Source organism: Gigantopelta aegis, chromosome 8 (genome assembly GCF_016097555.1).
Source record: "Gigantopelta aegis isolate Gae_Host chromosome 8, Gae_host_genome, whole genome shotgun sequence".
In the NCBI taxonomy this organism is placed as follows: domain Eukaryota; kingdom Metazoa; phylum Mollusca; class Gastropoda; order Neomphalida; family Peltospiridae; genus Gigantopelta; species Gigantopelta aegis.
Genome location: NC_054706.1, coordinates 32,752,865 through 32,897,043, shown reverse-complemented (window position 1 = coordinate 32,897,043; position 144,179 = coordinate 32,752,865). Strand labels below are relative to the sequence as shown.

The following is a 144,179-nucleotide window of genomic DNA, read 5'->3' as shown; positions in this document are numbered from 1 at the left end:
GACATTCATGGCGATTTACCCATTTTTGACAGAGTTATGGCTCTTGAATTTAAGATTAGAACATTTGTTTTCTGAGCTTTTTGTTGCAAAGGCCTCAAGATATTGAGCTGAAATTTTGGGTATACCTTTATCATGTTCTGTTACAGATCAAGTTTTTCTTGTATGGTATTTTTCACAGAATTATGGCCCATGAATTTCGGAGATATGAAAATTTTGTATATAGCTTTATAACACAACATAGTAAGTTTAAAAATTTTAACTTTCATGGCAATTTTCCAATTTTAAAGTTATAGCCTTTGAATTTAGGAGATATAAAAATTTGCTGGGCACAATTGGGGACCTAGGCTTATAATATTGCTTTGGAAGTACTCTCAGAATATACTTGTTATATATGTTTGATATATCATTAATACGTTGCAAAAGTGGTTTTAGTCATCTACTAGCCCGAGTATTCGGACTGTAAGAGAGCTAGATGGACATTTGGAGCGTATTTATGTCCAAATGTTCGTCTAGCTCTCTTACAGTCAAGAGTACTCGGGCTAGTCATCTACCAGCCAGGCCTACCCCCCCCCCCCCCCCCGCAAAAAATAAATAAAACAATATTAAAATTAAATAAATAAATAAATAACATAAAATTACTAAAATAAATAAATAATTAAAAAAATAATAATAAAAAAAAAAAAAAAAAAAAAAAAAAAAAATCCAAAAACAAACAAATCCCCAAAAGCGTTTGTTACACAATTGTAACAACAGATTTATATATTAATTAGTTTTAAAATATAAACAGAGATTAAAGAAGACAGACAGCGCTCCGTCTTTCAAGTTAATATTTGGTACTGGAATATTGTGAGCTTCTGTATCTTTGGCACTTGTATATATGATCTTTAGCCTACTTTAGGGTGCTTTCCCTTGATTACTTCCTTGTCCCATAATGCATTTCGAGCCACGTCCGCAGCAGCCATACCGGAGAACGTGTAACGAGCTAGCAGACGTACCAACGTACCAAGATGAACGTTTTTAGGCTTGTTGGTGATATGTCCCATCTTTTAGCCATCTTAATATTGATGGCTAAAATGTGGAAGACTCGATCTTGTGCAGGTAAATGTTTGTAAATGCAGCAAGGTGAATTAACAAAGTTATCAAAGTTTTTGTAAATTGAATCGATAGCAATCTGACACGTCGCCGTAAAATATTCGTTTCTAAGACAAATTTTGTAGGAGGCCTAACTGATTTTTTTTTTTTATAAAACCAGGTATTGCATTGAAGACTGCACATTCGAGAATGAAATATTGCTATGGAAATTCACTGCTACACAAATAGTATTGTTAGAGGGTAATTTTTAAGTTTAAATTAGTTTAAATATTGAAACCTTTTCAAAACAAACGCCCATTTCCCCCAATGCCAACCACACAAATGTTTCAAGGTATGTGATTCACCTGTGACACCAGCCCCAAGTTCAGCCAGCAAACATTTTGCTAAGTATGCAAACTATGGGTGCAACGATTTAGTACCCAATACATACCCAATACTTAATACTTACTCAATACTTACTCAATACCACTACTAACTATTATATCATCACGCAAGAACCCCTAAACCTGGATATTAGTTACAAGTGTTGTTTGCAGCGAATTGTCTTAAGTTTTAAATTTTTCAGATTGTGATCGTTTTCTTAGGCCTGGTTTTTTTCCACATGACAGTTTGGGCCTAGGACACAAAATCATTAGTTACGACCAATTAAATCTGCAAAATTTTATGTTACTTACGTAACAGTAACTGAAGTTTTTGTCGGACGAGAGTCTGTGGACACACGGCAGAATGACCGTTCTGATCAGGTGACAAATTTGGTGCCTAATAAGTGGGGGTTTTAGTCGGAGATTGCCAAGACTATAAAAATAGAATATTTTCATTGTTCAAATAAAATATAACACTTGTATCAAACATACAAATTGATACTGGTATGGGACACAAATAGAGGCTGTTAAATTATGTTGCAGTAATTGTCATAAGCTACTGAGTAGTTTTTCTTAAGTTGCATTTCCGTTCACATCGAGGCTTGTTACCTTTGATGTTCAGTGTACAGACTGGTATTTTTATTTCTTAGTGTGTGAAAAAAGTGTTCATTTTGAAATAGCGGAGATGGGTGCTGTAAAATATAGTAGGATACGGGAAAATAATGAAAGGTGCGATCACAACTTTGCTGCACAGTGTGTAAGAAGTAGTATCGTGCTGATCATCATTGCATCAAAATAAAACTACTGTACCTTCATTTAAGTTATCTTGTAAAAGTGCTTGAATTTCATGGTGAAAAATTATTGAATGCAAAAAAAAAAAAATAGTTTCGAAAGAACGAAAATATACAACAGTCGAAAATGCTCAACGTGGTAAATTTGAAATGCTGTATTTGACTGAAATTCCTGAAATATGTGCGCGGGTTGAGTTTACCACCGATAATTGCTAATGCACCTATGACAGTATATTTATTAATTTTTTAAACTCCCATGTTCTATTGATGGATACTCCAGTTTCGAATAAGTCCAAATGGGGGGCATGTTTTGGTGAGAAAATTACATTAAAATTAGTTCAAAAACAAACAAAATCAACACCTCAGGCCTCTGGAACTTGCATGAACAGTCATATCGTATCTCTCAACAAAAAAAAGAAGACATTGAAACTATTTTGCACTGGACGTTTAGTCAAGTTTTAGGTTTAATAAATATTTTTTAGTTTTTATTCCATATTATAATGAAACCAATCGTGTGACATTAAATACTGAGAGCTGGATGTAGATTAATTTATTTGTTTAGGTTGTTAGCGGTGTCAGTTTCTACATAATAATATCAACATTATTTGTGTTTCGTCGCCATTCGATTCATTATGTCAAAATATGCAGACACCTACCCACAAATCTGCTAAAAGACCCAATTCAATTGATTCAGTTTGTTTGATGTGACTGGCTAGTGGGGGGGGCAAGCCGATATCATTGAGTTGGAATCCCAGCGAACACTTGAATCTAAGTGTAAGAAAAACCCAACTTTGGCTTAGATGACAGTGTCAAAGGAAAGAAGTCCTTGCACTCATTTCACAAAAGTGATGCTTGTTGACAAGTTGAAGCTAAGTTAATATAGGCCAATGGCATTGTACAGGTCTGGGCCCAATTTCACAAAGCATCGTAAGCCTAGTTTTGCACGTAAACGTACATCTACAACCAAACCACAATTTTTATTACTATTATAGTACAGCAAATATAGTTAAAAGTACAGGTATATCATTTTCTTTTGTCCTTAAAATGCTCCATCTTCCGTAATGATGTAAGTTTCTTTGTGAAATAGATGCCAAACACGTGTAAATGTATGCCTAGTATAACTGCTGATTGCAGACGTAAACTTGTGATATTTTGTGAAATAGGCCCCTGTATTTTAAGACTTATCTACATGTTTAGCGCAGGATCAAATTATGATTAATGATATTGGACTACTATTTCACAAATTGTAGTCATATGCTTACCATTAAATGTACTTATTTTTTGCTTTTAGGCATTTCTGGCAAAAGTCAGATTATGTTTGCATTGGTTTTCTGTTCCCGCTACCTTGACCTGTTCACCTCGTTCATCTCAATATACAACACGGCGATGAAGGTCTTCTTCATCACATCGTCCATCTTCACAGTCTATCTCATGTTCTTCAAGTTCAAGGCCACGTACGACAGTAACCATGACTCGTTCAGAATGGAATTTCTTATTGTACCCGTCGGTGGTTTGGCATTTTTGGTCAATCATGATTTTACACCGGTTGAGGTAGGTATATTGCTTACAGATGTCATCCGTATACGCACATCTTAACCTTTAGACTACTGGATTCATTTTTAACAAAAACCACGTTGAGTGGGTACAAGTTTATAATTTTTACTCACATATATTCACTTAAATGTTTCATAAATACATGAAATAAAGTTCATATATGAATCGGTAAGTATTATTTTCTTGTTTTTTTTTGTTGTAATTTTTATTATTTTATATCGGCTAATGGTGATTAAAATTAGCCAAAAAATCGAAAAAGTTGCATTTACTTACAGGCATTTGTGGCCAGCTGTCCAGTATTTATGTCCATTATTCCCGATAACAGTGGTTTTCTGACCAGAATTTTTTTTTAAACCCGAACTATGATTCATATTGCAATATTTGGTAATTTTCGTTGTCGATAAAACGATCAAATTTATTATCAAATCAGCTGTTAAAATCAGCTATCGATCCCTGAAAATTACCGCGACGTGCCGCTATTGTTGTCAAGCGAAAATACTTGCCGAAAACCATTTTTTGAACTCAAAATTTCAAGGTATTTTCACTTGAAAAAATCAAAACAAAAACCACCATTTTGAAAAAAAATCTTTTTTCTTTAATTATATTTCCGTTTCCGGTGAGTGTCGTGTGCAAAACGGCGGGAAATATGAATTGGGGAATGCACTGTATACAGTGTACAGTATATCGACTGACGTGACTTCGGGCGAGATATCTCGCCTGCAGTAGTCAGAAGGTTAAGGTCAACAAGTTGTAGGAGTCACTTGATAAAACATTTGTTTGGTCTTAACAAGATTTAATATGGACAAAAGATGCTGTTACAATTAGATGAATTTTGTATGGAAACGTGTAGCCTGATTCAATTTGTCTTTATTAATTTACCAGGGCTCACCGTATCTATTGCCAGATTTGTTAGTTGCTAATTTTTATGAAAAATTACTTCAAAATTTAGTCTTTGGCTAATAAAATATTTCTTAAATTAACCACATTTTAATAATTTTCAAGAAGAAAAATACTCTACATATATCTCAAAATTGGCTAGACCAAAAACAATTTCAGTGTGAGCCCTGGCATTATAACACTTCAATCATGACCTGATAACTTGTTGTTTTGTTCCAGATCTTGTGGACGTTCTCCATCTACTTGGAGTCTGTAGCCATCCTGCCACAGCTGTTCATGGTTAGCAAGACCGGGGAGGCGGAAACCATCACGAGTCATTACCTGTTTGCCTTGGGCTCCTACCGGGCTCTCTACCTTCTTAACTGGGTCTACCGGTATTACTTCGAGGGATTCTTTGACTTGATAGCGGTTGTTGCAGGATGTGTACAGACTATATTGTATTGTGATTTCTTCTATCTGTACATCACTAAAGGTAAATCATCTTTGGTGTAGGAAGATTTATACAATTCAGTTTTGTCTTGTCAATCTTTTTAATTTTTTTGTTTTTGTACTGTCTGGAAGTGCTCCAATACTTATCATTAAAAATGGTGGTAGGGTGCTGTGTAATACTAGTAATTAATTCAGTACTGGTCATGAAAGGAGAGTGTTCTCTCACTCCACATCCTTAAGCATTACCAAATGTTTGACATCCAATAGCCAGGGATTAATAAATCAGTGTGCTTTAGTGGTGGTGTTAAACAAAACAAACTTTTGATTATTATGATAGAATATAAAGGATAATAAAAAATTTATAGCAAAACAGGGCTAGCTCTGGGTGATCAGAAAATTTCTCCAAATTATCTTTAAAAAAAAATGCAAAACCTATAGTGCAGCGACCTCAGTATTCGACCACTTAAGAAAAAAAGGATTGTAACATGTTCATTTTATTGGCATTTATTAATATTTGTTTTTCTTTGTAAATATTTTGGGAATGTATCCTCAAGCTTTTCTATTGGTCGAATACTAGGACAACCCTCTCTATCATATGTCATTATTTGATCACGTGGTCATGTGATCGAAATTATAATGACTGAGGTCACATTGCATTGCCAGCTCCATTTGATTATAAATAAAAACATTAAAGACAATTTCAAAGATTTCAATGGATTAAAAGTATTGCAAATGTTCACGGGATGTTGGATGGTGTAATAGCATGCTATAAAAATGGCCGACGTTTATATTATCACTATAGCCGATGAATATATACTTACATTCATTCACATGGTTATCGTCTGCTAGTGCTATTGCGTTTCCGGAAGAAAGAATGTTCACCCTGTCGCGTTTGTTCAAAATACGTTGCAGAAATCTATATACTATTCAGTTTAAACGAGTATGATAATTAATTAAATGCACTGGTTGAATACTAGGTACTGGTCGAATACTGGGGTCACTGCCCTAGCTATTTTCCACAAAAATATAAATTATAAAACTATATTTTTTTGCCAAAATAAAAAAAATTTGCCAATTGTTGTCAAAATTCGCAATTGGCGAGTGGCAGAGCTAGCCCTGCAAAATAATGTGAACTTTGAGGAACTAATAATTGTCGAGACTGTAAAAATTCAAAGTTTGATGGTACTATTAATTTCAGACTAACAAAATATTAAAGAAACTAAATTGTGATTAAAAAATAAAATAAAATTTGTTTTTAAAGTCCAACTGTTGGGAACTATAGGTTTTGTCTTCATCTGTCCCATATATAGCTTTCTGGACTTTCGAAATGTCTCAAGATATTAAGATGAAATTTTGTGTATAGCTTTATCATGTAAAGAATCACGGGGCACTTAACTTTTTCTTCTCTTCCCCCCCCCCCCCCCCCCATTGATGATAAATATTTTAACAAATAAAAGCCTTTTCAAACACTTCTTACCATGTCTGGTACACCCTGCCTTTAACCTAACCCCTGAATCTGCACCTGACTTTCATGGTGATTTCAGTTCAGATTTTTTACATTTGTATGTAAATATTATAATTATTTTATAAAATACTCAGACAGTTGTACACATTTTTTGATTTTAAACGTGAATAAAATAACCTTTTCAGGCCAGTACAAAGCTATAAAGGATATGAGGTATGCATATATTATGCAGATATATTATTTTCTCAACCTGTTGGGTAATGGCTTTTCGGCTGCATGAGCACTTAGTTTAGATGAATATAACTGGTAATAGAGGCGATATATTTCGTTTAATTTTGCTTTGGAAAACTGTTAGCTTTTGTTTGTGTAACATTAATGATCTGTCTTGTTGAACTAACACGTCTATTTGAAAAATAAAAAGGTATATTTAAACCCCATAAAAAATCGTAACTATTGTCAAAAAATACTTTATTTCATTCAAAAATTTAATATTGAAATTAATTTTTGTAGCAGAAATAAAAAAAATGGCTAATATTTTAGGAAGAACTTTGTAATACACAATAAAATTACATTTTGTACAGTTAATATACATGTACTATATTCAAATTAATTAAACTGTCAATCAAATGCAAATGGTAGACAGATAAATACAGATGCTCAGTAAACCAGAATTCCCCCAAGACAGAACATTTTTCATGGTCCTTTTTTAAATATCAGTATCCATCTAACCCATCTAATCTGCATACCCTTTAAAACTAACTTTTTAACTTGCTTCTGTGGGTGCCCAGTTTAGAGGGTTTTACTGTATTACCAGTTATTTATTAAACGTTTCAATGTGAACAATTTAAAAAAATAAAAATGTGAAGTAACTGAAGATTATCTTTAAATGGTAATTGCAATGTAATTTAAGATTTTGTCAGTCATCTTACATCACAGTGAATAGTGCTGAATTACATATCAATTAATTTTTTGTACCTGATGCTAAGTATTTATATTTTAACTAATTCGTACAGTGTTAAATGAGCTCTATGTTAAGAAAAGCACCTTCTTGAAATTTATTATTAATATATTTGTGGCCTGGAAGATACTGTAAATCCTGAAATTAATACAATCATAATATTAATGTGGAAAATGTGAGTTTGTGTTATTTGCATTAATAATGACACATTTATTTCTATGTTTTGTCTGTGTCCCACATTATTAAAACAAAACAAACATTAAAATTCTAAAATACTTATAAGACAGACTAATTGTTGAATAATCCAGTAAGCTATTTGTCACACGCTATTAAAACAGATAGATTAAAATTTGAATACATTTATAAAACTGGAGCACAATTCATCATAGGTGAGACACATTAATTGCCCAATAGTCCAGCAAGATGCCAACCACGTGATTATTGCAGGGTCTTTGGCCACCCTGAATGGGTTTTACCACGCTAATCCTGAGGTTGACCATTCGTTTGTTTTTACTGTTCAAGTTTGCTGCAACTTTGTCGGGTGACTTGTTCTTTCATTATAACTTTGTGATAGTACATGTATGTTTATCCAGATTTAGGTAACTATACACATTATTTAAATGAATGTTGTAAAATTATGCTTCGAGCTGGTCTCGCCAAAAACACAATGGACTACACAGGTTAGTCAGTTGATCTCACTGAAGACACCTGTAACTCAGATTTAACCAAAATGCTTTGTATGGAAAGGAATATTTTAAAAAGGAGGCCACTCGCATTAATTTCATGTCACATTTTAATCTGCCAACCATCATTTGCATTAATTTAGAGACGCGTAATTTCAGGATCTACAATATTTGCCTTCTGCCTTTTGCTATTCACCCTCTTCACAGTATCTAATATTCCTGTATTTGTACATATACTCTTCAAAAAAAGAAACGCAAAAGGGTACAAATGGGTTATAACTCCGATTTTATGTTTCCTACCGGTTCATGCTTTGTGAATATAAGGTCATTGCATGTCCCAAACACATTCCCACGGTTACATTCGATAAAACGCAGCTACTGTACAATAAAGTTCCAAAATGTGAATATTCGCAAAAACGCAGCCACGTGCAAACCATGTCACCACTGCACGTGCGTTGTCTGCACGTGCAACATGAACACCGACAGTATAAAAGTGCAGGGTGTTCGCTTGCCTGGCCTCTGTATCTGGCCGACAGTTGACAATCCAGGACATGCCACGTCTCAGTGAACCGCAGAGAAACAATGCCATCGGCCGACTAGACGCAGGCGAATCCAGAACGGCCGTTGCCAGGGCATTCCATGTGTCCCCAAGCACCATCTCCAGACTGTGGGACCCTTACAAGCAACATGGATCAACACGTGACCTCCCTAGATCCGGTCGACCACGGGTCACTACCCCCGGGCAGGACCGCTACATCCGGGTACGCCACCATTCGGGAACGATTGACTACTGCCACCTCCACAGCCGCAGCAATACCATGTTTGCGCAGGATATCCGACCAGACCGTACGGAACCGCCTACGTGAGGTAGGAATTCGTGCCAGACGTCCAGTTCGAGGTGTCATCTTAACACCACAACACCGTCGACTCCGGCTGCAGTGGTGCCAGATTCATCGACAATGGCCTCAACTGCGATGGAGACAGGTGTGGTTCAGTGACGAGTCCCGATTTCTGCTCCGACGTCATGATGGAAGATGTCGCGTGTATAGGCGTCGTGGTGAACGTTATGCGGCAAACTGCGTGCAGGAAGTGGACAGATTCGGCGGGGGTAGTGTCATGGTGTGGGCAGCCATCTCACACACTGGCAGAACTGACTTGGTCCACGTGCAGGGCAACCTGAATGCACAGGGCTACATTGACCAGATCCTCCGGCCACACATCGTTCCAGTTATGGCCAACGCCAACGCAGTGTTCCAACATGACAACGCCAGGCCTCACACAGCACGTCTCACAACGGCTTTCCTACAGAACAACAACATTAATGTCCTTCCTTGGCCATCGATATCACCGGATTTGAACCCAATTGAGCATCTATGGGACGAGTTGGACCGACAGCGACAACCACAGCCCCAGACCCTGCCCGAGCTGGCAGCAGCCTTGCAGGCCGAGTGGGCCACCATCCCCCGGGACGTCATCCGTACTCTGGTTGCTTCAATGGGCAGGCGGTGCCAGGCAGTTGTCAACACACGCGGAGGCCACACCCGGTATTGATTCCAGATGACCTTGACTTTGGTGGTGTGTCCTATCACTTACTCACAATGGACTAGAGTGAATTGTGAACAATCCTGCAACATTTGGTAATTATCGGACTCACCAATCAATAATTAAATCAATTCTCCAAATGTTACGACAATGTGGTTTTGCGTTTCTTCTTTTGAAGAGTATATAAGCACATGGGTCAGAGTTTATGAAATACTTATCTGCTGGGATTCATGGGAATTGCCATAGGAGCTGTGTGTCAGGGTCTGAAACTGCCAGTCACCAGATGAGAATTTTTCTTGATGAGTTTTGAGCCCTGATGTATTCATAGTTGAATACATAGAAATATTTCACATAATTTCCAGTCAAAATAGTATGACAACATGGCAGTATCTGTGATTTCCACCTCCATCATTATAGTATTGTTTCCTTTAAAACAAACATTGCTATGTTACGTTATAGTGATCCCATTTTTCAAACTTTGGAACTGTTAAGTGGACTAGAATATTTAGTTTGGAAACTGAAATGGTGCTATTTTTTTTTTTTATCAGATTACATAATATGGAATGACCAATGTATGCATGAAACAAGGTATAGGTTTGAGCAGATAAGCAAAACCTTACATGTAAATTATTATTAGTGTTCAACTTTTCCCAATTTGTGCATGTCATGTTAAGAACAACATACCGTAGTGAGCATTGGATTGAATTGCACGGACTCAGGAATAGGTTTGGTCAGATAAACAAAACCCTACCATGAACAGGATTGCTGAATGTTTTCCCTGTTTGTGCATGTCATGTAAATAAAACAACCAGCATAATGAGCATTTGAACTGTACATCGTTTGTAAACCTAACAGTCCCACGTGTTGATGGAATTATGTTAAATACATGTACTATAAATGATGGCATGGGAAGTAAACTGGTTGAAAGTTTCATTCTAATACAGACAGTGTTTCTTTGCTTGCCAATTATTTATTTGTATTTTTGGATGTCATCTTGTGTCGAAGGTGTCATATTTAAACTACAGTTATTTCAAACTAATAATTTGTATTTTCATTCACTTTACCCTCTCAAACTCCCATCTTCCCACCATTAGATGGGTGTTGAGGTAGAAACATGTTGTATACACAGAATATCGGAAATCACATTCAAAATAAATGTCATTTTGCTATAACTCTTATGCTGCAATAGATGAGATAATATTGTTAGCACTTTGTTTGCCAGTATATGAAAACAGAATTTTATATATATAATTTTATCATACGTATTCTATTAATATAATAAAACTTATATAATCTAGATGTATTGAGATTCCATTTCATAATCTTATGCATCTCAGCCAAAATCTGAGATTTGCAGAAGTAGGGAATGCTTGTAAATTTGGAGCCAGTATTTTATGTAAGAAGATATTTAGGATTGCATTATTAGATTAACATGCACCTTCAGGTGTAGTATTGGAGCATTTTCAGTACATTTCCATATTTAAAAATTACTTTTATTCAGTTGTTTTAATTTATTTTATTGACTTATTTAATTACAGCAAATGTTTGTTCAATTATGTCCTGTGCCATTTTTTATTTTTGAAAATGGAAACTAGAACTAGAATTTTGTTTGCTTACCAACTGGTGGTTTTTTTTCCTTTTCTCCTCCTCAAATTGGAAATGGTAGTGGTGTTTGGAATTGCTGCCTTTTATTTGTATGTATAATCTGTTTAATGAATTTCATCTTTCTATTTTCAGTTTTGAAGGGCAAGAAATTAAGTCTACCAGCCTAAAGATAGACATTATATAAGGAGTCAAGTAACATTTATCGAATGGGAGAAGTATAGTTGTGTTGAGACTGAACTGAATGTGTCAACAGTTGAACTGGATGCCTGTGCGTTGCAACACGTGTCAGTGTTGTAACATAACGGATCAACATTGAACCACTTTGAAAACTTCTCTAGGAATCTGCTTCCTACTTTTCATGTCTGTGGCAGTGTTGGGGGGAAAGGGTGCTTGTTTTTTTTTGGGTTTTTTTTTAAAACTTTTTTAAAACTTTTTTTAAAAACTTTTTTTTTTTTTAAGTATAACATTTTTCAAATATTTAGTTAAGTTGTATTATGTGTTAAGATGCTTGCGTTTCTATATTGATGTTTTTACTCTTTAACTCGTTATTCAGTGTGCATGTGAATTTTATATTAATGCTAATTGAATATGGCGCATTGTTATCAGGGATCAAAACATAGGCACATTTTCGTGTGACTGGCATCAGGTCATTTCTAATGCATAGCTGATGATCTGTAAGTTATAAATATGTGAAGTGTATTACAGAATTTAATACTGGGCACATACAAACTGATTAATGTCGACTCGACAATTGAGTTGCCATAAGTGTGAAAATGTGCAACAACAAACAGCCGCTGATGCAGTGTTCTTGTCGGTGTTACGCAAGTTCTGATGAAAGATGTCACTTCTCTGCCCAGTACACACATACTGACTGGGAGTTGGCAACAACATTGTGTTGGCATTAATCAGCCAGTGTGTGCCAAGCATAACTGTATGGTGTAGCGATTATCATTATAATCTAATGATAGGACTGGGTTATGGTTTACGAGCTAACAAGGGTATAGAACTGACTGAACTGAAAACAAGTTGTCATTAATTGGCCTCATTAGCCTAATAGTGTATTATTTTGGTATTATATAGCAGATAGTAATTATTTAGTGATTGGACTGGGATGTTGTTTACAAGTATACAAGGGTACAACACAGACTTGACTAAAACATGTGGCCTGGTGCTTATATAACTTATTAGAGTCTGGACTCGAGACTAATAAGAGTCTAAGACGTGAATGTCAAGGCAACGCTGTACAAACTATATGCGTGTGACGTCATTAAAGATTTGAGTCTGGACTCTTAAAAGTTTTATAAGCACGGGCCCAGTACCTTTAATTTAAGAACAGTTCAGAAGGCATTTATGGGTTACGTTTTTATGCTTGTAGAGATTTTATTTAGTGCTGTCCTATTAAATTGCTTGTTGAGTTTTGGTGACAGAATAAAATTTAAAGGCAAGAAGATTGTTACGGTGAAAGTAATTAATGTAATTTGGATGTAAACCAAAGCATTTGACAAACCATACCTGGAATAGATATTTTGTGTCGGTGTTTCTGAACAACATTGGTTACAGTGGATTCATTTACATGTATGCATGTGGGCAGCTGTGTTGTTAGCTGCAGAGCTTGCACTGGAACTATTTCATATTCGCCCAGTTGAATTTCAGTTCATATTTTGTGATTGGAAGAATGACAGCTTAAAACCCTGCTGGGTATAGCAAAAATGAATCGTTATTTTTTATTATTGTAAAAAAAACCTTCCTACATACTGAGTACATGGGTGATCTTGAGCGTTCGTTAATGATATTAATATTATTTGTTATTTCCCAATCATACATTTTATGTCAAGTGCAGAAACCAAACACATTTCTGTTGAAATGAGTGCTCATGTGAATTGAAAGCATGGCTGACATTTTATACTGAACCTGTATTAGTCAAGAAGGTCACAGTATCTTGAAATGGTGCAACCACAAGCATGTTAGTTACTTGACTGTAATAACACGTTTGATTTGTAATACGCGGCTATTTTCATTTTGTTTAAGAAATGCATGTAGTTGGTTCACATTTGGTAGCAACAAGTTAACATGGGATCGAGGTTAAAACGAGATCGTTGCCTGGCAGCAGCTGTAGTCTGTGCTTCATTATCTATAGAACCATATGTGTTTGACGACGTGCCATTTTAGGATGTTGCTTTGTTAATGCTGGTAGGATGTGTTGTACGTTATTTAAGGCTTGGGTAACTGTAGATCCTGTGTTGATACACAAAACAGTTGAGTTTTAATCCCTTTAAAACTCCGTTTGTTTTCCAAGCTTGTTTATTGCAAATTGTGAACTTAGTTCTGATGGATTTTAATCCTTTTTGCAACGATTACATGTACATATACACACAATAAAACTGGTTGATATTATGAAACATGTTTTCAAAGTATTTTTTATGTAAAGTATGTGAGACTTTATTTTCAGATTGAAATCGGTCAGCATTGCTCACATAATGTATTGCAACAGTCTTTAAAAATATACTTTGTCACCATCATTTTCATAAATCATGTGTGCATCTTTTGTAGATGACATAGCTGATATACATGACATTACTCTGGTCTGGTATTGTAAGGTATTCTGATTGTCAAAAGGAGTATAACTTTGGGGTGAATACGGGGAAAAAAGGGCATATGAACCAAATCGTGAAAAGGGCAAAAAAAGAAAAGAAAGGCACTTGAATGCATTTAGGTGGGGATGGTATCTCCTGATCCCCCCCAGGTTCCTCTGTTTTGTGGACATTTAGAAAGTTATTTCACCTCTATTATGAATGCAAACTACAGACACTAGGTTTAATAACCCATGTGTATTTTAATGATAAACATTATCAACTACCTTCACAAACCATACTAGTACATGTTGGTTGCTATGTGTTTTTTAAAATCCTATGTAACACAAAAACAATGGAAGTCTCCTTCCTCCAAGTAAAAAAAAAAATATTATATTATTATTATGTAATGTAGTTCAGCAAAAATAGACAAAAGATATTGAAGATGTGTATGCAACATAAAGAAAATTTGGATCTATTAAAAATTATTAGATAATTAAAATATACCCAGCATTGCAGTTTTAACATTTATTTGCATTTTATGTATACATAAGCTACAAGTATTGTTCAGAAACCTGGTGGTGGAGAAAACTTTTTAGAAATATGTGTGTAGCATTATTAGCATTGGCAATAATAAATTAATCACATTTTTGAAATCCCATCCATAATTTTTTTTTAGTTCCACCTTTTTCATTTTACAAAAAATGTTTTTTTTTTAGAATAGCTACTTTTTAGTTTTATTACAACTATTGAATTGTATTTAATAGAAATTTAATTTACTTTAAATGTTACTAAAGCACTGGTTTGAATGGAAGTCATTGGTTTATTCTTGCTTATCAGAAGTGATGCATTAATAATCATTTTTAATGTAAACATTTATAAACACTGATCAAATGTACTTGTCATTCTAGACATCGTGATCAAGCATATTGGTGCACTCTATTCTCAGTCTTGAGATCGCTTACGCTTTCTTTCATGTCTTGAGCAAGACTTGTAATTCATTTTGTGGAATGGGAAGCAATCTCTGCATCAGACATTTTAATCTGGAAGCAAATGCTAGAAATTGAGAAGCATTCATTTAACATTGAGCACCAAAACCAGGCTAGTGAATACTTTTAATACCCCAGAGTATTTTCATCAGTTTAATACTGAGCAGGGTGAATGTTTATTTTGTTCTAAAACCAGAATATTAAACTCAAATTTTGTCATCTAAGAGGCCATCATTACTTTGGCTAACTGGTTATGTATTCCAGCTAGGAATGGCTAACTAATAAGTATTGCAATTAGGAAAGCAGAACCTATAGAATTGATTCTGAAATATATTACCTTGTCGTACAAATGTAGGTGTATTGCTGAACAAGATGAATTGTCCGATTTGAGACCACTTATTTTATTGTGGAAACTGGCAGTTGTATTTGTGTATCATATACACAAAAGATTTGAAAAGCAAACAACTTTTTTGATCCTGTATTCTACACTATTGTTTGTACCAACAAAATATTAAATGGCAGTCCTAGTTAACATGTTTATTGTTCGTTTATAGATAATTGGAGAAAATGTCTCAATTTATGTAAAAGGAAATGAATCTGAAAAAACGAAACTTTTACCATACTAGAACTCTTGAGATATTTGACAAGTTTGGTTCCTGAATTATTCAGTTCACATGTTGGTGTTTTAATGATGAAGCTGTTATTTAAATATTTTGATGGGAAACGATTCTGAAAATATTCCAGGATATTTTACATGCTGTACTAGTTTTTCTTAATTTTAATTTAATTGTTGCTTGAAGAATGCATGGCGTGACTGGGAGTTTCTGATGCAATTGTTTTCATGCACATTTTCACTTCATTCTTATTTATATGTAACAATCGACCATTGAATTTCTTTTCTTTATTTTTCCCCACATTAGATGCATAGATAAATATTACAAACCTCGTATCAATTTTTATGTTTAGCAATGTAGGGGATTCTATGATTGCCATACCAATACATCTGTTAACATTTATTTCCCTCTGCACCGGTGAATTTGTTTTGGAAGTTGTTTTGGCATGCACACATTTTGGTTTGGTGATGACTGCAAAGAGGACTCCTTGATGTGAATCATTTACGGACTTCAAATATTAAATGGTACATGTAAATGCTACCTTTAATAAATTATTACAATGGCCATCTTTTACCCTAGATTGTGTGGTGTGCCTGGTAGAGGTTAGAATTTTGCAAATTTACCAAGCATTTTGCTTTTAAAACAAGAACAAAAGTTTTTTTGATGGAAACTGAATATTAGAATTAAAATGTCATGATTCTGTATATATGATTTACACAATGAAAACTCATTAAAACAGTGTAGCTTAAATTAATCGAAACAGGAGATGGTGACTTGGTTTTATATTATTTCCTTTTCTGGTGTGTGGATTATCTGTTTGATACCAAGTATTCAGATACTTCTATGGACTGGTTGGTGCTTATTGTTTACAAAATGTACAGAATAATGGATCAGGGATTATTTATTAATTAGATAGCTTAACAAAGGTATTGATCATTTCCATCACATTTATCTGTAAAAGGGTTATACCACAAATAACGGTTTTAAGTAGATCATTAACGGTATGGGAGATGGAAATCTATGATCCAAACCAGTTTTTCATAAAAGACCAGCAGTGATTCAGGTCGAACAATAACAGGTAAAAAGTTTGCTTTAAGAAGCAAGTTAATATTTTTTACCGTCACTTTTTATTCTAAAGGATAAATTTCTTATGTTTATAACAAGTGTGCCTGAAACTTTGGTAGTGAGCATGAAATATATTTATATAGTATATTGACAACGTTTTGCTTATATCTATTGCAATAGTGACAGCAATTCAGTCTTTGGAAATGCTGTCCATATTTCTTGCAAAAACCAATCTTAAGTGAAACATTACATGCATATCAGCATTACAATCTACTTTTATAGATAATTGTAAATATTTTTTTTAAAACTTAAATTTAAAAATGGTTTTCTTTGTCTCTCTATTGTTTTTTTTTTTGCTGCTTTTCAGATGTTAAAAACATAGCATCATAGGGTTGTTAGTTTCGTTTGTCTAATTTATTTTACCAAAATATTAAAATAAAAATGACATGTTACATGTGTATATAAACAATGTACAGTTCCTACAAATAATGGATTTTCATTATACGTGTGCTGAAGTGTTATGGAAGTAATTCATTCTTTTAAACCATATATAATACTTTGATGTTGTTGAATTTAGAGAACGTAAACAAATGTTCTTTTTGCATGTAAATATGATTTTTGCCTCTCCATGTAGTTGGTCTCTTGGTGAAATTTCTAGTTATTTCCAGTTACCTAATGTTCTTGCATGAGTTACTAGTTGTAGAGAGGGAGCATGCTTCATTACCAAAATTCAGGTTCACCGACCTATCCAGCAGTACATGAATATGTACATTTTGTAAAGCACAAGATGGAATCTGAACTGTATATAGAAATAAAAAGGCAGACTTTCATATGACTTTTACTTCTTTGTTGTCACTGATATTAACCAGGGTTTAAAGAAAAACGGTCATTTTATGATATTTTCTATACCTTTATCATGGAATTTATACAGGCAGTTGCAACAATACAAAGGCAGAGTCATTGCAGATCTGTAGTATAATGGTGATATATTGACAACATATTGATTATTTGTGTTCTGTGTAAGTCCAGAATCTAGGGGCTGTACTATTCACAAATGCCCCCAAAATGGGTTATTGTTGAGTTTGTAGGACCAGTCATGTAGAATCTGAATCTTGCACAGCAGACTGGTTCAAGATTCTATTCGAGATGCTGTAAAAGACTGATCCCAAAGTATCTGTTAAGACAAACAGATGTTTTATAGCAACAAGTATTAATATATTCTAAAAAAAAAAAAGTGGTCCTTCTAGAGAATGCTCTGTATTGAATCATGTCTCGCGTGATCCTGTTAAGTATATTAATATCCTGCATTGTCACATATCCGATTTCCAGTGTTCAAATTCAGCCTACTGGTATCCAATCGCCTATGGCTTGGGGAAATTGTGTCACAATGTTCGAAGTAGGTGCCAACCCTAAGTTCTTCAGTTGTACAAGTAGCTGAAGTCCTCAGGTCTCGATTCACACTTCTAAGTCAATTTGTTCATCGCAGTCCATGATATTTATGACACATCCTGTGCTGTACCAATTCACTTTTAATTGGTGGAAGAAAATTTAAATAATCTGTCCTTGATTGAATTTTGCCCATATTTTGTATTTTGCAATAGGTGGATGGTGTCGATCAATTCGAACCATCTGTTAGGACAGATACAATAGCCAATGGGGTTAAATACCCAAGAGAAGAAAAAAGATTGGTAAATGAATTTCATTTGGAGTAAAAAGAACAGGAATAATGTTTTATATGAAACATTTTGCTAGAGCCAATTATTATTTTTCTATTGTATGATTTAAAAAAAAAAACAGATCAAAAGGAACACCTACTTTTTAAGGTCCTGTGTTTTTGGGTGTGAAAAATCATTGTGGCCCCCTATTTTTCAAGATGGTGTAAAATTACATCTTGATTTAAAGTTGGCCAATTTAACATGCCTGGGTTTCAGTGGCATACAATATCTGTGTTGCGTGACCTCGAATAATAAAACGATGCTCATAGTCTTGCTTTTCATTCCTCTAATATGTAAAAGATTCATGCCACCAACAGAATCTTTTGATTGTTACAGATATCACACTTTCCTACAGAATCACAGCTTTGTGTTACAGTAACAGATCCACAACATCACTTGTTGAACTGATGTCACACAGGTTCAATATGTCTCATGATGAAATCTTGTACTTGGGTCAGGTGAACTTGTTCCTGTAAATGGTACATGTATAACATTATAACACATCTGTGTGTAAACAACTTTAATGAATGTGTATTTAGTAAGGACTGTTCCAGGCTGTTACATTAGACCCACCAGGAATAAAATAATTTCAGTTCCTCCCTGATGCCATATAACCGTAAATACAATGTGTTGAGTGCGTCATTAAATAAAACATTTCCTTCCTTCCCACCTCCTCACTGTGATAATTTCTGGAACAGCCCTAACTATTTTTGAAAGTAAATATAAGAATATTAAACTTTTTAAAGACCAACTATCATTTTGACAAGAAACAGGGCTCACACTGAAAGCCAATTTTCAAATGTATAGACTATTGCTTGAAAGTTATTCAAAAGAAATTTTATTAGCCAAATACTAAATGACATAAAATCTACATTGGCTCACCGTCATTTTGGCCAGATGACCCATATTGGTCTACTGTCATATTGGCCAGAAACACACATTGGCTCACTATCATTTTAGCCAGACAACCTATACTGGCTCACTATCATTTTGACCAGGCAGCCCATATTTGTTTACTGTCATATTGGCCCACCATCATTTTAGCCAGACAGACCCACACTGGCTTACCATCATTTTGGCCAGACAACCCACAATGGCTCACCATCATTTTGACCAGATACACACATTGGTCCACTGTCATATTGACCAGGCAGATAGTTTCCAGCGTTGTTTCTCTGTTTAAGCCACCATTGAGCCATATTTCCTCCTTGCATTCATTTGTAAGATGCCAGGGCTATCACTGTATTAACTAATGTGGTGTATTCAACCCTTCTGAGCTAAACGCAACAAGCTTCTACTGTATTTAAATACCAACTGCAGTGCATCAGTCTGTAAAGACTTTTTCTTAGGGCTGTACTTACCTTGAGAGCTGTGTCTCTGCCTCGAAGACTTGCTACACCGGTGTCTAAAGTCTTATCATTCAAAATTGCAGTGTATGGAATTCCCAAGGCATCATTCCTAGAAACAATAACAGATAAACCATGAATCCCATGAATGAAGAGAGCCAGTAATACAAAACAAAATTCATACAACTAATGTACAATCTGAGTAAAAAGAAAAATAAAGAGAGGATAATACATTACACAGCCTTTGATGTACCAGTCATGGGACAATAGTTAAAACAGGGGCAAGATTTAGCTCAGGTGGTTGAGTGCTCGACTGAGGTACTTTGCTCATGTTGATTCATTAATCACCAGCTATTGGATTTTGGTAAGAAAAACAATTCACATACTGTTAGAGGAAACCCACTACATTTTTCCATTAACAGCAAGAAACCTTTTATAGGTACTTTCATACAAACAGAACAGCACATACCAAGGCCACTGATATATCGGTTGTGGGGAACTGGTTTGGATGATGAAAAACCAATCAGAGCATGGGTCAACCGAGGTGGTTTGATCCTACGATCAAAGCACCTCTGGAGGGTGGTCTACTAACTGCTACATGCTCCCCTACCCCCCGTTATTTGATCTAAATACATGGAACATCTGTACAAGAGAAGAAACATACTACCACCACAGAGACTCCTCTGTGATCAAGCACGGCTGGTATATCAAAGGTCGTGGTATATGCTATCCTGTCTGTGGGATGGTGCATATAAAATATCCCTTGCTACTAATCGGAAAGAGTAGCCCATGAAGTGGCGACAGCAGCTTTCCTCTCTCAATATCTGTGTGGTCCTTAACCATATGTCTGATGCCATATAACCATAATTAAAATGTGTGGAGTGCGTCGTTAAATAAAACATTTCCATTTTCTCTGTGATCAAGAGCCTTTTATACACATTTTCCAGAGAACATATCATTGCTTTTGGTACAATACTACCTGGGAGACCTTGTAGGATATTTGTGGTACAATATTATCATTTCAAGTGTTATACTTGATTCCAAATATTAGCAAGTTGATAATTTTATTTCATTTATATTTATTTTTGTGCTTATATCCATTTATGGTTCAAGAACACTGGGCTTTCTATCCAGGACATTGGCGGATGGTTAGATGTTTGCGGTTAGTGAGAGAGAATTTCGTGTAGTGGCCTTACACCTACATACACACACAGTTCTTAAACTTGCTCTGGGTGGGAGCCTGTTTCGGGATGTGAACCCAGTACCTATCAGCCGTATAAATGTCTGATGGCTTAACCACAGAGGCCGATCAGAATTTTTTTTTTTTTTAATCTGTACCCATATTCAAAGTGTCTGTTCGCAAAACAAAATACGACAGAATCATGGCTCTTTAATAACGTAAATATTCACAAAATTCCACTTTAAATTGCATCTGGTTATTTAGAAACCAGCATCTTAAACACTACATTTCATTTGTCTAAAGTTCATAATGTAATGTTTTACCTCACCTTACAAAATCATGGCTCTTTAAAAAACGTAAATATTCACAAATGCCACTTTAACTTGCATCTGGGGATTTAGAAAACAACATCTTAAACATTGCATGTTATTTGTCTAAAGTTCATAATGTAATGTTTGATTTCACCTTACAAACTGGAGCTCCAGAGTTGTATTAGTGTCCGAAGTATCGAGTATCATCATAGTGGAGTCTCGCAGTTCATCACACCACTTGCTGCCTACCAACCTGAGTTCACGAGATCTTGTACCAGTTGTGGCAACAGCCACCTTGTATGGGGCCAAGTGGCGATGAAGATGTAACACCTGCAAATACATAGAGAATAACTAGTTAATGATGTACAACATCAGCTTTATCTTTAACAGGCTAAAGTCGATATCCTACGTCATTAACTAGTTATTATATTTATCCTGCAGTCCATAAAAATTATGGGGAACAGCCAAGTGGCGATGAAGATGTAAAACCTGCAAATACATAGAGAATAACTAGTTAATGATGTACATGTACAACATCAGCTTTATCTTGAACAGGCTAAAGTCGATATCCTACATCAATAACTAGTTATTATTTTTATCCTGCAGCCCATAAACATTTATGGGGAACAGCTATTGTTTCTGTTATTTCAGCTATATTGAATGATGATCTAGAGGTTAAATGATTGATTTCAGTAATGTACAGTGAAAGTCCTCTGAACCGGACACCCTCGGGACCAAGTAAAACGTTCGGTTTTAACAGGTATCTGGTTTAGAGAGGTTCTTTTCTGTACAGATATTTAAAAAGGGACCGTGAAAAACGTCCAGTTTTAAGGGAATTCTGGTTTACAGAGGGTGCAGTTTTGAGAAGTTTGACTGTAGTATGCATGTGACGCCAAAAGTCATAATCTGCTAGTTTACATGTATGTTTATGACTTTGCTTTAATGGGTCATCATAATCGGCCAATAGAAACAGTGGTTGCAGGATAAAATGGGATAATTCTGAAGTTTGTTTTGTTTGACAACACCACTAGAGCACATTGATTAATCTATCACTGGCTGTTGGATGTGAATCGTTTGGTAATTCTGACGTGCATATTTCAGAAGATAAAAACCTGCTACATTTTTTCCATTAGTGACAATGGATTATATGTAATATCCAGTCCTTGGTTTTTGAAAATTATCAGCGAGTGGAAAATCGCACACCTCCGTATGTTAACGCGAGTGAAAAATCACTCTCCAAAATAAATAAAATAGGAAGTATAGCTCCGATTGGATTGTGACTGGTACGTGTACAAAACTGTCTATTAAACCAGTATTTCCTGATTTGTTCAACAAAGAGAAATACCAGTTTAATGACTGCATGGAAGCCACTGCCATGTTTTTAATTTTTATTGTTTTAATAAAAGAACCTTCCTATCAGCTAAATGAGCTATGAAAACTAGATTTTTGTAAACTGTGGAAATAAATATACTGATCGATTTTACTTGCGCCATTACTTGAGTGTAACGTGCGCTGTTTTTCACACTCGTCAGATTAAAATTACGTGCGCTGTACGAGCGCGATCGCACCTTAAAAAGCAAAGTCTGAATATTCCACAGACAGGACAGCATATGCCTTTGATGTACAAAGCTGGTTGGAATAGAAGTGGGGTGGGGGGGGGGAGCTGGTGGGGGATCTAATTCAATTGATAGCCTGCTCACCTAAGGTGCTTGGTTTGGAAGATTGAAAATTCTCTATTTGCTGTCCTTTAAACGGTTTTCCACCGCGACTGATATATCAAAGACCATGGTATGTGCTATCCTGTCTGTGGGATGGTGCATATATAAGATCCCTTGCTACTAATGGAAAAATGTAACAGGTTTCCTGTCTAAGACTATGTCAAAATTACCAAATGTTTGACATCCAATAGCCGATGATTAATAAATAAATGTGCTCTAGTGGTGTCATTAAACAAAAAAAACCTTTAAACTGTTTTCAAACTAAGACATGCCTTTAAAACACCAGCTGTAGAATGGTTGGATTGGGAAAAACATTTTGAAAGAAAGAAATGTTTTATTTAACAACGCACTCAACACATTTTATTTACGGTTACATGGCATCAGACATATGGTATGGACCACACAGATATTGAGAGAGGAAACCTGCTGTCACCACTTCATGGGCTACTCTTTTCGATTAGCAGCAACGGATCTTTTACATGCACCATCCTACAGACAGAAAAGTACATACCACGGCCTTTGTTATACCAGTTGTGGAGCACTGGCTGGAACGAGAAATAGTCCAACGGGTCCACTGATGAGGATCGATCCCAGACCGACTGCACATCAAGCAAAAAAGCGAACGCTTTACCACTGAGCTATATCTTGCCCCACACATTTTGAAAGTGATTTTGTCTCACCTGTCGAGGTTCTCTTTCCTTGCTAGTTTTGGTGCTGGCTGTGAAGACCTGCTTCTCTTGGAATGCATCCACCAGGTAGGCTGCCGTGGCCGGTTCCAGACACATCTTGCATTCTATCACGTGAGGCAGCACATCCTTACGGCCCGATTTAACCTGACATAATTACACACACAAACAAATCAAACAGCAGAATTTTTTTTTTTAAATCAATGGACAGAAATATTGTCAAAACACCTCAAGTAACAGTCTGTCTTAACAGGGCAACATAATATTTCACTTTATTAGTCTACCGATATACATGTATAATAGTGTATACAGTCCAGGCTATCGGGAACTAGGGGTGAGGTGTGTGGAGGGAGGGGCATTTGATTTCCTCACTTATGGACCATAAAATTTACTTTTTTGTCTTGTATAAACAAAAAAAATAACAAACATTAAGTGGAAAATTGTCATCCAAACTAGCTTATTTTGTTCTCTACGTGCTAAGTTATTGCATTTGAGGGACCTAAAGACAAAATATTTTTGTTCGGAAGCATTCCCCTTCAAACCTCAAATAGGCTGTACCCCCTCAATTGATACACTGTTCCTACATTTTTGCTGACATGCATTAAGCTGCTAATTGTCACAGAAAATCAACATTTTGACCAGTAACTTAGGGCAGATCATTCCATTGAAACTTACAATTACATCTGTCCCCATATTGTAATATTATCTAAATAATACTCAAAACAGGTATTAATATATATATTCATTAAATATTACCCAGAACAGGTGTTTTACTGGCACAAAAAGGCGACACCACACAAAACCAGTGTCATGTATGAGAATAGCTGATTGCCTAGCAACTGATGAAAATTGTAATACTGTCTTGTCATAATCAGCTATTTTCGTACGAGGCGCTCGTATCATGTATCACTGCCTTAAGCAGCAGCTCACTATTTCTACTACATTTTATGTGATATAGTTTAGAAGGCATCTTAGTTTCTGGACAGGGCTTACATTTTCCTGAAATCAAAAAGTGCTACTAACCCGAAGACTTATCTGAGTTTCTTTTTCCTTCTCTTGGATTGCTGTATCTCCTTCATTGGTGACAGTCTCCACCGTTTCTGGTCCCCATGGAAACAGGTATTCAATTCTTGATGACTGGTGCCCATTTGTCTGATTTCCATTGTCCACTGTTGTGAAGTTGGAAGGACTTCTACAAAACTGGTTTGGAAAAATTAGAATTATATTTTTGAAAACAAATTGTTCACTGTTGGATCAACCATATGAATGATACAATGTAGAAGTAAAAAAAATTCTATATTAGTACAAAATCATACATGTATTACCAATGGCACTAAACTGCAGGGATGTGAGATGGGTTGGAACAAAAAAGCTTACTGCGGCCAGTGTCCAGGGGCTGCTCAAGGGCCCCTGAAGGAAATTTTTTATTTGCAACCCCTGAAACTGCCAAAAATTGCATTCAACGCTAACAAATCTAAACTGGTTATAACTTATAATATAAGGCACACATCATAAACTTGAAACCGTGAAAACATGCAAATGAACCATGTGTGGTCAACAGTATTGAACATCATGTTTTTTGGGGGTTTTTTTTAGGCAAAATGGAAAAGCGCATTTACACGTTTCTGTGTTCCTCTCACATCCCTGAAACTGACTCTCTTGTACAATTAAATTAATTATGAGGCACATTATGCACCCTTTCGCCACCCTACCTTGTTTTTGTCCCATTTATTGACTGCTTATTTACATGCATCAAGTCATCATTCAGATATGGTATTATGATTTTGCCTACACATCTACATGTAGCTGTATTTATTATTTAGAATTTGTTCTCAAAAAGAAGAAAAACATTACACTTTCAGTTGGTTGGTTTTAATAAAAATGGCAGCATTAGGGCACATTGACAAATTAATCATCAGCTACTGGATGTCAAACATTTAGTCTATTTAACACATAGTAATGAATGAATGAATGAATGTATGTTTAACAATATCCCAGCACAAAACAACACATATCCAAAACAATCTTTTATATACATTTCCCCACAGACAGGATAACACATACCACAGCCTTTAAAAAGAAATCATGGGCCAATGGTTGGGATGATGGAAAAAACAATGGATCCACTGTGGAAGGTCGATCCTATGACCTAAGCACCTCAAGCGAACACTCTACCAACTGAGCTAAGCTAAATCCTGCCAAACCCCCCTCTCACAGCCACCCCCCACAAGATCACAACTACTAATAACCTGTTTCCACCATCGCAGTCTGAAACTGAGCCAGTTATCAAACGCTTGAGACGAGACTCCAGGAAGACAGTAGTAATGGCTGATCATTTCGGTGTTGAACAAACCACTGGAAAGACGAGGAATATTGTTTTAATTACCGGTACACCTAAGCACATTTCTAACTACAACCATCTGGTGTCTCAAGAGATGGTTATTTCCAAGCTTGCATCAGTCAAGTGAATTAGACTGATATATATATATATATGAAGAGTTCAGGCGCAAAACGCGATATAAACCATTTTCTTTCTAGTTTTTACTTAAAGCCATTATTGTATGTCAGTAAGGGCTAATCGTAGCCCCGCTGATTTGCTGCAAAACTTGATTGATCCTTATGAAATTGTATTGGGTAAATCTTGTGGGTTTTTTTTATATCAAAACACGATATATGCCAATTAAAAAACCCATTTTTACTGAAAATTAAAAATGGATATATCGCGTTTTGCGCCTGAACTCTTCATATATATATATATGTATGTGTGTGTGTGTGTGTGTGTGCATGTGTGCGTGTGCGTGTGCATGTATGTAGAGAGAGAGAGAGAGAGAGAGAGAGAGAGAGAGAGAGAGAGAGAGAGAGAGAGAGAGAGAGAGAGAGACAGAGACAGAGACACAGAGAGAGAGACAGACAGAGATTGGGAGAGACAGAGACAAAGAGAAAGACAAAGAGACAGGGAGATTGAGAGAAAAAGTGAGACTGAGAGAGACAGACAGAGACAGAGAAGAAGAGAAATAAATTTTATATGTACTTTCCCGTAGACAGTTGTGGGGAACACATAGTTCAAACCAATGGAACAGAGGGCACAAAGTCAATCATATCATTGAAAGATATATCAAACATGCAGTTTCTTCAATGGTAATTTCTCTGCCATTACAGCTAGCATCGCCATTACTATTAATTATCATTCTGCCCAAGCATGAAGAAAAGATGAAGCCATTTTCCTCTGTGCTTTTGGTGATAGATGAGAATAAGATGTCAAACAGTTGCAAGCGATATATATTTTAATGAATATGTATTAAACATTGAAATGGAGATATTCTCATTGTGTGAATACGAATCCTGTTTCTAAAGATTTTACACTATAGCCACAATAATCAGGGCTCGAACTTAAGAATTTGTGACCCATAGCAATGTTTAAAAGAATTGCTGTGGGTGAAACGGTCCAGCGATGGCAATTTTGAGCCTGCCTATGGCAGTTTTATATATAAAAAAAAAGAAGACTTTTGCAGCAAGTAAACATGACTGAAAGGTTATTTTGCTGTTTGTAGACATATTTCAAATCTGCAAATGTTAAATATTGGTAGATAATGTACACCAGGTAACTGTATGTACATTTTGCAATTGTTGAGAAGCTTTACTGATAGTACAAAAGTGCCATCAGTGATGCTCCCTACAAACGGTGTTTGCTGTCAATGATGTTGTTAAGTTTGAGCCCTGATAAAGCATGTTATATTGTTAGAAAAATTATGCTTATACCCAGTTTAGGTTATAAATGTACATGTAAGTTCTGATGATAGAAGATAAAATTCCACAATATTACAAATTATAAATATAGATCTACATTATTACTTACCCAATCAAGAGTTTTTCTTCCCACTTGGGGTCATACATCCGATTGGTACAGACCCCCATTTGTGCAAGTGAAAAAGGCAACCGGCCTCCCATGAGCTGAAACGTTGCAGCAACATGAGACAGAAGATCTGAAAAAGTTAAAAGCAACATACATCCATGTTTTTCCCAACTAAAAAATTAAAGTTTTTTTTTTTAACAACACTACTAGAACACATTGATTAATGAATCATCAGCTACTGGATGTCAAACATTTGGTAATTCTGATACATGGTCTCCAGAAAAGAAAAAAATTGTTTTGTTTAACACTACCACTAGAGCACATCGATTTATTAATTATTGGCTATTGGATGTTGAACATTTGGGACGTTTTCAACATACCACAGTGCATTGGCTTGAGTAAGAATTGTCAGAGGAAACCCACTACGCTATGATAGCACATACCACTGCAAAGCAGAACACTTTGCAAAATTATTTATTAAAAATCCAGTTTTCTAACAAAATACCCACTAAAACATTAAATTATTTCACCAAATGAAAATAGAATTAATAATTTGTTTTTAATTTTCAGTTGTGGAATTTGGCGAGTGCCAGAGCTGGCCCTGCCCTGCCATTAAAACATACCAGTCATGGGGCACTGGTTGGGATGGGAAAAACCCCAATGAGGTTCAACCCTACAACATTCTACCAACTCAGCTAAATCCCACCCACATGATGAACATGTGACGTTTGCTGTATTTCAACTGGCTAAATTAAAACTGAATTATTTTAATGTATTATGCCTTGAGTGGGTCTGTTGAATTTTTTTTTATCATTTAAATATTAATTAGTAATTTTGAAACTGCCCTAAGCTAAACATGGGTATTACACACATGCATGGGAGGTTTGGAGGTTAAAACATCCACTGTTCCAAGTGAAAAAAAAAAGTATAATGTCTTTTCCACCGGAGAAGGACCCAACCCCAATAAAAAATATTGCATGACACAATCTAGACCCCCCCCCCCCCACCCCCCGAAAGCACAATATCCTACACATGCGCCTGTCACACTCACCAGGTCTTAAGGATGTTCGGATTGTAGATAAATCAGCACCATTACTAGGGAAGTAGAGAAAACAGACAAACAAAATTAAATATTTTTCCAAAACACACCTGAACAAGTATTACTGTATATGCCTTTGGCTATTCCATATTTCATGATGTTTATGAACATGTGTGTTCCTTATTGAGGCTAAAAATGTGTTACTGTAACGCCAATACTGAAAGAAAGAAAGAAATGTTTTATTTAACGACGCACTCAACACATTTTATTTACGGTTATATGGCGTCAGACATACGGTTAAGGACCACACAGATTTTGAGAGGAAACCCGCTGTCGCCACTACATGGGCTACTCTTCCGATTAGCAGCAAGGGATCTTTTATTTGTGCTTCCCACAGGCAGGATAGCACAAACCATGGCCTTTGTTGAACCAGTTATGGATCACTGGCCTGTAGACCGATGGCCTACCACAACGCCACTCGCCAATACTGCTGCATTACTTTATCTAAAAATGTATTATTATGTGAGCTTTAGATTAGTTCATATGTTGTACAGCTGTAAGATGAAACATAAAAAATATTGGATGAAACTGGAGTAAATTAAGACCTACTGTTTTGTAATAAATCTTTTTACCTGAATATGTGAATGAAAGTTAAAGGTGAAAGACTGATCATAAATCATAATATTTGATAAAATATTCATAAAAAGGTGTATTTTACAAACACCAGTGTGATACCAATTTATATTATGGAAATACTAAATTATTTGTACTGAATATCAAAATGCTAAAAACAAGGATTCAAAATCCAAACACCTAGCATACCTAGGACTTGAAGAAAATGTACCAAGATCACCGAGACATGAAGAGGAGATAAGTGATGTTGACACAGGAAATGTATTCTTCTGTTTTACAACCATATAATCCCACCTGTAAAATAACAATACATGTCCATATTAAAACTTGTAACTTGTAAATATGTAACATTCTGACAGCTAATACACAGAATTAGAGCATTATTACAAATGTAAATGTTCATATATACTCCACAAGTCATACATAATGAATGTAGTCACTCAAAACATAACGGTTTCACTGTCAAAGATGGAGAAGCCCTTCGAGAAGGGTGTGTGTATGTGTGTCTGTCTGTGTCTGTGTGTGTGTGTCTGTCTGTGTGTGTGTGTGTTTGTATGTGTGTCTGTCTGTGTCTGTGTGTGTGTGTCTGTCTGTGTGTGTGTGTGTTTGTATGTGTGTGTCTCTCTGTGTCTGTGTGTGTGTGTGTATGTGTGTGTGTGTGTGTGTGTGTGTGTGTGTGTGTATGTGTGTGTGTATGTGTGTGTGTGTGTGTATGTGTGTGTGTGTGTGTCTGTGTGTGTGTGTCTGTCTGTGTGTGTGTGTGTTTGTATGTGTGTGTCTCTCTGTGTCTGTGTGTGTCTGTGTGTATGTGTCTGTGCCTGTGTGTATGTGTGTGTGTGTGTGTCTGTGTGTGTGTGTCTGTCTGTGTGTGTGTGTGTTTGTATGTATGTGTGTGTCTCTCTGTGTCTGTGTGTGTGTCTGTGTGTATGTGTATGTGCCTGTGTGTATGTGTGTGTGTGTGTGTCTGTGTGTGTGTGTCTGTCTGTGTGTGTGTGCGTGTGTGTTTGTATGTGTGTGTCTCTCTGTGTCTGTGTGTGTGTGTGTATGTGTGTGTGTGTGTGTGTGTGTATGTGTGTGTGTGTGTGTATGTGTGTGTGTGTGTGTGTGTGTGTGTGTATGTGTGTGTGTGTGTGTCTGTGTGTGTGTGTCTGTCTGTGTGTGTGTGTGTTTGTATGTGTGTGTCTCTCTGTGTCTGTGTGTGTGTCTGTGTGTATGTGTCTGTGCCTGTGTGTATGTGTGTGTGTGTGTGTCTGTGTGTGTGTGTCTGTCTGTGTGTGTGTGTGTTTGTATGTGTGTGTCTCTCTGTGTCTGTGTGTGTGTCTGTGTGTATGTGTCTGTGCCTGTGTGTATGTGTGTGTGTGTGTGTCTGTGTGTGTGTGTCTGTCTGTGTGTGTGTGTGTTTGTATGTGTGTGTCTCTCTGTGTCTGTGTGTGTGTCTGTGTGTATGTGTCTGTGCCTGTGTGTATGTGTGTGTGTGTGTGTCTGTGTGTGTGTGTCTGTCTGTGTGTGTGTGTGTGTTGTATGTGTGTGTCTCTCTGTGTCTGTGTGTGTGTCTGTGTGTATGTGTCTGTGCCTGTGTGTATGTGTGTGTGTGTGTGTCTGTGTGTGTGTGTCTGTCTGTGTGTGTGTGTGCATGTGTGTTTGTATGTGTGTGTCTCTCTGTGTCTGTGTGTGTGTGTGTATGTGTGTGTGTGTGTATGTGTGTGTGTATGTGTGTGTGTATGTGTGTGTGTGTGTGTCTATGTGTGTGTGTCTGTCTGTGTGTGTGTGTGTTTGTATGTGTGTGTCTCTCTGTGTCTGTGTGTGTGTCTGTGTGTATGTGTCTGTGCCTGTGTGTATGTGTGTGTGTGTGTGTGTCTGTGTGTGTGTGTCTGTCTGTGTGTGTGTGTGTTTGTATGTGTGTGTCTCTCTGTGTCTGTGTGTGTGTCTGTGTGTATGTGTCTGTGTGTATGTGTCTGTGTGTGTGTGTGTGTCTGTGTGTGTGTGTCTGTCTGTGTGTGTGTGTGCGTGTGTGTTTGTATGTGTGTGTCTCTCTGTGTCTGTGTGTGTGTATGTGTATGTGTGTGTGTATTTGTGTGTCTGTGGGTGTGTGTGTGTGTGTGTGTGTGTGTGTGTGTGTGTGTGGACACTCTAAATGTGTTCATGTGTGGACACTAAATATAATCCAATAGCTTCTCTGTTTGTGAAAGTATCGATTACAGCATAGAATGTGTACAGAAAAAAAGATGAATAATGTAAATTTAAATACTTTTTATCATGCAGGTCTAACAGGAAAAGAGTAGTCAGCTGTAACTATCATGACCTTCACATGTAGATGAAAAACCTGTTACAGGTACATAGACTTATTTTTTGGACATCAACTTTAATTACGTAAGCTAAATGGGGCTTGACAGGTAAGATATAGAACATCTTGTGCTTATCTATCAATCATACTGTTTGTAGCTAAAGGGTGTATACTACCAAATCAAATCCCATAGACGACAATAGTAACATATGTAGCTAAAACTCCTACCTGCAGCGTATCAATCAACAGAACCACCACAGATATAAACACTACCACCCCTCACCCTTAAAGTGAATCAGAAAAAAATTGGGGATGATGCTGCTCATTTCAGAGATAATGGGTAGCATCTACTACTACCCTAGTTCTGCACAAAATTTGAGTACTTTTTTTTTACAGGTACCCCATACATGTTTCAAGCACAAGGCTACTTGACACAGTGGTACTAGATGAAATAAAAATGCATACATTTTTTGCCCAGATGAAACTATTTTTTTTTACAACCAACACATTCATCACATTTAACACCAATCACAGGACTTGTGGTGTTAACTTCTCTATCAAAAGTTCAGTGCACCTCGAACTTTGACCCGGAAGTTATCTGGTTTAGTACTACCTATAGGTCTTTTATTGGGAATTTTTCATGTTTAAAAAATGTATCACTTTTTCTTTTTTCTCAATAAGATAGGGGGTGGTGGTCCCCACCTTTTGTAACTATATCTGCCATAGCTAAATGACTAGTTTTCTAACCATTCCTTCTGTAAGTTTCTTCTCAGGAGGGTTCCAGGAGTTCCATAGCTATGGACCGGCCACTTGACACCATCCAACACAACGGTGCTCTCTGATATGAAACCATGGATACGAAGCAAGGGAATCAGTCGACTCAATGTAATCTGCTGTGGAACACTGCCCATTGGAGAGCTGTCTTAGTCACTGTAGCTTCATGATCCAAGTCCTCTGAAAACCCCCAAATACATCCACATATAGAATTCATCAGGAATAAACATACATGATCATTATATAGGTACATGCAGATATAGCAGGGCTAGCTCTGACACTCGCAAACTTCGCCAATTGCGAATTTTACAAACAACTGGCAAATTTAATTTTCATTTGACGAAAGAATTTTATGTATTAATTGATATTTTGTTACAAAATAACTGGGTATCTATACAATTTGGAAGTTTACTAGATAATTTAATAAAACATTTTGCCAACCCAGAGCTAGCCCTATATATAGCAAAACCAACTGAGAAAACTAACATAGATCTGTACATAAAGGGCTTATTTTCAACAAGGGATATATCCAGTGTTCGAGATTAACAGTATTCCAATATCCCGGGAATATCAGAATTTAATTTTGGACACCAGACTTCAATAACCCAGTATTCCACCGGGATACCATATAATGTTGTTGGTTTTTTTAATCCTGCATTTTTATTTTTCGCTGAAACAATGAAAGTCATCATTTACTGGTAAAGTTAAGCAACAGTGTCATCAAAGTTTGTTACAATGTTATTTATGAATTTCATTTAAGTGGGATACAAAATTCTCAGGTGTGATACCAGATTTTGAAATATTAGTATCCAACTGGGATACTGCCCAAAATTTTAATCTAGAACACTAATATCCATTTACATAATTTTGAGAAAAATGTTATTTTGCTGCAACATGATGTTGGCCACTGTATATCACACGAAGCAGAGTTTTATGATACTATTCAATGGGCATAGGTCGCATTTTGACAGAAACTGTGTCTAACATGTGTCTGTTGCACTAACATCAGTATACTTTCATTGCTATAACTCCAATATTTCTAAATAGACACATTTTTAAAAAGGAAGGAAGAAAATGTTTTATTTAACGATGCACTCAACACATTTTATTTACGGTTATATGGTATCAGACATATGGTTAAGGACCACACAGATATTGAGAGAGGAAACCCGCTGTCGTCACTTTAAGGGCTACTCTTTTCGATTAGTAGCAAGGGATCTTTTATATGCACCATCCCACAGGCAGGATAGTACATACCACGGCCATCGTTACACCAGTTGTGGAGCACTGGCTGGAACAAGAAATAGCCCAATGGGTCCACCGATGGGGATTGATCCAAGACCGACTGTGCATCAAGAGAATGCTTTACCACTGGGCTACGTCCCGCCCCTTTTAAAAAGAAGTCTCCACATAAACCTCTGCAAATGGAAAGAAGAAAAAGCCTTACTATGCTTAAGTTAAACTCTTTTAATTTGACGCTGCTTTTTCATAAATATATCTATAGGCCAGAATTTAGATGCACCCAAAGACCTAATATGACTTTTCTCTGCCCATTTCAAGAGGTTTTAAGCTCAAATAATATTCTGTAACCTCTAACCTTTTACAACTCATATTAAAGGTTGTGGCATGTGCTGTCCTGTCTTTCGGAAAACTGTATTTAAAGGAAACCTGGTTTCTAATGGAAAACTGTTGCAGGTTCCCTCCAAGAAAGAAAGTTTGTTTTGTTTAATGACACCACTGGAGCACATTAATTTATTAATCATCGGCTATTGGATGTCAAACATTTGGTAATTCTGACTCGTAGTTATTAGAGGAAACCAACTAAAAAATATTTCTAATGCAGCAAAGGATCTTTTACATGCACTTTCCACAGACAGGAAAGCACATACCATGGCCTTTGTCCAGTTGTGGTACACTGGTTGAAACGAGTAAAAACCCAATCAGCTGAATGGATCCACAGAGATGGTTCGATCCTGCGATGCAAGCACCTCAAGCCAGCACTCAACTGACTGAGCTAAATCCTGCCCCATTTCCTCTAAGAATACAAGCCAATAATTACCAAATGCACTGGCATAGGAAGCGGGGGGGGGGGGGCATGTGCCCTCCACTTTGTGGGAGCAGCGATGGTTTTTTTAATATTTATACATATATTTATATATATATATATATATGTGTGTGTGCCCCCACCACTTTCTGGCACCTTCCTACACCCGTGAAATGTTTGACATCCAATAGCCGACTATTAATAAATCAATGTGCTCCAGTGGTGTCATTAAACAAAACAAACTTCTTTTTTTAATAAAACTCTTCCTTTGATACTTATCATATTGTCATGATTACCTGTTCTTAAAAAGACAACTGTGGATGGAAATACAGGTCCTTATCCATGATATTGGAAAAACAGGCCCGTAGGAACCTGAGGGTATAGACCCAATTACTTTTGGATGAAAGTGTAACCTACATTTTGTTTGTCCTATACTATAGAAATATAGATTAAAAAGTGGCTCGTCACGCCGCCCCCCCCCCCCCCACCCCGTTACTTTGGCTCCCTCATTTGAGATTGGGAAATTGTTTAATGTGTACATTCAGAGCAAGCTGTTGTAGCGCACGCCTGTCCTGGGCAAAGGTACTGGCCTCAGCCGGTTCCTCCGTCTAGGACAGGAAAGAGTTGGGGTGGGTGAAGGAGGGACCGCCTGCACTGGCAGGTGCAAGGCAGCACCAGCAGTCCAACCGTAGTTGGTAACAGGCGGGGGACTTGAAATTATACACCTCATTCCTGATATTGTTCCTACAGGACTGACAAAGCAGCAGACTTCGGACACAAATTATATAATTATGCAAATGTTTTTGTTGTTGTTTTGTTGGTACCAGGTACCGTTGTACGCCTACCATTAATTAACAATACATGTATGCAAGCAAAATTATTTCAAACACAACACATAAGTCACATTACTAAATTAACCAGTCGGCAAAAAAAAAAATCGCAAATTATTACTATAGTATTATTAGACAGTTAGCCGTAAGCTAATTCTTGGAGGTGCTATCCTAAATGATTCACAAACGTGCTTGGAGACACATGCATTTCTTTTTTCCCCGAACTTGATAAAGTTGTTTTTCATTCGTTCATTCCAGTTAAATCCTGTACAGCTAACCAATTGGAAATCGCTGTACATTATTCTATTTTTAGTAACAGAGGAATCCCAAAATGTTTACCAGAGTTTCATTTCCGAGATACATCTATTGAACAAAACAGTAACAGTTAAAATGCCAGGACTTTTCGCTTTCAATCGGAAGTGGAGTATTGGAAGTGATGATCTAGTTTTCCCAATCTTAGTAGAAATTTGTATTCGAATCGCTTGGTAAGATATTTTTGGATTAATTTAGTGTTGTCATGTTGACTTTGGAGATCCGGATTCCGGGTGTAGCGCATTTAACTTTATTCAGTTATTGCTATGCAGTTGTGTATTACTATTGTAATTTCACGAAAATCGCCGAGTCTCAAGCTTACAAAACTCTCTATTTTACAATACTCGACCATAGTTTAGAGTGGGTGGCTGACGTGCTATGGGTCATGTGACTGATCGCTCATGGTGAACTCGTTTGATTATTTGCCATTACAACCAGTTTTACAATACGGTTTCTAGACGTTTCGTACCCAAACATGTTCGTACCATACCGTTTCGTAACCACTAGCATACCAGTTCGTAACCAATTAAATAATGTCATACATTACACCTAACATTAATATTTTTTCAAATACACAATTATAATGTTATATTACAAACATATTGTAACATTTAGCAAAAAATTTGTTGTAATAATCACTCAGTATCTTTTATAAGCATTAAATGAGCAATTATGTGCTGTGCATCACTGAAGCATGCTGTTTCGTAACCAAAAAGCATACCTTTTCGTAACCAAAAAGCATACCAAATATTTCGCTTGAGGGACCGATCCTCTCTTCGTACGTATATATGCTCAAAACAAAAACATTCATACATGCACAAGTACTTACGTCGGCACACGCACACACATATAACAAAAATATAATAATATCTGATATCCCATGTTTTTGGAATGTGGACTTTTTTTTAGGTCTAATAATTCCTACATTGTCGATATAATAATTTATCCATTTGCTTTAACACATATTTAGTATCTGTCACAACATGTCCAATCTGCTTTTTGCTTAGTCCGAACGGACGTAGAAAGTAATGTGCACCCTGCACTCACTACCATTTGCTGTGCTATTTTAAGCAGACGATCTTATTTTGTAAAAAGGTGTGTAGGCCTACATGTTTCGTACTTTTTTTGGTCAAATATTTCATTATTATGTTTTTTATAATCATTTTTGGTATAGATTATTGCGCTACGCATTGTTAAATGGACACAAATATCAACAAAGGACTATTCAACATTATCGTAATCATAATGCAGTATCAGACATTTGCTTCTACCTAATTTTTAATGACCCTCCCATAATGAATTTGCAATAGCATAAGGGTGACCCGATGTAAATGTATTTGAATATTTTATTTTCCATCAAGCCTAAATAAATAATACCAGCCCAAACACTAAATCTTTAATAAACTTATTGATGTAATTATTTGGTAATGTGGCTGACTGGTCCTGTTTGTATATAAATTCAAGATGTATGACAGCAATGTCTCAACACATGTCTCAAGGTCTCAGTTTAGCCAGACCGAGCGAAAACAAAACGTTCGCTAGACTGGTTTGTGCGCTTCACGTTAAACCAAATGGACACGACGAACATCAATCAAATAGTTTGCGAACGTTAGGAAGAACATTCTTTGGCTGAATTGAGGACATAAATACGAAAATACGAAATGCGAAAATAAATAAATAAATAAATAAATACAATTGTGTTTGTACATAAAATGTTTTTTGTCATGTAAAAAGAAAAATGTTATGTGTTTGAAATATTTCAACAAATAAGCTGACTTCACTTGACATGATTCGCTAATTATTAAAATGCAGTTGGCTTGGATTTTTGTTGTTTTGTTTTTCATTAAATAACATGTGCAAATGTGGGTACGAACTGGTATGCCGATGTTCCTCTGGTTACGAACTGGTATCCCTTTGGGTACGAACTGGTATGCTTTTGGGTACGAACCGGTATGGTACAAAACGGTATGGTTACGAAACAACCTGATACCTTACAATACTATGTGTATCATATATCAAAAACAAAATTATTTACTGGATGATTAATAAATATCAATGTGCTCTAGTGGTGTCATTAAACAAAACAAACTTTTAGTGGTTAAGCCACCAGTCATAAGGCTGCCAAGTTTTGGGTTAACTGAGGTGTAATTTAACATTGATATAGAAATACTTATTACTATTACAATTTTTTGACATACATGTTTATATTTTACTTTCAGGATGATTGCAATCGCTGTAGTCTTCCACATTCATCAAGATGCCTTCACGTGCGAGGACGGTAACCTGCTGCGGACGTACTACATCGGTGTCTTGACAATACTCAGCATTACGCTCGTTGTTTCAGCTTTAATAATGTACACCAGCATGCAGGGAACCATCACGAAGCCTCTGCCTCGCAGGCGAATCCCACTGCTGTTGTATATCAAGACAGCGGTGATAATGCCAGACCTGGCGTGGATGGCCATGGGAACATTTTGGGCTTTTGGGAAATCTTATGGGTGTGATTACTATGTAGTCTTGACAGTCAAAGGTGCTGTGATTTGTGCCTGGGTGGCCACAGTTGTGACCATCATTGGGATTTTGATCATTCTCGATCCTCTGGGAAAGACGAAGCATGAACACAGACGTGAACGCTATATGACATCTGGAATAGGAGAAAGTCTAGAGGCTAGTCAAACTACAATGGCTGCAAAAATTTGGGAGAGGAGGTACCTCTACTTATTTTTATTTTTGATTAAATATTATATTTCAATTCTTTGAAAACAATTAAAACGGCCTCTTTTTTCAATATATACCAGGGAACATTTTGTTCAGTATCATGTCATGATTCACTATGCAAGTTTCAGAGTTCGCTACGCAAGTTTCAAAGATCACTATACAATATATATTTAAAATAATTAAACAGCAGTTACTAATCAATTTTCAATTGACTACAGATATTGCTAATCAAGATTTTAAAAACAAAATGTCCCCTGGATAAATATAAGAGAGTTACACATATGACCCACTATAGGAAAAATAAATTGTGGAGACAAATCTCAATTAAGTCATGTGACCGTACCGACAAAAACTTAATTATTGTCAGACGACAACTTAGATAATTTTCGGAAGTACATGCATATTTACAGCATACAGCATTTATTCAATATTTAAAACAATCAAAATATGGCATTAGAAATAAACATGAATATTGGAGTGCAAGTTGAACAATTAGTATTATTATTTTGGGCAGTACAAACAGTTTTCTTTTAATGATTGTTTGTTGTAGAATAATTGTTTGTTATTGCTTTCTTTTTGTACCACTGTTTGACATCATCTGTTACACGTGGAGTTCTTGACTTGTGTATTTGGTAGGTACCACAGTAATTAATAACCCTGAGATCGATATTGAGTTATTTGGACATTTAGTTGAGATAGAGAAGAAACCTGCTGGTTCCTCACATTATTCCTTCCAAACAAGCAGCAAGGAACTGTGCACTTTTATACTAATAGAAACAGGAGATGGTACAGTAGATGCCCTTGATGTACCATTCATAGAGCATTAATTGGTATGGGGGAAAACATGAGTCCATTGAACACAATTGAACCTGCAACCCATCACGCCTCAGATAAGCAATCTACAATATTTCCCTCAAAACAAGTATCAAAAATATAATACTCAAGACTGTTTTAACAGTTTCCGAGCCTTCTGACCACTTGTTCTCTTTTGATCTGCACTGTTGACAGTCTTTTTTTTTATACTTACCTAATGCAGCACTTTGCGAGGATTGTTTTGCACTCAGTTGATTACCGTACACAGATCATGCATACAAAGTTCAGTTCCATAAATTCAATGGCCATAGCCATTTGTGAATTTACACAGAAGTGCCTATATATACATGGTGGTACATTGCCTTGGCTAATGAGGGCTGAATATCTACATGTCTGTTATTTTTCAGTGGATGGGGTGGGATGGGGGTGTGGGTTTGGGGAGTCCTGTGTAGGGCCACCACATGGCATCATGGGTTACATCTAGTGATTCTATATTACTCTAGATAATATTCTCCTTCTTCATTTGATGATTGTGTCAAAGTCAAAGTTTTGCTGATGCCGTTAATTGAGATATTCTCAAGTTAAATCAAATTGCTCCTTCTGGCTACTGGTAACAGTCAAATGCAGTGATATGTTTAAAAGGTTAGCAAATTGACTGAGTCCTGGAAAAACATATACATGTAGAACATTAAATTTAGGTGCTGATGAACTCTTGCTATCATAGGTATAAATTGTAATAGTGTTTTAAAGAGACATTCCTGAGTTTGCTGCAATTTTTAAGATGTTGTCGACTAACAGAGACTTTTTGACGACTGTAATTACATATAAAATATTTGTTTTTGCATAAAATATTACTGGCTGAATATTAAACGTGATTCTGACCGTTCTAATATTTGTATTAGGTTAAATTTCATTTTATTTGCTAAAATATATTTTTTCGTACGTACGAAATTATTTGAACACAAAATCTAGTTTGGGCTTCTTACAAATATTAAGACGACCAGAAACACATTGAATATACAGACACTGATATTTTAAACAAGAAAATATATTTAATATGTAAGTTTAATCGTAGAAATATTTTATTAGTCGGAAACATCTTACAATGCAGTAAACTCAGGAATGTCCCTTTAAAGCATTTCGTTTTTGTTTTATTTTTCAGGTGTCGTCTTTTATGTTGCTGTGTTGCATGTAATAAAAACAATCAAAATGCATTTACAGATATTTCCAGACTTGTTGCAGAATTCTTCAAGGTAAAAGTATTGAATAATATTTTAACAGCTATCAGAGATCAGTCATATATTAATTCACTTTAAAGTATACAATCTTAAAGAGTGGTGGGTGTTAGTACCCCCAGATTCAGATGCCTGATAATTTGTTTGATTGAATTTGGAGTTCCAAAGTCGTCATTCATGGATCCTAATGTTAATTAATTACACCTAGTGTTACCTAACTTTTGTATCATCTAGAATCAATGTTTTAAATGTACTCATTTAAAATAAAGAGCGTCTTTATTTTTTCAGGATGTTGATTTAGTCCCAACTGATATAGCAGCAGGCCTGTTACTTGTCTTACGGCAACAGCGATTGGTCAAGGAAAGTCTTGGAGCTGTCATAGTTGATGTGACATCATCAGAAAGGGCAGAGTCACAGAGAGCTGATGGGCAGTCTCAGCCAATGAGAAATGGAATGATTGGCTTCACCCGCCCAGAGCTGTGGATGAATATTAAACTGATGAGCTACTATATGAAATTTGCTTTAGCTAGTTATGGATGGCCATTTTATATATACAGTAACATGATGACTGGAATTTGTAAAGTGGCAACACGGTGCAGGTAATATTAATGCTTTGATCTATTCCTTCAATATTTTTCTTTTTTTCAATGTACCAGTATAGCCTTTTTTTCCCCCTAAGTTACTAAATTGAATAGTGTTAATTTATACAATAATGAACTCTTATACTTTTCATGAATAGGATGGTTTGTTTATGTGTCAATTTAAAAATCTCTCTATATATCTATAAATATTATTTTATATGATTATTGTTAAAGTTTTATATTTGTTTATTATTTGTTTTAAATAATACCAACAATTATGATAGTTGGTGTGTATGACAGACAGACAGACATATAAGAGAGAGAGAGAGAGAGAGAGAGAGAGAGAGAGAGAGAGAGAGAGAGAGAGAGAGAGAGAGAGAGAGAGAGAGAGAGAATTACAAATGCAAAAAGAGAGATTAAGAAATACAGAGAAAAAAAGGAGAATGACAATGATCAGTCAGTTTTCTCACGTTAGAATTTAAATATTATATAGCAATATTGTTTTAAACACCAAGATGCAGATTAGCATTTAAAGAAGTTTGTAGTTATGATTTAGTTTTAGACAGTGATGTTTTCATTTTGTTTAATGAAGATGCTGTGCGTGTGTGCGAGCGCCGACCAGCAGTCACTGTGACAACGTGTGTGAGTGTCACACTGCCGCTGTTCGTAGAATCACAGGACTGCAGCAACAAGATCTTGTGTACGTCTGCTTCCATAACAAAGTGAGTCACACTGTCAGATCAAATGAAACATTTATATACTTAATATCTGTCATTGAGAAAATAGTATTTGAAGCATACTGAACTCCATTGAACATACACCAGTCAGATTTAAAAATAATAGATTTAACAGATTTTTTATGATTAGATGTACATATATTCTTGTAAACAATAATTAACCCACAATTTGTGAACAATTTGCAGGGTTATTGTGTGTTTTATAGACACCTCACACATGCAATAGCTATAACACAAGTTTGAAAACAGGGTGGTATATTTTCGGTACAGAGTTCGGTACATATGATTTGTTACAGAGCTTTCTTGTAACAACAATAGTTTTTGAATGTACAGTTGAATCCCATTGGCTCGAACCCCATCGGGGCTCAAAAAAGTGTTCAACCTATTGGTTGTTCGACCCAACCATTCGGTCAACAACGTGTACCTGTAACTTGGAACTTCGTTTTTAGTTCGAGCATTGCGGTGTATTTGACCCTTCTGAGTTTGACCCAACGAGATTCTACTGTAATATATTAAAATTCTTTGATTAATGTTCTGTTAAAACAAGAAATACATAAAATATGTATTTTGTTACAGATCTTTTTATGAAAAGCAAAAATTGTTTAAGCATTTTAAATCTTTTGATTTAATCTTTGATCAAAACAAGAAATGTGGATGTTAAAATAATCAATTAAAAAATAGTATGCCCGAAGTGACACATCTGGTTAAATCTAAAACATGTTAACACAAAAACAATATTTTGGCTAGTTTTTTTTAAAAGTCCTGGGTATATGGAGCTCACATGATTGAAAATACCATTTTTACTAAACTAAATGTTTTTGTTTTGACAACTTTATTTATAAGAAGGCAATGGTCCGATAAAAGATTTAATTTTGATATTACAAAAATACATACCTGTAAACTAAAAATAAATAAGAAAAAGTAGCACTAGTATAGTACGTTTTTATCTACATTCAGAAAAGTGCGATACTAAATAACATACATGCTGACTTGATTGATTGATTGATTGATTGAGGACCTGGTTAAAGCTGGAGGGTTTTATTTTATGGGAGGCAGTAACATGACGTCGATAATAGGACCTACCATTTATTGTGACTTACCGTAATAAGAAAGGCAAGGAATGGTTGCTTTTATTTACTTATATTACATACTTTAGACTTGTATTTACATGTATGTTGTGGTATTGTCATGGGCTCTTGTTCAATGTTTATTTTTAAAGATTTCTTATTGTATTTTTGTTTTTTGTTCCAGTGTAAAGAGATTCCATTCTTTGTTGCAATTGATCGCAGATATAACTCAGTGGTGATTGCAATTCGAGGAACACTCTCTCTTGAAGTAAGTCACTAGCCTGATGTATTTATGGTTCAACATATCTGTCTTTGGCCTACATATTTGTCTTGAGTATTAGAAATAGAACAAACAAGACATTTATTGGAGTACCTTTCTTCTAAAAGCATATTTACATGTACCATTTAAAAAATGTAGCCAAATGTATACATATTTTGGAAAAGGTATTTTAAATATTTTAAATATGAAATATCTGTCAGACACAAACAATATTTGGATGTGTGTTGGGTAAAGGTTTGCATTTTCAGATGAAATAAGTGGCTTATGAACAAGCTTTCAATGAGCAAATTAAATTTTAATTGAAGAAATTGTTGGTTGTATAAAAAATAAACAGTATATATGCTTCAATAGTCAGTAGCACATTTTACAGTCATGGGTGTGGTCTGAGCTATCTCTACTGTCTATCTCTTAGTATGTCGCATGATACTTAACACCTAATTATTATCTGAATAAGTGTTCTTCAAGTTCTTCACTATTCATCTGTGACTGTGTATAATGCAAGTAGTCACTGTCGATGTCACCTTAGGGTCATTGCCAGGGTGAAGTCAAGCTGGTCAAAGGTAAGTTTTGGCTCACATGAGTCCTGAGTATAGTGAGATCTTCTGTTCGTAGGATGCCCTCACAGATCTGTCTGCAGAGTCTGTGTCTGTCGATATCGCGGGTGTACCGGACGCGTATGCTCATGCTGGGATGATGGACTGTGCGCGATACATCAAGTCTCAACTAGACAACTTGGATCTCCTTGGCAAAGCGTTTGGATCACTGCAGGTTAGTGACTTCTTTATAGGGTCCAAAACCAACTGCATAATTTGGTTCCAACTGACTTGTGTTAGAAGCCATCTCTTAAATAGGCCTCATGTTTAAGGTGGCTGTTTAATGCAGGTTTGAGATGACTAAAATTAATTCACATATGTTTGTGTATTTAAGTAATACTTGCATTAAGAAAAATCAAACATTTAATACAGTGTCATTCATAGGGTGAAAAGATACATAATTAATGGACATATTAAGGATATTTAATGATGATAAATGGTTTAACGTTCCTCGTCGGTGGGCCCATTGGGCTATTTCTTGTTCGAACCAGTGCACCACGACTGGTATATCAAAGGCTATCCTGTCTGTGGGAAAGTGCATGTAAAAGATCCCTTGCTGCATTAGAAAAAATTGTAGCGGGTTTCCTCTAATGACTACGTGTCGGAATTACCAAATGTTTGACATACAATAGCCAATGATTAATTAATCAATGTGCTCTAGTGGTGTCGTTAAACAAAACAAACTGGAACTTTTTTGGGGGGCTTAACGTGCTCATATACCACAGAGGTTTCGAGCACGCCCACCAATCCAGAGTCCAGTCTCTGATGTGATTGGGACAGAAGGGGGATATTTTTAGTTTTTTGTCAAATATAATTTATATCACATGAGTCATGTTTGCCTGATAAATGTGATATGGAATTGTTGACATAATGAAATATCAGTTCCTGCTAGTGACTCGTATCAATTTTATTTCACTGTTATGTTCAGATTTGTCACTGACTGTTGCTCATCCTGATTGTTTGAATTAGCAGATTATGATGACCTGATAAAGCAAAGTCATATCCTGCTACATACACATGGACATCACATCTTCAGATAGTCTACATCAGAAAACTGTTTACTTGACATGGGTAATCATACAGTGTTGCTGAAATAAACAGGAATAATATCCCCCACCCCACCCCACCCCTCAAGTTTTGATGCATAACAGGATAGATGTAATAACCAGTTAATGATGTAGGATATTGGCTTTATCCTGTTCAGGCAGAAAAGGAAATCCCCCATTCTTACCTTCACAGATAAGCCGATATCCTGTATCATTAACATGATACTCTGTATTTAACAAAGCATGTTATTTACAGGAAGGATCTCGCCTGGTGATAACAGGACACAGCCTGGGAGCAGGAACAGCCGCTCTTCTTGCAGTCCTCCTCAAACCGGTCTGTCCAAACCTAATTTGTTTTGCGTATTCGCCACCAGGAGGTTTGATGAGGTAGGATCAGGTTACTGTGGTTTGTGTCATTAGTTGAAGTACATCATGATTTTCAACTGAACAGTAGCTCCAAGATAACAGTTTTATGATCGTCACAAAAATGGTAGTTAATAAATTTTTAAAATGGGTCTGTCCATTCCATCCATCGAGCCTTATGTACTTTCTTTCTTTCCACCTTCCATCTATTCGCCCATTCATTCAAATGTCCATCCACCCATGCTGCCATTTATGATTCATCCAATCCATCCATCCATCTATATGTACTTCCCTCCTTCCCTTCTTCTCTCTCTCGTTCCATCTATTTGCCCATCCATTCATCCGTCCATCCATCCATCCATCCATCCATTTTTGTCCGTCAATCCATCCATACATCCATACATCTAATTATCCATCCACCCATCCCATCCCATCCCATCCCATCCCATCCCATCCCATCCCATCCATCCATCCATCCATTCGCCCACCCACACATTCATCCACCCATCCATCCATCTGTCCATCACTCACCCTGTATTGGAAGTGAGGAACAATGTAAATAATGGAAATTGCAATATTTTAAATTAATATGAATCAATGCATTTTAATACACCAGAGTAACACAGGGTACTCTAACCACCAGCATTTTGTTTTGTTTGTTTCAGTCCATCCCTGAGTCATCACGTCCAGTCGTATGTGTGTTCGGTGGTGGTGGGTAAGGACCTGGTTCCCAGGCTGGGGATGCCAACCATGCATGACTTGAAGCTGAAAATACTCCGAGCAATTCACGACTGCCAGCTGCCAAAGGTGGAGTAGTTTTTGAATTTTTAAATAAATGTGCGTGAGATATATTTCCATTTTAATGATGACAGATCTTATAAACTGAAACATTATTCATTTATTTCGTTTTCAGTCATCGTAACTAAATAAAGTATACTTTAAATTAGGATTTGTTTTTTACCACTTTTTTTTACCATATTAGAAGATAGTGTTTTCTGTACAATTGATATGAGGATATTGTTTAAATTACACATTGAATTTTACGATTAACATCTTCATAAAAAGAAAACCCATGCAAACTGGTACCACATTATAATAAATAACATTTCAGGTATATTATATGCTAAATATTAATTTTAAATTATTGATGTTAAACAAGATTCATAAACAATGATTAATTTTGTATATTTACAGTACAGAATTCTAGCTCAAGGTTGCATCCATATCATCTGCAGCTGTTTATCATCTCAGCAGGATGATGACAGTGATCAGCAAAGACGTCGTCCTCTTCTTGAATCATCTGAGTCTAACTACATGACAACCAGATCTGACGAAACACAGGTGATCTAATACAGCTTTTATATGTGTGTCAACATGTACTGCTTAGAGAGTATGAGATACAAATTTACTTAGTTTTTTTTTTTCAATCCCATTAACCCTTCTTAAAAGGGTAAGGAAAGAAAATAATGTTTGTTTAATGACACCTCAGCATATTTTGATTTACTACAGCTATTTAGTGTCTACGTTATAACTATTTCAACGCTTGGTTGAGAGAAAGTGAGAGGAATCTGTTGCCACAACACAGGCTGTTTTAACACTGATAAAAAACAGCAAAGAATTTATTTAGTGTCTACGTTATAGCTATTTCAACGCTTGGTTGAGAGAAAGTGAGAGGAATCTGTTGCCACAACACAGGCTGTTTTAACACTGATAAAAAACAGCAAAGAATTTTATTTAGTGTCTACGTTATAGCTATTTCAACGCTTGGTTGAGAGAAAGTGAGAGGAATCTGTTGCCACAACACAGGCTGTTTTAACACTGATAAAAAACAGCAAAGAATTTATTTAGTGTCTACGTTATAGCTATTTCAACGCTTGGTTGAGAGAAAGTGAGAGGAATCTGTTGCCACAACACAGGCTGTTTTAACACTGATAAAAAAACAGCAAAGAATTTATTTAGTGTCTACGTTATAGCTATTTCAACGCTTGGTTGAGAGAAAGTGAGAGGAATCTGTTGCCACAACACAGGCTGTTTTAACACTGATAAAAAACAGCAAAGAATTTATTTAGTGTCTACGTTATAGCTATTTCAATGCTTGGTTGAGAGAAAGTGAGAGGAATCTGTTGCCACAACACAGGCTGTTTTAACACTGATAAAAAACAGCAAAGAATTTATTTAGTGTCTACGTTATAGCTATTTCAACGCTTGGTTGAGAGAAAGTGAGAGGAATCTGTTGCCACAACACAGGCTGTTTTAACACTGATAAAAAACAGCAAAGAATTTATTTAGTGTCTACGTTATAGCTATTTCAACACTTGGTTGAGAGAAAGTGAGAGGAATCTGTTGCCACAACACAGGCTGTTTTAACACTGATAAAAAACAGCAAAGAATTTATTTAGTGTCTACGTTATAGCTATTTCAACGCTTGGTTGAGAGAAAGTGAGAGGAATCTGTTGCCACAACACAGGCTGTTTTAACACTGATAAAAAACAGCAAAGAATTTATTTAGTGTCTACGTTATAGCTATTTCAACGCTTGGTTGAGAGAAAGTGAGAGGAATCTGTTGCCACAACACAGGCTGTTTTAACACTGATAAAAAACAGCAAAGAATTTTCTTTTAAGCAGGGCAGTACATACATACTATGGCTTTTGATAAATTAGTCTTGAGGTACTGGCTCCATATTCATAAACGTACTTAAGTCAGTGTATGATACTTATCTATGTACTTTAAATATGTACTTAGGTATCATACATTGACTTAAGTACGTTTATGAATACGAAGCCTGGACCCTTCGCATCTCAGGCAAGTTATTTGTTATAACATCATATTGTAACCATTTAATCATTGTGCTGGGGTGCTATTAAACATTCATTCCACTTCCATTTAATTAGGTACCGGGTAGCCTTTATTTTGTAATCGGCTGTAAAATCACTGCATTGCTCATGCTCTGCCCCAGGTTGGGCCCCTGGCTTCCCAGAGATCGAACCCCGGGGCGGACATGCTCGAAACCTCTGTGGTATATGAGCATGTTAAAAACTTATGCAACGCAATTACTCATGCTCATTCTTGTATTCAGCTTATTGTTTTAGTAAAGATATTGAAATTTTTATAACATTTGAAAGTTGTTGGATTTTTTTGAGAGAAAGTGGTATTGTTTTTGTTTTTTTAATTTGACAAGTTGATGTATAAACTTGTTATGAAATACCTTTGTTGAGAATTTTTATACCTTTTTGTTGTTTAGCCTTTACAAAGTAAAAAAGGCGACATATGGGTATTTTAAGGTGGTGACAGTGGCTGTATCAACTTTTGCATTTAGCTCAACATTAAAGTTTTGCATGTAGCTCCATTTTTTACAAACTGTAAGTCCTATATCAGTGAATGTGATTTATAGTTGCATCTATGAATGTTCATCACAATGCTTGTTTAAAAAATGAATTAATTAGATTTTAAAAAAAAGTTTAATTGATAATTTTGGGGGGGAGTTTGATAATTTTTGTTAAACATGCATTGAGATGATGAACTTCTATAGATAAAACAGTGAGAAATATGGAATAAGTTTATGGTAGGTGAGACATTTAATTGTGTAGAATTGTGATATCATTACATTTATGATGATAATAAATATTCTTCTTTTGTACATGCAGCGTGACAGGAGTATGATGGTAAATTTCAGTTTTTATGTGTTTATGGTTTTAATGATAATATCTATGCATGTTAGGTATCATGATTTCGCATCATGGGATATAAAGTTACAGGTATCTTTTGAAAATATTGATGTGCTGAAACCAATGTGCCAGTTAAATAATAGACCAACAGAATTTTTTTTTTTTTTTTTTTTAATTTTGAAATTATTAAAACATTTTTTTTTTTAAAGTTATTTAATAGTATATTAAAAATAAATATGTTTGCAAAAAGAGGAAATAAACACCTGTTAACCTTTAGTCAAGAAAAAGCAGGAGGTGTGTGTTGAAAAAGCAGGAGGTGTGTGTGTTGAAAAAGCAGGAGGTGTGTGTTGAAAAAGCAGGAGATTTTGTCAAAAAACAGGAGATTTTTTAAATGCTCACAATTTAACACAAGTTTTTAAAAAGTATTACAATAAGTTATATGAACATGACATTGGTGCCTATCAGTGGACTATGTCACATGATAATTGGTAACAGACATTCGGTTCCGTGATTTTGGTGACAGGCTACCAACATGCTACCACAAACATTCAATTTTGTGAAATCCGGAGGCCTCTTATTGACGCTATAGAAGCATGTATTAACCAATTTAGTTTGATGAAATGTGGGACTATTATAAGTATTACTAACAATAGTAGCTTTAGTTTATGGTGTTGCTGATTGTTAGGAAAGCATGTTTTGGTGGGAGGAAGTGGATTAGAATGCAGGCATTTAGTTTTGTATTTATATTTATCAGTAATAAAGTTCACGTTTTGACATTGCTGGATGTACGTCATTATTTTAACTCAACAAAAAAACCAACGAACTGTATATTCATAAAATAAAAATATTTTTATGTTTCATGATTTTTGTCTGCATGTCATCATAACTTCTAAATAGTTGTATAGTTTATAATTTATTTAACCAGACAATATTAAAGAGACTGTCCTGAGTTTGCTGCCATTGTGACATATTTCTGACTACTAGAGCCTTTTTAACAATTAAATGGGTTTTTTTAAAGTATCAGTTTTAGTATATCCATTGTGTTTTTAGTTGTTCTAATGTTTGTAGCAGTCAACACTGGATTTTATGTCCGAAAATTACAAATTTGGAAGTAAAATTAAGTTTCAGCTGCTACCAACATCAGGACAACCAGAAAAATATAGAGACAGTGATATTTTAAACAAGAAAATGTATTTGGTATATCATTTTAGCTGTTGTCTTAACAATGATAGCAAACTTGGGACATTCACTTTAATAGACTTACACTTTAAAAAATTAAGCTTTTGAACATTAATCACTACTTTTTAGCCTTTATTTAAGGATTATCTGTTATTTCTTTTACGTTCATCGGGGTATGAACAAAAAAATCATCCGCAAACTGTGTGAATCGTCGAAGTCGTTCTCACATAAGTTTGCAGATAATTTGTTTTTGTTTATACCCAGATGAACGTAAAAGGAAATAACAGACAATACTTATAATTAAATTTGAAACATACTAATAAAGTTCATATTTTATTTTTATTATTTTTTGTTGTTGTAAAAACAATAATGTTCAGTAAGACAAATTACCAATATAAAATGATGTCATCAGTTATGACGTTCCCTGACAACACAAATTTTACATTAATCGAGAAATGAACAAACTTCTGTTTCTATGGCTGGACCAATGGGATGACGTTATATTGTAAAGAATATAACGGAAATTTAATTATCCATGCTTAACAGTACATGTAGTAGCACTGGGTCAAGGTCATCTGTTAACGGTTCAGTTCTTTACCTCTATACATATGTCATACATATGTCACTGTATTTATTACTCATTATGCACTACTGTCTATTAAATAATCCAGTAGATACTTGTTTCTGTAATTTAGTCTTCCTGGTAGATGTATGTATATGCAGCTGGTTTTAATACACATATATGCACACTGTGGTGTTCTGGAAATAATAAATTGGTTTTTGTTAGTTACTTTGAATCAGGAAAAAGAAATCCTGTGTGATCTTTGCGTGTTTGTTGACCGCATACATTTATATACAGATCCATTTGGTGTAAGATAAAACAAAGACATTAATTAATTTAGTGTGAAACCCAGAATGTGGTATATATTCTATAATAACATACATAAACTTGGGTATATACATGTACATTGTAAGTGAAAAAAAAAATATATGGTTGGTAAAATCACAGCATATTGAAGTTAATTGTTTAAATACATTGTACTTATATCTGTGTTTTTATGTATTACAACAGTATAAGATATATAGTTTATGACCCAAGAATTTGGCTTTTTTATTTGCTGGTAAAGTATGTAAAATACATGTATGATCTTGTACTGTGTCAGTGCACTGTTAATTCAACTCTAACTCACTCTCTCTCTCTCTCTCTCTCTCTCTCTCTCTCTCTCTCTCTCTCTCTCTCTGTCTCTCTGTCTCTCTCTCTGTCTGTCTGTCTCTCTCTCACTCTCATTTTCGCTGTAACCCTTAGAATTTTTACGTTTAATTATGCAAAATGTATCAAGATAATACAAACTGAACCTTGGTTGTGATGAAGATTTATTTATTTATTAAACTTAGTATTAAATGGTGAGTTGGTCTTTGATAGTTGATATGTTGTTTCATACTTATAACTATGTTTTTATGTATTACAACAGTATAAGATATATAGTAACACAAGCTTATGACACAAGAATTCTGCTTTTTTATTTGCTGGAAAAGTATGTAAAATACATGTATGTATATTGTACTGTGTCAGTGCAGTGAATTTCGACATGTTTGTTTTCTGCAGGACGTGTTGAGGGATGCGATAGCGAGTGAGGAGAACGAGGAGAGAGAGTGGCCAGCCATGTTAGCCCCAGGCCAGGTTCTCCACATCGTCGAGGTCTCCGAGGACCAGTCAGTATTATGTTTTATCCTTTAACTTACCCATCATATCATTGTCATAAGGGGCGGAGGGACGTAGCCTAGTGGTAAAGCTAGTATTATGTTTTATCCTTTAACTTACCCATCATATCATTGTCATAAGGGGCGGAGGGACGTAGCCCAGTGGTAAAGCTAGTATTATGTTTTATCCTTTAACTTACCCATCATATCATTGTCATAAGGGGCGGAGGGACGTAGCCCAGTGGTAAAGCTAGTATTATGTTTTATCCTTTAACTTACCCATCATATCATTGTCATAAGGGGCGGGAGGGACGTAGCCCAGTGGTAAAGCTAGTATTATGTTTTATCCTTACCCATCATATCATTGTCATAAGGGGCGGAGGGACGTAGCCCAGTGGTAAAGCTAGTATTATGTTTTATCCTTTAACTTACCCATCATATCATTGTCATAAGGGGTGGAGGGACGTAACCCAGTGGTAAAGCTAGTATTATGTTTTATCCTTTAACTTACCCATCATATCATTGTCATAAGGGGTGGAGGGACGTAGCCCAGTGGTAAAGCTAGTATTATGTTTTATCCTTTACCTTACCCATCATATCATTGTCATAAGGGGTGGAGGGACGTAACCCAGTGGTAAAGCTAGTATTATGTTTTATCCTTTACCTTACCCATCATATCATTGTCATAAGGGGTGGAGGGACGTAACCCAGTGGTAAAGCTAGTATTATGTTTTATCCTTTACCTTACCCATCATATCATTGTCATAAGGGGTGGAGGGACGTAACCCAGTGGTAAAGCTAGTATTATGTTTTATCCTTTACCTTACCCATCATATCATTGTCATAAGGGGCGGAGGGACGTAGCCCAGTGGTAAAGCTAGTATTATGTTTTATCCTTTAACTTACCCATCATATCATTGTCATAAGGGGTGGAGGGACGTAACCCAGTGGTAAAGCTAGTATTATGTTTTATCCTTTAACTTACCCATCATATCATTGTCATAAGGGGCAGGAGGGACGTAACCCAGTGGTAAAGCTAGTATTATGTTTTATCCTTTAACTTACCCATCATATCATTGTCATAAGGGGAGGGACGTAGCCCAGTGGTAAAGCTAGTATTATGTTTTATCCTTTAACTTACCCATCATATCATTGTCATAAGGGGCGGGAGGGACGTAGCCCAGTGGTAAAGCTAGTATTATGTTTTATCCTTTAACTTACCCATCATATCATTGTCTAAAGGGGTGGAGGGACGTAGCCCAGTGGTAAAGCTAGTATTATGTTTTATCCTTTAACTTACCCATCATATCATTGTCATAAGGGGCGGGAGGGACGTAACCCAGTGGTAAAGCTAGTATTATGTTTTATCCTTTAACTTACCCATCATATCATTGTCATAAGGGGTGGAGGGACGTAACCCAGTGGTAAAGCTAGTATTATGTTTTATCCTTTAACTTACCCATCATATCATTGTCATAAGGGGCGGGAGGGACGTAACCCAGTGGTAAAGCTAGTATTATGTTTTATCCTTTAACTTACCCATCATATCATTGTCATAAGGGGAGGGACGTAGCCCAGTGGTAAAGCTAGTATTATGTTTTATCCTTTAACTTACCCATCATATCATTGTCATAAGGGGAGGGACGTAGCCCAGTGGTAAAGCTAGTATTATGTTTTATCCTTTAACTTACCCATCATATCATTGTCATAAGGGGTGGGAGGGACGTAACCCAGTGGTAAAGCTAGTATTATGTTTTATCCTTTAACTTACCCATCATATCATTGTCATAAGGGGAGGGACGTAGCCCAGTGGTAAAGCTAGTATTATGTTTTATCCTTTAACTTACCCATCATATCATTGTCATAAGGGGCGGAGGGACATAGCCCAGTGGTAAAGCTAGTATTATGTTTTATCCTTTAACTTACCCATCATATCATTGTCATAAGGGGCGGAGGGACGTAGCCCAGTGGTAAAGCTAGTATTATGTTTTATCCTTTAACTTACCCATCATATCATTGTCATAAGGGGAGGGACGTAACCCAGTGGTAAAGCTAGTATTATGTTTTATCCTTACCCATCATATCATTGTCATAAGGGGCGGAGGGACGTAGCCCAGTGGTAAAGCTAGTATTATGTTTTAACTTACCCATCATATCATTGTCATAAGGGGCGGAGGGACGTAGCCCAGTGGTAAAGCTAGTATTATGTTTTATCCTTTATCCCATCATCATTGTCATAAGGGGCGGAGGGACGTAGCCTAGTGTATTATGTAAAGCTAGTATTATGTTTTATCCTTTAACTTACCCATCATATCATTGTCATAAGGGGCGGAGGGACGTAGCCTAGTGGTAAAGCTAGTATTATGTTTTATCCTTTAACTTACCCATCATATCATTGTCATAAGGCGGGAGGGACGGTTTTATCCTTTAACTTACCCATCATATCATTGAAGGACGTAGCCCAGTGGTAAAGCTAGTATTATGTTTTATCCTTTAACTTACCCATCATATCATTGTCATAAGGGGCGGAGGGACGTAGCCCAGTGGTAAAGCTAGTATTATGTTTTATCCTTTAACTTACCCATCATATCATTGTCATAAGGGGTGGAGGGACGTAGCCCAGTGGTAAAGCTAGTATTATGTTTTATCCTTTAACTTACCCATCATATCATTGTCTAAAGGGGTGGAGGGACGTAGCCCAGTGGTAAAGCTAGTATTATGTTTTATCCTTTAACTTACCCATCATATCATTGTCATAAGGGGCGGAGGGACGTAGCCCAGTGGTAAAGCTAGTATTATGTTTTATCCTTTACCTTACCCATCATATCATTGTCATAAGGGGCGGGAGGGACGTAGCCCAGTGGTAAAGCTAGTATTATGTTTTATCCTTTAACTTACCCATCATATCATTGTCATAAGGGGCGGGAGGGACGTAGCCCAGTGGTAAAGCTAGTATTATGTTTTATCCTTTAACTTACCCATCATATCATTGTCATAAGGGGTGGAGGGACGTAGCCCAGTGGTAAAGCTAGTATTATGTTTTATCCTTTAACTTACCCATCATATCATTGTCATAAGGGGCGGAGGGACGTAGCCTAGTGGTAAAGCTAGTATTATGTTTTATCCTTTAACTTACCCATCATATCATTGTCATAAGGGGCGGGAAGGACGTAGCCCAGTGGTAAAGCTAGTATTATGTTTTATCCTTTAACTTACCCATCATATCATTGTCATAAGGGGCGGAGGGACGTAGCCCAGTGGTAAAGCTAGTATTATGTTTTATCCTTTAACTTACCCATCATATCATTGTCATAAGGGGTGGAGGGACGTAGCCCAGTGGTAAAGCTAGTATTATGTTTTATCCTTTAACTTACCCATCATATCATTGTCATAAGGGGTGGAGGGACGTAGCCCAGTGGTAAAGCTAGTATTATGTTTTATCCTTTAACTTACCCATCATATCATTGTCATAAGGGGCGGAGGGACGTAGCCCAGTGGTAAAGCTAGTATTATGTTTTATCCTTTACCTTACCCATCATATCATTGTCATAAGGGGCGGGAGGGACGTAGCCCAGTGGTAAAGCTAGTATTATGTTTTATCCTTTAACTTACCCATCATATCATTGTCATAAGGGGCGGGAGGGACGTAGCCCAGTGGTAAAGCTAGTATTATGTTTTATCCTTTAACTTACCCATCATATCATTGTCATAAGGGGTGGAGGGACGTAGCCCAGTGGTAAAGCTAGTATTATGTTTTATCCTTTAACTTACCCATCATATCATTGTCATAAGGGGCGGGAGGGACGTAACCCAGTGGTAAAGCTAGTATTATGTTTTATCCTTTACCTTACCCATCATATCATTGTCATAAGGGGCGGAGGGACGTAGCCCAGTGGTAAAGCTAGTATTATGTTTTATCCTTTAACTTACCCATCATATCATTGTCATAAGGGGCGGGAGGGACGTAACCCAGTGGTAAAGCTAGTATTATGTTTTATCCTTTAACTTACCCATCATATCATTGTCATAAGGGGTGGAGGGACGTAGCCCAGTGGTAAAGCTAGTATTATGTTTTATCCTTTAACTTACCCATCATATCATTGTCATAAGGGGCGGGAGGGACGTAACCCAGTGGTAAAGCTAGTATTATGTTTTATCCTTTACCTTACCCATCATATCATTGTCATAAGGGGTGGAGGGACGTAGCCCAGTGGTAAAGCTAGTATTATGTTTTATCCTTTAACTTACCCATCATATCATTGTCATAAGGGGAGGGACGTAGCCCAGTGGTAAAGCTAGTATTATGTTTTATCCTTTAACTTACCCATCATATCATTGTCATAAGGGGTGGAGGGACGTAGCCCAGTGGTAAAGCTAGTATTATGTTTTATCCTTTAACTTACCCATCATATCATTGTCATAAGGGGCGGGAGGGACGTAGCCCAGTGGTAAAGCTAGTATTATGTTTTATCCTTTAACTTACCCATCATATCATTGTCATAAGGGGTGGAGGGACGTAACCCAGTGGTAAAGCTAGTATTATGTTTTATCCTTTAACTTACCCATCATATCATTGTCATAAGGGGCGGAGGGACGTAGCCCAGTGGTAAAGCTAGTATTATGTTTTATCCTTTAACTTACCCATCATATCATTGTCATAAGGGGTGGAGGGACGTAACCCAGTGGTAAAGCTAGTATTATGTTTTATCCTTTAACTTACCCATCATATCATTGTCATAAGGGGTGGAGGGACGTAGCCCAGTGGTAAAGCTAGTATTATGTTTTATCCTTTAACTTACCCATCATATCATTGTCATAAGGGGCGGGAGGGACGTAGCCCAGTGGTAAAGCTAGTATTATGTTTTATCCTTTAACTTACCCATCATATCATTGTCATAAGGGGCGGGAGGGACGTAACCCAGTGGTAAAGCTAGTATTATGTTTTATCCTTTAACTTACCCATCATATCATTGTCTAAAGGGGTGGAGGGACGTAGCCCAGTGGTAAAGCTAGTATTATGTTTTATCCTTTAACTTACCCATCATATCATTGTCATAAGGGGCGGGAGGGACGTAGCCCAGTGGTAAAGCTAGTATTATGTTTTATCCTTTAACTTACCCATCATATCATTGTCATAAGGGGCGGGAGGGACGTAACCCAGTGGTAAAGCTAGTATTATGTTTTATCCTTTACCTTACCCATCATATCATTGTCATAAGGGGTGGAGGGACGTAGCCCAGTGGTAAAGCTAGTATTATGTTTTATCCTTTAACTTACCCATCATATCATTGTCATAAGGGGAGGGACGTAGCCCAGTGGTAAAGCTAGTATTATGTTTTATCCTTTAACTTACCCATCATATCATTGTCATAAGGGGCGGGAAGGACGTAGCCCAGTGGTAAAGCTAGTATTATGTTTTATCCTTTAACTTACCCATCATATCATTGTCATAAGGGGCGGAGGGACGTAGCCCAGTGGTAAAGCTAGTATTATGTTTTATCCTTTAACTTACCCATCATATCATTGTCATAAGGGGTGGAGGGACGTAGCCCAGTGGTAAAGCTAGTATTATGTTTTATCCTTTAACTTACCCATCATATCATTGTCATAAGGGGTGGAGGGACGTAGCCCAGTGGTAAAGCTAGTATTATGTTTTATCCTTTAACTTACCCATCATATCATTGTCATAAGGGGCGGGAGGGACGTAGCCCAGTGGTAAAGCTAGTATTATGTTTTATCCTTTAACTTACCCATCATATCATTGTCATAAGGGGTGGAGGGACGTAGCCCAGTGGTAAAGCTAGTATTATGTTTTATCCTTTAACTTACCCATCATATCATTGTCATAAGGGGCGGGAGGGACGTAACCCAGTGGTAAAGCTAGTATTATGTTTTATCCTTTACCTTACCCATCATATCATTGTCATAAGGGGCGGAGGGACGTAGCCCAGTGGTAAAGCTAGTATTATGTTTTATCCTTTAACTTACCCATCATATCATTGTCATAAGGGGCGGGAGGGACGTAACCCAGTGGTAAAGCTAGTATTATGTTTTATCCTTTAACTTACCCATCATATCATTGTCATAAGGGGTGGAGGGACGTAACCCAGTGGTAAAGCTAGTATTATGTTTTATCCTTTACCTTACCCATCATATCATTGTCATAAGGGGTGGAGGGACGTAGCCCAGTGGTAAAGCTAGTATTATGTTTTATCCTTTAACTTACCCATCATATCATTGTCATAAGGGGCGGGAGGGACGTAGCCCAGTGGTAAAGCTAGTATTATGTTTTATCCTTTAACTTACCCATCATATCATTGTCATAAGGGGTGGAGGGACGTAGCCCAGTGGTAAAGCTAGTATTATGTTTTATCCTTTAACTTACCCATCATATCATTGTCATAAGGGGCGGGAGGGACGTAACCCAGTGGTAAAGCTAGTATTATGTTTTATCCTTTAACTTACCCATCATATCATTGTCATAAGGGGTGGGAGGGACGTAGCCCAGTGGTAAAGCTAGTATTATGTTTTATCCTTTAACTTACCCATCATATCATTGTCATAAGGGGTGGAGGGACGTAACCCAGTGGTAAAGCTAGTATTATGTTTTATCCTTTAACTTACCCATCATATCATTGTCATAAGGGGCGGGAGGGACGTAACCCAGTGGTAAAGCTAGTATTATGTTTTATCCTTTAACTTACCCATCATATCATTGTCATAAGGGGTGGGAGGGACGTAGCCCAGTGGTAAAGCTAGTATTATGTTTTATCCTTTAACTTACCCATCATATCATTGTCATAAGGGGTGGAGGGACGTAACCCAGTGGTAAAGCTAGTATTATGTTTTATCCTTTAACTTACCCATCATATCATTGTCATAAGGGGTGGAGGGACGTAACCCAGTGGTAAAGCTAGTATTATGTTTTATCCTTTAACTTACCCATCATATCATTGTCATAAGGGGAGGGACGTAGCCCAGTGGTAAAGCTAGTATTATGTTTTATCCTTTAACTTACCCATCATATCATTGTCATAAGGGGTGGAGGGACGTAGCCCAGTGGTAAAGCTAGTATTATGTTTTATCCTTTAACTTACCCATCATATCATTGTCATAAGGGGCGGGAGGGACGTAACCCAGTGGTAAAGCTAGTATTATGTTTTATCCTTTAACTTACCCATCATATCATTGTCATAAGGGGTGGAGGGACGTAGCCCAGTGGTAAAGCTAGTATTATGTTTTATCCTTTAACTTACCCATCATATCATTGTCATAAGGGGAGGGACGTAGCCCAGTGGTAAAGCTAGTATTATGTTTTATCCTTTAACTTACCCATCATATCATTGTCATAAGGGGTGGGAGGGACGTAGCCCAGTGGTAAAGCTAGTATTATGTTTTATCCTTTAACTTACCCATCATATCATTGTCATAAGGGGGGGAGGGAGTAGCCCAGTGGTAAAGCTAGTATTATGTTTTATCCTTTAACTTACCCATCATATCATTGTCATAAGGGGTGGAGGGACGTAGCCCAGTGGTAAAGCTAGTATTATGTTTTATCCTTTAACTTACCCATCATATCATTGTCATAAGGGGCGGAGGGACGTAGCCCAGTGGTAAAGCTAGTATTATGTTTTATCCTTTAACTTACCCATCATATCATTGTCATAAGGGGCGGAGGGACGTAGCCCAGTGGTAAAGCTAGTATTATGTTTTATCCTTTAACTTACCCATCATATCATTGTCATAAGGGGCGGAGGGACGTAGCCCAGTGGTAAAGCTAGTATTATGTTTTATCCTTTAACTTACCCATCATATCATTGTCATAAGGGGCGGGAGGGACGTAACCCAGTGGTAAAGCTAGTATTATGTTTTATCCTTTAACTTACCCATCATATCATTGTCATAAGGGGTGGAGGGACGTAGCCCAGTGGTAAAGCTAGTATTATGTTTTATCCTTTAACTTACCCATCATATCATTGTCATAAGGGGTGGAGGGACGTAGCCCAGTGGTAAAGCTAGTATTATGTTTTATCCTTTAACTTACCCATCATATCATTGTCATAAGGGGTGGAGGGACGTAGCCCAGTGGTAAAGCTAGTATTATGTTTTATCCTTTAACTTACCCATCATATCATTGTCATAAGGGGCGGGAGGGACGTAGCCCAGTGGTAAAGCTAGTATTATGTTTTATCCTTTAACTTACCCATCATATCATTGTCATAAGGGGTGGAGGGACGTAGCCCAGTGGTAAAGCTAGTATTATGTTTTATCCTTTAACTTACCCATCATATCATTGTCATAAGGGGCGTAGGAGGGACGTAGCCCAGTGGTAAAGCTAGTATTATGTTTTATCCTTTAACTTACCCATCATATCATTGTCATAAGGGGTGGAGGGACGTAGCCCAGTGGTAAAGCTAGTATTATGTTTTATCCTTTAACTTACCCATCATATCATTGTCATAAGGGGTGGAGGGACGTAGCCCAGTGGTAAAGCTAGTATTATGTTTTATCCTTTAACTTACCCATCATATCATTGTCATAAGGGGCGGGAGGGACGTAGCCCAGTGGTAAAGCTAGTATTATGTTTTATCCTTTAACTTACCCATCATATCATTGTCATAAGGGGTGGAGGGACGTAGCCCAGTGGTAAAGCTAGTATTATGTTTTATCCTTTAACTTACCCATCATATCATTGTCATAAGGGGCGGGAGGGACGTAGCCCAGTGGTAAAGCTAGTATTATGTTTTATCCTTTAACTTACCCATCATATCATTGTCATAAGGGGTGGAGGGACGTAGCCCAGTGGTAAAGCTAGTATTATGTTTTATCCTTTAACTTACCCATCATATCATTGTCATAAGGGGCGGAGGGACGTAGCCCAGTGGTAAAGCTAGTATTATGTTTTATCCTTTAACTTACCCATCATATCATTGTCATAAGGGGGCGGAGGGACGTAGCCCAGTGGTAAAGGGACGTAGCCCAGTGGTAAAGCTAGTATTATGTTTTATCCTTTAACTTACCCATCATATCATTGTCATAAGGGGCGGGAGGGACGTAGCCCAGTGGTAAAGCTAGTATTATGTTTTATCCTTTAACTTACCCATCATATCATTGTCATAAGGGGTGGAGGGACGTAGCCCAGTGGTAAAGCTAGTATTATGTTTTATCCTTTAACTTACCCATCATATCATTGTCATAAGGGGTGGAGGGACGTAACCCAGTGGTAAAGCTAGTATTATGTTTTATCCTTTAACTTACCCATCATATCATTGTCATAAGGGGAGGGACGTAGCCCAGTGGTAAAGCTAGTATTATGTTTTATCCTTTAACTTACCCATCATATCATTGTCATAAGGGGTGGAGGGACGTAGCCCAGTGGTAAAGCTAGTATTATGTTTTATCCTTTAACTTACCCATCATATCATTGTCTAAAGGGGCGGAGGGACGTAGCCCAGTGGTAAAGGTAGTATTATGTTTTATCCTATAACTTACCCATCATATCATTGTCATAAGGGGCGGGATGATGATCTAGATGTCAAAGCCAGACCGTCCACTGAAATTAACACTACCAAATCCGATTTATATTTAAGTTAATGTCTTTTAAATCTGTTTTTTGAGGAAGTGTAAGAAATAAGAGTACAACACTTGTGTTCGTTAGACTTTAAAAAACCCATACAACTGGGGACGTAATCCAGTGCTAAAGTGTTTGCTCAATGCATGGTCGGTCTGAGATCGATCCCCGTCAGTGGGTCCATTGGGCTATTTCTCGTTCCAGCCTGTGCACCACGACTGGTATATCAAAGGCCATGGTATGTACTACCCTGTCTGTGGGATGTTGCATATAAAAGAACCCTTGCTGCTCATGAAGTAGTGACAGCAGGTTTCCTCTCTCAATATCTGTATGGTCCTTAACCATATGTCTGACGCCATATAACTATAAATAAAATGTGTTGAGTGCGTCGTTAAATAAAACATTTCTTTTTTTCCATGTCATAAACCCATGTGATTTAGTATATTAATCCGGTCAATAATGGTATACAAATTTGCAAGGTATCTAGATAATGTGTTGCTGTGGATGGGCCATTTGCTTACAAGCCAACAAGACCTGTATACCTAAGAGTAATGTTTTCAAAAATTTAGTTAAAATGCATGTCATCAAACTAATTTGTGCTAATCGTGATGACATCACATTACCGATGGCGGTGATTTTAGTACTGTGATTTACAATTTTTTTAATTAAATGTTATTTTAGAAGTGTTATAGGATAAATAGAATTTGCTACTCGTGTTTTTTAACATGTAAAATATCAACCTCGTCTAGTTAATCGGTATTTGTCTCAGCAGAGACTCAGTGGTTGATATTTTCCATATTAAAAAACACTTGTGACAAATCCTCTATATATCACAGACAAATCTCACATCACCTTTGTTACCAGTTCTTCTGAATAAACCTGAATAACCGGTCATTGTAGTTTATCAAAGTTAAAGTGCAAGTTTGTTTTGTTTAACTACACCACTAGAACACATCTCAGAGGAAACATTTTTCCATTAGCAGCAAGGGATATTTTATATGCACTTTCCCACACACAGGATAGCACATACTAGTCCCTAACCCTATCCCTGGTTAGGATGGGAGAAACCCCACTCAGAGATCCTCTGATGCAAGCACCTCAGGCGAGAGCTCTACCAACTGAGCTATACCATGTCCCATTTAACGTATCATACAACCATACTATTTGTGACCCGATAACACCTATCTGATAATTCAGAGTGATAACATGTCACCTGATAACATCTGTGTTGCTACTGTGATAACTTTGGCATTGCTATGTGTTATTAGGTCACTAGGAAATAAATTAGGTGCATTTTTCAAACATTCACTTCCAGCAATAAATGCTGAATGGCATAAATAAATAAAGTATGTTTTGTTTAAAGCACATTGATTCATTTATCATTGGCAATTGGATGTCAAACATTTGGTAATTCTGACATATTGTCTTAGATACATTTTAGGAAACCTGCTATATTTTTTTCATGAGTAGCAAGGGATCTTTTATAAGCACCATGCCACAGACAGGATAGCACATACCACAGCTTTTGATACATCAGTCGTGGTGCACTGGCTGAAACAAGAAATAGCCCAATGGGTGCACTGATAGGGATAGATCCCAAACCAATTGCCCCCAAACCAATGTAGTCACTGACGGGAATTATTGTTGATCCACCGGCCTCGGTGGCATCGTGGTTAGGCAATCGGTCTACAGGCTGGTAGGTACTGGGTTCGGATCCCAGTCGATGCATGGGATTTTTAATCCAGATACTGACTCCAAGCCCTGAATGAGTGCTCCGCAAGGCTCAATGGGTAGGTGTAAACCACTTGCACCGACCAGTGATCCATAACTGGTTCAACAAAGGCATGGTTTGTGCTATCCTGCCTGTGGGAAGATCCCTTGCTGCCTGTTGTAAAAGAGTAGCCTATGTGGCGACAGCGGGTTTTCTCTAAAAAACAGTGTCAGAATGACCATATGTTTGATGTCCAATAGCCGATGATAAGATTAAAAATCAATGTGCTCTAGTGGCATCGTTAAATAAAACAAACTTTACTTTTTATTGTTGATCCCAAGTTAAAATGATGTTTTGTAAATAGCGTGTCATAATCTTCCATAACAATTTTGTTTCAGAGTGTGCTGTGGCCAGCCATCGTACTCTGCTATGTGGGTGAAGTCTGAAGACTTCAGTGAGATCATCATCAGTCCCCGGATGTTGTGGGATCACTTCCCGGACGTGGTCATGAAGGCTCTAGAACAGCTGGAGGACAGGAACTACGTCCCTCGTGCCACACAAGTGTCGGGACCAAGTGCGTTGGCGTGAGCCTGTCTGCTGATCTTTATGATCGGTCACTGGTGCTAGACAGTCACTTAAAACATCCACCACTGGTTTAAGTCTATAGACAGTAACTGTTGTTAATGATCCATCACTGGTTTAAAATGGTCTACAGTAACTCTTGTTAAAGGAATACTCGCACAAGGCTTTTAGACTGGTATGCATATTCAGCAGTATATAATGCACATTACTGCCTAATATTGACAAGTATATTATTATATTTAATTAATAAAATGGTTAAATATGACGGCTGTTATATATAATGGCCACAGCCATTTTGTACCATCCCTCTGGCAAGCCGGGGGTTACGTAATATTTAACGCGTCACATCAGGAATTAGTCTTAGAACTGAAGAAACAAACGTACCTGATTTTGCACAATGTTCTGTAATAATATGCATTCCAGTAAGCCAGCAATAAGTAGATAATATTTTAGAATACAAAATAAACCACCACTGCCAAAGTGTCGAAATAACTGTATCTTGTTTTGTCCATACATTAACCCATGTACTGAAATGATAAAAGGAGTGTTTTCTTAGTTAGTTGGTCTATGCATTCAGTGGCCTCCACCTGTACCAGTGGTATTGTTTAACATCATAGGATATTGGGAAATACCTGCCACCCCTAAAATGGTAATGGACATTATCAGCCATCATGCTTTATTACTGTAAATCATTCTGTAAAACTCTTGATTAAGTCTAAAATCACAGAACTGACCAATTACATAGTCTCAAAGAAAAGAACATTATCACTTGGGTATCATGAGTGGTCATTTTTGTTCCAATAGGCCTAATAGTATGCATTTTTTCTTTGGATTTTTTTTAAAGAGAAAAATACTATAACCCCATTTCATTCTATTAATGCAAATTGAAATGTATTTAGTTAAATAGTTTATTATTATATTATCAAGTCATTTATGTTGTTTTACAAGTCGGGTTGATGAAAGCAAAGCACATTGTCCTAAATTATTGCATTTGTTTACACTGTGCATAACAGGAGTTGGTAGGAGCAGACATCACTTCACCCCAAGCTAGAGTACCGGACGCCATGAAAAAAAATAAAAATGGCTGCCCCCAGTTAGCAGGAATAATCACGTTTTTTATTAACTCTAAAATTACGCATTTTTCATTTCTTAAAGTGTCAGTATATGTTGGTTGTCTGGGTATGCATCTTTCCAACACATCAGGATTATATTTAAGTTTAGTACCCCTTTAATGATCCATCACTGGTTTAAAACTGTCTACAGTAACTGTTGTTAATGATCCATCACTGGTTTAAAATTGTCTGCATAGGGATTATTGTACAAGCTTGTGTGTCATACTGATTTTATGAAAAAAGTGTCAGGATTCTTGTATTGCCCGAGTGAGAGCGAGGATAATACATGAATCCTAACACAAGTTTCGTGAAATTAATACTACTCATATGTGAGTATAATACTTTCTTTATTATTCATATTCATATTATATATGAATAGTAAGGACTGTGTCAAAATGTTTCGTCAACTAGAAGAACACTAGACGAAATGATGTCACTTTTAGAAAGGATGTTAGTTTGGTAAGCAAGGTGATCTTCCATTTATAGAAAATTATATCTAATGACCAACCAATGACAACACAAAATAGTTACAATGAATGCTACTTTATTAATAAAAAAAGAAAATGTAATTACAAATTTCACATAGGCTACACAGAGCTAAGACTGGGGAAGCAACGTCATGTTATGACGTTGCTTCCTAAATTATGTCATTTGTCACATGATTATTTATTACACATGTGCTTCGTATGTTTTTTTATTAACTCAGTCATGTTGAACCTTGTGGTTAATAAATTTGTTTATGTTCCATCACTGATTTAAAACTTTCTACAGTAACTGTTGTTTCTGATCAATGACTGGTTTAAAAATGTCTACAGTTGTCCATCACTGGTTTAAAAAAGTCAATAGTTGGTTTTGTTCCATCACTGGTTTAAAACTTTCAACAGTTGGTTTTGTTTCCATCAGTTGTTTAAAACTTTTAACAGTTGATTTTGTTTCCATCAGTTGTTTAAAATGTTCTCCAGTTGATGATCCATCCCTGGTTTGAAACGGTCTACACTTGTTTATGTCACATCACTGGTTTAAAACTTTTAACAGTTGGTTTTGTTTCCATCAGTTGTTTAAAATGTTCTCCAGTTGATGATCCATCCCAGGTTTGAAATGGTCTACACTTGTTTATGTCACATCACTGGTTTAAAACTTTTAACAGTTGGTTTTGTTTCCATCAGTTGTTTAAAACTTTTAACAGTTGATTTTGTTTCCATCAGTTGTTTAAAATGTTCTCCAGTTGATGATCCATCCCTGGTTTGAAACGGTCTACACTTGTTTATGTCACATCACTGGTTTAAAACTTTCTATGTATAGTAGCTGTTGTTTATGATCAAACACTGGTTTAAACCTGTCTGCATGATCCATCACTGGTGTAAAATGTTCTAGTTCTTTATACAGTTTTGTATGATGGTTTAAAACTGTTTGCAGTTGTTTACGATTCATTGTTATTATAAAATTGTGTACATTTCTCTATAATCCATCACTGGTACTGAAAATGTTCATTTAAAATTCACATCTGTCTCTCGCTATCAGTAGCCAAATTAGCTGTTTCTAACTGTTTTACAAGATGGCTAAAATGGTCTTTGGCTAATAAAATTATGCATAAATTAGCCACTTTGGAATAGTTTCTCAAAAAGATAATCCCTAAATCTGTTAATTGGCTAACATAGAATCCATTCCAGTTTGAGCTCTTTCGTATGTTTATTTAGGTTGATACTGTTCTCAACATTAGAATTCTTTTTTTTGTGTATTGTCATCTCCAACCTTATAGAATCAGTGTTTCCATTGATTTATTTCTGAGACTAAACATTAGTTTGGAATTGAGCACTGTTAAGTATTTTTTAATTTATCATTAGCTTTTGGTGCCAATACTTTATACATATATTTTTTTAATTCATGATTAGTTTTTGGTTCGAAATACTCTATACAGTGTAGACTACACAATTAAGTGAATGAATTGTTTCATCAGTTTGAAGTAAAATAGGAGTTTTCTAGTCATGTCAATTTTAGTGTTTCATCTGTCAATAATATTATTTCCAATACAAATCTAGTATTCTTGTAAACTGTAAACAAAATTATTCATTCTTACAAGTCGAGGTAGAAATGCTATGAGTTACTGAACTGATAAAAATCATTGTTCATCTTGGTGGTATTATTTTCGATGACAATTTTTTTTATCATAAGACACATTGTTTTTACTAGAACCATTGGTCATGAAAGATGGATATACACATATATGGACTATATGTCTTAATTTTCGTATTATTGTACATATTGATATAACCACTGAAATTGTTTCATACAGCTTAAATATTTACCAAAGAAAACATATATATTGTTTTTAAGGTAAAATAATGATATACCTATGTTTGTGTGTGTTTGCATGTGTGTGTGCGTGTGTGCGTGCGTGTGTGCGTGCATGTGTGTGTGCATGTGCATTTGAGAATGGCATTCTCTTGTATGCACTGGCTTCCAACCATCTGTGATTACCATATTTGTCTGTCACTTGGCAAAATTTATTATTTAATATTATTCATATTATCTCACAGGAGTAACATACATGTACTGTATTATTGGACAATTTAGCTCTTATAAAACCATGACTATTGGTACATTGTACAATATGATTTGACAAACAGACAAAACTGCTTTTCCATTGTTCAATTTGTGATAAAACATTATTTTAAAATAAAATAAAACTTTTTAAAAGATTTTATTTGAAAGTGAATACTGTTATACAGTAGTTCATATTATATGTATATTGAAAAAAAAAAGAAAAAGAAAAAAAAGCTGGGGTAATAAATGTAATAACTCAGTACCTGTTATCCCTTATTATGAATTTTTTTTCATTTGTCAGTTACCGAAGCTCACAACCTAAGCTCGATAACAACTGATAACTTGTCCATTATAATTTATGTATGACATCGGCCGTGTCATATTTGTATGTTAATTTATTCATTTATACTTAGGGATGGGATTTAGTGCAGTCAGTTGAATGCTCGCCTGAGGTGCTTATGTCGCAGGATTGAACCGCCTCTGTGGATCCATTCAACTGATTGGGGTTTTTTCCTGTTCCAAACAGTGCACCACAACTGGTCAAAGGCCGTGGTAATTGCTTTTCTGTCTGTGGGAAAGTGCATATAAACGATCCCTTGCTTCTAATGGAAAAATGTAGCAAGTTTTCTCAGATGACTAGGGGAATCAGAATTACCAAACGTTTGACATGCAATAGCTGATGATTAATTAATCAATGTGCTCTAGTAGTGTTGTTAAACAAAACAAACTTTCATTTATCCTTATTTCCATGCTTCTATCCAAGGAAGGTTTAAGCATACTGTCCTGGGCACACACCTCAGTTATCTGGATTGTGTGTCCAGGACAGTGTTTTAGTGGTTGGTTGTTTGTGAGAGAAGTACTTAATTGGTATAGTGGTCTTACGCCCATCTACTGAGTCATTAAACTTACTCTGGGTGGGAGTCGGTACTGGAAGACGAACCCAGTACCTACCAGCCTTATGTTCAATCGCTTAACCACTACAACACTGAGGCTGGTCTCCAAGTTTATCTCACAAGTAGGTACTTAAAGTAGGTGGAAAGATAAGCAGATGGATATAGCATATTCTGTCTTGAGCAGAATAATTTCAAAGTTAAAGTAATTCCATCCACATAAGCATTGATCTTAACAATTGCTCACTTTCAGCAGATTTATATGCTAGTGAGGTTGATACATATACAGAACTTCACATGTTGTTTTCACTTCCTATTTATTGCACAAGTTTATTTTGCACAAGAATATATATACACCACGAGACAACATAGCGGTTGGGTGGTATGTTCTTGCGCAAAAGAAACTAGTGCAATAAATAGGAAGTGAAAACAACTTATGTGAAGTTCTGTATTTATTGCATACCTTCTTTTATTTTTTCCAAAACATTTTTTAATTTAACGTCATAACTACACTTTCTTAAATCTATTAATCAATCCTCCTTTCATGGATTTACTTAACGTTAAGAATCATACTCTTTGGCAATTATGTGTAATGTTTCAAATACATTGTGACGTAATTTGTAAATCGGACATGACGTCAGTAATAAAAAGGTGCCAACTCTAGTAAAAATGAAAAAAGAATTCCCCATTTACAGGTTCCGGTCCAGATCACACATACAATGTATGTGTGATATAAGATAAATTTATCAGTTTGAAAATGTCTATCACTATAGTAAAACTAAATAGGTATGTAATAAAAAGCAACCATTTTACCATTATAAACATGTCTTTGTAATCAAATCACTTTGTTTAGCTTCTCTACATTTTGTCTATACAAATGTCTTTCAGCTTTTTCAAAAATATGTTTGAAATAAAATTATATTTTTTACCACTGGTCGTTTTTTTGTGTGAGATGGCTAAAATGTTTTCTGTTCTTTAACAGTCTCAACATTTTGTACATGTATTTGAAAGAGATTGTGTGGACAAAGCATTCCTTATGTACTCACTTTGATAATATAAACATTTTTTCATTCATTCATTGAAAGTTGGTGATCAATCTAAAGCCTAAAGACCTGGGTCCAATTTCACAAAACATCGTAAGTGTATAAAATACATTCTGTTTCACAACTCTGTACTTTTCTTCATGAAATATATGTAGATATTAAACACTTGTAAATATAGTCACAGATGTCAACTTTAGAAGTTTTGTGAAATTGGCTGCTGGTCTTGAATACATTTTCCAGTTTTTATTTTCTTTCCTTGATGCACCTTTCCTTTTACCGGCCTTGGTGGCGTCATAGTTAGGCCATCGGTCTACAGGTTGGTAGGTACTGGGTTTGGATCCCAGTCGAGGCATGGGATTTTTAATCCAGATACAGACTCCAAACCCTTAGTGAGTGCTTCGCAAGGCTCAATGGGTAGGTGTAAACCACTTGCACCAACCAGTGATCCATAACTGGTTCAACAAAGGTCATGGTTTGTGCTATCCTGCCTGTGGGAAGCGCAAATAAAAGATCCATTGCTGCCTGTTGTAAAAAAGTAGCCTATGTGACGACAGCGGGTTTCCTCTAAAAAAACCTGTCTGAATGACCATACGTTTGATGTCCAATAGCCGATGATAATATAAAAAATCAATGTGCTCTAGTGGCGTTGTTAAATAAAACAAACTTTACTTTTTTGATGCACCTTTCTTCAATTTCCACTGCATGTAAATCTGTAACCTAGGACATATGTAAATGTGATGTTTGCCATATCAATGTTCTGATCAACTGAAGACCTTTGTGCCAAGAAGTAAAAAACATTATGTAGCACTTGAATCAACAAATAACAAATATGATTAATAAACTGACCACATTTATTGATACATTTAGAAAAAAAAATATCAGAAATGTGACTGCACAAAATAATGTTCATAATACAAGTACGTATATAGAAATATAAATTCAAGTTGATGGCTTGGTGCTATGTGGACAGCTATGTGGACACCATTGTTTCTTCATGGACATACAGAAGTAAAACTATTTTAATCATGGCCAACATTCAACTTTGTGAAATTATTTAACTTATAGTTTGTCCCTTGCTGTCAACATACACAAATTGATTTGTTGTAAAGTTGTGAAGAGCGATAAAAAAACCCCTAAAAGAAGAATTATTTGAACATTTTATTGAAGAACAAATTGCCATGTCCATTACTCGATCTTCCTATGGTAAAATATGGGTAATCCTGAAGATGAATGTATAACAGTTTGCTAATTAAACTCTTCATCTCAGTGAATTACATCAAATTATACTTTGTGCATTCTTTGGACCATCATGGTTTGACAAAATAAAAAACTACCATTATAAAGAAGTTAATTTATGGGCATCAGTATTCACGGTGTTATCTACTATTGAACTGATAGCATCTTTTGGCAAATTTATGCTACTGTTTTTTTTTTATTCTCAAGTTTATGTCGTATTTTACACATCAAAATTGGAATAAAAATGAACCCACAGTATTAGAATACCTGAATTATTATCTATAAGTCAAAGGAAATGATTTAAAGAATATATACAGACAAGAAAATGCTTACAAAAAATGGATTTAAAGAGATCTTTAAATGACACAGAATGAATACAGAACAAATTTTTGAAAACATTATATAGCACATCTCATCTTTAAATTACAATAAATCTGTAGATTGCTATCCACTAAGGAAATTCACAAGTGAAAAGGAAACCAACATTACGTTATCATTTTCAAACAATAACTCTAAAACACTAACTCCCTAACTGAAGGAACAACCATAAAATTTTGTGACTTAAAAATGGACAATAAAAATTTGTGTAATGGACGACTTCATTGAAAAACATTGATAACATCAACAGCTCAAAGTGACCAGATCCAATATAAAAACACCACCTGGAACTGCACAGTCGTTGAGCATGATAAATAAACTGAGGTATCTTAACAAGATGAACTGAAGGCACAAGTATAGGGCCTACTTGAGTGTTACTTAGCAGGATTCCCATTAAGAAAGATATGCAAATTGGGCCCCATGCTTATACAATATGATTTAGTTCTGTCAAGACAAATTTTCACAAGCATTGTGGCCCCAGGTTGCATTAGTTATCATTGGCGAAGACTATTTGCATTGGTTAGTAGATTAATTGTAACAGACTTACATTCTGAATAATTAAAGAAAACCCCCACACCAAAAAAACTAATATTTAGTTATGAAAAATTTATTTGGTATCTTTATATTCTTGTAAACGTGTTTGCATCAACATGTTTTTTTTCCTCCTTGGTATAACAAATGTCACATAAGCAATGTCGTTTGCAATGTTTATTCTTGCCTTTGGTCATCTTCTATATCATTTAAGATACAAAAATGTGTCAACATTTATTTTGCCTACATAGTTTAAATATAAAATTTATACCATGTACAACTTTCTGTTGAATACTAGTAATGTCAATTTATTTTAAAATAAAGTTATTTGTTGTAAAATCTACTTTTTATGTACCACTGTTACATAATTTCAGTATTTGATTTTAATATTGCTTGATCCCAATTCAAGTTAACTCTATATCACAGTATTTGCTATGATACGCCAGAGTGAAAAAGTCACAATGTAAGCAAATCAATGCTCTAATTTTTTTTAATATCAGCAATTCAATAATTTAGAAAAACCCTCTCTGTATCTTGCACAAAATGAACAACCTCCCCACCCTGACAGCTGCCTAACTGGGAACCCTGCTCAATAAGTGTAGTATAACTATACATGTACCAAGAATTTCTTACCTGATAAAAACAAAACCCATAACAAATCTTCCATTTGTATTTATGAATGATGTACACAAGTGCATAATTTAACCAACTGTTTACAAAGGTAAAAATATTTCATTAGAAAAAGAAAACAGAAATAATGCCCCAAAATACCTTTTGAAAGGCTCTCTTTTTTTTTTTAACATAAAAGTACCAAATTAGAATGCTGTAAGAAATGGAACTAAAAGTTTAAAACATACAAGTATCTGGTGCTCCAAGATGATGTAATGGTAGATTTGTCAACACCAATCTGTATGCAGCAAGTTAAAAAGTTACATTAAAAAGGTGAAACATTAACATAAATAATAACATTCAAAACATGAAAGGCTATCACATAAGAAGTGCTTGCAAATGAGAATGTTTTGGTCACTGATCTGTAGGTAATGGAAACCCAGCTAAAAATCAAAATATTGAACGAGAGGATAAAACAGCTGGTGAAGTATTTGAATCGGTTATCGCCTCCTTTTTTTCAAAGCCTAAACATGAACATTAAGCACTACAGGTCAATGACACTAAAACTGGACTTCATCATCTGCCACCAAACTCATGGTAATAATTTTTTTGGCAGTGAAATTCATAAAACAAAACCTTCAGTGAGATATTACCGGGTATTTTGAAAAAAAATGTTTAAAAAAATTACCCCTTCCCACTTTTGTAAAAAAACACATCAATTCTCTGCTTGTGAATGTTAATGGACATTAAATCACAAGCACATCAATTTTTTTAATTCAGTCAATGGAATTACAAATAAAATAAACAATTATCTGTTGCATTATCCTGCCACTAATTATAATATCTAATTACGTCATACCATGCATAAAAACTTAATAATTTATAGCCATATTCATACAGCAGAAGCAATTTAGATCTGCCAAGATGGGGGGTGGGGGGGGGGGGGGGGGGGGGGGGGGGTGAAGAGTCTGCTTTGGTCTGGACAAAGAGAATATCAATCACAAAGATTACAATAATTTAAGATTTAGTTACATTCTTATGATGTATCAAAGAATAAATTGACCTTAAAATGTGTATTCAAGAATTGAATTTTTAAAAAAAATTTTTTACCAACACCGACTGTTAACTTGTATCATGGTTTAACTAAAACTGGCATTGAGCTCCAAACAACAACTTGTCCAGTAGAAGGGTCCACCTTCCAGTAACAGAAGGATCCACCTTCCAGTAATAGAAGGGTCTACCTTCCAGTATCAGAAGGGTCCACCTTCCAGTAATAGAAGGGTCTACCTTCCAGTAACAGAAGGCTCCACCTTCCAGCAACAGAAGGGTCCACCTTCAATCAGTAGAGGGTTCCGGTAACAAAGGGCTCACTTTCCAGTAGTAGAAAGCTCCACCTTCAAGTAACATGATTTTCTACCATCCAGTAGAAGTAGGTTCAACTGTCCAGTAACAGGTTCTACCTTCCAGTAAATAAAGGCTCCACCTTCCAGTAACAAGTTCTACTTTCCATTAATAGAAGGCTCCACCTTCCAGTAGTATAAGGTTTTAGTTTCCAGTAAAAGAAGGCTCTACCTTCCAGTAACAGAAGGCTCTACCTTCCAGTAACAGAAGGCTCTACCTTTCAGTAACAGAAGGCTCTACCTTTCAGTAACAGAAGGCTCTACCTCCCTGTGTATGTTGTACTGACTTAATAACTGCAAAAAAGCAAAAAACAACTTGAGATATATCTTTTGTTTTGTAAAAAGGCACTATTATTTATATATCACACACAAGAAGAAAAAAACAGAGGGAATGAATGAGAAAATGTACAGATGGGCATTGCTTGCCAAAACACAAGCATGAATACAAACAAAGTTTGTACAGTGTATATTATAACCATCCATTATCTTAATTTTCTTTATTTCAATGAAATTACATTGTATTTCCAGTATTCATAATTTCAGGTGCAGATGATACTTTCGTAAAACTGGTTTTCAGTTTATGAGACCCTGTGAACAATCAAGATGGCTAATTTTAACAGAGTCCTGAACATAAACTCTAATGATTTTAAATCTTAATCTTCTTACCACACAGGCTCCAAACAATCAAGGTGATCAGCTGTTGACACGATTTCAAAATAGGTCTATTGGGAAAAAAAAAAAGAGAGAGAAAAAAAAAAGTTGGTCTCTGGTCAGATCAAAATTCCAGAATTGATATGGTGATGCAGCTTTTTTTTTTTTTTTTAATTTTCCTTTTTTTTTTTTTTTTTTTTAAACATGGATTGCACATAAAAGGTGGGTATATTTGATACCAAAATAAGGGGCGTATTTAAATTGAAATCAGAATTCACGTCCTATTTCATGCGTGATGGCATTTTGGCTCCAAATGTGGTTTTACATGTACGTCATAGCAAGAAAAGCCCAGCAAAAATTGGTGTCATACCACAGGAAATTAAAAATAAATGTTGACACGCAAGGGTCAAAACTGATGCATGCACTGACCAGAGACCAGAAATTTATTTTGCTTGGCCTTACCATTATATGTTCTTTTTGACATTTTAAAAAATATATAAAGATATAAATAAGTATTATTTAAAAAGATATAAATAAGTATTATTTACTTTTGAAGAAAGGAGATAAAACATAGAGACGTAACAGTTATTCCCAAAGTATGTAGACATGCATATAGCTCATAGCTCATAAATCAAATATGAACAAATACAACTTGTCTTTTATGACAAACCAAAACATGGTTGAAAATATAAACATTAAAATTAAATAAGCAGTAATTTTAAGCATGTTATTTTCCCATAAAGTTTCTTTTACAGACTTTTACTGTTTTGTTAGGATACGAAATACTATTTTACAGTATAAGACCAACAAATTGAAACATTTGTTTTGGAACAGAACAAAATGGGATAAAAATCACATTATGTTAGACAGCAATTAAAATGATATTAACTGAATAACTTTTGTTACATTATGTTGCCGTGGTAGCAATATCACATGAGAAGTGCAATAAAGTATAAAATAAACACATGAACTAGCTCCACATTTAAAACCCCAGAAGAGAACATCTGTTGTTTACACTGAGTAATAGATAATTATAATACCAATTAAAGGTTCAGCTTTTATTACAGGGATTTTCATGAACTAACCCTCCCCACTCTCAAAAAAAAAAAAAAAAAAAAAAAAAAAAAAAAAAAAAAAAGGTTGGGAATAATTAAATTTTGATTAGGACTTTAATACAGAACATTTCATTTTGAACAGACTACTTAAAGTTTAATAAACCCAATTAAATTTGTACAAGAATTGGGAATTTTTAAAGAAGAAAATTTTGAAATATAAAAATTAATATATCTTTTCATTTTTGTAAAAATGTAACATAAACAAAATGACCAAAAGGTTAAAAAAAAGAGATATTTATTTAATGTTATCTTGTAAGAAATATTCTGGAATTTCTTTACTTAATTCAGACAACTCAAACCAGCTGTCTGACAAACTGTGTATCCCTGTGCATATCAATAATTGTAATTTGTATTAACCCATTGATAAAATATATACCACTCCTGAAATTTTAACACAATTAAATTACACCTAGCACAAGTAAATCATTTCAAGTTCTCAGAAAACTATATCCTGATAAAAAAAACACCCCGTTTTTGATAGCTGTGAAGTTAACAGACTTCAGCAAACTCACAACACATGAATGTCACTTATTATATACTAAAATACCTTAGATATAGAGATTATTATACATGCTTGTGTGTCGCACTGATTTTACGAAACGAGTGTCAGGATTATTGTATTACCCTCGCTTTCGCTCGGGTAATACATGAATCCTGACATGAGTTTCATAAAATCAGTAAGATTCACACGCAAGTGTAATAATTTATTATCCACATTATCCAAAATATTAGTTTTATAAATAACAATCTAGGACCATGTCAAAATGTTTGAAACGTAACTAAAAAGAGATGACGAAACGACGTCATTTTTTTACCAGTATTTACACCGAGGAAGCCACATTACGTTAAGACATCGCTTCGCAAAATTACGTCATTTGTGGTGCACATGAAATCATTATGACACATGTGGGTCATACTGATTATATTTCCCTGAATATCTTGAACTATGTGGATAATAAATTTAGTTATTTCTTTGCCAAAAGTAAACATTGAACAGAAAGCTTTATTTGCATATTTATTTTCTTTGTTCACGTGTTACAGAATTTATTACATGACTTCTGCTATGACAACCAGTATAGCAATCACCTCAAACTGTATAAAAACATTTTTACAAAAACTCTTCAACACTGGATTTCAAAAATAGCAATTTTATGCTTGTACATAAGACAAATAAAAACAGACAACAATAAATTACAATTTTAAGTTAAAAAAAATTAAACAAAGGCAAAAGATAAATAAAATAAGGTTAAAGACAATATACTTAGTTTTCTGCCATTTTGAAATGTTTCTAACAGAACTTTTTTATGTCTAAAATTACATAATGAATACATTTTCTTGTTTAGAATATCAGTGTCTGTACATACACTGTTTTTGGTTATCCTAATGTTTGTAGTTGCCCTAAAAGTAAACTTTGTACCTAATTAAAAACTATGTATTAGGAAATATAATTACGTTTAAGTTAGCATAAACATTAGCACGACCAGAAACACAAAGGATGTACAGACATTGACATTTTAAAAAATGTATTACACATATGGACAGTGAGATGCGGGTGAATATATTTTCTATCTTTCTCTAGGGAAAGATAGAAGCTATCTTTCCCCGCTGACGTCATGACGCTAGTTTGGTGACGCCATCAGTTTCCTTGACTGTCAAGTCTCTCGTTGCTTTTCTTTTGTGACGTGATCAGTTTCCTCAGACTTTCACGTCTTGTATATTATATAGTTTGTGTCATGTAAGAAGTTTAAAGTTTAAGTTTCTAAACTATTTATACTATGGGTAATAAATACAATGACCCACTGGATACTCGGAATTACAGATAATCTGTCCCTCGTGAAATTTATGTTGTCAGTCACTCGCTAAAGCTCGCGATTGACAACATTAATTTCACTCAGGACAGATAATCGTAACTCGTAAGTTATTGTCTATATATTTTATATGTCATTATACCGTCTCTGTTATTCAGAAATATCTTATAATGGCAACAAATTCAGAAGTCTTGTTGAGGAAAGATAACCAGTGGCAACAAAACTCTGCAACTGAATCCTCAAACCGGTATGTCAAGAAATTAAAAAGATGGGAAAAGAAATACCAACCAACTGCAGTCTATGAAATGAGTATCTGTGTGTGTGTATATATATACAAGATGTCTTTGAGCGACAATTGTGGAAAATACAGCTATGTAAAGAAAACTGCTTCAATGCACTCAAATATACTGCCAATATTAAATTCACCATCATCTACACTAATGTACAGAGTAGAGTTATATCGTACAACAGATTTATATAGAGATACCGTTTTGAATGCATGACTTTCCTCAGACACTAAGACTTGAAGTTACTTCAATGTCCATATCTTCTTTTCATTCTCGGTTTCAAGTCCAACGTTACATCCATGAGATAAGCCAAAACAGATGGTCAGTATTAAAAATCTATAATTATGGTAGGTCATTAAAAGTAGTTGGTAAATTATGCTTTCTTAGGCATAAATATTCCACGATTGCAGAGTTGTAAATGTTAAAATTTAAAAATACCACCTTACTAAAAATGTGACATGACAGGTTATTCCCGTGGACCCTTCATACATATACATATATGCTAAAAATAATTTAAAACACTCCTTTTGTATGTTAGTATACATGGTGTTTGCCATTGGTGGTTTAAAGGCTGGTAAAATGTAATTATAATATAGCAGTTACATCTTCAAATCAAGAGTTTTTGTATTTGGAATAATGGTATGTACATGTGATTTACCAATAATAAGAATATATAAATCGATCACTGCCACTGGGACTGTGTGTGTTGTTGACCGTATATTTAACAGAATGCTGGTCGTTATCAAGAACTGGAGTCTTGTCTTCAAGTTTTGTAGGTTTTTAACCCAGGTCGGATTATCCTAACAGCTAATGGGATGGCTCAAAATCTTTTTCTGCTTCCTGTTCCGGTCATGTGATTGAAGCTTCTTTTTTTTTTTCTTCTTCGCTGTTATGGTCCGGACATCTTTTCTTTTGCTCTCGTAAAATCCAAGTCATGGCGGTTTTAGTGAAATGTCTTTTTCTATCGAGTGAACACTTCACTCACCATCTCTAGTTCTGAGGAAAGTCGTGTACTAGGGAAACTTTACAGATATTTTAATACAGACACTAAACTACTAAAAACAGATTAAAACTGGTTCGATGTCTAACTTAACTGCTGTATAAATACAAAGTAGGTAAGTATACACTCAAGATATAGAATGGAACATTTACACACCATGAAAATACTTATGGATTGATCAATTTCAAATGCACATTCATCCAAAGGTTGGTTTTTTTGCATTGTAAAACACAGGTACACTTTTATATATCAAACGTCAAACAATCACACAACCTGATCGACAACTTCGGGTGGAAGATTACTGTTTAATAAGTCTTGGCATTCATAGTAAATCAACACACATCAGTTGTATTACAGCACGTTAGTGCATCGATTCACTTACTGTTAATCAAATCAGTATCTTTGCTTACATGTTATGGTTTATAAGTTACAAACACACATGTATGCGTCTTTTTCTCTTCTATTATTTTCCCTTCTTCTCACAATATCTTTACTTGCATGTTAGGGTTTATAAAATATAAACACACATGTATGTCTTTTTCTCTTCTCTCAGTTTCCCTTCTTCTCACATTATCTTTACTTGCATGTTAGGGTTTATAAAGTATAAACACACATGTAAATCTTTTTCTCTTCTCTTTTTTTTAACTTCTTCTCACATCATTGTGAGATAATGATACTTAATTATGAAGACTGATGATGAAAACAAAAAGGACAAAACTGCTGATTTTGTTTCTACATAAGGAATGTAAAAAACCATACAAAATTAATGTTTTTGAAAGGACACAGAGATGTACTGAATGTAGGTCTTACAAAATTGGAAATCTTATCAATGTTACACATTTTCTGTGAGACCCACATGTTGAAGCAATTTCTTTTATTGTGTACCATCACTTTCAGATCATTTGATGACAATTATGGTTGTCAAAGGGATAAAATACAATACAAATGAGATTAAAAATAGTTGATTTCTATATCAAATATTATTGAAACCATTTACAAATGAAAGAAAAAAAGTGTTGTTGATCATGACTGTGTGGTATAGTACCAAATGTATGCTGGTCATACATACACATTTTGAAAACAGTCTGTATTACACAGGTAAAAGTTATGATTTTGTACAACACGAACGCCAACTGCAAAATGTACAAAACTTAGCAACACTGTTTTGTCACCACTTGTATACTATCTACAAGGATTACTCTACAAATAAATGTCTAGCAAGAATTATGAATGGGATAGACAAAGAGTGGAATGATATTTTTAATCCAATCATTGGGGAGATAGGACTAGAAGCCAAATACATTTATTTATAGAATAGCTCCTAGTTAATTTTGTTACTATAAAAGGCAATGGCATGTGCTATCTTGTATTTGGAAAACACACATTAAAGATAATTTAGTTGCTAGCTGTAGTATTCAGTGTAGTGGCAGCAGCTTTCCTCCCTATAATTTTAAATTATTATTTTATTTTATAACATAGTCCAGGCAACACAGTTAAATGCCTGAACATTTAAGTAGTGATGTTCCAATGACGCCACAATCGACTGTCCCAGAAAATGTTAACTAACTGTTCCTCCATTTTAGAAGATGGAACTGATGTAATTATGTTGGTGTTTGTTTTCATGTGAACATTATGAAGAAAGGTATTCTTATGTTCATACAATTCTGACTGTGTAATCAAAATTTGATCGGTTAGTGTAAACCGATTATAACCGATGATCGATGATGAAATTCCAGCAGATTTGGAACACCACATTTAAATACACACGTTGTTTTACTTTTATCTGTAAGCACAATAACTGTTTCCCAATAACACCCAATTGCTTACAACCTGAACCATTAAACCACTAGCACATTAAAGTTTGCATCTGCACAAGACAAAGCCTTTTTTTTAATAATGTTGTTTATAAGATTCATCCACAGTGTACTTGTTTTACTTCAGCCTCTAAACATACATTAAAAACCACATTTGGACATCCATTTGCTACAATGTTGTACAAAATCATAACTTGTACACAGTACATTTGAATCAAAATCAATTAAAAAAAAAAAATTAAATGCTTTTGTTTTAATGCCATGTTAACTACCAGGTCAATTAAAGAACTCTGTCTTATGCTAATTAAATATTCATAATTTATTAACAACTTGTCAATGAGAAGAAATCAAATCCATTCGGATTAAAGAATAGAATTTCTTTATCAAGACAATAATATGATCATCGTATTAAAAATATGCAGTTCCGTGAATTCGACTTCGTCCACATCTTGCATTACGAATGGTTGTTACTCCTGAACAAAGTAGCCAAGAGCAATCTCAAGTCTTGTGAATCGTAACGGTGAACATGAGAGATTTGTTGTAGAGAAACGTCCATCTCAGTTATGCCATTTTGAGCACAGACACACATGAAAGCTGTATTAATCTTCACCCCATGAATATGCGGCTCCATTGGAACATCAGCCATTATTTGGAGTCAAGCTAGAACATACAGGCGACAACACGCGTTTGATGGCGCTGCTCATTCAACAGCAAATCCACAAGTCTCTTCCACAGCACACGTTAATTTACTGAGAAACTTTTCAAAATGTTCGTATGGAGGGATGTCGATCCTGTTGAAGCTGAAATATGGAAAGACACATGGAGATTAGATTAGAAAAATATGTAAACTGATATACATATAAGGATGTGAACTTTTAGAAGTACAAGTGAAAATGTCATAACATTCTAAAAACAAAATACAAATAAAACTGAACATAAATAATGTGAATCAATTTAATTACTGCAATTGAAAAACAAAAACTGAATTTTCAAATTAAATGTAATTCTTAAAACGTTTTTGTTAATTTAGTTGGGACATTTTTTAAACTTTGAACACTATCTGAGCTGAGCCAGATTTAGACATTTTACTGTTTCACAGTATATATAAACAATATTTTTTTTTAAAATTATACTGATAAAAAGAAATAAGGCAACACATCAAATTGTAGACCAAATTTAATTCACAACTAGCGTAGTAATGTCTGTATTTAATACCAAGTTGTAACATGGGATTTAATGTCTGTACTACTGAATGTGCTGCCTATACGTTCCCAGTCAACTTCTGACAATATGAATTGATTTTTGATGCAGTCATTATTTCTTGTTGCTATCGGTGTGATTTTAGGGAGTGTGACAACACCAGACTTACCAGGTGTGAGCCTTGGGAAGATTGTCCGTACAGATATCAACTTGATGAATAGTGAACAGCCTTGGACCAGCAGCACCAGTAGAACCTACAGCAAACAGCAAACAAAAGAGTTAGTGTGTTACATTTAACACCAGCACTAGAGAACGTCAATTTATTAATCATCAGCCATTGGATGTCCAAGATTGTATCATTCTGACAGACTGTGTATTCATAACATGGTTGAGAACCCGTTCTCGACTCACCGCTATTCAAAATAGTAGTGTAGAATTAGATTTTTTTTCTCTAATTTTCATTATTATTCATACTTACATTTGTAGCTAGTGCTAGCACAACAAATATGCTATTCAACCTGAGTCATACCTTCACAATGCAGAATTCTCTCCCTTGCCGGATATGCATAGTGCTATCCTTGCACGGTCTACCTATAACCTCATTTTTCAATTCTGCAGTAAGTAGAATAAGACTATTTGAGAACAGGTATATCTCTTTAAAATGTTTAGGAACACGTTCCCTGCACCCACAGCCTTTAGTATGATTGACATGGGGGAAAACCCCCAATAGATTCGCCAAGGGAATTCAATCTTACAACCCATCACAACAGGCGAGCATTCTAACAACTGAACTAAATCCTGCTCCTACAGGCATACAATAGAAAACTTAAAGCTGCAATCTTGCATCACCATTTACTAATGACAAATAAAAACACAATTAGTTTTAACAAACTTGTGTGTTATCACTATCACCTGTTATTATTATCAGCAACATTCATACAACATACAAGTCTGTCATCATGTTTTTATGTAACATAAACAAATGAAATTGCTACCAGATTTACAAAGGAGTATTATCAAGTAAAAATTTACTTATAGCCAACTATTGTCATCTGCTATGAATGCCATGTAACACAATTTTATATCAAATCCCAAGAAGGATGCATATTTATTGGTTTATCTTAAATAAAGACATTATATAACCAGCTAATAGTAAGCAAACAGAATGAGCTCTCAAACACGTAAATATAAACAGTCAGCAAGGAAGCATTTATTCTACGAAAGTTTTTGTTTAACGACATCACTAGAGCATATTTATTAATCATCGGCTATTGGATGTCAAACATTTGCTAATTTTGACATATAGTCTTAGAGAAGAAACCCGCTACATGTTTCCATTTGTAGCAAGGGATCTTTTATATGCACCATCCCAGACAGGATAGCACATATCACGGCCTTTGATATACCAGTTGTGGTGCACTGGCTGGGCCGAGAAATAGCCCAATGGGCCCACTAACGAGGATCAATCCCAAACTGACCTCGCATCATGCGAGCGCTTTACCACTAGGCTACGTCCCCCCCCCCCCCCCTTTATTCTATAAGACACCCAGCAAATATAAAATGGATGACAAAACAATTTACACTTATCTACATCCCTGCTCGACATACTGCTATTAATGTATCCAATAAATTCAAAATAGAAGCTGGGATCAGAGACCACTTCATAAGGGTGCTAGAATAGGGTATTAAGGTAAAAGTTTGAGTTAATTAGTCGCTTTTTGAAATTAAAAATTGTACTACTTAACATTCGCTAGGATTATTTTGAAAAACATGTCAAGTAGAGCAACTGCATTTACTGAGTTCGAAGGATGATATATCTAGTTGTAGTCATGCGTTACTATGGAGATACATGTTACATTGTATATGGAACATCCAGACCACATGGTCTCATCGACTGTATGCTGCACTAATGTGTTTATATCGACATACATTTGGTATATATCCATAGCAAACGTTGAATAGTATAAAATAATTTTATTCCTGCAATTGTGATGCCTGGACCACTTACATTTAAACAGACTATAATGGAAGGAAGGAAGGAAATGTTTTATTTAACGACGTACATTTTATGGTTATATAACGTCAGAAGACCATAAGGGAGCCTGAAAAACAGTTGAAATTACAAACCCCTGAAAATACTGAATCAAAGTTACCTTGAAGGGCTTTGAATCCCTGGAGTGGAACGCGCGAGCTTCCTGTAACAAACTGCAACAGCCTCGCTCTCATTTCATCATCGTAGTTGCCGACAGCTCTCCAGAACCACTTGGTGATGTTGCTCTCCGGGGTACAGTGTTTGAGCCGTGTGTGCTTTTTCCAGTCCTCTATATCGATCTTTCCCAAACCACCTATCATCAGCTGAGAAAATAACACACAAACCTCTTATTACAGAATGTACTACTGAGGCCACTGGAGTCATATCCAATACAGTGCTGTATGAATTAATTTTTAGTTTTAATATATATATTTTTTTAATGAATGAAAATTTACTTATTTTTGTAGCAAAATAGTAAAAACTGTCAAGAATGAACTAATACTGAAACAAATATACCAGGATATTGTCAATCATTAGTGTATTTCAATTTTTTTTTTTAAAGTTTAATAATTATAAAAGAACATGAAATCCATTAGTGATGTGAGCAAAAGGACTTATTTATGTTATTCCCTGGTTAAAGAAGAACATAACTGTAAAATCTATAAAAATGCAAGAGTTCATTGATAAAAGAAGTAACTTTTAATATATTTTAGGAAAAAGAAAAAACATCTTGGCAATGTACTTTTTATTTTTTTTATTTTACACACATAAAAAACAGGACATTTGATAATGAATGGAATTTGACCTGACAAATAAAGTATACATATATAAAAAATTTACTTCGAGCTCTCTTTCATCAAATGATTTAAGTAGATGTGGTGGAATGATTTCATTGAATCCCTTTTGCAGTGCAAGAAACTGAGCTTCAATTCCACGCATAAACCGCCACTGCACGTAGAGTCTGAAATTATAATAAGATAAATAATAATTTCAATAATCATAACAAAAGAAGACTTTGCAAGTCTGAAATTATAATAAGATAAATAATAATTTCAATAATCATAACAAAAGAAGACTCTGCAAGTCCACTTCAGATGACTTACCCTGCAACTGGCATATTTCAGGAAAAGGACTCTTACTACAGGACAGCACATACCTGTCTTCAATATACTTGTAGCAGTCACAGAATACCAGTTGGAATGAGAAACCCAAACAGGTGTAATGAATAGCACGTTCAGGAGACCGAGCACTTGCGAACAATTTGACTGGTACCATCATCTCTTATCACATCACATTCATCTAACCTTTCAGTGCAAAAACCAGTCTAGCTAACAACCAAGATCGTTCACCTTCCTGAACATTCCTCTGCATTATGATACCATCAAGATTCCAAAACATATAACATATGCCATTTTTAACAGGACTTCCAGGAAGCTGGGAAGTAAACAGACCAATGAGTGTTGTGTTATTCACGAATGATGTACCTTGTAAATACAGTCTATGTTTGAAAAACAGTTTCAGTGGTTTGTAAGGAAGATAAAAGTTTGTTTTGTTTAACGACACCACTAGAGCACACTAATTAATCATTGGCTTTTGGATGTTAAACATTTGGTAATTCTGACTTGTAGTCATCAGAGGAAACCCGCAACATTTTTCCTAATGCAGCAAGAGATCTTTTATATGGACTTTCCCACAGACATATCCAACATATGGTTGAGGACCACACAAACATTGAGGAAGGAAACCTGCTGTCGTCACTTCATGGGCTATTCTTTTCGATTCACAGACCGAGGATGAATACAAGTTTGTGGTGAAGTGACTTCCTAACTGCCGTGAAACAGCAAATTATGCAGTGGTTCAAAACTGAAAACTTTTTTCCAGATTTGGGTTGATATTACCTAGTTCCGACACCTTTGAAGCACAAACAAAACATGGACTGGTTATTATCGTACATTTGATTCACCCAGGAACATTCTTGTTCTGTATGTTAACAAATTTTTTATTTAACGACGCACTCAACACATTTTATTTACGGTTATATGTTCTGTATGTTAGTTGGTGGACAGTGTATTACAATTTACTACCCTGCCACCTCTAACAGAGATAATCCAACAGCAGGTTAACTTTTTTTCAATCTGTCAAGAGTTACCTACCTTGATGGCATTCAATGGTACATGCCAAACCAGCCAGATGGTAATTAACTTTACAGACAGCTGACGAACCAAAAGTTGTAAAATGTTATACATAAATATGAACTGAGTTTCTCAACCTCCGACATTTCTCACACAAAACCCAGACAAACGTTTTTCATTGACTTCTTTCTCCGGCTTATATCCACAAACAGAAAAACAAGAGTAGGCTGAAAATAGCATCGTCAGTGAGTAATTGCCATCAGCACCCAACACTGCTGGCTGTGTTTCCCATTCCTCACAATGGTTAGCCATCATAAAGAGTTCAAAATTACTCAACACCATTACCGCAGTACTGATCATATTTCATTCAGGAATAGATACTGGGGTGGTCCTTCAAATGAGGTGTTTAACACTTCGTTTATGTGTTTGGTGGAGGGTTAGTGTGATGTCATAGTCAGTATGTCTGCCCCCCACCCCCACCTTTTCCCCCCTGCCATAAGGATTTTTTTAAACATACTGTGCATGTAGACTTAATAATCTAGGAAAAAACATTAAAAACTAAATGAACAGTATTTCCTTAACCAAATACCAGTAAGACCCATCTTTGTATTGTTGCCTGCTTCTTTGTTTAGTTTCCACCAGAATGCCAGTATCATCTCAGTAGATTTACCCAGAGTGTATGTTACATGTATAAGTGCATATCTATGTAATGATGGATGGATGAAGAGATGGATGAATGGATGGATGGGATGGATCAACGAAGGAATGTTAAGGACACCCCAGCACGAACAATACATCGGCTATTAGGTGTCAAACTAAAGTGAATGTGTAAATGAAGTGATAATTGAAGTTAAAGTTTGTTTTGTTTAACGACACCACTAGAGCACATTGATTAATTAATCCTCGGCTATTGGATGTCAAAACTTTGTTAATTCTGACACATAATCAACAGAGAAAACCCGTTATATTTTTCCATTAGCAGCAAGGGATTAAGTGATAATTAACATCAATATAAAAATTCATATGGATAGATGGATGGATGGATAGATGGATGAATGGATGGATGGATGGATGGATGGATGTACGGACGGACGGATGGACACAATACATATAAAGTGCTTGGACAAAAAAGCACGCATATAATGCTGAAACCTAGTAAAAAAAAAATTGAGACCAAAAAAAATATTAAAAGCAAAATGGAACATCTCATTTTAGATAATCAATGCCAGATGGGTATCACCAATTCAAGTCTTACAATACTAGTCTTGTAATCAACAAGCTTTAAACACATGCATGCTCGCAACAACAAAAAAGAAGACAAAAAAAAAGAAGACAAAAAAAAAAAGGTTATTCAGTTCAGGTTTCTTGTTCCCCAAATGTTACAACCTACCTACCACAGACAACGCTACAGATAAACACCACACTGGGCCACTGTAACCTTCATACCCACACACACACTACATGCTAGGTTAACTCGGCTGTACAGACACGCCCTGGTTTTTCTTCATGTCACTCACAGCACTATCAAACTCTGTGATCTAACAAACAGGTGCACTCCTGCAGAACACTAGCTCAGTTGTCACTTACTTGTGATTCCCCAACAACAGATACCGGGAGGAGGGACGTTTGTTTTTTTTACTTCTAGATTAACATCTGGTATTGGTGGTCACTATTATACAACAACACAAGTTTTCCAGTTGAGGTGAGGAAGGAAAAGCGAAGTAGGAAAACATACAATTTTAGTGTTTCAAGAACTGGGGGATACCAAGTATGTGAAACTCCTCAAAACTGGACACCTATGAAACCAAATAAAAGGTCTGGGGCTAATTCACAAAGGTCTCTTAGTCTCTGCTAGACAACAAAGCATCCTCTTTGCAAGTCTTTTAGCACTGCACTGCGAGATCGCAAATTTGCGACAGTTTAGCGAATTAGGCCCCTGGTTTTTAAGGGTTATCCAGTTTAGAATGGTTGAGTTTTGAGAGGTTGTACTGGATATTTAAAAATTCAACTATTAACCAGGACACATATACCAACAAAAAATTTAGAATTTTGGAAAGGTCAAAATATGTATTTAATTTTTTTTTTTTTAAATCAGGATTTAATTTTTTAATCTGAATTTAATTTTTAAAACTAAAATCATAAGATTGAAACTGTACACTTTTAATTTGAAAAGAAGAAAAACAACCAAATTAGATTGTTTTTTCTTAGAAAGACTGTCCATGTCAATCCCACAAATATGTAATGGATTTATTTTAATACTTACGTTACATATTCCTTTTTATTTTCCTCCGTGACACACATATCTTTGCCTCCTGGTTTCAGCTCTATCTCTTGAACTTGGCCGAAGGAGCTGTGTTCCACAGAAAATGAATGCTCCAAAACCTCTTCAATATCATTTTCTCTGAAACACACAGAATTATCATATTTAAAATATCATCATACAGTAAAACATCAACTATTACTATTAGGCTCCAAATAAATAAAATATTTTGTTTACAGAAACATAAGAGAAAAAACCTGCCACCAAATGTTTTTAACCAAAAGGTGTACTAATCTGCTACAGACACTGCTAAATTTGTCTGGCATGTTAAAGGTCACTGCACTAAAACACAAATAGAAATGTTAGGTTTTAGTAACCACCACCTTTGTGTAAGTGACCTTCAAAGCAATCTTAGACATACTTTTTGCTTGAGTGGTATCAGAATATCCACCATCACTATTGCAAGCAGGGAAAAGGAAAGGAACGTCTCCTCAAAACAAATCAGGATGACATATTAGATGTCAAACATATTGTAATTAGGACACATGATGTTTGACAGGTCATAGATAGACAATGTAATTAAATTTGTTTTCAATGCAGAGAATATCTATAAAACATTAAATAGTAGTTGCTAAGTCATTTTCAAATTCATTAGAACTGTCACTAACAAAGATCTTTTAGAGCACATTGGTTTACTAACCATCGGCTATTGGATGTCAAACATTTGGTAATTTAGACATATAGTTTTAAAAAGAAAACCCGTTACATTTTTCCATTAGTAGCAAGAGATCTTTTATATATACACCATCACACAGAGTGGGTTGCACATACCACAGCCTTTGATATACCAGTCGTGGTGCATTGGTTGGAACGAGTGCTTTACCACTGAGCTATGTCCTGCCCCACCTATACACAAAACCTACAACACAAGACTTATACACAAGACCTACAACACAAGACTTATACACAAGACCCTACACACAGTGCTTTTGAAGTGGAACTTACGGTATCCACACCAGACTCCTGTGAAGCTCTGGGTCGACACTGTGCTATGTCCCACCCCACCCCGCCCATACGCAAGACTTAAACAGTGTTTTTGAAGTGGAACTTACGGCATCCACACCAGACTCCTGTGAAGCTCTGGGTCGACACTGTGCTATGTCCCACCCCACCCCGCCCATACACAAGACTTAAACAGTGTTTTTGAAGTGGAACTTACGGCATCCACACCAGACTCCTGTGAAGCTCTGGGTCGACACTGTGCTATGTCCCACCCCACCCCGCCCATACACAAGACTTAAACAGAGTGTTTTTGAAGTGGAACTTACAGCATCCACACCAGACTCCTGTGAAGCTCTGGGTCGACACTGTGCTATGTCCCACCCCACCCCGCCCATACACAAGACTTAAACAGTGTTTTTGAAGTGGAACTTACGGCATCCACACCAGACTCCTGTGAAGCTCTGGGTCGACACTGCTATGTCCCACCCCACCCCGCCCATACACAAGACTTAAACAGAGTGTTTTTGAAGTGGAACTTACAGCATCCACACTAGACTCCTGTGAAGCTCTGGGTCGACACTGTGCTATGTCCCACCCCACCCCGCCCATACACAAGACTTAAACAGAGTGTTTTTGAAGTGGAACTTACAGCATCCACACTAGACTCCTGTGAAGCTCTGGGTCGACACTGTGCTATGTCCCACCCCACCCCGCCCATACACAAGACCTGAACACAGTGTTTTTGAAGTGGAACTTACAGCATCCACACCAGACTCCTGTGAAGCTCTGGGTCGACACTGTGCTATGTCCCCCCCCACCCCGCCCATACACAAGACCTGAACACAGTGTTTTTGAAGTGGAACTTACAGCATCCACACCAGACTCCTGTGAAGCTCTGGATCGACACTCTCCAGGTCATCCAGCGTGACCGGCTTGCTAAGAAGCTGCTTGTAGAAGGCCATGGTAAAGCCACCATCCAGGTAGTGGCCATGGAAGATTGCCATGCTGATGACACGGCCGATGAAATGGAAGTACGATAAATGTTCCTGGAAAACAAGCACAGTGGCACACAGTCAGAAGAGTTTATCAATATTTCATTATTTAAATGTGGCGGGAACTACCCGATTTAAAGGTTACATCATTAAAAACATTTTTGTTTTGTTTAACGACACCACTGGAGCACATCGATTAATTAATCACTGGCTATTGGATGTCAAACATTTGGTAATTCTCACTCGTAGTCATCAGAGGAAACCCGCTACATTTTTTCTAATGCAGCAAGGGATCTTTCATATGCACTTTCCCACAGACAGAAAAACACATACCACGGCCTTTGTCCAGTTGTGGTGCACTGGTTGGAACGAGAAAAACACCAATATATCACTAAAAAGAAATACTTATTAAAACAAGAGTGCCAGTGAAGTACATGATACGCCCATCAGGAGTTTGATGGAAAATCATATCTATATTAATGAATATGTTATGGGTATGATTCAATTCTAATTATGTGGAAATTTTGCAATGGAATGGATGAACAGTTTGTTTTGGACCAACAACCATCCCTAGTTGTTCGTACATGTGAGGTTTGATGGTCCTGTATGCAAGACATGATCCGGACAAGGATTTACTGTTATGTGCAGTAGACAGTGAAAAGTAAGTCACAGTGACCTAGTAACAGAATGCAACACACCACCATCCCAAGTTGTTCCTACATGTGAGGTTTGATGGTCCTGTATGCATCTGTATGCAAGATATGGTCAGGACAAGGATTTACTGTTCTGTGCAGTAGACCGTGAAATATGACCCATAGATGAGCATATAAAAAATACTGGACAGCCATTAAATTTGGTTACCAACACTTATTAAAAGAAATACAAAAACAAGAATTCAAATAACAAACTTAGTCATGGAGTTTAATAAGCTCGGACTTCAGAAAATATGTGTAGCACTGAAAATAATCCACAATAACACAATTATAGCTTAGACTGGTGTCTCAGCATATCCTAACATACAAAACTGACCAAATTTAATATGGTACAATTCTTCCCATATCTACATATACAAGGCTATCATAGCCTTTATTGTACACTTCTTGACAAAAAATAAGATTTCAAATGTATGTACCACTACCACCAATGGTGAGCTAGAAATATGAATATCTAACATCATCATATTGGTGATACCAAGTATATGTATTGCAATCTATGAGATTTTAGTCCCCAATGAAACAGCTCTGATTTACAATTAATGAATAATATTAAGTCTACCTAATTACAAAACAAAGGAAAATCAAAGCTGTCAAACTAAATTTAATTTGACTGGTAGCACATACTGCTGTAACTATTTATTAAATGTATATTACTATATATTACTTACTGGATTAACACTAGAATCCGGATTGATTTGTAAGGTGTAGATATCATCTCGGGAGTATTGGAATAGCCCGTAGTAGGGATTAAACATTTCATGAGACAACAGGTAAAACCATTCCCTGAAACGATACAAATCAGTCTTTGTAATGATACACAAGATGAAATCAAAAGCAAAACTTTGTTTTTTTCTCTCAGTAGTTTATGAAGAAATAAAAAGGTCATTGTCCCTTACCTTAACTGGGGTTAACAATGAAGGACATCTATGATTTAACATAATGCGGCAATTGAAACACAATGTCTTAACTATTCAAAGGAAAAACCTGCTACCACAACCTGTTCTTTCCTATTAAATAAAGTTTGTTTTGTTTAACAATACCACTGGAGCACATTGATTAATTAATCATCGGCTATTGGATGTCAAACATTTGGTAATTCTGACTCAGTCATCAGAGGAAAACCGCTACATTTTTTCTAATGTAGCAAGGGATCTTTTATATGCACTTTCCCACATACAGGAACACATACCACGGCCTTTATCCAGTTGTGGTGCACTGGTTGGAATGGAAAAAAAAAAAACCCAATCAGTTGAATGAATCCACTGAGGTGGTTCGATCCTGCGAAGCAAGCACCTCAAGCGAGCACTCATCTGACTGAGCTAAATCCTGCCCCCTTTCCAATTAGCAGCAAAGGCATCTTTTAAATGCACTTTACCATATACAGGACATCAAATACCACAACCTTTGATACCCCTTAGGTCAAATAAAACGAATTAGTCATGTTGAACATGTTAGCACTGTTATACAGATTAGACTACAACAATACAAATGAACTGTTTGCAGAACTGAATGCTGCCCTACCTAGCCACTCCACCATAATCTAGACCTTCTTCTCCACGGAACTTGATCATGAGCCTTTTACGCAGATCTTTAGATCTCATTTTCATACATTGACGGTATGAATCCTGCAAAAAAAAAGAACACAGAAATATACATGTAACTTTCAGTCATAAAGGAATTTTTTTTTTTCTTCTAAATAAATAGCTGAAGGACTTATTTGATCCATCATGTACAGAATCGGGTGAAGTTAAAAAAATCTAATTATAGGTTATTGATATATTCTTGTGGGTTTTTTTGTATCATAAACTCCATTGTGCTACAACGATTATCAATAACATATGAGCAAATACAAAAATACTAAATTCTTGCACTTGTTTTATCACCACTAATTCTAACTTTATCATCAAGGAAAGAAATAAAGTGGGAAAAAAAATCTATGATTCACTGTTATAGATTACATGTGGCATACTAGCAAAAATATTCTAACTAAAGATTATCAATATCATGTCAAATAAAAGAAATTTTCTTCCTTTGTTTTTCCAAATTCTACTAGTCTCCACAGAATTCTGAAACACACAAGAAAGCCTCTGAACTGAATGACAACTTCATCCAAACTTCATGACCTCGGATGCTAATTAGCTACTCACTTCGAAGATCTGTTCCCTTGACACTTCCAACCTACAGTGACCAGCCTGTGGTTGTAAAGCTCCAAATTCCTGCTTTAAAAGTTTCATTTTTTGTACTAAATCCCGCTTATATTTTGGCAAAGGAATATCATTTTCTTTGTCTTGTGCTTTTCTGAAATTGAAAAAAAATTGAACAGATTCTAAACAAGGTTTTTAATATTTTTTAATACCAGTAATGGTTTATATTCTGAAACCCATCAATCAATAATTATTAACTATATTTGAATGGCAAAATTAACAAGTACATGCTTTCAAATACATCATGAAATACCATTTTATCAAAGATATTAATTTTCCTCCAATAAACACTCAAAAACTGTACACCACACCAAGATAACTAGCACATTTACAGCAATATTTCTTAGTATAATAGAACAATACAAAGAATTTTTTTTAAAAAGTAACAAAAAGGAATAAAAAACCCTGGTAATATTGAAAAACAATATTCGTATGAACATTAAAGGAAATAATGCTATTATTTTCACTGTACATCGTTACATTTTTCAACTACTAATGTCAATCACTATAATCAAAATGGGTTCAACACTAGGTGAACAAACTGAAAAGACGTGACTAACATTTTTTCTTGTATCACTCGGATGTTAGCCGACAGCCTGGGGTCTGTAAACTGGGTTGTGCGATTCCTGTGGTCCACAAAATACACTCGGCCATTCCCGGTCCGCCTCAGTTCCCATCCCTGCAGCATCGGGCCGAGGTCTTCATCCCCAAGATTCAAGTTGCAAATATCCCTAACAAAGAAAAATAATACATTACTTTTATTTTTTATGCAGACACACAAGAAGTGACTGGTTGAAAACATTTTACCAAATCACTGCCATTAAAGGCTCGATAGCCCTGCAGTATTACTAGATAAACAATTATTCCACACAATTAAATTATCTCATCTACTGTTTTCAGTGCATTATGATGAACATCCATAGGTGCAACTATATGTAACTTATAGTTTGTGAGAATATTATCTAAATGCAAAACTTTAACACACATGTTGATGCCGCTGCCATCACAAAAGTAATACCCATATATCGCCTTATATCGTCGGACATATGGTTAAGGACCACACAGATATTGAGGGAGGAAATCCGCTGTCGCCACTTCATGAACTACCATATGGATTACTATTTTCGATTAGCAGCAAGGGATCTTTCATATGCACCATCCCATTCAGGATGGCACATACCACGGTCTTTGATGTACCAGTCGTGGTGCACTGGCTGGAGCAAGAATTCATTACCTTTAAGGTCACCAACTGGTGACATAAGATAAATGCAATAAAATAATTTAAAAAATAAAATAAAAGTCAACATTTCAAGACACTACAGAAAACACAAGGGTACATCATTCATGATCAATTATGTTTGAAGGAGGAGGAGCTTTGTGTTTAAAGGTCAACAAACGGACAGTTTTCTTAGAAGTTAAGTTTTGGAACATTTTACTCTATATTCTTCTACTTTAAATACATTATATGAAAAGCTTGGTCTGTACACCTATTATATAGCATATGTAAAATGTGGTGTGGATTTAATCAATTTTCAATTGTAATAATATTATATGGTTACAAAGTGGGGGTGGGTGTTTGTTGGGGTGTTTTTTTCTCATGTTTTTAAAGGTCACATCTGAAGGAGAATGTTATTAGTGGGTTTTTTTATAATATAACATTAGTTGTGTATTTACTGTTAGCTTTCGCTATTGAATCTGATAATAATTAGTTAAATCTACATACATTGGGTCTTAACAAGTTACATGCACGGGTGTAGAAAGGTGCCAAAAGGTGTGTGTGTGTGGTGGGGGGGGGGGGGGGGGAGAGAGGGAGGGGCACACATATAAATACATGTATTAATATATATATATATATATATATATATTATATAGACTACTTCAATGATGTCTTTAAAATGTTTACGATGGGGAGGGGCATCTTTTTAACACTTATTCAATTTGTTTTAACTAGAAAAGTCTATCATCACACGACATTACATGAAACTTCCAACAGATAACTTCATGTTTTTGTCTTCCAGAGCCTAGATGTATTTGGTTGTTTACCTAACAAGTAACACCGACTACCTGACAGAAACAGATGGAGATAGTAACACACAGATGCAGGTCAAGCAAACCGCACAGCTGAATAAACAGCCATGTTTTATAGGCCTCAAGTTCTTAAATGATGTAAAACAGACTCTAAGATCCCTGCCAGTAATTTACTGTGAAAGCAAACAAATATGAAAAAAAAGAAAGAAGGTTTTTACCCTCACCCACCTAAACAAAAAAGAAAGTGAGGTCATCATCTATCTGGATTTCGTAATTAAAAAAACCCCTTCCTGTAGATAAAATAAACTTGGCAGACAAATCAGAGATGATTATAAATTAGTCTGACATTACAAGGTAAACCGATTCCTTCACAGTAGTTCATCCCCAAGGGGTTGTTGGGATATTGAACGGTTTTGTTAAGTAAGTAAATATTGGTGGCATGATGAGTATAGTATGGAAACTGGGGGATGGGGGCACTGAGATCAACTCATTGAAGCATTAAGAGTAAAACCACGGGTTTAAAAACTAATGTTTGTAACATTACATAAATCAAAACACTGCTCATATTTTTTAATGTCAAAAGTACCTAATGAAACTACTAATTTTAAAACATAATAATAAGAAATTAAGCTATGTTGGTACTTAACGAACATTACAGAACAAAGTTAAAGTTTGTTTTATTAAACACCACAACTAGAGCACATTAAGAACATCACCGACTACTGGATGTCAAACATTTGGTAATTTGACATATAGTCTTAGAGGAAACTCGCTACATTTTTCAATTAGTAGCAAGGGATATTTTATATGCACAGACAGACAGGATAGCACATGCCACAGTCTTTGATATACCACTGGCTGAAATGAGAAATAGCCCAATGGGCCCACTGATGGCGATCGATCCTAGACTGACTGGGCATCAGGCATTAGAGCACACTAATTAATTAATGATCGGCTGGCTATTGGATATCAAACATTTTGTAATTCTGACTTGTCGTCATCAGAGGAAACCCGTTCTTTTATATGCACTTTCCCACCAACATTACCACTGGGCTACATCCCGTCCCTACCACACCAAACAATATAATAAGTTAAATATTTTTTTCTAGGAATATAATGTATTCATATATTTCAAAACTGGAGAATTCTAAGCTATATGTGTAATTAGTTGCAGATTACAAAAGAATGATCGCATATCATAAGGAAAATAATTTCAATTCTGTTATATTTTATTTATATATATATATATATATATACATATATATACACACACACACAGTGAAACCTCTCAAAACCGGACCCTCTGTAAACAAGAATTCCCCCAAAACCGGACATTTTTCAAGGTCCTTTTTCAAAACTCAGTACAGAAATTAACCTTTCTAAACTGAATACCTCTTAAAACCAGACATTTTACTTGGTCCCTAGGGTGTCCGGTTTAGAGGGGTTTCATTGTATATATATATATATATATTTTTTTTTTTTTTTTTTGTGTGTGTGTGTATGTGTGCATACAACAAACTCAAACCATCAACTTGTAAAAACTGGACCCCGTTCATACAAGATAAATACAAATGTGTTAGTTTCCCAAGGTGATTAGGTTTTGGCAGGATCCAATGTAAATGAACCATTACTCATGCTGAATGTTTAAAACATATCTACTGAAACTGTCAAAAGAGTTAGATGTATGAGTATGGCAGATGTACACATGCACCACTAGCCAGCTGCTGCAATACTTTGTCTATGTGTAGTCCCCAGTAAAATGTACTCACAAATTTACTGGTCTGTCTCAAAACTGACTGGAACCAGGGATCGAAATTTGGAGCAAGAAGCAATAATGTTTGCTTCTCGGATTTCAAGATGAGAGCAAGTGATACAAATTAAGCAGCAGTTCTAGAAATTAGTCTCAAAATGTAGACTTGTAGTTTAACTTTTTTAACAGCCGTACGGAAGATTTGAAACAAAAAAAATCAAGAATTTTCATTTCATTTCATTTCAACTTATTTTCGTGCTTATATCCAATTAAGGTTCAAGAAAAATGTCCTGGACACACACCTCAGCGATCTGGGCTGTCTATAAAGGACAGTGTGTTAGTTGTTAGTTGGTTAGTGGTTAGTGAGAGAGAAGAGGGTGTAGTGGCCTTACATCTACCCATTGAGCCCTTAAGAACTCGCTCTGGGTTGGAGCCGGTACCAGGCTGCGAACCCTGTACCTACCAGCCTGTAGTCCGATGGCTTAACCACTGCGCCACCGAGGCCAGTCAAGAATTTTCAGTATATCTAAAATACTGTTAAATATAAGATGGAAATTAATTATCAGAAAACATTTGCTGCCTGCACCTTGTAAAATATCAAGTCTGCCTTGTTTGAATAAAAATTTAAAAAAAAGAGCACAAACTCTCCTGATAACAGTTTTAAAGGCAATGATAAATGTTTCATGCTTAGGGCAAGGCAGGTGCAAGCAGCTTTAACAAACAAAAAATACAACAAAAAAAAACCCTGACAGATAAGATGTAGTGTAAGATTTCAAACTTTCTCAGCAGCAGATTTTATCAGCATCATGGTTAGGTTACAAATCTGACATACAGAAAGTAGAATATTCTTCAGACTTTACAGGGTTGCTGATAAGCATTTTTTTCTCACAACGTGCAGTAATACAGCTAACTGTCATTATCACCAAGCAGACTGTTGTCTTTGGGCTGATAGCGTAAATCTGAGACATCCTACATGTAGACGTACAGACGTACGTTTGATAAGGAAGTTCAAAGTTTATTTGTAACGTGTTCAATACTTATTTTAAAATAAAAATGTACACAATTCACTCGCCAATATGCAGGATTTAATTTTTTTTTTTTTTTTTTTTTTGTGTGGGTTTTTAGGGGTGTGTGTGTGTGTGTGGGGGGGGGGTCCTAAATCTAAAAAAAGAACCATTGTAGGTGCTGACATTGTAAGAGTCAAAAAGTGGACCTCGCTAGTCCCTGTGTGCGCGTATGTGTGTGTGTGTGTATGTATGTTTTTTTGTTATGATATATTTTATTGATCAGAAAATAGTCAAAAGGATTGCACAACAGGCAGAGCCTATATAAGTGCTCTCCTAATGTGTATGTATGTGTGTCAGAGGGGGTCAGGTCTGTCATACATAACACTCTTTAACACAAAGACAAATATTTTTGTTAGGACATCACAAACATGTATGTGATACTGATAGTAACAGTAAAGCTGCATTATTTATGCAACTACATGCACAATGACAACTGAGCCTGGTATTAGTACTATTACCCAAACTTGAAGTTAGGAGTTGTCTTCAATTGTATCTAATGATAGAAGCAAGCTATATGGGGTTTTTAAAGTCTAATGAACACAAGTGTTGTTCTTATACTTCCTCAAAAACCAGGATTAATAGATATTAACTTAAATATAGGAGTAAAAATCGGATTTGGTAGTGTTAACTTCAGTGGACGGTCTGGATTTAACATCTAGATCATCACCATGAAACTGTCAATCCACACATCCCTCCCTATTACCTTGTGACAGAATTACAATATGAAGGAAGGAAATGTTTTATTTAACAATGCACTCAACACATTGTATTTACAGATATATGGCATCAGACATATGGTTAAGGACTACACAAATATAGTGAGGAAACTCACTGTCGCCACGTCATGGGCTACTCTTTTAGATTAGCAGCAAGGCATCTTTTATATGCACCATCCCACAGACAGGATAGTACATACCACAGCCTTTGTTACACCAGTTGTGGAGTACTGGCTGGAACAAGAAATAGCCCAATGAGGCCACCGACGAGGATCAATCCTAAACCAACCGTGCATTAAGCTAACGCTTTAGCACTGGATTACGTCCCCAGTTGTATGGGTTTTTTAAAGTCTTAACGAACACAAGTGTTGTACTCTTTATTTCTTACACTTCCTCAAAAACCAGGTTTAAAAGATATTAACTTAAATATAGGAGCAAAAATCAGATTTGGTAGTGTTAATTTCAGTGGACGGTCTGGCTTTGACATCTAGATCATCACCATGAAACAAGTCAAACCACACATCCCTCCCTATCATCTTTTACCTTGGTACTCGAGGATCATGCCACGTACTGACCCCGGTCCTCGTGTGCAAGAAGTAAACTTGGCCCTGCTGTGTTGTTCTTTGTTCTGAAATAATGTCAAACAAAAGGTCTTGTATCATCACTTTATTTTATCACTAAATGTTTCAATTAGAAATGCATCAAATTAGACTGAGAGAAAACATGGTTATTCTTGACTGATGGTCACCCAAATAACATGGGAAGTCAACTACTACAGCAGAGGACAGCATTTTAGAATCCTAGGTAACTAGAAGTCAGTTTTGTTGATTTTTACCAAAATGTAGGTAGCCAATGGGTTATTTGAACTATATATACATAACCTGTAAATTACTTATTCCTAATGCATTTATACTGGGGTTTTTTTTTTACTACTACCATGGGGTTCCAAATGTATTTTATTAACTGAATTTGAAATGAGATAATATTAAAAAATTGACTATTGATGTGCTGCACATCAAATATTTACTAATCAGTCAAGGTCATTTTTAAAATATTAAATTAAAAAAAATAAAGTCCTGGTGATCCTGAAATTTAAAGCTGAAATTTAAAGGTGATGTTTCACCATGTAATCGAATGATGATCCATATGAATCAGACATTGTGTAACAAATATGCAAAAAGAATGATGGTTCTCATGAAATATTGAGCCATATTATAGTTTTACAGCTAGTAAATTTTAAGCTAAGCTGTTCGTAGTGTAACAGTAACTGCATCTTCATAAATCAAGGCTAATATTCGTTCCTCGTATTCAGCCTTGATACATGTCGTCAAGAAATCGTGCCACAAAATGCTTAAATTTCATTGGATGCAATGAGATCTGATTGCAACGAATTGGAACGCTCCTTATAGATTCTCTTGTTATTGTAAACAAAGATGGCAGCGTCAGCGTCTGGCGGTTAATTTTTGATATTGCTTTCAAGATTGTCACATGTTACTGATGCTGTGATTGGTCAGCGATGTCATCGTGTAAGGGACATAATCGGTGTTACAAATTTTCTTCCAATAGAGGGCGCTAGTAGTGGATATCAGTAATCTTGACTACATGTATCAAGGCTGAATACGAGGAACGAATATTAGCCTTGATTTATGAAGATGCAGTAACTGTGGTTCACAATGAAATGCTGCATAGATACATTTTCAAAACAAAAAGAGAGAAATTGTTTTATAAAATGTTTAGTGGTGAGGTACAATATTCAACAGTTTCTCCTCTCATCTTTTTTACTTAACATTTACCATAACTCTTAACCACAAACAAAGAATAAACAGTTTGATACTTTGTCATTAAAACCTATACTCGTCTTTGCCATGAAAAGAGATCACTCCTGCTTTCAACCCCCCATTTGCTTAAAAAGGTTTTAGAAAAGCAGCAAATTAATGGCCTTACAGTAAAAAATTTAAATACATTTTATATGATACTTCATGTGATAGCTCGCCTAACACTATTTCAGGAGAGTGATCTAAAAGCTCGCCTTGTTTTTAGCTCAAGGCGAAGACAGTACATATTTATTTTGTTTAATTAACATTACGAGAGGTCGCACGATTTGGGTTCCAATTGCTGATTTATAAAAGACTTTTAAAACTAAAACGTTTTCTCACTCACCATAGCCATCGGGTAGTGAGACAGCGTTGTGTAACTGGTCGCGGCTCAGGTAGTTGCGATGTCGCGTCGACCGGCGTCGCACAAACAGGATGTTTGTGCTGGAGTTGTTATTGCTGTCATCAGGTGAGGTGGTTGTACTGGACGACGAGTTCGGACTGTTAGCACTGGTGGGAGTGCGCACACCGTTTGGAACAGCGGCGTCAGTTTCCGGATTCACTACGCTCACTGGACGTCTAACTTCGGTGGCAGGCCTTCAAAAGAAAAAAAGAAGAAGAAGCTAAACGTTTTTGTTTAACGACACCACTAGAGGACAATGATTAATTTATCATCTGGTATTGGATGTAAAACATTTGGTAATTTTTCAAAGAAACTCTCTGCTATATTTTTCCATTAGCAGCTAGGGATTTTTCCAGACAGAAAAGCACATACCATGGCCTTTGATAATTCAGTACTGGTGCATTGTTTGGAACAGGAATAAACCCTATGGATCCACTGAGGTAGTTTAATCCTATGACCGAGATTAGCTTAAAAAACGCAAACATACGTATTCATAAAAAAAACCTGAATATTGATACAAATATTAATAACGTAATTGGCTAGAACCAGAAACAGCTCCAACAGCGCCCACTGATGGGAATCGATTCTAGATCGATTGCACATCAGGCGAGTGCTCTGCCACTGGGCTACATCCTGCTACTTGGTTTAGGAAGTCTGGAGTGCTCAAGTACCAGCAGCACGAAGGTTTTATGTTTATCAGCTTATGAAAAATCACACCTGTCCTTTTAGACAATATTAGATCAAAATACACATATAGCAACAGAATCACAAAAACTTAAAGCTACCATATATACGTCTATGCTGAAATGGTGAACATAAGTTTAATTCTTAGGTTTACTGGTGCTGTTACAGACCTTGCTGTTTAAGGGAGCTATCACTCACTCCCTGTTACTCCTCTGTCTGAGACTAGTTCAAGGAGAGTGACTGTTACTTCTCCTTAGCATGTGGATTTATATATGATAAATATGGTATCATCTTAAGCAACTCTCCAGAGTGGTTCAATCCTACGACACAAATCTGTTCAGGGAGCAATTAACTACTCCCCTCAATTTCAGGTAGCAATTAAATACTCCTCTCAATTTCTTTTCATGGTGAGGTCTGCGCTACTGAAAACCCCCGAGACACTGAACAAAATACAAAAATCACACCAAAGTAACAAGATATGGAACTGAGAATAAGATAATTAAAACAAGCAACGACAATTTGTAATAACGTACAGAAGAATAAACAACTGTGTTATTAAATACATCTATGTCTATGTGCATTATTTCTGTCGTAGCTACTGTGTACTTGGGTAGACAACACTAGTTATTAGCGGCATGTTGACAGGATGCCAACAAAACATGTGGAGCAGCATTTCAAGGCTGGAACAGCAAGGCCACACCGCAGAACATCAGTCTGATGATCAACCTACTTGCACTAAGTTACACACTTACCAAGTGAGGTGAAGTATATGTAACTATGCACATGTATGTGCTGCAATAACTCATGACCAACCTACTTACAGCCTTACCAAGTGAGGTGAAGCAACTATGAACGTGTGTAATGCAATAACTGTAAACGTTTTCTCTTAATTATCAGCCCTTCCAATTAAGAATACTGCTGCAGCAAAAAACAAATGCTCACGAGTCAAAAGTTGTAAGCTTAGTTAAAATCCACATTGCCTTGGCATTTGCATTTTAAATGCTTACACTACATGTAGTATCTTCCCACAACAAAATGTGACAGCTATTTTAGTGCCAAACGAAGAAAAAAATACATACATGCAGAGCTCATTCTGGAATAAATTTTGGTCTAGCAAATTCTTAGATATATGTACATGTATGTCGAATATTTCTTTGAAAATTATAAAATGTGGTTCTTTTAAGGAATATTTTATTAGCCAAAAACCAAATGTTGTAGCCACTTTTAATAAAAATAAGCAATTAATTAATTTGGCCATGTATATGTACATGGTGAGCCTTGTACATGTATAGACATGTATTTAAAATTTAGTGAATACATTGTACATACATATGTATATATTCTGTTTTTCAATATGTCCATATTAAAAAAAAAAAAAATACTGCATTTACTCAGAAAGAAAGAAATGTTTTATTTAACGATGCACTCAAAACATTTTATTTATGGTTATATAGCGTCAGACAGAAAGTCATTAATATATAAATAATGCATTTTATACATATTCATAAATTTTAAAAAGGACACCTCTTTTACTCACCCCACCCTCTTTCCTCACCCCCACCCCCCACTCCCCCAAAAAAGAAGAAAACACAAAGATACATGTATTCATCCCACACATGCATCATCTTACAATTAACAGCCACCTTTTTAAAACAATACTTTGAACATACATGTACACTGTAGATATTTCTTGTCCAGCAGTAGATACACAGGTACGTTTTTGTTGTTGTTGTTGCTGTTGTTTTTAGGATATAAGAAGAAAAAAAGCCTGCAGAATTGGAACGATGACAACTTGGGAACAGCTTTTCTCACAATTTAGAACCGATTATTCTCCATGACAAACAGCACAGGGTATTAGCATCTGAGAAGTCCCAACTACTAACTGAACAGTGTGACTGGAGAAATCAATAAGATGCATGATTCACTCAATGATGTACAAAGGTCTACACACTTTTCGCCAGAGGCACCTATTGAAGCAAAGCCAGACTATTTGTAAGGATTATAATTCCTCTGTGAAACCGGCCCAGTGGCAGATGGTTAATTGCTTTTCACATAGTAATGAGGATCACCATAATACCACAAAGGCAGACAAACGTCTAGGAGGGCATCCTGCGAACTAGACATAAAGGACGGTTCTATAATAAGCTATATGAATCATAAATTGATTCAAATATTTAATGTCCATAACCATTAGCCGAGTGAGACAAACATTAACGTCCATTCATCAGTTGACTCCTGACACGGCCAACAAACACAACTGAATGGTTATTGTTTGATGTCGTAGGCATCACGAATAAGATAAATGGGACATACAGCTGCGGTAATGAATATTTTGATGTACAAATAGTGGTATTATTTATGTACTTGTATATGCTCACACATATGGCATGATTTTTTTTAAATGCTTGACAAATACCGATTTACAATTTTTCTTTTCCGTAATATCACCAGAGGTATCAATTTCTCAGTACTAAATAACACAGATCTGTAATGCCTGTAAAATGTTATTATTATTAAGAAAACAATATGTAGATGTACAAAAAAAAGAAGAAACCCCCGGCAAAACAAATACTGATTCCATATTTGAGATGTTTCAGAGCATACTGCACATGATATTATAGGTTTTCCATAAAATATCTTTTGTCATTTTCACTGTGGTACATATTATCAGTGAACATTAGTACATCAAAAGGTTAATGTTTGTTTTGTTTAATGACACCACTAGAGCACACTGATTTATTAATCATCAGATGTCAAATATTTGGTAATTTTGACATAGAAAGCAAACCTGCTACATTTTCCCATTAGTAGCAAGATAACTTTTATATATGCACCATCCCACAGACAGGATAGCACATACCATGGCTTTTGATATACCAGTAGTGGTGTACTGACTGGAACGAGAAATAGCCCAGTGGGTCCACTAACATCGGTACATCAATGCACATACACTGATGCAGACGGCACCTGTAGGCACAAGACTAATGCAGACTGACCAACACCACGCAATCACAAATCAATTGGGCCATTTGTCAGCTGCACAGCTACTTAACCATGATGCTTCATTTCCACCGTACAGGGCAGGTTTTGTATTTTGTGAGTGATATGTAAACACGTTTCATTCCAGCAGCCTTGTACTTCATGCACATGCATACATGTACAAGTACAAACTTATGTAGTGCTGATTTTATTTACAGATAAGATTACTTTTAGGCAGCAAGTACAAGTACATGAAACTCCTCTAAACCAGGGGCCTAATTCACTAAACTCTCGCAACTTTGCGATCTTGCAATGCAATGCTAAAAGACTTGCAAAGAGGATGCTTTGTTGTCTAACAGAGCCTAAGAGACTGTTGTGAATTAGGTCCCAGAGCACCAACCCCAGCCGTTCTGCTGTGCCTGCATGTCATGTCCACATGTGTGGGCCTCTTTTTCCCCCACAGCACACCTCAAACAACGTTCAGACATTGTCCAATAACATCTCCTTAGTATTATACATATGTGTACCTGTATCATTCATACTGCTACAAACATTTAAATTCATGTTTCGCCAACAACAATTAGAATTAACGGCAATGTGTAGTTACATGCAGTTAGCTGATAATTGATGGAAATGAACAGTAACGAGTACGATTCCTGAACGCTCAACAACGGAGATTGTAATCTGCCATGACTAGACACTGACTGGAAATGAATGGCCGAACTGGAGTCAGAAAACTTGAAGTGATCGCTGGCCTGTCATTATCTCCACTGATAATAGCTAATTTCCAAACAAACAGCTTTTATAAATCTAGAATGGCCTTCTTGTCATCAGAGCAGACTAAAAGCATGGCGCCTTATAAAAAGCAATTCTATCAAGATTTGATTACAACACATGCATTATTTCTGCTTCCAGACAAGACAGGGCTTGAAACATTAGCAGCAGAGAGACACCCGAGACAGGTCAATATGAGTGGCAAATAAAAGTAGATAAACATCTGCAATAATATAAAAACAAAAACATGGCTGTTTTTTTCTCTGTAATTTGTTATTGATAAAAGTTTGATTAAAAAAAAATTAAAAAAATGTATTGCCCTCTTGTGCCTCATCTTAAAAGAAAACACATTTCTTGACAACTTGTTTATGAGAGGGCGAAACCTTGATCTACAGATTACCACAGTCACTTCATGGCCATTTCTCCAGCTGTAATACAATACATGAATTTACCATGTAGTGGTAATTATACGGGTTTAGACTGGTGGATAATGTAGACAGGATGGGCGGGATGTAGCCCAGTGGTTAAGTGCTCGCCTGATGCATGCATTCATTCATTTCAACTTATTTTCGTGCTTATATCCAATTACAGTTCAATAACGCTGTCCTGGGCACATACCTCAACTATCTGGGCTGTCTATCTAGGACAGTGGATTAGTTGTTAGTGGCTAGTGAGAGAAAGAAAGAAATGTTTTATTTAACGACACATTCAACACATTTTATTTATGGTTATATGGCATCAGACATATGGTTAAGGACCACACAGATACTGAGAGAGAAAACCTGCTGTCGCCACTTCATGGGCTACTCTTTTCGATTAGCAGCAAGGGGTCTTTTATATGCATCACCCCACAGACAGGGTAGTATATACCACAGCCTTTGATATACCAGTCGTGGTGCACTGGCTGGAACGAGAAATTGGCTAGTGAGAGAGAAAAGGGTGTATTGGTCTTACACCTACCCACTGAGTTGTTAAAACTCGCTCTGTGTTGGAGCAGGTACCGGGCTGCGAACCCTGTACCTACTAGCCTTATATCCGATTGCTTAACTACGACGCCACTGAGGCCGGTGCCTGATGCATCGTCGGTCTAGGATTGAAATCCATTGGTGGGCCCACTGGCCTATTTCTCTTTCCAGCCAGTGCTCCATAACTGGTGTAACAAATGTCATTGTACATATAAAAGTCTCCTTGCTGCAAATTAATCAAAAAGAGTGGTCCATGGAGTGGCAGCAGTGGGGTTCCTCTCTAATTATCTCTGTGATCCTTATCTATATATCTAATGCCATATTTAACTGTAGTTAAAATGTGTAGAGTGCAGCATTAAACATAAGAATTCTTTCTTTTTTTCTTGTAGATTGGGCATCTTGTAGATTTTTTTTTTTTAAATAGCTGAAGTGCAGAGGAACCCTAAGTGAACCCCAAAACCCATATCCTAAATAAATAAATATGGGATGAATAATTAGGGGAAGCTACTCAAAATATCCCCAAATTACTGGTTTAATTACTGTGCAAGTTCCAAACGTAATTCCTTTGTCATTTGGTAGGACACTGCTCTATGAAGGCCAACCCAGAAGTATTAATCATTTGGAAGGATTTCATCACCATCAGACACATCCATCCAAATATATTTGTAGAAGTAACACATTAGAAATCCTTTAAGCAACTACCAGCAGGAAAATGGCACAAGTAGACTTGGAAGCACTGGCTCCAAGGAGAATCTTGAGAATATATAGAGTTGATAACCATCTTGGCAGACTGCAGCAACATCTCTGAGAAGGCAACACGACCCCACTGCAGTTTACAGATCTTGCTAATGAACAATTGATTAACTTGGTTAAGATCTCAGGTTCAAACTTGAACTGGTTCTTATGACACTATACAGACAATTTAAAACATAAAACATCTGACAACTTTTCAAATGTTCAGATAACCTTTTATTAAGATGGATTGTATATCATGAATCAATTAGTATAACATGTTACTGATCCATTTACTGACTAGTTTGTTAATTTCTATGTACCTGAAGCAGTGTACTTTTATAAGTGTGTGTTGAAACTCAACTTTATTTTCAATAAGTCATAATGGGGTTGAACATCAAAATCAAGAACTTAACTCAGTTAAGACATATTATTTTATGGGAAAAAGTCACTACAGATGCATGCTAATTATTGCTGAGTAGCCATTTAATTGTCGTGAAAGTTCCATCCTTGGAATCAAATATAAAATACAGGTTTCCGTATTCAGAATTACCAACTTAGAAAATTGGGAGAAAATTAATGCTACAGTAACTAGCCATTAATTGTTGTTCAAGTTGCAAGCATAATTCCTTTGCAATTTGATATTACAGTCTGGGTGTTTTATGGATACTAGAAGTGGCTTACTATATAAATACATACATGTATAAACATACATGTGCAGAATTAAGAATGAATTAACATGACTGGATTATATACAATATATTTGTAATTTCCCAAGAACAGGTACATGTATGCCAACAAGAACATCTTTAGAAGATAAATAGTCATATATATGATTTTGTTGGTTCTGGGGGCGGGATGTAGCTCAGTGGTAAAGTGCTCGCTTGATGTGCAGTCGGTTTGGGATCGATCCCCATCAGTGGGCTCACTGGGCTATTTCTCGTTCCAGCCAGTGCACCACAATTGGTATATCAAAGGCTGTGGTATGTGCTATCCTGTCTGTGGTATGGTGCATATAAAAGATCCTTTGCTACTGATGGAAAAATGTAGCGGGTTTCCTCTCTAAGACTATTTGTCAAAATTACCAAATGTTTGACATCCAATAGCCGATGATTAACAAACCAATGTGCTCTAGTGGTGTCGTTAAACAAAACAAACTTCTTCTTCTTGTTGGTTCTGAGGTTAACACCACAGTCAAATGTCATGCGGAATGGAATGTTTTAATTCCATCAAAATACACTATCTTTTTATTACAAATACTAACATGTATTATTTACTTGCTATGAAATGTGTATTCTTGTAACATTTATCAGTTTAATTTTTCTTTCCTACAAAAATAAACGTACATATAAATACTAAAGACTGGTCATATTATAAACTTAGTGTTGTTAAAATCAATGGTCTATCCCAATGAGCAAATAAAAGCACATATACTAACAGTGCAGTAATGAAAATGACTGTGGTATGTATTATTATTCAACTACAGTCCATGAACATTAACCCGGGTACACAGGTCTTCTGCTTAAGCTGTTGTCAGTTATAAAAGTCAGTCCGTTAGTGTAAATGAAACCCACCTCACCCCAAACATGTTGTCGCATGGCAACCTGTAATGATTAGCAGCATGATATCTCTTGTGTATATTTTCTGACATACAAAACTGCAACAAAATACAAAATGTACTGAGGAGTACCGACAGTAAATGTGACCTCTTCACTGTACTGAGGAGTACAGACAGTAAATGTGACCTATTCACTGTACTGAGGAGTACCGACAGTAACTGTGACCTATTCACTGTACTGAGGAGTACCGACAGTAGATGTGACCTCTTCACTGTACTGAGGAGTACCGACAGTAGATGTGACCTCTTCACTGTACTGAGGAGTACCGACAGTAGATGTGACCTCTTCACTGTACTGAGGAGTACCGACAGTAGATGTGACCTCTTCACTGTACTGAGGAGTACCGACAGTAGATGTGACCTCTTCACTGTACTGAGGAGTACCGACAGTAGATGTGACCTCTTCACTGTACTGAGGAGTACCGACAGTAACTGTGACCGCTTCACTGTACTGAGGAGTACCGACAGTAGATGTGACCTCTTCACTGTACTGAGGAGTACCGACAGTAGATGTGACCTCTTCACTGTACTGAGGAGTACCGACAGTAACTGTGACCTCTTCACTGTACTGAGGAGTACCGACAGTAGATGTGACCTCTTCACTGTACTGAGGACGTATGGGAGCTTCGCTCATTTGTCTTTGACGAACTCAAATTGCACTTTTTAGAATTTTGTGACCCCCTCACCATTACAAAATAATAGATCAGGGCCCGTGCTTATAAAACTTAAAGTCTAGACTTTAATAAAGTCCAGACTTTAAGGTAATGCTATTTGAATCGCGTTGCCACAGTGTTAAAGTCTGGACTTTATTAAAGTCTAGACTTTAAGGTTTATAAGCACGGGGCCTGATCAACCCATGCTTTACTCTTTTCTTGAAATCAGTTCAAAACGTTTACCTGCCATACTCACAAATAGAACATACACATAAACAGAAGGAAGGTTTTTGAAGTTGGACTAGAGAACTGTATAGCCTCTGAAAATTGCAATATTGATCCCTTCTTTTTCATTCTTACCATTCGTGACACCCAATAGCCAATGTGTATTTTTGTGCTGGGGTGTCATTAAACATTCATTCATCATCATCATTCTTTTTCATTCGTATATTGCTCACACAAATTTATTTTGTGTAATCAAATTTGTTGTTAGTGCAAAATTTATGGCACCATTTTCATGCACATAAGCATTTATGTAAAAAGAAAATGCTTTACCTGAAGTTATTTTTGCGAAGGCTTGGCATAGTGAAATTGTCAGTAGCAAAGAGGTAGTAAATCATTAGCAGAAAAGTTTCAGAGATATGGGGCCTTTTAAATATTACCTAACGCTATTTTTGTCAAACTTAGACCCTCCCTCCCCCCTGTAATGCTAGACCATACAACCCCCAAATTATTACGTAATGATTGGAGACAAACTGCCCACCCCCCATTCAGAAAAAAGTCAGGCAATGGATGTAATATAATTAAAATTACTATGTTGCAATTTGGGAAAACGCAGATACGCATTTCAACTTGATTTATAATTCTTATTATATGTTTACATCTAGCTGTAACTATCTACATTTAATATTATTGCTGTGACAGAGCATTTATGAAAAAACAGAGAGAAAAGAAGTGCGTTACATAACACTGTTAAATACACCCACCCACCCTTGTAATGCAACATAACGTTTGTGTCTACACCCCCACCCCCGGAGTGTTACGTAATATTTGAATGGCCCCTAACTAATATACTGATGCTACAAAAGATCTGACATACCTTGTTGGTCTCTCCCACTGTGTTGTCCGTGTTAAGTGATTGACGTAATGAATTCTTCCATTAGCAGAATGCCGTTCCTCCCACCTATAAAAATTATTAGTATTTAAGTATGTGTCCATTATAAAAACATTTAACACAATTAAGTGTAACAGGGTCTGGTAAAACATGTCAAGGATAAGCAGCTGAGCAGAATTTCTGCCAAAGCATATGAAGGGCAAAATTATGTACCCTAAAAATCTTAAGACATTTATTTATACATTTTAATAATTTTTCAGTAAGAAAACTGCTGTTTAAAATTTGTAAAAGTACATGAAATACAGTGAACAATTAAAAAAAAGAAGAGTCAAACCCTTAATGACCTAGACAGGGGGAACTCATTATCTGTTTTGTTTTTATTACGTATCTTCAAATCATTTTCTGGCAGAAAGCCTGCAGAGAGACTTGTTTTGATTTTTTTTTCTTTTCTATAAACATGTAGTATGGTTTCATTTATTTCATCCTGGTGTTACAGTTACTCATTTTCTGACTAGGCCTGTTGTTTTTCTGCTAGCTTCATGAGTCCTGGCAGTAGGGTAATTTGTAAAGACAGCACTAATCGTGTTACTAGTAATACTACTACAAGACCACAGTCTGCAGACAATATGTTGTGCAACCGATCTGCCCATCTTCTCATACTCTGGGCTCCAGCCAAGCAAGTCATCGTTAACCAAAATACTGTAGTATGTGATCTACATCCCAGACATTTTGGCTAGTCATGCAGATAGAGGTGCAAATGGGTTTCCATTCACAGAAACAAAACAAAAATTAGGTTTGTATTGCATAGTAATCCACTATGACTAAGTGTGAATCCATATGACACAGGTTATTGAAACAAAATTTACCTCTTTTTTAAAACTTATTTCATTACACACATAATTTTATAAGTGTACATGTACATCAGAAACAAAATTATATATATATATATATATATATATATATATATATATATATATATATATATATATATAAAACACTGCTGAGAATAATTATTATAAATACAAAAATGGTTTCATGTAAGTGTTCAGTGAATCATGTATTTATGACACACATGTGTAGATGATAACCATTCTGTTATTACCTAACAAAAAACAATGTGTGTATATATATATATATATACACTCTTCAAAAAAAGAAACGCAAAAGGGTACAAATGGGTTATAACTCCGATTTTATGTTTCCTACCGGTTCATGCTTTGTGAATATAAGGTCATTGCATGTCCCAAACACATTCCCACGGTTACATTCGATAAAACGCAGCTACTGTACAATAAAGTTCAAAAATGTGAATATTCGCAAAAACGCAGCCACGTGCAAACCATGTCACCACTGCACGTGCGTTGTCTGCACGTGCAACATGAACACTGACAGTATAAAAGTGCAGGGTGTTCGCTTGCCTGGCCTCTGTATCTGGCCGACAGTTGACAATCCAGGACATGCCACGTCTCAGTGAACCGCAGAGAAACAATGCCATCGGCCAACTAGACGCAGGCGAATCCAGAACGGCCGTTGCCAGGGCATTCCATGTGTCCCCAAGCACCATCTCCAGACTGTGGGACCGTTACCAGCAACATGGATCAACACGTGACCTCCCTAGATCCGGTCGACCACGGGTCACTACCCCCGGGCAGGACCGCTACATCCGGGTACGCCACCTTCGGGAACGATCGACTACTGCCACCTCCACAGCCGCAGCAATACCAGGTTTGCGCAGGATATCCGACCAGACCGTACGGAACCGCCTACGTGAGGTAGGAATTCGTGCCAGACGTCCAGTTCGAGGTGTCATCTTAACACCACAACACCGTCGACTCCGACTGCAGTGGTGCCAGATTCATCGACAATGGCCTCAACTGCGATGGAGACAGGTGTGGTTCAGTGACGAGTCCCGATTTCTGCTCCGACGTCATGATGGAAGATGTCGCGTGTATAGGCGTCGTGGTGAACGTTATGCGGTAAACTGCGTGCAGGAAGTGGACAGATTCGGCGGGGGTAGTGTCATGGTGTGGGCAGCCATCTCACACACTGGCAGAACTGACCTGGTCCACGTGCAGGGCAACCTGAATGCACAGGGCTACATTGACCAGATCCTCCGGCCACACATCGTTCCAGTTATGGCCAACGCCAACGCAGTGTTCCAACATGACAACGCCAGGCCTCACACAGCACGTCTCACAACGGCTTTCCTACAGAACAACAACATTAATGTCCTTCCTTGGCCATCGATATCACCGGATTTGAACCCAATTGAGCATCTATGGGACGAGTTGGACCGACGCCTCCGACAGCGACAACCACAGCCCCAGACCCTGCCCGAGCTGGCAGCAGCCTTGCAGGCCGAGTGGGCCACCATCCCCCGGGACGTCATCCGTACTCTGGTTGCTTCAATGGGCAGGCGGTGCCAGGCAGTTGTCAACACACGCGGAGGCCACACCCGGTATTGACTCCAGATGACCTTGACCTTGGTGGTGTGTCCTATCACTTACTCACAATGGACTAGAGTGAATTGTGAACAATCCTGCAACATTTGGTAATTATCGGACTCACCATTCAATAATTAAATCAATTCTCCAAATGTTACGACAATGTGGTTTTACGTTTCTTCTTTTGAAGAGTATATATCAGAATTTGGCACACATCATGAAAATTGTTACTCAGTAAAATATTGGATATATGTCAAAACAGACATAACCTATTGGTTTAAATTACTATAAAAGCCTTTAGAGGCTAGTGTTGAGAATAGGTGTTAAAATGTCATGATCATCATCAATTATAATCGGTTTGCATCAACTGATTAACTTTAGATTACACAACTGGTTACAATATTCAAGAACTTAAGAGGAATCTGAATTATTACGACCATGCACCTTTCGTTGTGTAGTTTACTAATATAAACCCTACTGATTTTCAAAATTTAACTAAAACAGGGGACAATATCTGAAAATCTTAGGTAACTGGAAGTCGGTTAATGTGAGTTTTACTTAGGTAACCGATTGTTCGGTTATGTGAATATAGTTCTAGTAACCGATGAGTTAGACATACCTAATTGTAAAACACTTCTACAGTTCTATGCTATATTGGTGGTTCAAATGTATTAAAAAAATAAACTGACTTTCAATTTGACTCCTATAAGGGTATTTTAATTTTAGAAGTTAAATGTTCACCATGCAACCAATTGGCGGTTACATTCACGTGATTTTAAAGTTGCGTAACCGACACGCGAACAGAATGGTTTTCGTGAAATATTGTGCCCTGCATAACACCTATTGGTTTTTTCGTTTTGTTTTAAAATTACATGCATGAACACAAACCACAAGCCACTGTAGATTTCAAAATATTACATCATCAATAACAGGAACAATTAGTCAACGTTCTCATGAGAATCGATTATGGATTTCAGAAATATTATTTTACAAAACAGTAATAGACTTCTTTTTTATTATGTATCTATAACATAAAATGAAATAAAACAGGGCATCAAAGCTGCCAAATTTCCATGGAAACATGAACAACACATCCTTAAGTACGCCAAGTTGGCAATGCTTATATAAAACAAATCAGAAAGAAAAATCTGATAAGACACACCTTGTTTAAGTGTAGTACTGCATGCATGTGAGTTACGTGAAGTTTTTAAAAAATCAAACAGCAAAATGTCATAATACACATCTTGTGGATTGCATTGTTGCATGTTGTTAATATACATACATGTATATACATGTAGTGAGATCCATGTACAGTGTAACTGATATTATTTTTTAACAAAAGGAAAGAAAAAAATATCAACATTGTTTCCAGGTATTACAAAACTTGTACACTGTATCAAGGTCCTGTATTTTGTTAAAACATACATGTACAATTAATGTTCAATATTAACATATATTATTAGTTAAGAAAAAAACCCCTCCATAATTAACCCCATCATCAGTGTTTCTGCCAAAAATAAATTTATTGGTATGATGCTATGGAATTAAATGCAACCAGTCAACAGGGGGTGGGGTGGGGGGCTCACCCAGAAAAAAAAATGAGTTTAGTTTAGGGTTAGGGTTACGAAAATCATACAGTAATGATAAGTCATTAATTTTGTCAAAACTGTTAACTTAAAAAACTTAAATCTGAAAACAAATTGGGTATGGCATCATACCTGTTTTACCCTCTGGCAGAAACCCTGATCATTACTATGTACATGTATGTAAGAAAGACAATATCAAATACATGTACCTCGGTCTATAATATATCCACTCACCCCACAACTACATGTAAATGAAAATACCGGGTATTTACTGAAACATACGATATGAATGTATATATTATATATGTTGTACCAACCATAAAGCACTCACTGGAATGGGAGGAAGGTGGGTAATGAGAACTTGTCACTAAAATTATCAAACGAGACATCAAAAGCCAGGCATTGTAGAGGCAAAATCAACACAGTGGGCTTACTGCCAGTATTGTCTGAGTAAGTGCGACTAAAATATATTCCATAGAACACAAATAGTTTTGATGCTTTTGGAGAATGTTTTTTTATGCACTTTTAGAGCAGATGGTGGTGGGAAGGGGTGTGTGTGTATATATGGCAGGAAGGGTAATGTAGAATTAACAATACTTTTTAAAATCAATGTTGAATGAAATTTATAACTGACCTGTTTACCAAATGTTTGACATCCAATAACCGATGATTGATAAATCAATGTGCTCTAGTGGTGTCGTTAAACAAAACAAACTAACTTTTTCACAGTGGCTCACTGATATATAAAAAACACAATAGACACTTTCAACTTCAAAATACAATTTTTTCCCCCCCAAACAGATTTAGTGTCCACATGTTTTTATTTGTGCTATAAAATCCTTCATGATGATTTTGACCTTGGGATGTCTTATACAAAATAGTACTACGGTTAAAGATCTCCTGTAACTTGGCAAGAAACAAATATGACAGTGCATTCTCATTCCACCTATGATATATAATATTAATGATAATATAATATAAACATAAACAGTGAGTTCTTTCGTTCTAGTGCCAAGACCATAATTAAATCATATATGTGTACACTATGTACTATAGATACATGTACCTAATGTAATACATAGCATGAATTAATGCAGCAACAAGTTGCATCTTAGAATATTACAGTTATTATACAAAGGACATTCTTTCAAAGCAGAATGAGACCTGTAAATTGTGTATCTGTATAAACTGCATTTTAAAGTAATCTACCGGCCTCTAAAAAACAGTGTCAGAATGACCGTATGTTTGATGTCCAATAGCCAATGATAAGATAAAAAACAGTGTTAGAATGACCATATGTTTGACGTCCAATAGCTGATGATAAGATAAAAACGGTGTCAGAATGACAATATGTTTGACATCCAATAGCCGATGATAAGATAAAAAACAGTGTCAGAATGACCATATGTTTGACGTCCAATAGCCAATGATAAGATAAAAACAGTGTCAGAATGACCGTATGTTTGACGTCCAATAGCCGATGATAAGATAAAAAACAGTGTCAGAATGACCGTATGTTTGACGTCCAATAGCCGATGATAAGATAAAAAACAGTGTCAGAATGACCCTATGTTTGACGTCCAATAGATGATAAGATAAAAAAACAGTGTCAGAATGACCATATGTTTGACGTCCAATAGCCGATGATAAGATAAAAAACAGTGTCAGAATGACCATATGTTTGACGTCCAATAGCCGATGATAAGATAAAAACAGTGTCAGAATGACCATATGCTTGACGTCCAATGGCCGATGATAAGATAAAAAACGGTGTCAGAATGACAATATGTTTGACTCCAATAGCCGATGATAAGATAAAAAACGGTGTCAGAATGACCATATGTTTGACATCCAATAGCCGATGATAAGATAAAAAAACAGTGTCAGAATGACCATATGTTTGACGTCCAATAGCCGATGATAAGATAAAAAACTGTCAGAATGACCATATGTTTGACGTCCAATAGCCGATGATAAGATAAAAACAGTGTCAGAATGACCATATGTTTGACGTCCAATAGCCGATGATAAGATAAAAACAGTGTCAGAATGACCATATGTTTGACGTCCAATAGCCGATGATAAGATAAAAAACAGTGTCAGAATGACCATATGTTTGACGTCCAGTAGCCGATGATAAGATAAAAAAGCAATGTGCTCTAGTGGTGTCGTTAAATAAAACACACTTTACTTTTAAAGCAATTTAATTCCAATTCAGTATTATTTATTTATGATATATTTATACATGTATGTGTATACATATGAAACAAAAGCATGGGAGTATGGGGACTAATGCATATTGTGTGTTATAGTAAGTTTGTTTGACTGCATGTGTAATATACTCTTCAAAAAAAGAAACGCAAAAGGGTACAAATGGGTTATAACTCCGATTTTATGTTTCCTACCGGTTCATGCTTTGTGAATATAAGGTCATTGCATGTCCCAAACACATTCCCACGGTTACATTCGATAAAACGCAGCTACTGTACAATAAAGTTCCAAAATGTGAATATTCGCAAAAACGCAGCCACGTGCAAACCATGTCACCACTGCACGTGCGTTGTCTGCACGTGCAACATGAACACCGACAGTATAAAAGTGCAGGGTGTTCGCTTGCCTGGCCTCTGTATCTGGCCGACAGTGGACATGCCACGTCTCAGTGAACCGCAGAGAAACAATGCCATCGGCCGACTAGACGCAGGCGAATCCAGAACGGCCGTTGCCAGGGCATTACATGTGTCCCCAAGCACCATCTCCAGACTGTGGGACCGTTACCAGCAACATGGATCAACACGTGACCTCCCTAGATCCGGTCGACCACGGGTCACTACCCCCGGGCAGGACCGCTACATCCGGGTACGCCACCTTCGGGAACGATTGACTACTGCCACCTCCAAGACCGTACGGAACCGCCTATAGGAATTCGTGCCAGACGTCCAGTATCTTAAAACCACAACACCGTGTCCGACTGCAGTGGTGCCAGATTCATCGACAATGGCCTCAACTGCGATTGTGGTTCAGTGACGAGTCCCAATTTCTGTTCCGACGTCATGATGGAAGATGTCGCGTGTATAGGCGTTGTGGCGAACGTTATGCGGCAAACTGCGTGCAGGAAGTGGACAGATTCGGCGGGGGTAGTGTCATGGTGTGGGCAGCCATCTCACACACTGGCAGAACTGACCTGGTCCACGTGCAGGACAACCTGAATGCACAGGGCTACATTGACCAGATCCTCCGGCCACACATCGTTCCAGTTATGGCCAACGCCAACGCAGTGTTCCAACATGACAACGCCAGGCCTCACACAGCACGTCTCACAACGGCTTTCCTACAGAACAACAACATTAATGTCCTTCCTTGGCCATCGATATCACCGGATTTGAACCCAATTGAATCTATGGGACGAGTTGGACCGACGCCTCCGACAGCGACAACCACAGCCCCAGACCCTGCCCGAGCTGGCAGCAGCCTTGCAGGCCGAGTGGGCCACCATCCCCCGGGACGTCATCCGTACTCTGGTTGCTTCAATGGGCAGGCGGTGCCAGGCAGTTGTCAACACACGCGGAGGCCACACCCGGTATTGACTCCAGATGATCTTGACCTTGGTGGTGTGTCCTATCACTTACTCACAATGGACTAGAGTGAATTGTGAACAATCCTGCAACATTTGGTAATTATCGGACTCACCATTCAATAATTAAATCAATTCTCCAAATGTTACGACAATGTGGTTTTGCGTTTCTTCTTTTGAAGAGTATATTACTGGAAAGACTCGAAATTAATCTTTTGAAGTGGGAAGCAATCTGTACTCATCAAATTTCAAGATGAAAGCAAATGTTAGCATGTGAGAAATTAGACGTATTATAAGGTGTAACTTTTTAACAGCCATGAGGAAAAGTTAAAAATGTGTTTCACTTAACTACACCCCTAAAGCACATTGATTTATTAATCAGCAGCTATTGGATGTCAAACACACTCTTAGAGGAAACACACTACATGTTTCTATTAGCAACAAGGGATCTTTTACATGCACTTTCCCCACAGACAGCACATACCACAACCTTTGATAAACCAGTTGTGGGGCACTGATTGGGATAAGAAAAACCTAATCCGTTCTTTCAGCAAGTTTCATTTTGCCATTAACAATTTTGCTGTCAATTTTGTTATTTGCACAGTTTCATTATACCAGCAACTACTACATGTATTTAATGATTTAAAATAGCATAGCAATCTCTGAAACTTACACACAGCATATTCTGAAATGACACTGGACAAAATGTTCCAGGAATATACCATAATGTAAATGTTTTTCCACTTATACTTTACATTACATGGAAGAAAGTAACTATGGGTGAGGGAATCGTAAAGTGGATAACTTGTGCCTGTTCTTTTTCTTCTTTGAGGGTGGGGCGTAGCCCAGTGGTAAAATGCTTGCTTGATGCACGGTTGGATGCTCCCACCCAGAACGAGTTTTAACAACTCAACGGGTAGGTATAAGACCACTACACCGACTTCTCTCTCACTAACCACTAACACACTGTCCTGGACAGACAGCCCATATAGCTGAAGTGTGTGCCCAGGACAACATGCTTGAACCTTAATTGGATATAAGCACGAAAATAATTTGAAATAAAATGAAATGACTGAACCCCAGCACATTGATGCGTATACTAATGTACCCTCAGATTTGCTAAATCAACACATCGTATATACTATGCTATCTGTGATTATCCCGAAACGAAATTCCCAAATGCCCATGAGACAAACTGCTATACAGACAATGTCTTACATCTTGTTCTTTCAGAAAGGGCACACACAATACGAGATAAGTGCATCGAGTGTTAAACTATCTACAGTGTACTGGACTGCTCGGTCCATGACTATACGAATAACAAACTGGTTCAGAGTCAAGATGTCTTGATCCCATAAAAATCAATCACTGTCAAGTAATGTCATGATCTTGTTTTGTTAAATATTTCTTCTTCTTTTTTTTTTAAAATGAAAGTTTCCCCTAGAAATATAGTATGCCATGGATTATTTTTCACAATTTTTTTTTCTGGGCACATATTTTTCATTACAAAAATAATTAAAAAATTACATTTGATCAATGTGCTTGTTTTAATAAATGGACAGCAAAACATTTAACGGGGATATTTTATTAATTAATAATACATATGTAAATTAAAATTCAGTACAATGTGAAGGATATTTGAGGAAGGGGGCAAACCAAATGCTCCTTAATTATTGTTATTAAAAAAAAAAATTAATGGCCTCAAATTAGTGATGTTCCAAAGATTGATTATAATCGAAAATTGATTGGTTTGACTACTGATTTGATGATCAATTATAAAATCCATAATTGAATGTGTCGGAAAATGTTAACAGTAACTGTACCCCCAGTTTAGATGCTAGAATTAATTTAAATATGTTGGGTTAGTGTTTATTTTTATGTCTACATAAATAAAAAGATATATTAAATAGTTATTAAAGTTATTAAAATGTACCATTTGTAGGGTACAGATCCCGGTGAACACGGCAATATGTTCATGACCCTTATAATTCAAATCCTTCTTATGTTCATATAATTCTAACTGATTGTGTAATCGATGATGGAATTCCAATCGATTCCCAACAATACCGTAAATGCATTTTCTAAGTAATAAATGAGGGCCCCCCATCTGAGGACGAAAATGTTAGAAGGGGGAGACCACAAAAACTTTAAAAGTGGAAGACACATGCCCTTTATCCCTAACTCAACTTTCTTTACCAGTGTACTTGATGAGCATTTATTTGGATACTCAAGATTCTAAGTGCGAGTGACAAAGAAAAGAAAAGGAAAACTATGACATATTAATTACATAGCACAACAAGCAAAGACTCACCCTTCAGGAAGTTCATTAGGATCATAGGGTATAGAAGACGGTATCACAGTCGCCTCTGTATTCTGTGGGCCCGATCCTCCCCGGTCACGGGATATGAGACTGATGACAATTTGACCCCGTACTGTCTCCGTGTCATCAGAACTCTGCCGCTGAAGGTCAAGACGCTGAACTGTAACAGATATAACGGGAACACTCAGTCTGCGTCGGTGAAACCGAATAATCGCCATCCGCTCTCTCGGGCCGACCTCCGGAATCATTTAATACTTTTAACCAACACACATATAAAATATACTTTCCACAAATTCAGAGATAAATTTTTCCGTTTTGGCCTGCTGATATTCTAAGGATCAGTAGATAACTATAGAAAAACTTATGTAAACATAATTTTATATCACGTATAATATGGTTCTTTGAATGTACACAATAACATCTTCCGATAAAAATGTACTGTTGTAAAACCATGGAATTTTGTTTTGTTAGTTCTTGTTGAGTAAGGAGAAATGTCCATCACACCACAAGCTCAGCTCAGCTTAATACATCCGCACGTAAATTTTCAACATTAATGTACACGTACTACAGACAAAAACACGAAAGCCGGAGGCACACGAAAACTTAGTTCCTCGAAGACCCAATGGTCTACTTTGTATATTCCATTCAAAGATAGAGTAACATCTACGTTGACTGTCTGAGAATAATCTAGAAGGCAAAATCATGAGAGCTGCAACATTACCAAAGATGAAAACCGTATGATTGGACTAGAGAGAGCGTTGCCCAATATAACCCAGAGTCAAGTTACAGGCTGCCCTGTCTCCCCTGTTGATGCACCTCAGACTGGGAAACGCACAGGAGCAGGCAGGTACTCACTGATGCAGTCAAACAAATTGCTCTAATGAATGGAGCTGGCACTGGTGGCCAGAAACATTCACTGCATACTATCATGAACTTCTGCAAAGGGTAGCAAGTCTATAACGACTGTGTGTAAATAACAAATGTAGGACAACATCGGCTGCAAACAGAACGGGCCTACTTGATAACACCGGCTATGTGTACAAAACAAAAGTCAATATATCATTGTTTTAAAGCTTTTGGGGTTTTCTGGGATTATGGCATAAACAGCACATGGATTAGAACCATTCATATTGATAATTACAACACATGTAAACACACAAGGAAGTACAATCCACACATGTAATTGACCAGGTCAACAACATGGCAGTGTAAATGTACATACACATGTACAATGTTACAAATCTGCATATAAGAAGCTATTTTTAGCTGCACAGAAAACTGTTAAAGGTGATTTAGCACATTTTCACTATTTCACTATATTACCGGCCTCGGTGGTGTCGTGGTTAGGCAATCAGTCTACAGGCTGGTAGGTACTGGGTTCGGATCCCAGGCGAGGCATGGGATTTTTAATCCAGATACCGACACCAAACCCTGAGTGAGTGCTCCGCAAGACTCAATAGGTAGGTGTAAACCACTTGCACCGACCAGTGATCCATAAATGGTTCAACAAAGGCAATGGTTTGTGCTATCCTGCCTGTGGGAAGCGCAAATAAAAGATCCCTTGCTGCTAATCGGAAAGAGCAGCCCATGTAGTGGCGACAGTGGGTTTCCTCTAAAAATCTGTGTGGTCCTTAACCATATGTCTGACGCCATAACTGTAAATAAAACGTGTTGAGTGCGTCTCTAAATAAAACATATCTTTCTTTCTTTCTATTTCAATATTCTTACATTTATCTGTAGTAATTAAGTGCAAATTAATCTATCCCACGCACAATCTCTGCATACATGTAATTAACTCAACAATATAAACAGTTTAATGTCCTCTCTGACTTCCTAAAAAAAACCTCAACAGGGGTTCACATAAAAAATTAATTCATACATGTATGCTATGGGGAGCTAAAAATCACTCTCCTATCCTTCTCATGGGAGTGATGGGGAGCCAGAGAGACAGCTCCCCCTAAAACAGCAAAGTTTGCACTTGCCACTGGGTAAGAGGGTGGGATGTAGCTCAGTGGTAAAGTGCTCACTTGATGCACAGTCAGTCCCCGTCGGTGGTTCCATTGGGCTATTTCTCATTCCAGCCAGTGCTCCACAACTGGTGTAACAAAGGCCGTGGTATGTGTTATCCTGTCTGTGGGATGGTGCATATAAAAGATCCCTTGTTGCTAATCGAAAAGAGTAGCCCATGAAGTGGCGACAGCGAGTTTTCTCTCTCAATATGTGTGTGGTCCATAACTATATGTCTGACGCCATATAACCGTAAATAAAATGTGTTGAGTGTGTCGTTAAATAAAACTTTTCCTTCCTTGCCACTTGGTAAGTGGCAATCACATCCAGTTGACCTACATATTTCCTCACCCACCTTAATATTAATTCTTAAAATACTGTAAATCATGAAATTATGAAACGTAGTAATAGTATTGCATTGGAACAGGTCTAGTAAATGTAACTTTAAAAAAGATCACACTGCAATCAAGAAATACTACATGCATGTTGTTTCCACTAGATTTACTCTGTTTCCACATCATTTAAACAAAATAAACAAAAGTAGTTGACATTTGTTTTGACAGTCACAAATGGGAAAGCTTGCCATGTTTTGTTAGTCAGCAGTAAATTCCTGTATCTTTTACTCAGAACATCAGATAAATTTTATGGTGCGGAGCTACATGTAAACTAATACACCTTCTTAGTGTCAGCCACAACTCACAGACTGTTTGTTTCACTTGTCCAGAATGCTTTTCTTACTTACATGATTACTTTCTACAGATACAAACAATGCTTTCATTCTAACAGGAAGGGAAAAAAAGAAAGAAATGTTTTATTTAATGACAAACTCAACACATTTTATTTACGGTTATATGGTGTCAGACATATGGTTAAGGACCACACAGATATTGAGAGAGGAAACCCGCTGTTGCCACTTCATGGGCTACCCTTTCTGATTAGCAGCAAGGGATCTTTTATATGCACCATCCAACTTGACAGGGTAGTACATACCATGGCTTTAATATACCAGTCGTGGTGCACTGGCTGGAACGAGAAATAGCCCAATGGGCCCACCAGCAGCGATCAATCCCAAACCGACCGCGCATCAAGCGGACACTTTACCATTGGGCTCCGTCCCGCCCCTCTAACAGGAAGGAAGGAATGTTTTATTTAACGACGCACTCAACACATTTTATTTACGGTTATATGGCGTCAGACATATGGTTAAGGACCACAGAGATTTTTAGAGGAAACCCGCTGTCACCACTACATGGGCTACTCTTTCCGATTAGCAGCAAGGGATCGTTTATTTGCGCTTCCCACAGGCAGGATAGCACAAACCATGGCCTTTGTTGAACCAGTTATGGATCACTGGTCGGTACAAGTGGTTTACACCTACCCATTGAGCCTTGCGGAGCACTCACTCAGGGTTTGGAGTCGGTATCTGGATTAAAAATCCCAATGCCTCGATTGGGATCCGAATCCAGTACCTACCAGCCTGATGGCCTAACCACAATGCCATCGAGGCCGGTCTATTTAGCGATGAACACAATACATTTCAATTACAGTTACATGGTGTCAATCATATGGATTATGGTTAAGGACCACACTGTTAACGAGAGAAGAAACACAATGGGCTATTCTTTCCGATTAGCAGCGAGGGAACTTGTATATGACCCATACCACAGACAGGATAGTACATTCCACAGCCTTTGTTACACCAGTTGTGGAGCACTGGCTATAATGAAAAATTGCCCAATAGGGATCGATTCCGCACTCACCGCACATTGCTTGGTTGTAATTTTTATGGGCAAAGCATTATCCGTATATTTTAAAATTAAATAGTCATGGAACTATTTCACTAAACGCTGCAATGCACCGGCCTCGGTGGCGCAGTGGTTAAGCCATCGGACTACAGGCTGGTAGGTACAGGGTTCGCAGCCCGGTACCGGCTCCAACCCAGAGCGAGTTCTTAAGGGCTCATTGGGTAGGTGTAAGGCCACTACACCCTCTTCTCTCTCACTAACGACTAACCAACTAACAACTAACCCACTGTCCTGGACAGACAGCCCAGATAGCTGAGGTATGTGCCCAGGACAGCGTGCTTGAACCTTAATTGGATATAAGCACGAAAATAAGTTCAAAATAAAAAAAAATGCAAAAAGAATTGCAACAATGATGCAATGTTGTTTAAGCACAGTAGTGTTTGTTTTGTTTAACGACACCACTAGAGCACATCGATAAATTGAATGTCAAACATTTGGTAATACTGACACGTAGTAATGAGAGGAAACCCACAATATTTTTTCCTAATGCAAAAAGAGATCTTTTAGATGCACTTTCCTACAGACAGGACTGTTGTTTAAAATAGCTTAAGACTGTTTTGTGAATTAGGCCCTTAGACTGCATTATGCAATTTTGAGACATCCCCTGTAAATCAGGAAGGAAATATTTTTATTTAATGACGCACTCAACACATTTCATTTATGGTTATAATTAAAGTTATATTGTGTCAGACATATGGTTAAGGACCACACAGATATATATAGAGAGGAAACCCGCTGTCGCCACTTCATGGGCTACTCTTTTCGATTAGCAGCAAGGGGTGTTTTATATGTACCATCCCAAAGACAGGATAGCACATACCACGGCATTTGATGTACCAGTCGTGGTGCACTGGCTGGAGCGATAAATCTGTGAATCAAGAGTAATCTGTTTACAACTCAATCAATATATTCTTTTAAGGTTTGTCTACACATGAAAGAAGGTAATGTGTAACTAATTTAAACAGCCTTTATTAGCCCTGCTGATAGCAATATTCCAGACATAAGGTGCTGTGATAATGACATGAAATCATTAGCACTTACATGAAAGATACAGATCACTAAGTGGTGGGCAAAAAGCATGTGTTAATTTCACCCAAGTAATGGATGTGTATTACCGTAGTGGAATCTATTTCCACCTGCTACCACTTGTAGTATGTTCTCAAAGATATTCATTACATTTACAACTCATATCTTTTCAAGTTCACTCTCCAGCTTAATAACTAGGCACTTTAAACTGCACATTAAGTAAAATAAACAAGTCCGTTATTAATATCTCATTCACTCAACACAAATTACACACATGTAATGTTTTTAACAGTCAAGTTAACACACACAGTGATCGTATCAAGTATCGTTCAAAGTGTTTTCAAAAAGCAGAAGTTTATGCTAATGTTGCTCAAGATTGCATAATTAATATTTTATTTCCATGCAACCAAAAAACACATGAAAGTGCACTCAAAAGATAAGCTAGGTATAAAGGTGGTGTGGGTTTAGGGGTTTTTCTTCGACCAGTAAAGCAGACTTATTCATCTGTGCAGTAGGCATAAACGTCATCAAATTTCAAAGCATTCTGGCAATAAATTATACAATGAAATCTTATCTGGCATCCATAAAATCAACTCACATAAAAACAAAAACCATAAACACACACACATACATGCCAATAAATTAAAATGAAGGTTTTAAAATCACTGCTACTGTACACATTTTTAAATCAGATACACACATAAAGCACACAACCACACCATGTTCTTTACTTCTTATCTGCAACTAGGATTGAAAAACAAGCAAACAGAAACCCTGCAAGAACAACCAATCTACTTACATCCCGTATCTTTGAGCTGATGTACAGCATTGGACATAATACGGACACATCCTAGAAATCCAGCACCCTGCTTTTTGTGGATCTTTTTGTGGTTCCACACACTGATCGTCACAGAGTCCTTGTGTCCGATGTATCTGGAACAAGGAAGGAAGGAAATGGTTTATTTAACAACAGACTCAACACATTTTATTTACGCTTATATGGCGTCGGATATATGGTTAAGAACCACACAGATATTGAGAAAGGAAACCCGCTGTCGCCACTCCATGGGCTACTCTTTTCGATTAGCAGCAAGGAATCTTTTATATGCACCAGATCCCCATAGACCAGATAGCACATATCATGGCATTTGATGTACCAGTCGTGGTGCACTGGCTGGAGCGAGAAATAGCCCAATGGGCCCACTGACGGGGATCGATCCCAAACCGACCGCTCATCAAGCAAGTGCTTTACCACTGGGCTACGTCTTGCCCTACATATCTATAACAAAGACAAACATAATTCGATAAATGAAAAGTTAAAATTTGTTTTGTTTAACGACACCATTGGAGCAAATTGATTTATTAATTATCAGCTTATGGATGTCAAACATTTGGTAATTGTGACAAAAGTATTAGAGAGGAAACCCGCTACATTTTTCCATCAGTAGCAAGGGATCTTTTACATACATTATGCCACAGACAAGATAATATATGCCACGGCCTTTGATATACCAGTCGTGGTGCACTGGCTGGAATGAGTTGATAAATGAATACAAAGTACAAAATATTAAGAATTAATTTTTTATAAAAATATACAGGTATTTTATTTTTTTAAACCAGAATTCCAAGGAATCAAATGTCTCAACTAGCATAAACTTTTTCGGTGCATTGCAATTTATAAACCTAGGATGTATAGTTTGTGAGAAACTGATCTAACGCAAAACTTTAATGTTAAACAAAGCCAGAAAGGTAATACCCAGTGCTCAACCTTAGCGGTAGCCCGGCATATTTTGGCTAATGAAAGATATCTCACTCGGACTACCAGTTGTCTAAACCTGGTAGGCCGCTGGGCTACTAAATTGTTTGGCATGTCCAGTCACTCCACAATCAAAAAGACGTTAATTCACCAGTGTCTGAAATTCCACCTTTCACATGCACGCTCTCTAGCTCTTCCCACAGTTGGCGATTGTGCATTATGATTTAGTGAAATAAAGGAGTATATTTGCCAGTGGTAGGATTTTTTTTTATTTATAACATAGCTGACTAATACAAATAATTTGATTTAATTCAGAGGCCATATATACAGGGTTCGTATGGGTAATGGAAATCCTTGAGAGTAATGGAATTTTCATTTGGTTATCTATTTGTATACATTTATGACAATCAACAATACAGCCCGTTGTTTTGATGCCTACTTATAACTAACGTCTTGTATGATCAAGACTATTTGCTGACAGCTGAAGTCTAAACTAAACCATAACTGAATCACAGCTTATATCTTTCTAGGCTACCTATGCAAATTGTCAGTTTATTGTTTCCAAATTTAATATCTATTATCATGTTAAAGAAATGTATAAATTGACAAATATTTTCAATGTTAAAAATATTAATCTTTCTTACAAATTAGTTTTAATTAAATCTCTCTCATCGTATACTATAGCTTTGCACGATCACCTTGCTCAAAATGACATTTGACCGTGTCACGTGATAACACAAACACACATACGGCTATCTCCTGGCTTGGATAATTGGCATCATTTACAAGTTTATTTTCATCAATAAAAACTGCTATTGTTTTTGGAATAAAGGCAAGTTTTGTTAAGATTCTTCAATATGACACCTTTAGAAGATAGTTACAGCCATTTTAAGTATTAAAATATGTGATATCGATCTTCAGAATCGTACGATTAGCAGACAGTTCTACATGTAAAAACGGTTTCAGTAATATTTTGTAAGCCTTCTTTACGAAATTAGGCCTATTTTTTTTTTTTTTAATAATAATAATAAAAACTATTGTGTTTCTAGAATCGTACTGAACAAGTTACTGTTGGTAGAATACATGTAGGTCGATATTTTGGCGGTGGTTGTTGCATTTTTACCCATCTTTGAGGCAATCCTTAAAAATATTTTGTTTTGTTCATCATTTCCGACTAGTAGCTTCAAATGTAGGTAGGGATTTTTTTTAAATATTTTTTATTCACACATTTTGTCAAGAATAAAATAAATCATTTGCATAGAATGCGACACCAGAGACATTTTATTCTGTCACATATTAATGTCGTAGTTTTGAATATTTCTGGATATCACTTCTTTTTTTAATCAGGTTTTAACTCTACCCAAAGATAAATAATCAGTGATAAAAAAAAGTAGAATTTTTCATGTATATTTAAAAAAATCTACTTATCTGCTATTTAATGATAAATTAGCAATACCCCAGATTCTTTTTAATGATTCAAACAAAACACTTTATTGTTCATTAAGGGCTATAATGTAGTTTTTCATTAGTGCATATTTCACAGTATATTGCTCATGATTTAAAAAAAATACCCTAAAACAACATGTTTAAATACAAATAAATTATTTTACTTTCTCTCTTTTTAAAAAATGTTTTAAAGTTATGGGGCTACCAATTTTTATCGAGGACTACTAGATTTTATAGCCCGATAGCCCGGTGGGCTACCATTGAAAAAACTTAAGGTCAAGGCCTGATATACCTACATCTCACATTTTTACTTGATAAAGCCCTAAAAGGTGACCCAAAACGTGTCTTAATTTCTTCTTTTAAGAGGAAATGCTGTGCATGACATGATCACACTTGAATAAAACATGGAATAATGGCTATACAAACATTGTGACTTGTGTGACCTTTATGTTGAAATATTGCTGATGCTGAATGAAACAAGAATTCTCAGAATTACATAAATTTTATAAGATACTTGAAATGAATATCCATAAGTGCAACTATAAACCAAGTTTCACATTACACTGTTTACAGTAAAACATTTTGTAAACAGCCACACCTTTACATGTAGCTCACTCAAGTGTTGAAAATACTTTTCATATTATCAGGGTGGGACGTAAAGCGCTTGATGTGCAGTATATCAAAGGCCATGGTATGTACTGCTCTGTCTGTGGGATGGTGCATATAAAAGGACCGTTGCTGCTAATCGAAAAGAGTAGTTCATTAAGTGGTGACAGCGGGTTTCCTCTCAATATCTGTGTGGTCCATAACCACATGTCTTATGCCATATAACCGAAAATAAAATGGGTTGAGTGCGTCTTTCTTTTTTCATATTATCTCACTAACAAAATAACACAGTAAAAGAAAGAAAGAAAGAAATGTTTTATTTAACGACGCACTCAACACATTTTATTTACGGTTATATGGCGTCAGACATATGGTTAAGGACCACACAGATTTTGAGAGGAAACCCGCTGTCGCCACTACATGGACTACTCTTCCGATTAGCAGCAAGGGATCTTTTATTTGCACTTCCCACAGGCAGGATAGCACAAACCATGGCCTTTGTTGAACCAGTTATGGATCACTGGTCGGTTCAAGTGGTTTACACCTACCCATTGAGCCTTGCGGAGCACTCACTCAGGGTTTGGAGTCGGTATCTGGATTAAAAATTACATGCCTCGACTGGGATCCGAACCCAGTACCTACCAGCCTGTAGACCGATGGCCTGACATGACGCCACCGAGGCTAAACACACAGTAAGACAATATCTTATATTATTGGATAATTTAATGTTTACGGACTAATGACTTTGTTGGTACTAAATATGACATCATCATGATGTGACAAACCGTTATACCTTGGAACCACCGATGGATTTTTTGGTTAGTAACAATTCTTTTGTTTTTTTTAACTGAATAATTATAACTTGATTTTTAAGAATTGTTTCAAGGTGAACAAAACTAAAATATACAGTATTACTACAAATAACTTTAAAATGATGTATAAATAAAACAAAGAACTTATTATGACAAAGATTAACAACAAAACCAAAAAACCTCCCATTTATCAGAATAATAAATTCAATAAATTAACTTTCTTTCAGTAATAAAATTCAGCATATGGCCTCAACATAAAAAAAGCAGATGTATACTAGATGCAGTAAAACACTGTTTAAAAACTTTATTTAGTTAAATAATGGCCAACAGTAGTTTGTAGTACAGTACAGTAGTAGCATTTGTAGCACAGTATAATGTAGTACAGTAGTAGCAATGAGATTTTGTATGTACCAGGGTATAGCCAGCAATCATGAATTGACAATAAGCTAGACACCATTGAACACATGTACATGTACCTTCTAGCACTTTATTATAAACTATCAGTACATGTATACATAGGATCCACCAATATATAATGGAAACAGAATAGTAAATTTCTGAAACTCTAAAGCTTGTGTTATAGACAAGTGTTCATACCATTCCTAGAATTATAATAAATTCCACAACCATCAGATAACACTACCCATGATTGGAATAAGACCTGCTTGACATGCATACATGTATGCTGATAAGAATTTCATCCTAAAGGTAATATTCACCAATATACCTGGGAAGAATCTGACCACCGGGCACTTCTGGGCAGTAACACTAGTACAGTCAAATGTGGATACACAATTTATCCACAATTTACTTTTATGCTTAGTGAATTTTTTAAAAATTCATTTGTACATGTAAATCTGAAGACATAAATCTGAAAATGTCTCACAATTAAAAGAACTATTTATATTAAGCCAATAAAAGATAACAATAATGGTACCTTGAACTTGACCATTATTATGAAATGTTATTTGTATGTTTAAATTCTCAGAAAAAGTTTTTGTCAGGTTTTTTTTTTTTTTTTTTTTTTTTAAATGGTGAGTGAGTGGGTGGATAAGCATACATATAAAGGTAACATTGCTTAAATTAAGAATTGTATTAATTATCGTTTCCATTATCAAAACAAATATGTAACACTAGGAATGAAATCTATTTAGAGCATATTTCTTTATTTTGACAGTTACTACAACATGTAGTAATTACAGGTACACTGTGGATCACTCTTTCTGGGATATTTTGTATATACATGATATTATGAACTCTTCCACAGAAACAACAGCCCATGACCCTTGACAATGCTTCACCAGTTGCAGTTAAGTCATACCTGTAGGTGTTTTGTCTTGTGAATCCCACCTTGCTCAGGGAGGAGCCCATTCCTGCTGGGGAAACCTGGCACCAATACACCTTTGGCAAATTGTGTTATTACATGTGGTATTCTGACATTTGAAGAAACTCAACATAGGCAAGATGCGAGTCAAACCAGCCCACATCAAAAGTCGACCCTGGTGCCGTAAACAACACAGGCCAATACGTAACCTTTGAGGCCCTCTTGGGAAAACAGAGTGAGTAAAGTAAAGAGCAAGTTTCAAAGTTAAAAGAGCCGAGTCAAGTCAAACCACGAGCTGCACATCACTATTGTTGATTAGGCTTACACTTAGCTAATTTTACACTTCAGGTTCGCTGAACTATCACAACAAATCAGAGTTCACCTTGTCGATTGCCAAATTAGCCAATTGCTAATTTGTTAAATACCAAGTGGCTACAATATTTTGGCTAATATATTTTTCTTTAAATTAGGCACTTTTGAATAATACTATAGTCAATGTGTAAAAATTGGATTAATTTGATTATTTTATTTGGTTTAGTGTAAGACATGCACACACACGCACACATACTAGCCCTCTAAAAATTATGACACCAAGTTTGTCCGGTGTTTGCATAAAAAAATGTCATTTGCAGATTAAATTTAGGACATCATATACAAGGTTGTAATAGGTTACTAGGGCTTCAAGATGGATGCCAAAAATTAATAGCAATGTGACAAATTTGATCAGAAAATATGGAGCAAAATTCAAATAACATTTAGCTGAACAACTGACCTATTTTTAAAAATAGCTACACACCGACAAATGACGCACAGATTTCGGATTAGCTTTTTGGCTAACTGCTAATGGCATACATGTATCATTGTCAAATCCAACTTGAAATCAAATTTGACGATTTTGCATTGGTGAATGGCAGCTTAAACAATGGGTTACACAAAACGAAAAGAATTGTATGTATATGTACTATTTATGGCACAACCCATAAATCATGAATACAAATATTATTATCCACATAGTTTCAGGAGTTGAAATTTAATTTTTTTTACCACTATCCCAAAGGAATAGTGAATTTAAAAAAATACTATTCCATCTAAAAATGTACTATCCCTTCAATTATTAATGTACCACTAGTTTTCCTGACTGTGCTACGTCGCCCTGTACAACATTGCGTAACAAACAGTTGTTTATATACCAGTCTATGCATTACTGTGTACTAGCTGGAATTACAAACGAACTCACTGTAAACATTAGTCTCGATCAAAAAGACATTTATTTTGTACCGAGAAGTGCACGAGAAAAGGTCTTAGTAGCACGAGGATTTGTTCTGCAGAAAAATGTAGTTGAAGAAAAAGCGTAAGCGGAATAGTTGCAGGCGATTTTCGGTATTCCGTGCTTTATTTTCACTTTCATGACGGAATATTGGAAGAATTGTTTTACTATTCCGTTTTGAAATTTACTATTTGCAGAATAGCGTAAAATTTGACCCCTGAGTTTAAGAGGGAAATATAACCAGTATGACACATGTGTCATAAAGATTTCATGTGACCAACAAATGAGGTCATTTTGGGAAGCGATGTCGTAACATAATACAAGAATCCTTACACTTGTTTCATAAAATCAGTACGAAACAAAAGCTCATATAATAATTTCTATTTAATCTTCAGAAGTTTGTTTGTGTTACATAAAAACAGTGGCAATTTGTAAAGTATTTTCTCCTAGCACTGCATCAGCAATTGTTTTAAAAGCTGAAGAATGGATGTTCTAACGATTCATGCAATTCCACGGAACAGGTTCCCATCATGCATGGATTGATATCATATAAACATTTATTTCACTTGCTGTACAGTTATGGATGCCTGCCTGAGCTTTCAAAACAAGACATACATGATATAGTTTTGTAGGATAATGTCAAATGTACAAGTATTTATCACCTGTAGTCCTGTATAAGTATGCTTCATGGGTTTGGGGTGACCATTTGCTGGAGAACCAGTCTACATGTACTCATAATTACTATATACCAACATGACGGCAACATGAGTGTACATGTATATCAACACGCAAACAGGTTACTCGGTGCAATGCTAAAGCTGACCGGATGTGTGGTACAACTGCCAAGTACAAGTACGGATGTACATTGTTCACATTCTCTACCCACACAATATTTCCATAGCTCCATGTTTTATAGACAATCCATATGCATGTACTTTCTTATTGACTAAATTCCATAACAGATTTAAGGTTTTTCCATGCCTTTTTTTTCTTATTTTCTTTCTTTTAAGGATTGCTCTGAAAAATCCATCTTCTTTTTTTAAAAATATTAAATTGGAGGTCTCGTCTGTTAATCTGACAATACCGTTTCTTCTTTAGGTAACTAAGTAGAGAGCACACATTCTGAATGTATATCCAGAGGCATGCCAAGCCCGTGGTGGGGGGGGATATGAAAAATTTGTTCGTCTTGAGCAGGGGGGGTTTCGACCCCCAACCCCCCACCCCCCTGCGCACGCACCTGATATCATCAATGTTCTACATATAGGTCAAATGAAACGTCTTCTGGGTCAGAATAATTTAATTTCAATTAAACATGTAATATATTGAAATAAGGGGTACAAAGAGAAAATATAGCCAGTGAAAAGGTTAAATATATTAAAACATTATTCATTAAAATTTGAAGATCTAACATAAGGTATTTTCAACTGTCAGAAAGCAAACAAATAATCCAGGTACAAATATACTGGCATATAAAACAAGAGTACCATTGATGTACATGATAAGCACGTCAAAAGTGACCTAGTTATGGCACACAATACTACCATCTCAAGTTGTACATGCGTGCAAAGTTTGATGATCCCATATGAATAAGGAAGATGTGGCCCGAAAAAGGATTTAATGTACAGTAATGCGTGAAAAGCAAGTCACAGTGATCTAGTTATGGTACGTAACAGACTACCATTCCAAGTTGTACTTGCATGCAAGGTTTGACAATCCTATATGAATTGATAAGGATGATATAGCCCGGACAAGGACTTCCTTTAATGTGCAGTAATGTGTGAAAAGTTGGTTGCTGTGATACATGACACACCGCCATCAAAAGTTGTACTTGCACACTAGGTTGGAAAATCATATATGAATTGATAAGAAAAATATGCTTCAGAAACGAGAAGTTTACACCCCAACAGACAAAGTTTTATTTTTTTATTTTTGTTTAAAACAACACTAGAGCCAATTGATTCATTAATCTTCGGCTATTAGATATCAACCATTTGGTAATTTTGACTTAGTCTTAGAAAGGAAACCCACTACATTTTTCCATTAGTAGCAGGGGATCTTTCACACGCACCACCCCCAGATAGAATAGCACATACCACAGCCTTTAATATAGCAGTCGTAGTGCACTGGCTAGAACAAGAGCATGGATGGATGGACAATGCCATACCATAATACTCCTGTGAAGGAAGGAAGGAAAATGTTTTATTTAATGACACGCAACACATTTTATTTACGGTTATATGGTGTCAGACATATGGTTAAGGACCACACAGATATTGAGAGAGGAAACCCGCTGTCGACACTTCATGGGCTACTCTTTTTGATTAGCAGTAAGGGATCTTTTATATGCACCATCCCACAGACAGGATAGTATATACCACAGTCTTTCTTACACCAGTTGTGGACCACTGGCTGGAATGAAAAATAGCCCAATGGGTCCACCGACAGGGATCGATCCTAGACTGACCGCTCATCAAGCGAATGTTTTACCACTGGGCTACATCCCACCCCACACCTGTTATAGACGTGCATAAAAAAAAAAAAAAAGACTACAAGTTCTTAGGCATATTCCATTGCATTAATTCTACTACATTCAATGTGACTTACAAGTCGTAGTGCTGGTTCCATTTTGGATCAAGAGTGTTCTTGCAAGTGTCTGTGGAATGACATTGTCCTGAACCATCAACACTAATCTTCGCAAAAGGATCTGGAAGTCCTACAAAACATGAAAAAAACCCACCTTTGACACAATTGCATAGCTAAGCATATTTGTTACCATTCATTAGACCTCGGTTAATAATCAACAGATGATGTTCATGAATGCAGTATCGAAACCTGGAACAGTGATCACTTGATAAGCACATTTCCTCTATTTTCTCCTTATCAACTCTTTTAAAAATTATTATGAGAAATATATTTTAGGAGACTGGTCTAGTACTTGAAAAGGTCATAATTTTTCCTAAGACATTGTACTACATTTGCCATACTTTACTTTTACATGTATGTAATATTTTTATTTGGTTAACTACATTTTGGAATTTTTTTATTTATATGTCAGGGAAAAAACCCTATATGATCATGATCAATATTAAATTCAAACCTTGCATGGCTAGCTCTGCCACTCGCCAAATTCGCCAATTGCGAATTTCAGGAACAATTGGCAAATTTAATTTTGATTTTGCAAAAATATTTCATGTAATAATTGGTATTTTGTTGAAAAATAACAGTGAATTTTGCATATTTCAAAATAATTTGGCGAATTATTTTGCTCACACAGAGCTAGCCTTGCCTTGTCTAAGATGTAAATGTAAAAAAAAAAATATATATATATACTCACTGAAGAAATCCTTCTTGCCCAGATTTTTTGCACACAATACTGAAAGACAAAAAGCATAAAATGAAGATAATATTCAGACTACATTTAAGAATTTCTGTGCAGTGTGCTTTACACACATGCATGTTTAAAGGCTACATTAATTACAAAATTATTTCTAGGTTTACATTTATTAGTTAATTACTAAATTAATACATCTGTTATAACTACCGGTAATGTATAGATCTGTTATAACTGATGGGCTCTCAATTGATTAAACTTAAACTTATTGTAATTTACACAAAACCGTATATAACAGTTTATATATTCAAGTCGGCATCAATATTAATATTACCACACATTTTTAATAATAATAATAATAATAATAAAATTCTTTATTTTCAGAGGGTAAACACATTCAGTACAAGGTGACTGGTCTCCCATGAGGCCCTCTCTAATCTATACATGATATTATACATACATACATTAAAAAAAACACAAAAAAACATGAACATACATGTAATATGTATAGCATGAGGAACAATAGCACATATTATGAATATATAAATCAATTTGTTAAGAAACTTGAGTCAGTGATAACTCGATACATCATAATTATTTTAACAAACACAAAATCAACAACAAAGGTATATCTTAAAATTGATTATTATTTGAATAGTGCTTAAAATAACTGGATTTGAATGAGGCGAGGGATTGAGAATATTTTATCTTTGAAGGTAGTGCGTTCCACAGTTTAGCTCCCCTGCATGAAAAACTATGGCGATAAAATTCTGTTCTTGGTTATGGTGCAATGGCTACAGTGAAAAACAGCCCAATGGGCCCACTGACTTCAGGGATCTCACTGACCCTCGAAAAGTGTCTTTTGAAGAATGGGAACTTGGACAGGACTTAGTTTTAACTTAAAATCCTATTATGGGACTCCCCAAATTTCACAAGAAAGCTCAAATGACCCCCAATGGAGAAAGGCCAGTGAGAATCCTGGACTTTAAACTACAATGCTGCATTTTACTAAGGGGGTTGCAATGCTTATTTTAAGACACAACATTGAAATAGTTTGATAAAATCATTTTATGCTCAATATATACACTGATGCTTCAAATTACACAAGTACATGTATGAACAGGACAAAGCCTTAGAACTAAACAATAAATCAACAAGTGATCCAAGGGAGACAATTCATGGATAGTACCACTGAACACAAAATACATGTCTATATCAAGTTTCACTCCTTTTGTTAACATTAAAGTTATTCCTTATTCACCCTTTGTATCTATAACATTCCTTTTCCTAGAAACCTAAGAATGACTATGAGCAAATGATGCCCAATGACAAATCTCTTTGCAGTTGATAGTGGGCTTTTAAAGGTACAGGTATATGTATATATTGAATCAAGGCTTGCAATTCATTTTACTGAGTGAGAAACAATGTTTGCTTGTCAGATGTTAATAGAGAAGCAAATGCTTGAAATTGAGAAGCAAGTCTACATGTAGATCATAGGTTTTAAACCTTATATATATATATATATATATATATAGTAAATAAACAATTAATGTCTCTTTTCACCCATTTCATCACTGTTGACTTAAACATATCAAAAAATAGTTATAGCCCACTGGGATTTGTACTTGCCACCATGAAAATGCTAAACCCTTGATTATCCACTCCTCCGATTTCGTAATCTATGTTTATTTTATTTAGCCGTGTTATTGATCTGTTGTTTTTAGATATTTGCAGAACAGCGGGAAATATGAATTGGGGAATGTACTGTATACAGTGTACGGTATGTCAACTGACGTGACGTCAGGTGAGTTATCTTGCCTGCAGTAGTCCGAAGGTTAAAATTTGTCAAAATACATGAAATGCTGTGTCCAACTTCAAAAGATGTCAAGTCCATAACTAACCAGTAGAGGCACTTATGCATTGTGCAACAAATGTTTGAGAAAGTCACTTAGGCCTCAACGAAGCTTTGGCTATTGCCCTGTATATTACAGTAACAGAGTTGATATTTTCACTAGCTCAGACCCAAAATTCATTAGCCAGGACCAATGGCTAGTGCAGGGCTTGCACTGTTGGTAGAAAATTAGCCATTGGCCAATTTTAATAAAAAGTTACCAATAAAATCTACATATGCTAAAATTTTGGCTAAAGACATTTCTTCTTTTTTTCATGGCAAGTGACAACTTCAAAACTAAATTTTTGTAATGGTACAGTTTGCAGTAAATCTATAAATATAGGCTAATCTCACTACACCTCTATGAGCAATGCGCAAATAAAAATGTCAACAGAAATGTTTTTAATATTAAATTTTGTAAATTATATAAATATGTCAAAATAACAAAAAATAGCTTTGATTTTTAAAACAATGACTTCTATTTATGGATAATGTCATGTAAACTACTGGTGTTTCTGTGAGATAGGCTAATGTTGATTACATCCAAGTCAAGTTCATGGTCAATGAGTCACGTCTGACAATACACATGTCAATTGTTATTGCATGTGTTTAAATGGTCTAAAAAAACTAAACAATTATAATTATTTTACAGTACAGTGAAAACTCTCAAAACAGGACCCTCTGTAAACAGAAATTCCCACCCCCCCAAACTGGACATTTTTCACGGTCCTTTTTTAAAAATCAGTACAAAACTTAACCTCTCTAAAACGGAAACCTCTTAACACCGGACATTTTACTTGGTCCTGAGGGTGTCCGGTTTAGAGGGGTTTCACTATACCACAAAGAAGTAAATTAATGCTGTGGTATTTAATAGTGTATTGTATCAGGTAAGTTTGTCAAAACTTAAGATTATCCAGATCAGTGCACAGCAGCAATAGATCCAATTAATTATATTAACATCTTTGATGTAATATCCATTAAATATATATATACAGTGTTCGAGTTTACACATTTTGGGCAGTATCCCATTTGGATACTAACATTTCAAAATCTGGTATCCCACCTGAGAATTTAGTATCCCACTTAAATGAAATTCATAAATAACATCGTACCAAACTTGGACAACACTGTTACATAACTTCACCAGTAAATGACGACTTTCATTGTTTCAGCGAAAAATAAAAACACAGGATTAAAAAAATCAACAACATTATATGGTATCCTGGTGGGATACTGGGTTATTGAAGTGTGGTATCCAAAATTAAATTCTGGTATCCCCGGGATATAATCTCGAACACTGATATATAGATATATATGTAGTTGATGTCGAAAACAAAAGAACATTTATTTCTATGCTAAATGGATTTGTGAACCAGGGCTCGAAATAAGATGTTAAACATGGCCTGCAGGCATCGAAATAAGCATTGTGTCTGCAGGGCTTCTAGATTATGGTAGCCCCACTCCCATGGCTAGTGATATTCAGTGTCGGACTAGTAAATAACTATTATTGCCATGCCAGATGGCTAGTGAAAAAAAGAAGTCAAATGTTGCAGTTAAGTCGATTTTGTAAATATGAATGCCCTGTCCACACCCCAACACCCAGTGTTAGTGTTTTTTAAGCTCTGTCTCCCCCTTTAGTTGAACTTCACGAGTTGTTTCCACTTCCGATTATTCCGATAAAAGTTGGGTGCACCTCGAACTTTGACCCAGCCGGAAGTTATTTGGTTTAGTACTACCAACAAGAGACCAGCATCACCATTCAAGTTGAAATTAATACATCTAACCAACCTTTTTTTAGTACAAAATATTGAGGGTAAAATAGGGGGTCAGCCAATCTGCAGGGTTGGCTAATACACAAAATTTTATATACATTAACCATGATTTAAAAACAATTACATGGGTTTTTTAATGTATACACATACATGTGCCTTTCTGTTTGTATGGGAGGAGGGCCGAGGCTTGCGTCCCCCTTTAATTTTCACCCAGTGAGAACAGGGAGTAGTGACGATGTATTACACGCTATCTATTAAAATGAATACTCACGAGTTACAGTATAATGTATCATAAAAATGTGGTTATATATGTTAATATTTATTACGTACAAAGACAAATAGTTTGTCACCTCCCCTTATTGATATATATGTTAACCCTTCCCCTATATATCAATAGCAATATGGGGAGGGCTAGACAGGACTCGAGCTACAAGACAAAATGTTGGTGCCACAGTGGGAAGTTTCGCCTGTTCTCCCTAACATTGGGGGGGGGGGGGGAGGCATATGGAACTACTTGCCCTCCTGTAGTGAACAAATGTGTACGTTAAATCTGTATGTGTAAATAACTGGCACAAGCTACTGTATATTATGTAATCAGTTTTGTATGTGATGTTTAAATATGTTGACCAGGGATGTCACTGACCCTCGAAATGTGTCTTTTGAAGCATGAAACTTGGACACGACTCTTATTTTTTTAGTTTTAACTTAAAATCCTATTATGAGACTCCCCAAATTTCACAAGAAAGCTTAAATGACCCCCAATGGAGAAATTCCAGTGAGAACCCTGAATGTTCTATGGATCACTGATCTGAAATAAAAATCTATCATTATTATTATTATAACTCTTACCCTACAGGCATTTGACATCAATGTAAATTTATACCTGGCTTGTCACTTGAAAGAAATTATCAATATACTATATAGTGTTTACCGTAATATTGAATAAACATAAAGATAAAAATATATAAATATTTTTAAAAATACATATATGAAGTGCTGGATTGTGTAAAAAAAAAAAACCCAACAAGAATGTATCAATCTCTATAGATCCAATTTCTTATTAGACTTATAGATGCATAAAATACAAATTTAAATTTCAAACGTGAAAATGAAATGACAAGCCAAGAGCTTCCATCAATAAAAGTGACAGACCGATTTTGAAATGAATCGACGTCAGTTCAGATATGGCGGAAGCTAACTTTTAGGGAAATAAACGTAAACAAACACCATACACAACACAACGGCATTTAGCCAGTTTCAGAATAAATAGATCCCAAAACTAATCATATACCGTACTGGAAGGCCTCTATATCGCTCAGCGAGTTTGGACATGGCCGCCATGTTGTTCAATATGAAGTTCATAACTCGATAAGAATGAGAAATTTCTCAGTCTAGTATTTTTGTGTTATTTTTCGTTCTTACCTGTTAATCGTATTTTCATGGGACCATTTCTTCGTGGCCCCTCACTAGCCATTATTTGCTAAAAAGTTATATTTTAACATCCTCTTTGTATAGTAAACATTGAACTCCACTTCTATTGACTTCCATAAACCTGTGAACTGAACAATCTTTCCGTATGCAAATGAGAAGCGATGGGGCCGGTCACTTCCGGTAAACCAGACAAAGTGTCTGTGACGTCACCCGTCACTTCTGGCAGTGTAATATCACGGTTATGTCACACCTTAAATTAACGGGTTTTTCCCACAAAGTTAAGTTAAATTAATATCAAAACGATATACGTGTATATTAAATGATATAATCTTAATCACCGAATTACAGAAACTATCTGTTAGAAATGTCAGTAGTATGAAGCATTAGCATAATTAGGGTTCAAATATTAGACGCCTTTGGCCGTCGCAAAGTTGTTGTTTTTGAATGAATGAATGTTTGACAATACCACAGCACAAAGAAAACATAGGCTATTGGAAGTCATGTAATTGTTTTTATTTACTAACGCACAAAGAAAACATAGGCTATTGGAAATCATATAATTGTTTTTAGTTATTAATGCGCAATGAGTAATCGGCTGTTGGATGTCATATAATTGTTTTAGTTATTAATGCACACAATACATAGGCTATTGGATGTTATATAATTGTTTTTAGTTATTAATGCACAAAGAACACATCGGCTATTGGAGGTTATATAATTTTTGTTTAGTTATTATAGCTGCTGTCCCTGAAATATATTTATTATTTAAGCATCTAGAATAGATGATTCAGTTCTGTTTGATACATAAAAGGTCCACCACATCGCTATAGTTTTGCAATGCTTGCTCATCTACATTATTTAGGTCAATTACAAACGCAATGGACAGCTTTGTTTTTCTTCATTTAGTAGAACTAGGACTTCACGTGATTTGCGTAGGCACTGAGCTTCTCACGTGATTTTGAACAAATTTAACTGTCTTGATCGAGGGGTCGTCTCATATCTCCAAAACATATTTAAATCCATAGAGGTATGGTACAACACCTTTCCAGGGGTCGGTGGGGGATTTGCCTTGAAAGTTTAACAGTGGCCAGCGGTTGGCAAACGCGTTACATGTAAGGGGTGTTAATAATTACGTAACGCTCTAGGGATAGAGGGAGAGGGTGTTGTGTTCGATTTACATAACATTATTCAAGACTATATGTTATTTTTATTCATTACTTAGACCTAAAAAGGTGTCTAGGATTGATCCCCATCGGCGGGTATATAAAATGCCATGGTATGTGATATCCTGTCTGTGGGATGGTACATATAAACGATCCCTTGTTAAAAAAAAAAAATAATAAAAAATAATTAATAAAAAAAAAAAATGTAGCGGGTTTCCAAGGCACGTGTGCAGAGATTTCAGCGGGGTTGGGGTTATAGACTGTGTTGAGCGAAGTTTATATGTGGTCATGCTCTCCCCCCCAAAAAATATATTTCATTTTTGTTTAAGCTTGGGCAGGTAAGGGTTTCGACCTCAAATACCCTCCCCCTGCACATGCACCTGATTCCTCTCTAAGATTATATGTCAAAATTACCAAATGTTTGACATCCAATTGATGTCGTTAAAAAAAAAAAAAAAAACCCAACCCACCCCCCAAAAAAAATAAAAATAAAAATAAAAATCCAACTTTACCCTTTCCAAACGAAATAATATTTATTTGAATTTCTCGATTTTAACACACGTAAAATTAAGAAGTGAAAACGTTCATTGTCTACTTTAGTATATTTTATTTAAAATATATATATACATGATCAATGTGTTACTAGTATACAAACTAAACTTTAAAAGTTCTACTAACACTTTATAAAATATTAATTCTGAAATAGGAAGGCACGATTGTCGATAATACATTGTCAAGATCAAACCGGTTTGAACGAAAGACTCTTGTACCGTATCCTCAACCGAATGTTCTTCGTACAGCGCAAGATTTCTCATTTCATTTTATGAGACGAACCCTACAATTTGAAATCGGCATACGCACGTGTTAACTGAAACTGACTGAGCAATGGCGGCACAGGCGACGAATCGAACATATACTTTTGACGATCTCCGTTCATAGCGAACCCACACGAGTTTTTTAAAAGTGCAGTTGAGCTTCTATTTCATATTTGTACATGATGTTATAATATGGTAACCAGAGACTGTAACTTTAATGCACAAAGAATATATCGGCTATTGGATGTCATATAATTGTTTTTGAGTTATTAATGCAAAATGCAGATACAACGGGCATAATTTCTGAAATAGGCGGGCGTTTAACCACATTAGGTAGTTAAACGCGTGTACGACAAAAAACGTTTTTTGAAATTCGGCCCAACATGTTTTAATAAGCTCATACAAGCCCGTAGGACGAAAATATACACTTTTTTGTCCCACTCTATAAATAAAAGGTAAACATATGGCTTGTAAGAGTAATAATCGGATATAACACCTAAAGAGAGAGATATAGCTTAAAGACACTAACATTGGGGGGTGAGGGTGGGGGCAGGATATTCATATTTACAAAATAGACTTAACTGTAACATTTGACCAAAAATAATTCACTAGCCGTCGGGCATGGCAATAGCAGTTATTTACTAGCTCAACATTGAATATCACTAGCCATGGGAGTGGGGCTACCATAATCTAGAAGCCCTGCGTTTCATTATTTACATTTTATTAAATATACTATTTATTTACCAAATTTTCATAATGTAGTGATATAATAACTAACTCGCCCGAAAGAGAGGTGTATAACTGTTGGTAGCATTTTTTTCAGTCATTTGATCATGGAAGCCATCTTGAAATTTAAAATAGCTATCATTTTAGAATATTTAAAATATATCTTTGGACATGACAACCATCTTGAAATTCAAAATTGCCCTCATTTTAATTGTTTACCCTCAATTGACCCAGAAAAACAATTTAGGTATCTGTTTACATTTATGAGCTCAGTGAATTAATTTGTAACAAAAATTCAAAAAAATTCCGACTTTGACAGCCATGTTGAAATTCAAAATGGCCACTATTTTAATATATTTTGTTCATATATCTCAACACACATTTTTTGTCTATGTATATATCTGTAGTCACGAATTGGAGGTACAAGCTGCACCAGAAGCTGTGGTAGAACTGATCAGATGCAACTGTGGTGTTCAGGCATAATATGTACCTGTAATTTAATGTAAGCGACACAATCTCCAATGTACAGAACGTTGCAAGTGTGAAGCTGATGAGGTCTGCTGCAATATGCATACACTTATAGATGAAGTAGATTCCTAATATGCTATTATAAATTATAATTTACAATTGGTATGTTCCTTTATTTCATTAGTTTAACAACATGAAAATCATTAGTATTGCAACATTTTAATTATTTGACCTAAACGTTATCTAGGAACAATAAATTGCATTTGTATGTGTACTAAGAGGAAAATTATTTGCCAAATGATTAAATAGGTGGTCATTTTAAATTTCCATATGGCTGCCATTTTGAAGTTTAAGATGTTTGTCATGATTGGATGACTACGAAAATGTACATAAAGAACAAAATTGTGCTTCTACGTAACCGGGAGTTGAAATATATGAAAAGTATATTAAAATGGTGGCCATTTTTAATTTCAAGATGGTTGCTATGATTGAATGACTATAAAAATTAAACTAACCAATTCATGGACTACAAAAAATGTACATGGAGACAAACAAATTGTGTCTTCCACGTTAACCGGAAGTTGAGATATATGAAAAGTATATTAAAATAGTGGCCATTTTTAATTTCAAGATGGTTGCTATGATTGAATGACTATAAAAATTAAACTAACCAATTCATGGACTACAAAAAATGTACATGGAGACAAACAAATTGTGTCTTCCACGTTAACCGGTAGTTGAGATATTTGAAAAGTATATTAAAATGGTAGCCATTTTAAATTTTAAGATGGCTGTCAAGACCAGACAGCAATTTTCTGTTTTACAAATGAATCAACTGAGCTCATAAATGTAAACTAACGCCAAAAATGTTTTCTGTGTAGAGTAAAGATAAAAAACATTTTTGAAATGACGTCCATTTTGAATTCCAAGATGGCTGCCATGATCGGATGAATAAAATTAACAAACATAAAATGTTTTAATAGACCCGAAAAATATGTTTCTACGTTAAATGAGAGTGGAGATATATAAAGAAAATATACGAGAATAACGACCATTTTTAATTTTAAGATGGCCAATATGATAGTGGGCAGAAAAAGTATGAGCAAAATTTGTTTAACTTGAGCCAAAAAAGGGGGAGAAAAAAAGAAAGAAAGAAAAAAAACCTTTAAAAAATT

At 36.1% G+C, this 144,179-nt stretch overlaps 4 protein-coding genes and 1 long non-coding RNA gene across 7 annotated transcripts; 2 read left to right on the top strand and 3 right to left on the bottom strand.

Moving 5' to 3' along the window:
- Positions 1-608: 608 nt before the first annotated feature.
- Positions 609-17,451, top strand: LOC121378541 (ER lumen protein-retaining receptor 2). 2 transcript variants are annotated; one of them, XM_041506757.1, is made up of 5 exons: positions 609-1,098; positions 3,537-3,796; positions 4,916-5,168; positions 6,776-6,803; positions 11,511-17,451. In XM_041506757.1, exons 1-5 carry the CDS (start codon positions 1,008-1,010, stop codon positions 11,560-11,562), a joined length of 684 nt encoding a protein of 227 aa, XP_041362691.1. In that variant the 5' UTR covers positions 609-1,007; the 3' UTR covers positions 11,563-17,451. The 2 variants fall into 2 exon arrangements, with proteins under 2 accessions (XP_041362691.1, XP_041362693.1); XM_041506759.1 differs by lacking the exon at positions 6,776-6,803 and having other exon boundaries at positions 931-1,098.
- Positions 17,452-17,510: 59 nt separating this feature from the next.
- LOC121378540 (DNA polymerase subunit gamma-2, mitochondrial-like) lies at positions 17,511-35,240 on the bottom strand. The gene is made up of 11 exons (XM_041506756.1): positions 35,151-35,240; positions 32,129-32,335; positions 29,287-29,391; positions 28,477-28,520; positions 27,429-27,555; positions 25,822-25,927; positions 24,596-24,772; positions 23,567-23,719; positions 21,323-21,498; positions 19,693-19,789; positions 17,511-18,801 (listed from the first exon to the last, which is right to left on the bottom strand). The coding sequence occupies exons 2-11, from the start codon at positions 32,290-32,292 to the stop codon at positions 18,742-18,744; spliced, it is 1,209 nt and encodes a 402-aa protein (XP_041362690.1). The 5' UTR covers positions 32,293-32,335; positions 35,151-35,240; the 3' UTR covers positions 17,511-18,741.
- Positions 35,241-35,371: 131 nt separating this feature from the next.
- Positions 35,372-63,939, top strand: LOC121378261 (diacylglycerol lipase-beta-like). 2 transcript variants are annotated; one of them, XM_041506337.1, is made up of 13 exons: positions 35,372-35,514; positions 37,561-38,049; positions 40,035-40,125; positions 40,396-40,706; positions 41,281-41,410; positions 42,677-42,760; positions 43,385-43,540; positions 44,668-44,798; positions 45,440-45,581; positions 45,969-46,115; positions 48,420-48,437; positions 51,226-51,332; positions 63,001-63,939. In XM_041506337.1, the coding sequence occupies exons 1-13, from the start codon at positions 35,420-35,422 to the stop codon at positions 63,188-63,190; spliced, it is 2,091 nt and encodes a 696-aa protein (XP_041362271.1). In that variant the 5' UTR covers positions 35,372-35,419; the 3' UTR covers positions 63,191-63,939. The 2 variants fall into 2 exon arrangements, with proteins under 2 accessions (XP_041362271.1, XP_041362272.1); XM_041506338.1 differs by lacking the exon at positions 48,420-48,437.
- A 5,671-nt stretch (positions 63,940-69,610) lies between these two features.
- Positions 69,611-75,360, bottom strand: LOC121378797. The gene is made up of 2 exons (XR_005958764.1): positions 73,192-75,360; positions 69,611-73,145 (listed from the first exon to the last, which is right to left on the bottom strand). It is a non-coding gene; the product is annotated as an uncharacterized LOC121378797 (long non-coding RNA).
- Positions 75,361-75,695: 335 nt separating this feature from the next.
- LOC121378547 (E3 ubiquitin-protein ligase SMURF2-like) lies at positions 75,696-139,958 on the bottom strand. The gene is made up of 18 exons (XM_041506767.1): positions 139,824-139,958; positions 134,742-134,780; positions 134,012-134,120; positions 124,996-125,129; positions 119,350-119,518; positions 109,423-109,506; positions 99,862-100,112; positions 98,245-98,329; positions 92,701-92,871; positions 92,084-92,234; positions 91,458-91,561; positions 90,605-90,719; positions 89,096-89,274; positions 87,230-87,367; positions 83,675-83,795; positions 82,956-83,157; positions 80,972-81,056; positions 75,696-80,402 (listed from the first exon to the last, which is right to left on the bottom strand). Exons 1-18 carry the CDS (start codon positions 139,873-139,875, stop codon positions 80,303-80,305), a joined length of 2,289 nt encoding a protein of 762 aa, XP_041362701.1. The 5' UTR covers positions 139,876-139,958; the 3' UTR covers positions 75,696-80,302.
- Between the last annotated feature and the right edge of the window lie 4,221 nt (positions 139,959-144,179).

Bases quoted from the DNA above. Each gene is read 5' to 3' on its own strand.
- LOC121378541 (XM_041506757.1), top strand. From the start codon at position 1,008: ATGAACGTTTTTAGGCTTGTTGGTGATATGTCCCATCTTTTAGCCATC. The intron at 1,099-3,536 runs GTAAATGTTTGT...TTTTGCTTTTAG, and splicing joins GAAGACTCGATCTTGTGCAG to GCATTTCTGGCAAAAGTCAG. The intron at 6,804-11,510 runs GTATGCATATAT...TTCTATTTTCAG, and splicing joins AAAGCTATAAAGGATATGAG to TTTTGAAGGGCAAGAAATTA.
- LOC121378540 (XM_041506756.1), bottom strand. From the start codon at position 32,292: ATGGGCAGTGTTCCACAGCAGATTACATTGAGTCGACTGATTCCCTTG. The intron at 28,521-29,286 runs GTATGCTAGGTG...CTACTTCCCTAG, and splicing joins ACATTTTCTTCAAGTCCTAG to TAATGGTGCTGATTTATCTA. The intron at 19,790-21,322 runs GTGAAATCAAAC...TATTGTTTCTAG, and splicing joins CTGGAGCTCCAGTTTGTAAG to GAATGATGCCTTGGGAATTC.
- LOC121378261 (XM_041506337.1), top strand. From the start codon at position 35,420: ATGCCAGGACTTTTCGCTTTCAATCGGAAGTGGAGTATTGGAAGTGAT. The intron at 35,515-37,560 runs GTAAGATATTTT...TTTTACTTTCAG, and splicing joins ATTTGTATTCGAATCGCTTG to GATGATTGCAATCGCTGTAG. The intron at 45,582-45,968 runs GTGGAGTAGTTT...GTATATTTACAG, and splicing joins ACGACTGCCAGCTGCCAAAG to TACAGAATTCTAGCTCAAGG.
- LOC121378547 (XM_041506767.1), bottom strand. From the start codon at position 139,875: ATGGCTAGTGAGGGGCCACGAAGAAATGGTCCCATGAAAATACGATTA. The intron at 119,519-124,995 runs GTAAGTAGATTG...TATCTGTTACAG, and splicing joins TCAGCTCAAAGATACGGGAT to TTCAGCGTCTTGACCTTCAG. The intron at 100,113-109,422 runs GTATGTCAGATC...TTTCTTTTGAAG, and splicing joins CAGTGGGAGAGACCAACAAG to GCCTGCCACCGAAGTTAGAC.